This window comes from Gopherus evgoodei, chromosome 24 (assembly GCF_007399415.2).
Source record: "Gopherus evgoodei ecotype Sinaloan lineage chromosome 24, rGopEvg1_v1.p, whole genome shotgun sequence".
Classification (NCBI taxonomy): domain Eukaryota; kingdom Metazoa; phylum Chordata; order Testudines; family Testudinidae; genus Gopherus; species Gopherus evgoodei.
The window spans coordinates 2,987,506-3,098,327 of NC_044345.1; the positions used below are offsets into that span (position 1 = coordinate 2,987,506).

The 110,822-nt window shown below is 51.3% G+C and overlaps 3 protein-coding genes across 7 annotated transcripts; 1 reads left to right on the forward strand and 2 right to left on the reverse strand.

Annotated features, from left to right (window-relative positions):
* The first annotated feature begins 7,401 nt into the window (after positions 1-7,401).
* On the forward strand, positions 7,402-52,330 carry VANGL2 (VANGL planar cell polarity protein 2). Its single transcript, XM_030542421.1, has 9 exons — positions 7,402-7,919; positions 26,897-27,109; positions 36,971-37,239; positions 37,912-38,032; positions 41,868-42,475; positions 43,919-44,055; positions 45,045-45,180; positions 45,603-45,834; positions 46,813-52,330. The coding sequence occupies exons 3-9, from the start codon at positions 37,169-37,171 to the stop codon at positions 47,071-47,073; spliced, it is 1,566 nt and encodes a 521-aa protein (XP_030398281.1). The 5' UTR covers positions 7,402-7,919; positions 26,897-27,109; positions 36,971-37,168; the 3' UTR covers positions 47,074-52,330.
* A 7,785-nt stretch (positions 52,331-60,115) lies between these two features.
* On the reverse strand, positions 60,116-75,436 carry LOC115639552. 4 transcript variants are annotated; one of them, XM_030542493.1, is made up of 7 exons: positions 73,511-75,436; positions 66,940-67,155; positions 64,657-64,758; positions 63,583-63,621; positions 62,820-62,881; positions 61,975-62,076; positions 60,116-60,736 (listed from the first exon to the last, which is right to left on the reverse strand). In XM_030542493.1, exons 1-7 carry the CDS (start codon positions 73,659-73,661, stop codon positions 60,587-60,589), a joined length of 822 nt encoding a protein of 273 aa, XP_030398353.1. In that variant the 5' UTR covers positions 73,662-75,436; the 3' UTR covers positions 60,116-60,586. The 4 variants fall into 4 exon arrangements, with proteins under 4 accessions (XP_030398353.1, XP_030398354.1, XP_030398356.1 ...); XM_030542494.1 differs by lacking the exon at positions 61,975-62,076; XM_030542496.1 differs by lacking the exons at positions 60,116-60,736; positions 61,975-62,076; positions 62,820-62,881; positions 63,583-63,621; positions 64,657-64,758 and adding an exon at positions 64,766-65,387.
* Positions 75,437-76,601: 1,165 nt separating this feature from the next.
* On the reverse strand, positions 76,602-104,842 carry LOC115639261 (SLAM family member 5-like). 2 transcript variants are annotated; one of them, XM_030541747.1, is made up of 10 exons: positions 104,677-104,842; positions 96,271-96,591; positions 93,112-93,378; positions 91,335-91,358; positions 89,831-89,950; positions 87,767-87,805; positions 84,668-84,720; positions 83,520-83,612; positions 80,148-80,249; positions 76,602-79,148 (listed from the first exon to the last, which is right to left on the reverse strand). In XM_030541747.1, the coding sequence occupies exons 1-10, from the start codon at positions 104,732-104,734 to the stop codon at positions 79,062-79,064; spliced, it is 1,164 nt and encodes a 387-aa protein (XP_030397607.1). In that variant the 5' UTR covers positions 104,735-104,842; the 3' UTR covers positions 76,602-79,061. The 2 variants fall into 2 exon arrangements, with proteins under 2 accessions (XP_030397607.1, XP_030397608.1); XM_030541748.1 differs by lacking the exon at positions 91,335-91,358.
* Positions 104,843-110,822: the final 5,980 nt, after the last annotated feature.

Consider the following 110,822-nt stretch of genomic DNA (forward strand, 5'->3'; position numbering starts at 1 on the left):
TAAATTCTGATTATTAATAGCCTGGTAGTGCCCAGACCCTCAGTACCGATCAGAGCCCTGTTTGGGTGCTGCACAGACACATGATAAGACACAGTCCGTGCCCTACAGAGCTTTCTCGATACACAGACAGGGGTACCGTGATCCCAGGGCTGAGAAGAGAAGCAAAGGGAAGTTAAATGATTCCCAGGGGGAGTCTGTCGCAGAGCTAGGAACTGAATCCATTTCTCCTGCATCCTTCCTCCTGGGAAACGGAGCAGCAATGCTAATGGGCTGCTCCCACCTAGACAGGCTGAAGTGACAGATTCTGGCCAGCCTGGATAAACCCTACCATGGTGCTCCCATACCTGCCCTACTAGCAATTCTCCTTCTTGGCCACGAGAGGGAACCGGTCGCCAGCGCTATGGGTCCTCCACTGCCTGGTCTGCAACCTGGGCAGGGCAATGCCCTTGCTGCTGTTTCTAACCTGAGCTGTGACCATGGGCCTGAACTCTCTCTTCCTAGAGGGATTTCCAGCACGGCCAGGCCGCCCCGCTCTCCCCCGCTGATCTCTGCTGCCCTGCTGGGGAGCCAGTGGGATATTTCGATGGCGCCGAGGGAGGTTGGGCCAGGCTGGAAGCTGGAATCCGGTCTCTGGCCGTGCTCCCACTTTGCCCTGGAGAGACACCCCCCTTGTAACTCAGACCCTCAAAGTTCCTTAGGCCCCTAAATTCCATGGGCCTAAATACCTGTGAGGATCCGGCCCTCAGTCTCTGGGCCTCAGTCAAGACTTGCCCCTTCTCTGCAGAGATGCAGGAGCCGGGCTGAGAGCCACCAGCCATTTCACGTGGCAAAGGCCACCACATCGTTTCTGGGAAGCTGTGTGGCCTAGTGGATAGACCAAAGGCTTAGGTGATCTAGGTTCTAGTCCCAGCCTGCTGAATTGCCTGGGACAAGCAATGTCACTGCTTTGTGCCTCATTTTCCCCATCTGTAAAATGGGCATAATGACACTCAATCTCCCCAGTAAAACGCTTGGAGATGTACGGACGGACAGAACTACCAAAGAGCCAGGATGCAGCCACCTGGGCTGAATTCGAGGTGGTGATATAAGATGACAACTCAATGGAGCTGGTAGAAACTGATTGAAGGAAACTACTGTAGAACCTCAGAGTTACGAACTGATCAAACCACACACCTTGTTGGGAACCGGAAGGACGCAATCAGGTCGCAGCAGAGACAAAAAGAAAGCAAATACTGTACAGTGCTGTGTTAAACTACTAAAAAAATAAAGGAAAGTTTAAAAAGAAAAAAAGTTTTGACAAGGGAAGGAAACTATTTCTGTGCTTGTTTCATTTAAATTAAGATGGTTAAAAGCAGCATTTTTCTTCTGCCGAGTAAAGTTTCAACGCTCTATTCAGTCAATGTTCGGTTGTAAACTTTTGAAAAAACCACCATAATGTTTTGTTCAGAGTTACGAACATTTCAGAGTTACAAACAATCTCCGTTCTAAGCTGCTTGTGACTCTGAGGTTCTATGGCCTCATTATTTGTACATCTTTTTTAAAAAGGGCCTTTGCTCAAAATCAAACATTTTCTCCCCCAAAACTGTAATTTTTGGATGTCATTTCTCCATAGTGTTTTTCAACACCTGTCCCTGAGACCTTTGTAAGTTTCACCTTTTCCTCCCTCCTCCCCAAGCCATCTTTGAAGATCATTGGTTTTTTTATGACTGATTGGAGAAGAGAGAGGAGCTGTGAACAGAGAAAAGATTTGCAGCTCTGCAAGGGGCATGGGGCTGGAACAGGGAGTGGGGGGATTCCTGGGTTCTGCTCCCAGCTCTGGGAAGTGTCTAGTGGGGTCTAGTGGTTTAGAGCAGGATTCATGGGCTTCGACCTTGCATGTGAGAGGGAAGGGTTAGGCCAGGGGATTGTGAGCAGGATCCTGGGTTCTCTCCCCTGCTCTGCAGCAGGTTCCCTGAGTGACCTCTCGTCCCCACTCCATGCCTCAGTTTCCCTGGATGTATAAAGAAGATGAAGCTGTAGGGGGAAGGGAAGGAGGAAAGCCGGAGATGTCAGGGTCAAAACACCAGTTTGAGGGGAAATGAGCACGGTGGCCCTGACAGCACCCAGGCTGAGGGGCCCAGGAGGCAGGATCTTGTCCTTGGCGCTCTGTTCCTGGGAGATGGAGGAACAGGACATAGAGGCCTCCCCGTGTCCCTGCACAGCTGCCTGCTCCTTACCCCTGCTCAGGAGAAGGGGCTGAGCTCATGCCTTGGGGGTGGAGTTGGGCTCAGCTGCCTGCAGGAGCACTCCCCGATCCTGAGGGGGCTGTGCCGCTGGGAGAGGTGGAGGGAGCCGTGTAAAATCACAGGGCGGAACAACGAGCCCCTCCCCAGATGGCAGAGCTGCTGCTGAGGATCCCAGCTGGCTGGGAGTTCTCCTGACAGGCCCATTAATCACTCTGCCTCCCAAGCAAGGGGATGGGATGGGGCAGCTGTATTGTGGGAAGCCACGTCCGGGTCCCCAGACAATCTCCAAAGGGCTGTTGGGTAGCAAGGGCCCGATCCTCCAAGGCGCTATGCCCACCCAGAGCACTGAGCTTTCTTGTGACTCTGCTGCCAGCTCGCAGTCTCTCTGTGCCTCAGTTTCCACTTGGCTGGGGATAGTGATCCTGTCTCTTCTGTTACACTGTGCGCTCTTTGTATCAAGGACTGTCTGATACAAATGACACAAAGCAATGGATATGGACGGAGTTGGACAGGAGGCAGCTGGTGTGGGAGGGAAGCTTGTGGCATCTTCTCATTTGCCCTGCGAGCCCAGCCCCATCAGCCCAGACTCTGTGCCCAGGCTGAGAAGCCCCCTCTCCCATACTCCATTTATAAGGGGGGCTGGGATGCTGACACAATCTGCCTTTTCCACCCACTTCCCATCTGTTTGCCCTTTCTGTCTGCTTCACCCTCCCCTGCCCCCACCCTTCCTGAGCTCCCCCCTTCTTTTCTCCCCCTCTCTCACTCCTTTCTCTTCCCCATCCCTCCCCTCCACCTCTCCTCCTCCTCCCCTTTAAGAGAAACATTTAAATCCCACCAATGGCGTGGGGCCGAGCCAGGCTCGCTTGGGGATTGGTCGGTTGGGGTGGGGGAAGACGAGCTCCGCCCCCCCTCGGGCCTGTCCCATTGAATAAAAGTGGCCAGGAAGGCAGAGGTTGTAGCTTGTGATTGAGGCTGACGGATGGATGGGGTGAGGGGTTGGACAGGGGCTTTGTGCTGCCCAGTCTCCCCACTGATCCTCCACGCGGGGCCAAGGGGTTCTTCTAGGCAGCCTCCTTGGACCCCAGTGTTGCTGGTCCCCTGCTCCGAACAGCCAGCCACCTCTGGGCCCTGTGTGCAGGACTGAAAGGAGGGGACAATTGAACCCAGGCTCTGATCTCAGGGCCCCCCCAAACATCTGTAACGTCTGTGTAACTGAAGTGAAATGTGTGGGGTGGGGCCCCACGAACGCGATGCACCAGGATCCCAAATATCTCTCGAAAGGCTGGCAAACGTGTGGCTGAGTGTGGTGTGGTGCCGGTGGGCAACTGGTAAGCTGGGGACGGGGAAGCTGGCCCCATGGCCTGGGCTGCAGGGGTGGCTGGTACGGGGCGGGGACACATGGCCAGAGCAGGATGATTGATTGGGCTTTTCCCAAGCTGATTCCTGTGATCTCCCCCGCCCCCACCTCCTTTAATATCCAGCTGGGAGAGAGAGAGATGGGAGGAGTAGGGGGACCTCTGTAGGGTACATGTGAGGACACCCAGGCACAGTGTGTATCCACCTATCCAGAGCCTAGCACGCCGCTGCCTCGGTCGGCCTATCAGTCACCTAAATACCCCATCTACTCCTCTAACCCATACCCCCACCTTCCCTAGGACTTTCCGCTGCCTAGCTAGGACCTGTCAATTTGCCAGCTTTCTCCCTATGCTTATAGACATATATATCGTATATTACATGTATCTTCTGTCCATCCAGGTGCTGGCATTATCTAATCTATCTATCCCCATCCACCCCCTCTATCTATCTCTCTATCTTACACACCCCTCCATTCATCTCTGTTACCTACACATTGATCTGTCTCAATCCAGCCTTGCTGGCCTCCATCTATTAACTCCATGTCTAATGTGCATTTAGCAGGGCCCATAACGGCAGCAGGTGCCCTCAGCTTTTCCATCTTTGCTCAACACCTGGCCAGGAGAGGCTGGAACTGGAGTATCTGGGAGTTCCCCCCACAGCCCATACAACTACCCTGCTTCCCACAGCACCCCCTGCTGGGAGAAGCAGGTAGCTGGGCTCCCCCTCCTCCAAAGTTCTTGTCCTGCTCCCTATAGCACCCCCTGCTGGGAGAGGCTGGAACTGGAGTATCTGGGAGCCCTCCCTACACACAGCTTGCGCTCCTGCCTCGCTCCCACAGCACCCCCTGCTGGAAGAGACCAGGACTGGTGTTGCTCCCCTCCACAGCCAATGCTCACATCCTGCACACTACAGCACCCCCTGCAGGGAGAAGGTAAGGCCTGGGTCTGGGGTAATTACCAGCTCCCCTCAAGCAATGTACCGATGTCCTTTTGCTTCCCAGTGGGGGTAGGCTGGTGCCTAGGTTCATCCCAGAGAATTTATTCCAAACTTCCCTTGCACTGTCACCATGTTTTTTCCCCTAAAATAAAAGTTTCCTTGAGATGCAACCTAATTCCCCCAGCTGTCCTCTCAAGCAAATAACTGCAAGGGACAGCCACCACCTAAGATTTGGTTATGAGTTTAGAGACAGCAAACGTGTCTTTTCGCTCCTGTTCTAGCTCTCCCGTGCCACCTGCTTGGAGCACTCATTTCTCCAACCTTTCATCATTTCTGCTAATCTCCTTAGGACTCGCTGCACTTTGTCAGTTCAGGTGCCCGCGGGGAGCAGGGAGGGAGGAGAGCGTATGCATGGTTCCGGGGATAAGTAACTGGGACTTGGAGCTTCTAGCAACGGCTTTACATTCAGCCTAGCATGGCTCATAATCGGTTGTCACCCGATGGCTCGCGTGGTATGAGTTAGTGGGGTCTCAGCCCAAGCACAATTTTTGTCTCTATAAAAATAATGGAACAAGCGTGAAGTGTGTGTGTGTGTGTGTGTGTGTGTGTGCAGGGGGGGAATCTTCTGCATGTAACAACCCCACACATCACCTTTTGGCTTGAACACGGGAGCCTCAGTAGCAACAACAAAAGCATAAAGAGGTGATGGAACCTAGTGGTTAGGGCACAGCTCAGGAGAGCTGGGTTTCCTTTCCAGCACTGACATTGGCTGACTGGAGACCTAGGGCAAGTCTCTTCACCTTCCTCAGTGCCTCAGTTTCCCCACTTGTAAAGTGGAGACAACGCTACGGCCCTGCTTTGTACGGTGCTGTGAGATCTACCAATGATACTAGCTGAATGTTATCAACAGCCTCCGCTGCTGGAGCTTTGGCGCAGTCATTTATATGGGTGCGAAGTGGCTGTGGAAGGCGACCCCTCTGATGCGGGGGTGTCTTGTGCCCACTTGGCACTTGTTACAGGCTGTGCAGCCACGCAAGAGCAGCCATGAGGAAGGTATGAGGAAGAGAACACGTGTGATCCCTCCTGCTTTCCTGTGCCGTTACCCAACGGAGGATGTCGGGAGTAGGCTGGTGTAGCATAACTGACTGATTTATTATTGTGGTAAGTAGCACAGTGGCACCAAGAGACTCCCACAGAGATCGGGGTGCCTGTCACGCCAGATGCCATCGGTCAAAGATTCAGGTTTTTGGTTAAGAAATTGGTTTATTTTAGAGAACTGTAAAATGTTCAGCTTTCAGGTTTACATTAACACCCCTCCCCCCAAAGCAAAACAAAACAAAAAAAAACAATCAGCCACACCTTTCTGTGAGCAGTTCCAATGAAAATGGAAAAAAACCCTAAAAATCCCCCACATTGAGAACAATGCAGAATCCCTCCATTGAGAACAACGGCCATTACCTCCATTGAGAACTATGGAGAATCCCCCCATTTGGGAACAAGGGCCACTGCCCCTCATTGACAACTATGGAGAATCCTCCATTGAGAACAATGTCCTCCACCCCCCCATTGACAACTATGGAGAATCCCCCACTGAGAACAGCAAATTGCATCCCACGAAGTGGGTCCACAAAAGCTCATGCTCCAAAACATCTGTTAGTCTATAAGGTGCCACAGGATTCTTCGCTGCTTTTACAGATCCAGACTAAGAGGGCTACCCCTCTGATACTTGACACCATTGAGAACAATGTCCCCCGCCCCCCATTGACAACTATGGAGAATCCCTCATTGAGAACAATGGCCATTGCCCCCCATTGACAACTATGGAGAATCCCCCATTGAGAACAATGGCCATTGCCCCTCATTGAGAACTGGGGGGTTGCTAAGCACAATGTGTAAATCTGGCCCTTTGGTCAGCATGGGATTCACAGCTGCCCTGTTTTTTTGCCCAGTCATTTACACCAGCGCACATGCAACCTCTGATCTGGGGGTGTCTATGTCCACTTTGGCCCTCAGTCCCTGCTGCAAAGAATGACCCAAAGTTCAGGGCAAGGGATGGGTGCATCAGAGCCCAGACTAATGGAACTAGGTGCTTGGGCCAAGGCTGCTCCCTGAGGGAAAGACTTGCAGAATTGGGCTTGACCCTGCAAAACAGAAATGAATGGGACAGCTGAAGCTCCTGATTGAATCCATTGGGCTCCGAACCTGCAAAGTAGCCTAGCACCCCATGGGGTCAATCTCCATGGCTCCATTTGCAGGACAGAAGCCATGTCGGGTGACCAGATGTCCTGATTTTATAGGGACAGCCCCAATATTTGGGGCTTTTTCTTATATAGGAGCCTATTTCCCCCCACCCCCTCCTGATTTTTCACATTTGCTGTCTGGTCACTTAAAGCCATGAGCAGTGCCACTGCAGTCACGCAGCCATAGTAAATATTTGCAGGATCGGGGCTCTTATTTTCTGCCATCAGTCATTATTTTCAGCCTGTGGGGGTCTCTCTGTGGCTTTACCCCCATCTTCTCCCTTCACCTCCAACCCCCAAGCAGCAGGCCAGACACACTGATGCCCAGAGATTGCGCCAGGTTAGGAATCCATCTCATTTCGCCTCCCCTCTTGCTTGTGAGAAAATCACAGGAAAGTCGCGTGCAATAATTCAGCCCCCGCCCCCCAGCTAAAATCTGGGAGGGCTGGATGGCCCCTTCCTCTGGCAGGAATCTTAGAAAACGGCCAGACAATGCTCTTCCCTCCCCCCGTCGCCTGCTCTTTGCCTTTAACACCAACACACTACGAGGGGGGTGGGACTCTGGGAACTTCATCCCTGAGACAATGGGAGCGCTGGAGGGAGAGGGAACCGGTTCCTAGAACAGCCTGGGGGGGTGCCGGGGCTCCGGGACTTGTGTTCACACACACGCAGGCTGGCAGGAGGAATCTGCAGGTTCCAGGCGCTTTTCTTTCCAACCGGATTTTTTTTTCCACCTTTTGCAGGCGGCTCCAAGTGAGGGAAGCCGCAGGCTGGTGAACCGAGGGCATTTCCCGTGGATTGGGGAAGGGGCATTTTGGAAGCGACGCTTTTGGCTTTTCCAGTTGCTGTTATTGCGAGGAGGAAGGTGTGTGTGGCGAGGAAGACAAAGGCCACAATTAAATTGCAGTTTTGTGTGTGTGGAGGGAGGCGGCGGGGGGGAGGTTGGGAGCTAACAAAAGGCAAAGGAGGGTACAAAAGAGAAACTGCCTCCTGGGTTTAAACCGAATTGGCCGCTGGCTGCCCGGGCGCGGCGATGGTGAGGGAATTCGCCCTCTGAAGAATACGGCGTGAAGCCTGCGGGAGCGTCGGAGCGAAGTTTGCATCCACCCTGCGCCCGAGAATGCGAAGGAGCAGAGCAGGCTCTTGCGCTCCCATTGTCGGGGTGAGTCCCGGGCAGGAGGGGAAGGGTTGGCGTGGGGGGAAGGTTTGCAAGAGGAGATTAACACGGGAGTAGAGGGGGGCTTGTTTGTGGGCTTGGATAATGTGCAGGATTTTAATTGTTGCTTCTCTTCCCCCCCACAACACAAAAAGGCCTTGGAAGCCAGGGACTTTCCTGGGGTTGTGGCCAGGTGGGGAATGCGTGCGGTGGGGGATGGAGAGGGAAAGATTTTTTTATTTAAAGCAGGGATCCTGATCAGATGAGAAGCGGGCTGCTATTTATTTCCCACCTCTTGTGTGTGTGGTGGTTTATTTTGTTTGTACGGGGGGGGGGCATGGTACATGGCTCATTTCCTCGCCCCCTGGCCTTTGCAGATGGAGCACGTTCAAGAAGGGGGTTGTCTGCAGGCTGCTGGGTCCCTTTTGAATGATCAAAACCACCCTTATATTGTGTGCGCCCCCCCCCCCCCGGTGAAATAGATACCACATGCGCTGTAGGTGAGGCTGGAGGGTCTGGGATCAAACTGGGGGCACAGGGGAGGAGGGGGGACGTGGTCTGAGTATATTCCTACAAGTCTCTTTTTTTTTCTTTTTTTGGCCTTTGGTTTAAAAATAATTTGCCCTGGAAAAATGAAATGTGAAATTCATGGTGTGAATTTAAGTGCCTGCCAGGTGGAAGAACGAGAAGGTGTTTGACACCTTCCTCCCCATACAGAAAAGCTTGGTGTGTTTTAATGTCTGGGTTATCCATGCGGTGTAGGGCAGGGCTGTGCATGATTATAGCTGCACGAGTGCAAACCTCAGTGCAAAAAGTGTCATGCGCTGGTGTAAACAGTGGTGTGCTCCCATCCAGGTGAAAGCAGGGTGAGCCATCACTGGTGCAAATCAGCTTTTTTTTTTTACACCAGCGCTAGTGTGTCTACACTAGGGCTCTGCATTGGGGTAAGTACATCAGTGCAAAAACTCTCCAGTCTAGATAAGACTTGAATGCCCCTGTGGTGCAGAGGGGGAATTTCTCAGAGCTGGTGCAAATTTAGAAAACTATAGTAACCTCAGCAAAGAATCCTGTGGCACCTTATAGACTAACAGACGTTTTGGAGCATGAGCTTTCGTGGGTGAATACCCACTTCCTCAGATGCATGAGAGGAAGTGGGTATTCACCCACGAAAGCTCATGCTCCAAAACGTCTGTTAGTCTATAAGGTGCCACAGGATTCTTTGCTGCTTTTACAGATCCAGACTAACACGGCTGCCCTCTGATATAGTAACCTCATGTATCATTGCACGATTCATGCAAACGAAAGATGGTGACCTGGCCTGGCAGCTGGGCTAATATCATCTTGATTTGGAGAAGGCCAGGGGAGTTTGTATCATTTTCACCCGGTGGATATTCCCTTTTTTTGAGGCAGTAGCAAAAATAAGTTTTGATTGGGGATGAGGAGAGGTGTAACTGTTCGACGCACTCAGTCAGATTCACTGGGATCTGCCTGTCATGCTTTCCTCGGCCAGCTTTGCTCGCCTGGATCTGTGAGAGCGAGGGGCTGGATTCTGATCTCACTTGCACCAGTCCTACTCCAGAGCACCAAAGTTAACTCCCCGTTTACCCCAGGTGTGAGACCAGAATCCGGCCCCAGGTCTCTGTCTGGCTTGGGAAGCTTTTCTCATCATGGAAGGGTGGGTGAGTCAATTTCCCCTTCAGGCCTTGAAGTAGTAACTGAAGAGGAGGCTTAAAAGAAAATTAGCTTCACAGGGCCCCTGGGGTTGGCTATTGCTTAATCACAGCAGTTCTGGATTGTGTTGGGACTGATCTGGGCTCGGAGGCAGCCGGAGTCTGATCCTGATCTCCCTTAACACCGGCGCGACTCCCCTGGCGTTACTGCTGCTCTGAATCGCTCTGACTTAATGAACAGATGACTTCATTTCGATGAGGAGATGGCTCCTTTCCTGGCTGGGAGGCTCAGGGGAGCCTGGTTGCCTGGGGTGTTTAGTTTGTCGTGCTGCGGAGGGAAGAATAGTAATCAAGGGTTAAAGTGATGTCAGAGGCCTTCAAGCAAAACTCGACTGAACTTTGGTTCGTAGATTTCAAGGCTGGAAGGGATGTCTGATCATCTGGCCTGACCTCAGGCATCACACAGGCCAGAAAACATCACTCAGTGATTCTTATATTAACCTACTAGCGTGGGGTGGAATCTGCTTTCCAGGGGAGAACTGGTGACGCTGTCTGGCCTGGAAGAGCTCCGTGCCTGGGGCATTGCACGTGAGCTGTAGGTGAAGCCGAATTGCACGGGGCTCTGTGTGGGGTGAAGCCCTAGCCAATGCAGAGGAGAGATGAGCAAGGCTTGCAGGGGGGCTGGAACTAGGGGGCCCGCCTGGCTGGAAGTGGCTTCCATCCTCGGCAGGGTTTAAAGCTTGGTTCAGTGGTTCTCAGCACCCCAGTGAGACCCGTTGTCCCAGTGCCCCTGAGCTCGGGTTACCTGCCTTGGGGAGGTGAAGAGCTTGCAAAGGCAGGGAGCTGTGGAGTCTCAAAGCTGATGGTGACACCTTCGCTTGGGGTGATCATGGCTCAGCGAGGGTCCCACCAAGTGTGCTGAAGTGCAGGTTCTGGGGCGGAGAGGAGATGTGTGGTGCATTAGAGGGGAGAAATGGTGAGTCTTCCATGAGTGGCTGCATGAGCTAGAGGTAGCGCACTGGACTGGGAGAAAGGAGACCTGGGTTCTGTTCCTAACTCTGCCACTGCCCTGCTGTGCCTCAGTTTCTCTTCCTGCTCTTTCCCGGGCTTGTCTCCTTCGAATGTAAGCTCTTTGGGGCTGTTAGTGGTGCATGCAGCGCCATGGGTCTCTGATCTTCTGTGAGGGTCTTTGAGCTCAACTCTAAGGTTCATCCTGTGGAGACGCAAAGCAGACAAGACAGCTGTGAGGGGGAATCCTGTGCCAAAGGCACATGGGCTGTCATGAGAGGAGAGCAAATAGGCTGCGTGTGTGTCTAGACTTGGGGATTCTGCACTGCTTGTTTAGGGCCTGACCCTGCAAAGGGCTCCATGCGAGGTGGACCCGTCCTATGTGGCACCTCAGTGACAGGCCCCGATAGAGGGGCTGACTTGTCGTTGTCCTGTCCTTTGTGTGGCTGTCTGCAGCCGTGCGAAGGGAGCGTATCACTCTTGTGATCTGGTAGCATTCTGTGCGCCCTTCGCATGGCTGCGGATGACTGCCCGTGGTCCGGCATAGGCAGACACCCAGCCAGATTCTGTTTGCAGCCGCACAGGTGTAAACCCAGAGCGAATTCATCGATGTGGCTCTGGATTTGCACCAGCCTAAACTGCAAATAGGATCTGGCCTCCTGCACTGTAGGCACCTTCGAAGGTATGTTTTGCATTGCCCTGCAGATGCCGTCTCACCCTCCACTCTTCCCACTGCTCGAGCACGTTGGTGGCTGAGTCCCGGGGTGCGGGAGCTGTAATTATGGCAGCGTAACATTCCAGCCCTAAAACTGCACGCAGCCTTGGTGCAAGCAGCTGAGCAGCTGCCGCCAGCTCCTCCAGATGTGACTGGGTTTCCATGGGTGGGAAGGAGGCAATGTGGTCTGGTGGTTAGAGGAAGGAGCAGGAGTTGGCCCTGCTGGGTTCTGTTCCCATCTCTGGGGGAACAGGACTCGCCTAAGCATCTTTCCCGGCTTGGCTGCTGGATGGCAAGTCACTTCCCCTCTCCGTGACTCTGCCTTCTGGTCGGGGAGATGAGGATAATTCTGACCTGACGCTAGGAGCATGGCAAGTTACTCAGACACTTGGAGATTCTGGGATTAGAGCTCTGGTGGGTTGACCAGGCTTGGTTTGTTGGGTGAAGTGAATTTGGGGCAGGGACTGTCACTTGCCAGGTTTGTACAGTGTCTGGCACAGTGGGGCCCAATTTTGGCTGGGACTAAGTGCCACTGAAGTAAGTATAAATATTTACTAATAGGAGTTTGTAAAGAAACAAAAATCCCCCCGCCCCCACGCATATTTGCTTCAGAATGTGAGCTGCTAAAGAGTGTAAAACCTTCCCTCCAGGAAGCCAGCCCTACTTCTCAAACATGAATGGCTTCGCTTTGCCAAGCCTGATGGGCAGGCCTGGGTTCAAATCCCTCCTTTGCCACAGACTTCCTGTGTGACCCTGGGCCTAGCCACTCCGTGCCTCAGTTTCCCATCTGTACACTGAGGACAGTAGCCCTGCCCTGCCGCGCAGGGGGGCTGTGAGGATAAGTAAATCGGATTGCAGGGTGCACAGATGCTAGAGGAATGAGGGTCAAGGAAAGCAGAGATGGGTACTGGTTAGGATGGGGGAAATTGAGGCAGAGCACCTGGCCCAGGGACATGCTGTGATGGTGTCCTGGCTGCCCAGTTGCGGGCGCCTTCTCTACAGTGTCGCTTCGTGGCTCCACATTCATGTAAATTAGCAGGATTTCTGCGCTGGTTGGTGCCCGGGTCAGGCGTCGGGCGGGGTGGACGCAGAGGTTAAAGTGAGGGTGATGGGAGCAGCTGGCCTCCCCATTCCAAGCCTCTGCCCTGTCCTTGAGGTGAAGATCAGGCTGTGTCCTGAGGCTGCTCACTTCCCCGCTCATGTTGTCTGGAGCTAATGAGGTGGCTTTGACTGTCAAAGGTTTTGATCTGCAAGGAGGCCCCATGGGAAGGAGCCTGGGGTGGAAAGAGGAGGCACAATGGTCTGGAAGTTGCAGTTGGCAGCGTGTAAGGATGGGCTGAGAGTGAGCTGGTGCAGGTAAGCTCTCCATTGCACACTGTGGGGCGGGAAGACAGGGCTGCTTAGGAAACGGGACTTCTCTGCCCCTGCCTGTGGAAATGCCCCGGGTCTGCACTGCATTTAGGTGAAGCCCGCTGGCCTATGCCATGCTGTTCCTCCTTGGAGCTTGAGGATCTGGGCTGGGAGGGCATGTTATGACGGGTCTCTCTCTGCAGCTCCTGCTCGTGAATCGGAGAGGGCCCAAGCGGGATTCTTGCTGCCAGAAGGAGCTGGGGGCTGTTTAACTAGAGGACTGAGATAGGGAAGCTGAGGGAGCAAATAATCCATCCCAAGGCTGCTCTGGATCTCTTAACCAAAGCTGCCTGTTTCAACTCCTGGCGTGGGTACAAACCAGGCCCATTTTACAGTGTGATTTGCTTGTGCAAAATCATGCCAGGCTGGTGTAACACCCATGCAAAGGGAGGGCGGAGTGGCTGTGAAAGCATTGTGATTTAGTTGCCTGTTACAGGCAGATTGCACTGGTGTAAATGAATGCATGAAGTGCAAGGTGTTGGAGAATCGCTCCCCAGGGATTTGCAGTGGTGCACAACACGGTTGCTACTCCTGCTATCTGGATTAGAAACCGGTTTTCCAGTCCAGTTCTTGTCTCATTGAGGAAAGTTGCACCAGTGTAATTCAATCAGTTTTTAGATAGATTTAGTTAAAGTGGTGCAAACCCATGCTTGCATCAGCTCGCGCCTGTAATTTACTGACTGAAGCAGTTTTAGGTGCATCTTCATTAGGGGATTTGCACTGATTTAACTAGATGGATTTAATATAGATTTTAGTTAAACTAATACAACTTTTCTCATATAGACAAGGCCAAAGGGATCTGGTAGAAAACTCAAACAACCCCCTTCCCCACCAAATCCTGATAGCTTAAAATCCTGAGTTTTTGGTGCGAGGATAGTGAAATTGGGTTTCTGGTTTTTGCCTCCCTTTAATCGGGAGCGCTGAAAACATACTTTGTGAACTCTCACGATTTTATCCCATGTCTCATAATATTTGGTGAAGCCCCTGTGCTTGGAATCACGTGACTGTGTGAGAATCCCAGCTTTTATCTTTTAAAGTAAAGTGTCTAGCTTTTGTGGTTGCAGAGAGAAGCTTGAAAATATGTCCAGAATGCACCATAAACGCTCAAAATCTAATAGGCCAATAAAAAATCCCACAAAGTGTATAATTTAAAAAACAATCTGGCTTAAAAAAAAATTACAAATCTCACGCTTTTTGGACCCAGCTCAAGATTTTTGAATACTTGACATTGGCAGTACTGAGTCTTGTAATCGCATGCCTCTGGGAGCTGTGGCTTTCAGAAGAAAATATGGGAAGTGATCAAAGAATATATAAGCTAATGAAAATAAAGCCTAGAGAAGGCTGGTCGAGAATGTCGGTTCTCCCCATCTCATAACACAGGAACAAGGTGGAAATTAAACGCTGACAAAAGGAAATACTTTTTCACCCACTGTTTGATTAGCCTGTGGAACTCACTACCACAGGAAGTCATTGAGGCCAAGAATTTAGCAGGATCCTAAAAGGGGTTGAACCTTTATGTGGATAACATGAATGTCCAGAGTTATCGTAATGACTGACAACAAATTTAGGCGGGGACATTAAACCTCATGCTTCTGGGTTTAAGCCAATCTCTAATAATTAGAGATCATGATTAGACCATTTGGGGAGGACGGGGACAGATTATCCCACGTCTTGCTAATATGGGGTTCTTACACCTTCCTCTGAAGCAGCTGGTGCTGGCCGCTGTCAGACACAGGATCCTGGCTAGATGGACCTGTTCCAGTCTGGCAATTCTTCTGTTCCACCAAAGATTGCAAAACTTGCAACAAAATCATGAGAGCTGGCAGCTCTGGGATTGTACCTGGCCTCTGATTCCACGTGTGTGTATGAAGTCGGGGGGGCTGTGTCTGTGTGTGTCTGTGTGGTGTGGGGGCTGCTGCCTGGTTTTTTGAGGGTGAGAGAGGTCTGGCTGGCGGATCAGAACCGGGAGGCGAAATGCGTGAAGTCTTGCAAAGCTCTAAGCTCAGCTGGTTGTATCCAGGAGGGGGTGAAGGCTGGAGGACACCCAGGGGGGTGGGGAAGAAAGCCTTTTTTTTTCCTTGGTGTTTGAGCTTCTAGGAGGGAACTGCAAACAATGGAGAGTTAAGTAAATTTTGTCGTGGCCTCTTTCCAGCTTCTCAGCTGAGGAGAGGTGGGGCGGTGGAGCTGGCGTTCAGGGCTATGAATAGCCACAGCTTTCCCCAGCCAGTGAGAAAAGCGTCTTGGTGACCTACTTCTTGGTGCTTTTACCTGGGAAGGGCTGGAGTTTATCTGCCCAAGTGGAACAGTGTCTGCTGTGCCCTCCCCTGCTCCTTCCCTGCTGGGGTACTTGTGCCACCTAAGCCCCTCTCTAGCCAGCGCGGCCAATAGCCGGGGCACCTTGAGCATCTCACCGTGGCGGGCAGGTGTGGGTTTTAACAGTGCGCTCTCTGAGGCTCGCCCTGCCATCTGCGGACATCTGATTAGCGGAGCCGGCAGCAGCCCCAGCCTCCCGTAGTGCCCATGTGAGATCCTGGCTGTGCTCCCCAGGCCTTGCCCCCTCCTTCTCTTAGCCAGCTGCTGCTCTGCTCCAGCCGAGGGGTGCACGCTGCACAGGCCCGGCAGGGGGTGGAGGTGGCAATGATGTGGGGGACAGCAGGGGAAAGCTGTCCTATTGTATCCAGCCAGCTAGCTGTATGGAACCAAAAAAACAGTGTTTGGAACACAAGCGGGTGTTGTCTCCGATCCCAGGCCTTACGGGTGTAGGAGGGAATTGTTCGGCTGCTAAGCTGGAACGTTGACTCATTTATTCTTTGTCGCTTGGAGTCCTTACATTGAGATCGGGCATCTCTTTCTCAAAGAGCGACCTGGCTTCTGCAGACATCCCGGGACATGGGGGAAGGATTCTCTGGCCTCTTTTATGAGTGTGATTATTAATAGTTATTAGGTGTATTACGGTAGCACCTAGGAGCCCCAGTCAGGGACTAGGCCCCACTGTGCTGGGTGCTGCACATTATTGTTTATTAGGTGTATTATGGTAGTGCCTTGGAGCCCCAGTCATTAGCCAGGACCTTGTGGCGCTAGGAGCTGTACAGATACAGAACAAAAAGGCCACACTGGATGATCACAGTGGTCCCTTCTGGTCCTTTGAACTTTCTTTCACTTTGGAATAGCAATTTCGCTCCCCCTTGACCGCCTCCCTTCTTCCTGTGTGAAGGATCCTAGCCCCTGTCTGACGTTTAAATGACAAAAACAGCCAGGCTGCTCCGTCATCCGGGCTCCTCTGCTAGACAGCAGGTAGCAACCAAGTTCTATCTGCGAGAGAGGATGGTCCAGTGGTTAAATTGCCCAAGTCCCAGGCAGCTCTAGATTCAATCCCCTGCTCTCTCTGACTCCCTGTGTGACTTCGGGTGCTTGGTCTCTCTGTGGCTCGGTTTCCCCCAGGGCTGCTGCGAGGATAAATATGAGGCAGATTGTGGACGGACTCAGATGCTGTGGTAATGAGGGGCCATGTAAGTGCCTAAGGGTTTGTCTACACCTGTGGCTGGCCTGTGTCTTCTGACTTCGGCTGTGGGGCCAGACAGTTGCGGTGTAGCCATTTGGGTTTTATTACAGGGTGGACATGCCCTAAGATGGACAGAACTGTCCTCTCTCCACCCCCTCATGCTGACCTGCGTGCTGGTCCCCCTGCCTTGCTAGGTGCCTTGGACGTCAACAGGTAGGGCAGGCCCGCGAGGGCTTGCACAGACCCCCCTGCTAGCCGCCCCTCTGTCTTATCGAGAGGGCTGTAGAATCAGGGCCTCCGCTGATCTCCAGCATGTCATGGGAAGAGAGAGATGATCTCTCAGGCAGGCTGATCCAGGCCATCGATAATCAATGATGCTAATAATGATAAATAACCCTCTAGCTCTTATCTAGCCATTTTCATCGATAGATCTCAAAGCACTTTCCTCAGGAGCGCAGTATCCTTATCCCTGTCCGTAAGATGGGGAAACCGAGGCACAGAGCAGGGAAGTGGCTTGCCCAAGAAGCAGTGCGCGTGATTCTCATTGGTGCTAACACCTGGTCTGCAGTTAAAAATGAGATCGACTGGGCTGCATCGTTCGAGGGCTGTGAAATATCCGGTGGCCTGAGCACTGTAGCCCCCGGTGTGGACGCGGCTAGGTTGACAGAAACATTCTTCCATCTATCAAGCCACCGCCTCTCGGAGCTCACCACAAACCCCTTCCATCAATGCAGGAAGCGTCCACGCCGTGGCACAGCTGCTGCTCCGTATCTGTGCTGCAGTAGGGTCAGAGTGGCCTTTGGCCCCTTACTCTGCCGGGCCGGGGCACAGGAGCCTTCAAGTGAGTGTAAGTTACACCCACCCCCCTCATGCTGTCGGGGTCTGTCTGTGCTGCGTGGGGGTGTTCTGATCTAGCTGGCACAGGTAACGAGAATGTAGGCAGCAAGGGTTAGCACTCCCAGCATGAACTCAGACTTGCCCGTGGGCTTGCATGGGGAGGCTACCCTGGGATGAAGTGCGTGCCAAGCCGTCTTCACTACCGCTGTTGCCTGTGCTATCTAGGTTAAAGCCAGCACGGGTCTGCCTTGCCATGCTGCTGCAATGCCCTTGTGTGCAGTGTAGACACGCCTGGCTATTTCTCCCTGGTGGTGTGTGGCATTGAATCCTGTGCACTGCTTGGCCTGTGAGTTGATTGGAGCCCCAAAGTGGGATCCACCCAACCGGGCACCCTCAGATCCTGAAGTGCTTTGCCGGTTGCATTCTGGTGGTAAGCCCTTCACCCATCACTAGAATGCAGCCACCTCTGGTGAGGAAAGGGGTAGGCGACCAGCACCATGTACGGTGTGAGCAGTATGGGAGAGGAACATTAGCTAAGGGCCTTCTCTTCTCCCTCACCCCCACCCCCCCAATGAAAAACACAGTGCAGTCTTTAATATCTACATAGAGCTGATGGGACGGTTGTTTTTAAGACATTCTCCAGCTGAAGATGAAACGTGACAGATCTCTAATCGAAGGCCCTGCTTTTGCATGGCATGGCTAAGCAATAGGGTGACAGAGAGGTGCAATGGGGACGGCCTTACACTGGGATCCAGGATTCCTGGGTTCTAGTCCCCACTCAGTTCCTGATTTCTGTGCCTCAGTTTCCCTGTTGTTGCAGAATCTTGGGAGGTCCGTAGGTGAACAGTCCCATAGAGCTGTGCCCGTGCTACCATTTCCTACTAGTGCGATCTCTGGCTTGGCTCCTCTAGCAGGGATAGGACTCTAGGCAGTGACAGGTGTGCGAAGCATTGTGTCATCTCACCCTGATTTAACTGTCATGTTTGTTTATTTGATTTAGATTAAAGGTGACGCAAGTGGCATGAATCACAAATACCTCCTAAGTGCAGTAGCACAATGTAACATAACCCATCTCCAGGGAGCTGGGCAGTTTAAAACTCACCTTCCCTCCTGTAATACCTGTCCCCGTTTTCAAATGCCTGCATGGTAAACACCTAGGGTAAAACCTGGATCCTGGAGAGTTCTGGCAGGGAGGCTTCTTGCCCTTGTTAATAAAGCAGGAATAAACCACGGTTCAGCCACAAAGCCCCCCTACAGCTCTTTCTGGGAAGAGGGAAGAATTTACCAAGAGAGGTGGTAGCTTCTTGGTCTTTTGACGTCTTCAGAGCCAGACTGGCTTCCATGGCTCAGTACAGGACTTGGGAGGACTTAGGGTGACCAGACAGCAAATGTGAAAAATTGAGGTGGGGATGGGGAGTAATAGGAGCCTATACAAGAAAAAGACCCCGAAATCGGAGCTGTCCCTATAAAATCAGGACATCTGGTCTCTCTAGGAGGACTTGTCTGGCCTGGGCTATGCAGGAGGTCCAGTCCTTGTGGTTTAAGATCTATGAATCCTGAAACGGTGATGTCCTGTTTTGCTAGTTGCAAGCCCTTAAGCTAATTTTGATACTGCTTTGAGGGTGGAGGGAACCCAGTGGATACGTGTCCTAGGGCAGATATGGCCTCTCGGTTACTGGTCATAATCTTTTAGTTACATTAGCATCTAAAAGTCCCCTGTCTGGAGGAGTGTCCCACTGTGTTGGGTGCTGCACAGACACGTAGTGAGGGACAGTCCCTGCCCCAAAGAGCTTGCCCTTTGGATAGACAAAAGGTGAGAGGGGAAACTGAATCACAGAGCGAGGTGGTGACTTGCCCATATGTCTGTGGCAGAGCTGGGAATGGAAGTCAGCTTTCTTCATTCCTAGTCTGGTGCACTGTGCATTAGGCTGCACTGCCTTGGCTGGGGGGTGTTGGGCAGATTCCTTGTCTGGGCTCTCCCTGGAGCTGGGCCAAAAAACAAAGGGTTTTCTGTGAACAAAATCATGGATTTTATTGTTTTTGGCCACTTTTTGGTCACATTTTGAATTTTCCTTTTTTAGACTCTTACCTCCTGATTTGCAATGGTCCTTCGGCCTACCTGAGCAAGGAGCCTAAAGATCACTTTCCAAAGGGATGGAAGCACCTAGTTGTCAGTGGGATTTTTGGCTCCCAAGGTGTCTAAATCCCTTTTGAAAATGACCCTTAAGCTCCTAAATCAATTTGGTGTTGCAATGCTGTGCGCAGCAGTGCCAAAATATCTTGACAAATCTGGGCCTTAGACGGGACCATTGGATCATCTACCCAGACGTCCAGTATATCGCAGGCCGGAGAATTTCACCCACTTACACCTGTACTAGCTGCAATCTCTTCCAGACAGGCATCTGGTTGAGAGCTGGAGCTGTGAAGAGATGGAGAACCCCTCACTTCCCGTGGCAGTTTGTTCCAGTGGTTAATCCCCCTCGCTGTTAAAAAAAAAATCTAGGCCTTATTTCGACCTGAAATTCGTCTGGCTTTAACTTGGCACCACTAGGTCTTGTTCTGCCTCTATCCACCAGCTTACGGAGGTCTTTCTTGGTGGGGTGAAAATCCCACGTGCCAAGCATAGACGCTGTAAATGCTGCAGACATATCTAGTTCATCCACTGCACCCTGGTGCTGTTGGGCTACGATTCTGGATGCCGGTTGGGAAAGATTTTTAACTTTTTTATAAATATGGGGGGCGGGGAACACACACACGAATAATTAGATCCAACCCTATGGGCATTTTTCCCCCATCCCATGTATCCCTGAAATGCTGATGCAGCCAGGCCAATCCCAGCTGACAGCCCCTCGAGGTCTTGTGCTGGGCCAAGTGGCAGATGCTGCCCTCCTGTGCGCCTCCACGTTGGTTCTGCATTACTATCCCGTAACACACACTGTGATGCCCAGTGTGTGTGTGTGTCTAGGTGGAAGGCAGCCAGGAGGGGGGCAGGTGCTGAGGTGGGAAGACGGGAGACCAGCCGGGAAGTGCCAGCTGGCTGCTTTATTTACAAACAGACCTTGCAAAAGTGATGGATTGATTTCCACCCTCTCCACCCCCAACCCATCTGGCTTTGGTCCTGTTCTTCGGAGCAAGTTTTATCCCTCTGGGCTCAATGGCAGTTGCGGGTCTTTGCAGCCTCCTTGTTTTGTGGAGGTAACTTCTTCAGGGACAGCTGGGTCTGCTCTCGCTGGTCCCCAGGTCCAGTGCTGCTAGAGAGGATGCTCTGGACTGGCTCCTCCATAGAGCAAGGCACAAAGGGACCATTGTTATCACCTAGTCTGACTTCCTGCGTCGCACAGGCCAGAGAACTCACCCGGTGTTTTCTGCATCAAGCCCATAACTGCTGGCTGGAGCAGTGTCTATGTCACAGCCAGGGCAGCAGCACCTGTATTCCCCCCTCATCGTCCAGCAAGGACACCCACTTCTAGACTCCTGGCTCCTGGGGTAGAGACATGTGGTCCCCCCCGAACGGGGTATTTCCAGGATGCACAGCTCCCTGCCTGCACTGCAAGTCAGACTGCTCAGCCTGCTCGCTTTGCTTTCTCTGTGTAGACACCACCCGCCCTTAGCAAGCACATTTATTTTTAAGGTGAAAGCCCTACAGAGAAGACACAATAAAAGAACCCACCCGCATGTTAATAAACTTAGCAGAGATCTTCCCCCAGCTTCAGCAAGGGCTCTGAGAGGGGTCAGTCCTTCAAACCTTTCCTGGGGTTTCTCTGAGGTTACAAGTTCACAAAAGGTTTGGCTGCATGAATAAATCAGCCTGGTCTTTATCCAGCTGGACTCTTTGATATAGAGATTCCAGGAGCAGGTGATTAATAGACAACAGGTCTCTGCTTAGGGTATAGCTTCACAAGGCTGGGTTTTTGCACGGCTGGAGAAGGGGAGGGCGCATCTGCGTTCACTTCCCGCTGGGGACTTCGTAGGAAACCCACTGAACCAAAAGTCACTCTGGTCTGGCACACTGTTTCAAAGAGTTCTTTGATGCTCTTAACGCTTCCCAGGGTTTACCCTCGTTGTCTGCCCCACAGAACAAACTCGTACAATGCTTCAACTTAATTCAGCAAACTTTGTCCAGGCTGTGCATGTCACGTGTCTCTCTTAGAAAGGTGTCCCGTCTGGATTTCAAGACCAAAAATCCCCCGGGGAAGCTTTTTCCATGGTTAATTCCCTCCCTGGTTAATGTTTGTGCCTTGACTCCAGTTGGAGCTTCCTGCCGTTGGCCTGGGTCTCATTTCTGCTCATCGGCTGGCTGGTCTGCTGTGTTCGTATCCATGGGCCGAGGCTGCTGTCACCTGCTCCTGTTGGTTGCGTGACTCCTGCCATCTCTTGGGAAAGCTCCTTCTTGAGTTGGTTAGACCCATTATAACTACATGTCTACACCGTGAACAGAAGCCTGTGACGCTGCGTCTCAGAGCCTGGGGCAAATGACTCGGGCTCGTGGGGCTCGGGCTTCGGGGCTGAAAATAAGATCGTAGCTGTTCGGACGGGGGCTGGAGCCTGGGCTTGGAAACTGGGTGAAGGGGAAGGGCTGGGAGTTGAGTGGGAACACCTGCGCTGCTATTTTTAGCCTCGCAGTGCTAGCCCCGGCTCTGAGAAGTGCTTCCATGGGGTTTGTCTGCGGTGTAGCTGTATCTGAATAATGATGACACCTGGGCCAAGATTTTCAGAAAGAGGGAACCTAACGTTAAACTCCTGACAGTGAAATTTTCAAGGGCGTGGCAGTGATTTAGACGCACGAGTACCATTGACTTTCATCGTGGCCTATGCTCCGAAGCTATTTTGACAAATCTGACTCTGTATGTAGGCTCCTAAATCAGCAGCCTGGCTTTGAAATGTAGTGCGCACCCAAAGCTCTTATTGATGTCCGTGGGTCCAGCACACAGGAGCACGATTTAGAAGTCCAGGGTGGTCTACGTGGAGAAATTGACCAGCATCACTATTGCAGAATACTCTGTTTTGTGTGTGGACGCTGTTCTGCAACAAAAGTGATTTTATTCCAGGACAGTGTGTGTACACGGGGGAGTTATGCTGGAGTAGCTAAATTATACTCAACTAGCTGTGCTCGTCTCATTTCCCCTGACTTTCAGCTCCTGCCTCGGAAAACCTTAGCTGAGATTTTCCAAAATAAGTAGTAATTTTGGATGGCTAAAATTTTTTTTTTGGGGGGGGGGATGCCCAATTGGAGATGCCTTAAATGCTCAGAAAGCACTGAGCATCCATGCTCTGAAAATCATGCTCCTTTAAAGCATCTTAAATTGGGCTCCGGACACCCTTGGCTTCTGGAAATCTTGGCCCTTGTGCAGTAATTTTTGCCTGAGCAGCTTAAACTTTTCTTTCTAGTGCTGCACTGGGCCTTGTTTGGCAGGTGACGTTCTTCGTGGCTGGAAGGGCTGGAAACTTTTGGTGGCTGAAGTTTAAATTCTGTCGACATCATTGGCACAGGCCTCCCTGCTGATTGGGGGAGAAGCGACTTGGCTGCTGCTGACAAGTGGATTATTTTCAAGCCCCGAGTCAGTATTAGTCTCAGTTTATAGATGAAGGAAGGGAGGTACGCGGATGCCTGCCTGGTTTAAGGGCACACAGCAGTTGCAGGAATGGAATCCAGGTATCCTGAGGCCCAGTCCCACTTCCTCACCGCTAGACCTTTCTTTCCTGGGCTCCTCAGGAGCTCGAATAGATGTTTTGTTCCTTGAACATCAGAACGGCCAGGCTGGATCAGAACAAAAGGTGCATCTAGCTCAGTGTCCTGTCTTCTGACAGTGGCCAGTGCCAGGTGCCCCAGAGGGAATGAACAGAACAGGTGATCATCAAGTGATCCATCCCCTGTTGCTCATTCCCAGCTTCTGGCAAACAGAGGCTAGGGACACCATCCCTGCCCAGCCTGGCTAATAGCCATTGATGGACCTATCCTCCCTGAATTTATCTAGTTCTTTTTTGAACCCTGTTATTGGCCTTCACAACATCCTCTGGCAAGGAGTTCCACAGGTTGACTGTGCATTGGGGGAAGAAATACTTCCTTTTGTTTGTTTTAAACCTGCTGCCTGTTTATTTTCATTGGGTGACCCCTAGTTCTTGTGTTCTGAGAACGAGTAAATAACACTTCCTGATTTACTTTTTCTACACCAGTCATGATTTTAAGGACCTCTATCATATCCCCCCCTTAGTTTTCTCTTTTCCAAGCTGTCTTATTAATCTCTCCTCATATGGAGCCCGTTCCATGCCCCTAATCATTTTTGTTGCCCTTTTCTTGGAGTGGGCGTGTGCGCGGGCTCACGTTAGGCGATCAGCTCGCAAGATGAATGATTATTTTTCCCCTTCTTGCCTTAACATCCTGGGCTACAGATTCCAGCAGGAAGCTAAAACTGACCTCTTAGGATGCACGTTTGCAGCCTAAGCCTCTTCCAGTTACACAGTGTCCGTAACTGGGATTTTGCCAGTGCATGAGGGCGAGATAAGAATCCAGCTCATTTTTGCCAGGGCTGACGAGGAATAATAATTAGCATTGAGGGGCTCTGCAGCAGGGCAGTGAAGATCCGTCAGGTGGGGAGGAGCTTTACCTCCTATTCACCCAGCCTGGGGCACTAGATCTTGGGGCAGGGGGACCAGATGGGCTCTGGGATGGTACCCACAGTGCAGCGCCTTGTTTGTCATACTGCCTCTTGGGGTGAGGGTGCCCATCACTGGCAAAGGCTCCGTGTGGGTTCTACCAACGCTGCCTGTTAGCAGCAGCATGCCCTGTCTAGGGGCCGTGAAGTGGGCGTCAGTTACAGGTGCACTCATCTTTAGGCCCCTTAGTCCTTAAAGGAGACTCGATGTCAATGAGATTCCGGGCCCCTAATACTGACCTCCCCTTTAAATGCAATGAATGACCAGGAAGCAGTGGTGATCCTCGCCTGCTCCCCTTTTTCTCAGTCAGTGGCTAACATCTAAACTAGCAGGGGTCAGCCTTTGGACCGTGACTTCAGTGGGGGTGGGAGAGATCAGGGATGGGGAGGGGTTCTCCCCCCTCTTGCCAGAGCAGATCGGCTTGCTTGCTTCCCCTATGCTATGCCACAAACTGCTGTCCGGGAGGGGATTGTGTGTGGCCGAGCCAGCGTGCATTGGGCGTTGGGGCGTGAGAACAGCTGCAAACTCCCAACCCCAACAGGCAGTCCCTTAACTCTGGTGCTAATCTGCTGGAGTGTTCATGTGGCCTGGCTGTGAACCAGAGCCGCTGCTCCGTGCCAAGATCGAGGCCTGCGGTTCGCTTGCTGCAGACCCATGTTCACCCCTCTGTCTGGCACTTGGCAGGGTGTTTATCTTGCTGCCTGTTCTTGCAAAATGCAGATCAGACATGCGTCATGGGCAGGCTGCAGGGAGGGGGTAGTTAAGTGGCTTTGAGGTTAAGATGCTGACCAGGGATGGGGAAGATCTGCATTCAGTTCCCAGCTGAGCTGCTGCTTCTCTGTAACACCTCTGTGCTTCATTTCCTCATCAATATGTGTGGGATAATAATCCTGCCTTGCCCGTTTCAATGGTAAGCAACTCGAGGCGGGCGCTGTCTCAGCCTATGTATGTGGAGCGCCCAGGGGTCTCATCTCAGTCTGGGCACCAGCAGAACAGAAATAACTTCTTTGAACCTGGCGTCGTCCAAGTCCCTCTTTCTGGGTGTTATTTTGAACCTTAGCAGCATGATGTGGAAGTTAGAGGGTTTGCTTTGGCCGGGTTCTTGCCCTTTGTGTTTCTCAGTTTGAATGAACCTGAAATTCAAAGCAAAACTTTGGCCCATCCCTAGCTCTTCTCTCATGCTTTTCATCCATAGAGCTCCAGGCATGTTGCTATCATTATCCTCATTTTACAGGTGGGGAAACTGAGGCACAGGGCGGTGAAGTGACTTGCCCAAGGTCACCAAAGAGGCCAGTGGCGGAGCCAGGAATGGAACCCCAGAGTCCTCTGTGCACTATTATTAGGCATCACTGTCTCCCCAAGACTAGATGTGGGCCCAGCTCTGGCAAATATGAGCAGCATTTCAACTACTTAAACTGGATCAGGGGTTGTGCAGCTGCAGGGTCTGGATTGAAACACTTGTGGCCAAGGAGGTTTGGGAGACCTGTCTTGAGAACTAAGAAGCTCACTCTAGTTCTGGGTACCAGACTTCAGGAAAGATGAGGACAAACTGGAGAGAGTCCAGAGGAGAGCAACAAAAATGGCCAGAGGTTTAGAAAACCGGACCTAGGAGGAAAAGTTAAAAAATCTGGGCAGATTTAGTCTTGAGAAAAGAAGACTTAGCGGGGACCTGCTAAGCCTTCAAATGTGTGAAGGGCTGTTACACAGGGATCTCCAGGGCCACTGGAGGTAGGACAAGAAGCAATGGGCTTAATCCGCAGCAAGGGAGGTGTAGGTTGGATATTAGGAAAAACTTTCAAACTCCCAGGGTAGCTAAACTCTAGAACAAGTTTCCAAGGGAAGTATGTGGGTCGGGGGAACTGGAATAATTCCACTGGCGAAAGCATTGTTCACAAGAGGAGCAATTACTGGCATTGGCTACCGGTATAACTGTGCCCATGAGGCCTGGGTCTCCTTGCTGTGTGGGAATAGCTACACCGGGATAAGCATCTTTATATAATCGGATTCCAGGCTGGTCACTCGGATGGCTCGGCTGTCTGCTGAGTCATGGTGAAATCACAGAAGCAGCCGCAAGCAAGGCTGAGAGCGCGTTTTGTTCCGACTGTCCCCAGGTGGAATCTCGTGGGGGTTCCCTGGCTGTTACCACCCCAGATTGGACGTTATCGGCCATATTTTGGCTTTTGTAGACACTCGATGAATTGCTCCCGTGTGCCAGGTTGGCACCCGTATCGTTGTAAAGGGCTTGTACGGCTCTAAAGGTACCGGCGGAGTTTGGTGCAACCTCTGTGGGTAGGAAAGGCCTTTGAAGATGGCTAGGGCTGGTTGGAAAACGGTGCATGTTTCTGCCAAATAAATACGGAAAGAGAAAGATGTCCTTGGTTTTGTTTTTCATCACTCGTCTTTATTCCCCCCACGGAAGCTTTCCCCCTAAAAGAAGAGAAATGAAACTTTTCTGTTTAGTGTCGAGCTAGCCAACGGGTTTCGTTTTGAGGCTACATTCTGGCAACCACAAACAGCTTTGGGTTGATGGGAAAAGTCAATTTCCCTTGGAAGACACGTTTTGACCTGCTCTCCTGAGGGCCGGCTCAGGGGCTGTTGCTGGAGCTGGCAGAAGCTGGGGAAGTGGCCCGTCATTTCGGGCACCTAACCTGCCACCTAGTGCCCCTTTTATTTACTTTTATGGCACCCGCTCCTATCCTGCGGGAGTCCGTTGCCCAGGCATGGGGTTGGACACTCAGAATTAGCGGTTGGTTCTGCAAAACCTTGGCTTCGCCCTTGGAAGGCAGCTGGTGTTTCTTAAACAGCTTAGGACAGTTTGCAGGCGCTTGGCTTAACGAGTCTGGCAGGCTCATTAGGACAGAGGGAACTGGGGGGGCTCAGGACATTGGTATCGGGGCGTCAGTGGAGCCTTTTGCCTCTACGCCTGACTGCCTGTTCCCTAAATATCTTCCCGTCATCAGCTGGTGGTTTGGTGGCTTACATACAGCGAGTTTGCTGGGTCTCAGCCCAACCCCTGGTGGACATTGGAGCTGGGCAGAGCTAAAGCAGTGTTTGTATGACAGGGGGTGTTCTGTGGATCCATGCTCAGTCTCCAGGGTTCCTGGGCCGGGCCGGGGTACCCCGGTGTCTTATTGGCTGCAGCAGGGCCTTCAGCTGCTGATTTCCTTTCTCTCTGGGTTTCCTGCAGCTTCCCAGCGGGATCCCAGAGCAGAAGGCCAGTGCCTGAGCTGCTCCAGATGTGGAGTCCCACAGCTGGCTGGACCAAGCGGGATCGGGATCTGCCCACTGGTTTCTTTCGCGGGATCGGGATGCACCGGCGTTTCGGCGACTGATCGGACAAGGGGAACAGGACCCTTCTCTGTTGCGGTGCCCAGCCTGCTCCCTCTGCGCCACTGACTTGGTGAGTTCCCTCCACGCGGGTAGGGGCAGGACTCCTAGGTTCAGAAGGTGGGTGGCCTTCCCCTTCCTTGGTTCTGGCGCATCTCCCCAGGCTCCTTCTTTAAAGGGAGCTGCAATTGGTCGCTATCCAGGATTTGTCTTTAACTCCCAGCTGGATGAGTGTCACTGATGTCTGTGGTGACATCTCAGCTGGAAGCCGTGGGGAGGGGGAGGGAGCTCAGTTTGCACTGGCATATGGGGGTGAAAATCTGGGGGGGCCTGAGGTGCATGCATGTCACAGGGTATGTCCATGTGCAGACGTGCCTGGGGAGGTGGTGGCGGGATGGGTGGGTGTGCCAATGAGAGGGCGTGTGCGTGCATGTGAATCCATGTGCAGATGTGCACTAAGGGCGGGGTGTGCAGGTGGAGCTATGACAAGGTTAGTGCAAGGGGGTGGATGTGCGAGTGTGAGTCCCAGGGCATGGGGGGATGCCTGCAGGATGTGGGGGGGGGATACACATGTGAGTCTGGGTGTAGGTTTCCGTGCCTGTGTGAGCAGGGGGTGCAGTTACTTACATGTGCAACTGCACATGCGTGTGACTCAGGGCGGCTGAGTGCAAGGGGGCATGCGCAGGCCTGGTGCTGTTGGCAGGGGGTGTGAGGGGCTGTCTCACTGCAGGCCCCATTGGCGTTGGGAACAGACAGCAGGGAACGCGGCCCCCGGCATAAATCTACTGGTGCTAGTCAATAGGCCAGTGACGCAGGCGGCCCCTGCATGGGGAGGGCTGCTTCTCCGCCGGCCTCAGCCCTGTACCCGTGTTTTTCCCTGCAGAAATCCGATTCCTCCTTTCAGACAAAGCCCCAAAAGGGGCGTTTGGGGGGAGGGAGTCAGGCCCTCCCTCTTTCTGCTTGTGTTTCCTCCCCCGCTTCCCCCACCGCTTGGGACACCGGGATGCAAGCTCCCCGGCCTCCATGCCATCTCCTAGACAACCGGGGTGTGGGGGCTTTTGTTTCCATAGTGATAAATGTGAGAGAATCCAGCATCTCGGACAAAAGACTCCCCCCACCCCCCAGGCCATCTCCTCTCCCCAAAGCAGAGGGGCCTTGGGAGAGGCCAAAAGACATTTTTGGCTTTATTTCACTGAAATGGCATTTGCTTGGTAACTTGTCTCTCTGGGCCCTGCTGCCCCGAGCCCTGAGCCTGGTTTCTCTCTTACCCACCGCAGGAAAACGGGGCCGTGGGGGTGGGGGAAGCCATGGTAGGGTATTGCCTGCCCCAGAATTTAGGAAGGATTCTTGCGAGGGATGAATTTGTGGTCTGAATAGTGGGAGGCAGGGCTGGGGGGTCTGATTACTGCTTGCCCTGAATGGGGGAGAGGTCTGGGGTTGGGTTTAGGGTCTGAAATCTGCCATGATGCCCTCTCCCTGCTTGGATCAAGCAAGTGCCCTTGGTGTGTGGGGTTTCAGTCCAGCGATGTTCACTCACGTGGGGCAAGCAAGCCTGTCAGCCGCCGGGGGGCTCTCTGGGGGCCCGAGAGCTCGTCTCTGGGGAGGATTTGTGAGGACTGGATTTTGCAACACCTTCGGGCCGGGCAGTTTTTTATCACCTTGAATGGCTCCAGGTCCTGACTTAAATACCGTCTTGCAGTGGAGCTGTCCTTTCCCATCTGGGCACCCCCGCCCATCTTCCAGGGTGGAGATCCCCTGGGTCTGTCTGCCTCCCCTCTCCAAAACCACCCTCTATGCCCCATTAAACCTCAAGGATACAAACACGGACAAGCCAAACTGTGTGTCCGCCGCCCCACGTTTCCAGTGTACTCTGAGGCTGCTTGGCTGGCTGATTTCCCCACCATCGCCACCCCCTTGGCCTTAAACTCAGGCCTGGGCCGGGATCTTACATAAACTGGAAATCCAGGAATAGCAGAGAACTTCTGCTAACACCTGGTCTTGGTCCTTCTGCAGGCTGATAGCGTTCTGTCCTGCCTTTGCATGCAGATCCAAATCAGCATGAGCCAGGACTCCTGGGTTCGGGGCTCATCTTGGGGGGAGGAGAGAGTGGGACAGAAAGAGTGTAAGCAGGGGAACAGGACCTCACGACTCGTGGGTTGCATTCCTGCTCCGGGAGCAGAGTTAGGTCTGGAGCAGTGATACACAGAAGTCTTCCAGAGGGTGCATCAACTTACCTTGATATTTGCTGAGTTTTAAAACAAGTGACATTAAAAAGCACTGGCAGCATCAGTACAAACTAAAATTTCATAGGGACAATGATTTGTTTAGACTGCTCTGTGTGCTATGCGCTGAAATGTAAGTACAAGATTTATATCCCGATTGATTGACGTGACAATCATATGGTAGAAAGGAGAAAGTCAGCAATTGTTCAGTAACAATGAGCTGTGCCACTTCTGTATTTTTATGGCTGATCTTGTAAGCAAGTCGTTTTTAAGTGAGGTGAAACTTGGGAGTACGCAAGACAAATCAGACTCCTGAAAGGGGGACAGTCGTCTGGCAAGGTTGAGAGCCGCTGCTCTAGAGTTCAGAAGAGGGTAAGTGATAGATAACACTGCTCTCCAACAGCCAGGAATGGAACCCCGGAGGCCTGGCTCCTGGGGTCCTGGCTCTGGCCTAGGCACCTCAGTCCTGTTGATTTTTGCTTTTGGAAATTCCTATCAGCATCTTTAGGAACCTAAATACCTTTAAAACTCTGGCCCTAAACATCTTGCTCATAGTCACACAGGGAGTTGGCCTGGGACATGGGAGACCGCCTTCCTTCTCCAGGAAGATGCACTGGTTTACCTAGGTCAGTTTGGAGTCACTCCTTAGCTGAGACCAGTGTGGCTTTCCCTTGCACACACGTTAAATCAGTGCAGCTCAGCTGGAGTAGCTGGGAACTGATCTACACACAGAGTCTAGATCTGAGTTTTGGAGGAGACCTCAGAGACTGAAACTCAGGGGGGCAGTCGCACCCCCAAAGGAGTAAGTAACCCAGCTGTGCCAGGGAGAACACCCCCCACTACACTAGATGATATTTACTTTTTAATAATTTGAGTCAAACCACAAGCACTCATGCATCCTTCTGGTGTGTGGGCAGGGTCTTCTCTGCCTCTGACAGGTACTGCAGGTGGGTGGGGTGGACTCTTTCTTTGCCAGCCCCTTATAGCATGTCAAGCCACCCTTCTAACTAACTTGGGAAGAGCTTTGAGATCCTCAGGCAGCGGGAGCTGTAAGTGCGAAAGGTCTTTGCCTCTGCAGCCTGGTGCTCTGATGACCCCGTGGTAACTTTTTTCACACCCCTCTCAGTGCTCATGGAACCGTCCATCGCAGGGTCAGATTCTCTCGCCGGGGTGGGTGGGGGAGGTCACTGCAGCATGTGGTGGGAGTCACAGTGCTGATTTGCCCTCCCTTCCTAGCCGCAGGGGGAGCGTGGTCTGTGACACCCCCTCCTCCTGAGGAACGAGGGGTGTGCGTGCGGGTGTTTGGTGCAAGCAGCTGGCTGGATCATGTGATCCATACCTGGAGGCCTGGCATAGTAACTGATGCTGCTGTGTAATTAAAAAGCAGCCAAGAGTCATGCAAGCACATTCACTGCACATGCAGCTCGGGGTGGGGTCCCAGCAGCTTCTCACTTCCCCTTCCCTCGTGGCCTATGAATCCTGGCCAGGATTTCGTCAACCCTTCACTGGGGCTGCGTGACTCCCCCACACTGGCTCTGCCTGTGCTCCCCACCCTTTTAGCAGACTAACACAGCACCCACTGTGGATGGAAGGGTTGTGACTGGCCTCCCCTGGTGTCAGGTCCTAGTCCCAGCAAGAGGGGAAGGAGATGGTTCCTTTCATGATAAACCCCAGGTTTCACAGAGCACTTTTCATCAGTAGCTCTCGATGTGCTCTAACAAAGGAGGTGTCATTAGCTCTGTTTTTACAGCTGGGGAAACTGAGGCATGGGGCAAGGAAGGGCCATGTCCAAGGTCACCAAGCAGGCCAGTGGCAGAGCTGGGAATAGAAACGAGATCCCCGGAGTCCTAGTCCAGTGCTCTATCCACTAGGCCAATCTGCCTCTTAAAGGACCCAGAAGCCTCTCTGCAAAAGTACATCTTTGGCCTTTTCCCTAGGCAGCTACAAGTCCCAACCAATTTCCCACCCTTGGGGGGGTCCATCCTCTTTTGCAGCGTTCACTGTCATTCCTGGGAGGGGCTCCTAGATGCACATGCAGTCCCCACTGGGTTAGTATTATCCGGGGCATGTCGGAAGACCCTTTTCTCCACAGTGCAGTTGTAGTAGTGGGAGAAAGGATGTGAAATTGACGTGGTGGGGTTTGGTGGCTCTGTTCGGGAAGGGTTCCAGGCCTGATAAGCTCAGTTAGCAAATCAAAGGCCGTTTTTCTTTTCTAGTAGGTTTGGAGGCAACGTAACCGATTGGCTAGTGCTCCAGGAGAGCTGGCGTTCTGGTCCCGGCTCTGGAGAGATCGCTAGCTCGGTTTCCCTCGCGTGCGCCCTTTGTCTTGGCTGTTCAGAGGACGAGATCTTCAGGGCAAGGATCGTATCGTGCTATGTCTCTGCTCAGTACCTGGCTTGGTGGGGCCTTGTAACAGAGCTGGAATTCAGCCCCATGGTCATGGCAACTCCAGTGAGTTGCTCTAGAGTGGACCTCATTAAGCAGAGCTATGCCTACTTGACGGATTGGGGTGATCAGGGGAGAGCAAAGAGACTAATTAGCCCCCGAGGCAGAGGGTGGAGAAGACCCAGTTAGGAAGTGCAAAGGGAAGATACCTTTCCTCTGGCCACGGGAGCTAAGGGGTGTACGTCACCTTAGCTACGGGCTGCACGAGGCTGTAAAGGTGACGGGGAGAACGCTGTGAAACAAACCATGTGCGAGGCTCACCACAAGAAGGTCTCCGAGCTGTTTGTAACTTGGAAATAGACAGAGGCAGGACCCCACCCTCTTAATTGGCCTGACAAGGAGCACCTGGATGGGAACACGCAGCCCAGGTTCATTTTATGGGCCAGCCGCCCAGTTATCGGCCTCAATCGCAGCTGGTGCCTCTAGGTGCTTCTGTAACACAACTCATTCTTTTTACACTCTCCCAGCACCCTTGTCCTGCTCTAGCGCCTTCCAGCCGAAGCCTGCAGAGTGCTTTGCAAACCCCTAGGTGGAATATACCCGTGTGCTGGAGCATCCAGTGATGAGGGGGCTCCCAGCTCCCCTAATGATTGACCCACCCTTCCTCTGAAGGGCTACAGACACCATCCGAAAGCAAGTGGGCAGGAATCAAATGCCTGAGAGGCTCCGTAAATGGGCTAGGAACTTGGGGGGAGGAAATATTGAAAGAGGAGACAAAATGTATTGCATTCTCTTCTGGCTTTGTGTGTTCTCTCTGCCGATTGTAGCCTCTCTGGAGAAGAGAGAACCCTGTGTCCGTCCGTGTTCTCAGGGCCGAGCACAATTTAGAGCTATATAATTTTTTCCCCCAAAAGCAATTTACAGCTCCCCAATCCAATCGTGTGTGTGTGTGTGTGTGTGTGTAATAATAATAATTACATTGGCACATGTGGCTATAAATAACTTTAATTGGAATCATTGGGTTGCTGATGTTTTCGACGGTCTGGCAGCAGTAGGTACAGGAGCAGCAGGATGCATGCTATCAAACGGGGGTTTGATTTCTTGCCAGTCACTGGTTTGTCCTGGTGGCTTCTCCCGTCCTAACCCCTCGTGTTGACCGTGGGCAACGTTTTCAAAAGCGGCGGCTGAAGCAGCCTGGGTGTGATTTTTCAGAGGGGCTGAGCCCTGCTTGGGTTTGGCTGGCAACCTACAACTGGTTCCAATCTGCCCTGATACCATTTATTATGACCTGTTCCTTATATTATCCACTGAATGGGTCATCCTGCATCTAAAAATGGTGCTTAAATTCCTTTGTGTAGTTCCTGATAAATCCTCAGATTCTTCATTCAGAAAAGATTCTTTTTAAATCTAGGGCCAGATTCCCAGCTGCTGTGAATGGATTTCACTGGAGTGAGACTAGTGAATGATCTAGCAGCTAGCTCATTGACCGATCTCACTCCAGTGAAATCATAGATTCATAGACTCTAGGACTGGAAGGGACCTCGAGAGGTCATCGAGTCCAGTCCCCTGCCCTCATGGCAGGACCAAATACTGTCTAGACCATCCCTAATAGACATTTATCTAACCTACTCTTAAATATCTCCAGAGATGGAGATTCCACAACTTCCCTAGGCAATCTATTCCAGTGTTTAACTACCCTGACAGTTAGGAAATTTTTCCTAATGTCCAACCTAAATCTCCCTTGCTGCAGTTTAAGCCCATTGCTTCTTGTTCTATCATTGGAGGCTAAGGTGAACAAGTTTTCTCCCTCCTCCTGATGACACCCTTTTAGATATCTGAAAACTTCTATCATGTCTCCTCTCAGTCTTCTCTTTTCCAAACTAAACAAACCCTTCAGCCTTCTTTCATAGGTCATGTTCTCAAGACCTTTAATCATTCTTGTTGCTCTTCTCTGGACCCTCTCCAATTTCCCCACATCTTTCTTGAAATGCGGTGCCCAGAACTGGACACAATACTCCAGTTGAGGCCTAACCAGCGCAGAGTAAAGCGGAAGAATGACTTCTCATGCCTTGTTTACAACACACCTGTTAATGCATCCCAGAATCACATTTGCTTTTTTTGCAACAGTATCACACTGTTGACTCATATTAAGCTTGTAGTCCACTATGACCCCTAGATCTCTTTCTGCCATACTCCTTCCTAGACAGTCTCCTCCCATTCTGTATGTGTGAAACTGATTGTTCCTTCCTAAGTGGAGTACTTTGCATTTGTCTTTATTGAACTTCATCCTGTTTACCTCAGACCATTTCTCCAATTTGTCCAGATCGTTTTGAATTTTGACCTTGTCCTCCAAAGCAGTTGCAATCCCTCCCAGTTTGATATCGTCTGCAAACTTAATAAGCGTACTTTCTATGCCAACATCTAAATTGTTGATGAAGATATTGAACAGAGCCGGTCCCAAAACAGACCCCTGCGGAACCCCACTTGTTATACCTTTCCAGCAGGATTGGGAGCCATTAATAACTACTCTCTGAGTACGGTTATCCAGCCAGTTATGCACCCATCTTATAGTAGCCCCATCTAAATTGTACTTTCCTAGTTTATCTATAAGAATATCATGTGAGACCGTATCAAATGCCTTACTAAAGTCTAGGTATATCACATCCACCGCTTCTCCCTTATCCACAAGGCTCGTTATCCTATCAAAGAACGCTATCAGATTAGTTTGACACGATTTGTTCTTTACAAATCCAAATCAATTGATCTCAGATTCTAGCCTTTAATTGTTATTCTCTACACTCCTGATGCTGCACTCAGCTTGGAAGGGCGGCACACTAGTTTGGTCACTTTCATTCATTAACAGCCATTCTGCTGCGTTAATTCCAGGATGGGCTTTTCAGATATTTTAACGTGCACCACCAGATTTGAACTCCAGAGCTTTCCCCCTTAGATATGAGTAGCCTATCACTGTTACCAGGCCAACAGCACAGAGAGCCTTTATTAGAGTTTATTGTATATTAATATGGTTTTGTTACACCCCTCTTCTCTCCCCCACACTTTAAAAAAAAAAGAAATCTGAATTTGATGGCTAACCCATTCCATCCCCGTTTTCTCCAACCTGGAGTAGCTCTGAATCTCTCGGCATTTTGCAAACTCTGATAATGGACTCAGCCCCGTGAAGCTGACCTGTGTTATTTCTCCCCCATCTCCTCCCATTTTACACATGAGGAAACTGAGGCCACGGTGGTGAGGTGGCCTGTCCAGCTTCTCACACACAGTCAGTGGCAGAGCCCAGGTCTTCTGATTCTCACGCCTCTGTGCTTTGACCACTGGACCACACTCCCTTTCCCAAGGCGGGAACAGAACCCACGAGTCCTAATTCTCAGAGGGTGGTTCTCAAAAGGACTCGTAAGTGAATCTAATTTCTACCTCTTTTAAGGAGCTTCCCACTGCAAGGGTGGGCCAGGGGTTAAGGTTCTCCTCTGCGACTTGGGAGACCTGCATGTGGTTTCCTGCCCTGCCACAGACGCCCTGTGGAGCTTTGAGCCAGTCACTTCAACTTTCTGTGCTGCAGTTCCGGGCCAGGAGCTTTCGGGGGCAGGGTCATGTTTCTGGTCTGGGGCTGTGGCTACTAGGCGCTACCACAACATGAAGAATAAGGATACTAGGGTTGAACAGCCTACAGATAAGGGCCCAAACTGCATTTCTCTTGTGCCATCCCAGTGACTTAAATGTGAATTTCACACTCTGGACCTTTGGCGGGGTCGGGCTCAGGAGATTTCCCCGCAGTTCTTTGCAGAAGCCAAAACTCCAGCATTGAGTTTCTGGATCTGAGGTTCCATGTCTGTGCCAGGAAACTTGTTCTAATGGCGCCTTGCCGCTTTGAGATGAGTCTGAAGCGCTGCCCTTGCTGAGTAGGTTATTTGTAAGTTGGTCCCCACTCTGGGTGCTCTCCTGGCAATTAAAATACCAGTCAAGGTATTAATTAAAACATAAATTACGCGAGACCAGTGCACGAAAAAGCTCTTCTTTCAGTGTCGTTTTAAAAAGGGACGGAGAGCTCAGAGGTCTGAAAGCTGATGCCAAAAGAGAAAATGCCCGAGAGAAATCGCCCAAATGAATGTAACATGTTAATACCAGTTATTGCTAGAAGTTAGTATTATCAGAACCCGATTCTCATTTTCCCTCCCTTTGAGTTCCCTGGGCCCTGCCAAAATAGTGTCAAGAGGCCTTAGTGGCAGGGAGAATCAGACACTGCTGTATTTTTCTTTACGATGACAGGTTATTTTAGCTGCTAAGAATGCGCTGTCAGTGATTACATGTACTACGGAGCACCCAGACTGCGCCAGGTGCTGCACTGACACATAGCAGGGGCTGGACCCTGCCCCCAAAGGGCTTAGTTGAAATGAGGAAGACAGATGGGCACAGAGGGATTTGATCTGGGTCCCACTGGGACCCAGTGAGAGACCCGGGGATAGAACCCAACTCTCCTAGGTCCCAACCCAGTGATGTAAAAATGCCTCTTGACAAGGGAGCGCTTTTCTACTGAGGCTAATGTCTAGGGGAAGAGGGGCGGAGGTGGACGCAGTGTGGGGGAAAGGTTTTTAACAAGGGCCTTTCGCTTTGTTCCCCAGGGCTGGATGAAGGATTGGTGGGATTGAGCCATTTTGTTTCCTATCTATAAAACAAAAGCTGCTTTCTCCTAACTAAGAAAAGGGGTCGGAGGAAAACAAACAGCCGGGAGTCGCTCTCTTTGTTGCTAGAAACGTTACATGTCGACTTGGATGGCTTCGATTTTTATCGGGAAACGTCCATTTCGCTTTCACAGAGCGGCAAAGTTAGACCCCTGCTGTTTGAGAACTCATGAGAGCATGAGTGAAGGCTGCTTAACTTCATATCTTTTGACACGAACATTGAAATGGATGAAAATAAGAAAAAAAAAATGCTTAAATATATAGAGATGTCAGAATTACACATAGAAACCGGCTTCTCAAGCAGCTGATGGCGCAGCTCGGGGAATTTGGAAACTGTGTTGGAAGACCTTGTTGGCGAGCGGTATTTCCTGCCTCTCCCTGCGATCTCCCAGCCAGTGCAAGAGCAGCCTTCTCTGCAGCTCCTACTGTTTGTAGTGGCCATCTCCACCTTGCTGGTCTCTCTCACTGGTCACGGATGGCTCAGGGGATTCTCTGTTGAGGCTGCTGGGCTCAGACAGACCTTGGGGCTCCCTCTGGCTCGGTGCTCTGTGTTTTTAGGGAGGGTGGAGTTAGTCTGACACCGAGTGGGGATCCCCTCCAGGAGTCTAATTCTCTCCCGTCCTTCCCCAACAGGGCGTCATTTTCTTCTGAGACGAGCCCAGCCAGCTGATCAAAATAGAGTCCCTCAAGGTGACAGTCGACTTCCTGAAGGTGCCCCTTGGCCTGAAGAAGCCCGCGCTGAAGGAGGCAGCGGCCGCCTTGGCTGCTATCCCTGTCGGGAGACCCAAGTCCGTCAACGTGGAGCGCTACAAGGCCCGGCGCTCCGACAACATGGACAACGAGTCGCAGTACTCGGGGTACTCGTACAAGTCGGGGCACTCGCGCAGCTCCCGCAAGCACAGGTGAGAGGGCGGGGTGGGGGCCTGCACCTGGGCCTGTGCAGTGGGGGGAGGGATGAGGGGCTGACCTGGCTTGTGGGGAGGGGAGCTAAGCTGGTTCAGGGGGGCGAACCGAGATCTGTCCTCAGGATTGGGGAGGGGGCGGGGGGAACGAATCTGGATAGGGCGGGGGAGGTGCCTCACCCCACGTGCAACTTCAGGAGAACCCATGGCGGGGACTCCCCCCGACCCTGCATCCATCCTGGAGGGGGGCAGGGGAGAATGCCCTACTCCCTGTGAGCAACCTCCCCATGCACACACACCTGCCCTTGGGGAGGAGGAAACAGCCCCCCCGACTCTATGGGAGAGGGGTGAAGCCCCCAGACTATATCTGCCCTTGGGGAGGTCGGGCTGTCAGGAAGGCCTTGTGACCTTGAAAGATCCGGGACCTGGCTCCCCCTACATCCGTCCTAGTGGGGAACCCCCTTCTACCCCCACTCCCCCATCTATCTTCAGGCTGGTGCATGGAGGAAAGGGAGACTCCCTTGTGTGGGGTCTGGGAGGATCCCCCCTACCCAGCATGCATCCTTGGGAGGAACGTACCCCATTCCCCCTCTCTGCCCACTCCCAGCCACGTGAGCCCATCAGCCCCTGCGCTTCCCCCTCTGACCCTCGGCATCTCTCCCTCTCTTCCAGAGACCGGCGGGACCGGCACCGCTCCAAAAGCCGGGACGGGAGCCGGGGAGACAAGTCAGTGACCATCCAGGCCCCTGGGGAGCCCCTGCTGGATAACGAGTCGACCAGAGGAGATGAGAGGGTGAGTGGGGAGCGCCAGGCTGAGGGTGGGGCTAGCAGGTTGCTCTCGGCTGGTGGGGAAAGGGATGTATTGGGCATCAAGAGGTGGAGGCAGGGTCTGTGTTTTGTTCCTCCCTCGTCTCTGGGGGAGGAGCCTTGGGGACTGTATGCCCACCGCCTCCCCGTCGCCAAAGAAACCAAGGCAGGGGCTTTGAAGCCACATTGCCTCCTTCACGTTGTGGGAAAATGGCGGGGGGGAGGGAGGGGAGGGACCTCTTCCAGAGTGGCTCAGTGAGGCTCCCCTGGCCCAGACAGTGGCCTGAGCGACTGGGCTCACCTCACCCTCTAAAACACTCCGGCCCTGATTCTCAGTTTCTCCAGACGCAGGGTGGTGGTGAATGGAAGCAGAATGGCTTCAAACCCTCCCCCCCCAGCCCCCATCTTTACGCTCCCCATATTGTGGGGCTGCACTCAGGGCCCCTGGGATGAGTTAGAGCAGCCTCAAGGCTGCTCTGGATTCACACTTCGGGCCCTGGGGCAGCAAAGAATACCCAGAGTGCAGCATGCCCCAGCCACGTTCCCGAACCACTCTCTATGCAAGGGGCTGGGAGCCAGGGCCCTTATCCCAGCTCCACACCAGCCAGGGAGCCCCCTTGCACATGGGGAGGGAGGATCTTGAGGAGCTGTTTCCACCCACTTTAGGACCCCTTCAGCCAGTTAGAAGGGCCTGAGTGTGCCTGAGAACCAGGCTCTTTACCCAGAGACTCTGAATTAGGGGTTAGGTGAGACACCCCCAGTTTCTAGAGCGTTGGCCTTGGTCCTCTCCTCTCTGCAGGGTGAGGACTGTGGCAGCTGACGGTGGAAGTGGCAGGGCACGGGGGTGGGAAAGCAACATTGGAAGTTACCGCCCTGACCAACCCCGGTTTGCAATTCTCCGGCTGTGCTATGCAGCAGCTCAGAGGAGAGGAAGTCCCGCGATTGCTGTAGATTTGTCCTCTGCTTTAATCCTCCCTCTGCCAAGCTAGACGGACTGAGCTCTTTTAATCTGTCCTTGTTAGAAAGTCCGTCCCGCACACCCCCTTTGTTTGTCGTTGCGCTTTTGCCTGTTTTCAAATTGGTCGACGCTTGTGCGGCGGAACAGAGCCCAGAACTCAGTATTCCCTGGGGGGGACTCTCCTTACTCCTCATAGCAGGGGGTGGGGTTTTTGGGTATGTTGTGTCGTTTGGGCCGGGGGCTGAGCTGCAATGGAAAGAGCTACCCTCATACCAGACTCCGGGCTCATGTGCACTAGAAAGGGTTTGGCAGTATACTTTATACCCAGAGGAAATAAACCAGACCAGGATAAGGCCTTTTATGCTCATATAACTGCATGTCCAGTTGTGCTTATTCTGTCTTAGTTTTGATAGTTAAAAAAAATCACAGTGAAGCAACACTGCTGTGCTGGTATGTGCTTTAAGGAGGATTGGGTGACTGTAGATGCTGAGATTCCAAATGTTAAAGCTTTATCGCCATTAAAACACAAATTGTCAACATCACCTGTTAAAATACAAACAGTAAATATCCTTCAATCAAACGCTACTGTGTTCACAAGCCCCATTTTTTTACTCTGTCCATCTGTCAATTTCAACGATTCTCGATGGAAATATTTTTCCTCGGTTTGTGTGTCTGGTGAAATTGACATTTACCTGTCTCAGCCTAGTTTTAAGGGTAGACGAGGCCTTACTGTGTCCCCAGGAGGGAGTGACACTGACAGAATTATATCAGGATAGCTCGTAAACCTTTCTTTAAGGGTGTCTCTGAACTACAGACATCTGCCAGCACAGCTCCATCGATGATCCCTGACCCGCAGAGCCAGGCTGGCAGAAGTCCCTAGTGAACACAGAGTTCTGCTGGCACATTTGTTCCTGGGATAGCTCATTATGCTCGTGGGTTGAGGGGGGCAAGGGCGTGATAAGCTATTCCAGCAAAAGTGCAGCTTTTCAGGTAGAAGCTGTGTTCACATTCGGAGCGCTTTGCTGGTATTGTGCAGTGGGATTCCTATCCTGGTCAAGCGCTCTGTAATAGGGTGGCTTGCCCTTAGGGGAGGTGTTAGCCACGTAAAAGTCCATGTGCAGTTCTTAAGGGGCCCACAAGGGGGTGCCAATAGGGCCTGGGTGCCCCTGCCCATGACGGGGTGCCCAGTAAATGGTGACCCTGCTGCACGCTGCTAGTGTAAGGCCTTTGGGACAAGGCCCATCTTTTTCTCCTGTGTCCATACAGCGCCCCTCTGGTATGTGATTGACACTCCTAGCCACTATGTAAGAAACCTAAGAAACCACTGAATGATAATGGACAAGGCCAAGCATTGCAGGCGTGCATTGCCCTGGTGTAACTACAGCCACCCTCTGAGGGTTGCACTGCTTTCAAGGTCCCCGTATGTAACCTTGTGCGTGCGTAGTAGGGACATCAGCGGGCTTCTGCTCTCGGCAGCCTGCCGGGGCTCTCTGGATCCCCTCTCCCATCTCAGGAAGCATCCCAGGGGAGTGGTTGCTCTATGGAGACGACATCACGGGGTTGAGGGGTTCAGGGAGGAATTTGTGCTGGCTAATGCCCTACAGCTTCCCTCCACGCTCAGCGTCCGGCAAGGGGCGCTGGCTCGGGGACAGCCAGCTCAGCTGACGGAGGCCTGGTTTTACGATGGGGAACCAGACACAAGTCAGGGAAGCCGACGAGGCTGTTGCCTGCCAGGTGTTTGGCCATTACTGTACAGCAGGGGCAGTCCCTTTTTTTGATCAAGGTCCAAATTTCTTGGTCAAGGTCCAGACTCCAGAGAAAATAACGATAATAAGAAGTAAATATAAAGCTTTTGGGGTCCGTTCAAAAGCATCTCCCAATCTAGATTTGGCCTACGCGCCATCTGCTGCAAAGTAATACCCAAAGGGGTAAGGACTTTGCTCAGGCTAGTAATTAATGAGCAAATATATCCGAACTTCGAGGAGGAAGGCTGGGTTTCAAGTCTTCTTTAAAGGGCTTGTGGTGAATCTCAGGTCTCCGAGCAAGGGTGCTCCCATTGTACTACCAGGAACCTGCACCCAAAATAAACATACTGAGCCAGCAAAGGTTGCCAGTGAACCTTGCCCGTGGTACCAGCCCATGGAAGAGGAGGTGCTGTGGGTGTCAGGAGCTTATGGTGGTGGGGGGATGTGATTTCACTGGTTGTCAGTGAGGGCATTTTGAGATCGGACTTGAAAATTTAACCCATCAGGCTCAGAGGGCTGGGTGTGGGTGCTGAATTCCAGGCCCTCTCCTCTTGTGCTTAAAGGGGCACTGTGGCCTCGCATAGCGGAGAAGGGGTGAGTGTCGGACTGGCACGTGAACGTAGTTGCTTCTCCCCTTGTTACGAAGGGGATTTGTGTGGAAACCTTTTAACGTTCCCATTTCAGAGTTTATCTGCTGCTGCCAGTAGGGCGTCACTTGCAGGGGAAGGCAGCATGTCCCCTGGACTGGGAACGGGACAGGGAAACAGGATACCTGGGTTCTAGGCCTGGCGGTGTGAACCGGGGCAAGGCCGTGCCTCAGTGTTCCCCTCTGTAAAATGGAAACAATGATCTTGTCCTCCTTCACAAAGGGCTTTGAGATCTGTGGCTGGAAACCAAGGAACTGGACTGATTCTTAGTTCTTTTGATCTGGCATGGCTGGAAGGCCATGGGGATCTGATACTGTGGGGCTTGGATGGTCTAATCCTGTGGGGCTGAGGGTAGTTCTGATCCCATGGGGCAGGGGTGGGGGGAGAGTCTGATCGTGGGCAGGGGGGCTGGCAGAGTCTGTTCCCACAGGCCAGCCCCCATGCATAACCCTTTCCTCCCCGCCCCTCTAGGACGACAACTGGGGTGAGACCACCACGGTGGTGACGGGCACCTCTGAGCACAGCATCTCGCACGATGACCTCACACGCATCACCAAGGACATGGAGGACAGCGCCCGCCTGGACTGCTCCCGCCATGTGGGCGTCTCGCTGGGCGGGGCCCTGGCGCTGCTCTCCTTCCTCACCCCGCTCGCCTTCCTGCTGCTGCCCCAGCTGCTGTGGCGGGAGGAGCTGGAGCCCTGCGGCACGCCCTGCGAGGGGCTCTTCATCTCCGTGGCCTTCAAACTCCTCATCCTCCTGCTGGGCAGCTGGGCCCTCTTCTTCCGCCGCCCCAAGGCCTTCTTCCCCCGCGTCTTCGTCTTCCGGGCCCTGCTCATGGTGCTCGTCTTCCTCCTCGTCGTCTCCTACTGGCTCTTCTATGGCGTGCGCATCCTGGACTCGCGCGACCGCAACTACCAGGGTGTGGTGCAGTACGCTGTCTCCCTGGTGGACGCGCTGCTCTTTGTCCACTACCTGGCCGTGGTGCTGCTGGAGCTGCGCCAGCTCCAGCCCCAGTTCACGCTCAAGGTGGTGCGCTCCACCGACGGGGCCAGCCGCTTCTACAACGTGGGCCACCTCAGGTGAGGGGCGGCGCGGCTGGGGGCGGGAGGGCAGTGATGCCTGTGCTGGGGGAGCGTGTGTGTGAGTGCCCCCTCTTGGGGGAGAAGGGGTGTGTGTGTGTGTGTGTGTGTGTGTGTGTGTGTGTGTGTGTGTGTGTGTGTGTGTGTAACTGCCCCCTGCTGGGGGAGAAGGGGAGTGAGAGAGAGAGAGTGTGTGTGTGTGTGTGTGTGAGAGAGAGAGAGAGAGAGAGAGAGAAACTGCCCCCTGCTGGGGGGGAAGGGGAGAGTGTGTGTGTGTGTGTGTGCGTGTGCGCGTGCACAATTTACCCCAGGGATGGGAAAATTGTAGGTGAATGTGTTTTGTGTGTCCCACCACCGATGCTGGGTGGTGTATGTGTGACTGTCCCATGCTTGCGGGGAAAGGGGTGTGTGTGTGTGTGTATAAAATGTTGCTCTGTGCTAGAGGGAACTACACCTGTGTGTGTGTTTGCGCACACTGCTGCCTGCTGCAATCTCAGGGAGGGGAGTGGTGGCAGTGTGTGTGTTTGTAGGCCTGTGCATGCATTTTGTATCCACACCTGCTTGGAGGAAGTGCGTGTGTCCGCCCATGAACATTCATGCGCTACTGTCCCCTGCTGCATAGATCTGCACCTGCGGCAACAGTGGAATTAGGTCCAATAAAAGATATTAGTCACCTACCTTGTCTCTACAGTAACAGTCGCATCCATGCCATGTCTCCTTTAGCTCCAGCTGCAGGGACCTTTCTGGGGCCTGCGCCGAATCCCCTGCCCATGGCTTGTAGGGAGGCTTGATAGGGTTAGATTTTTATCCGTAAATTCCAGTAAGCGTCAATTTCACTGTCCTTGTGCAAGCACACTTGAAAACACTTCTTCCGGGATCACAGAAATTGACAGCCAGGCAAAATAAGAAAACTGCTGCTTGAGAACTTAGTAAAGTTGGATTTAAGGAGATTTACTTTGTTTCTTTTGACATATGATGTCAGCAGCTTGCGTTCAACGATTACAAAGCTTTGGCTTTTTGAACATCCAATGCCTGCCATTAAATAATTATTTTCTGACCTGTTCGCCCCTTCTGCTTCCTGCGATTGTGAAAATAGAACTCAGTAAGAATCTTTACAGATGCTTAAAACCAGCCTTGGATATTATCCCTTGAAACGATCAAAACAATCAAAGTTGAGGCCTGGTTGCAGTCACCGTACAGAGGCCGGTCATCGGTCAGTCTGTACTGTCGTGGCTGGGATTTGCTGCTGCCACTGGACAGAGAGCTCCATCCCAATGGCGTGGTGATGCCGCATCTCTGCCTGTGACTCACAGATCCAGCACATCAGTCTCCCTTTTGTTCTTCTCCTACTGTGTACATGCGTCCCCTCCCCTCCCCGGCAGCGCGAGTCTAACCTGTACTTTTGTGTCCCTCCCCGTGCCCTGGCTGTGTCTCTCCCCACAGTATCCAGCGCGTGGCAGTGTGGATCCTGGAGAATTATTACCACGATTTCCCCGTCTACAACCCTGCCCTCCTCAACCTGCCAAAATCCGTCCTGTCCAAGAAAATGTCTGGGTTCAAGGTGTACTCGCTCGGCGAGGGTGAGCTTGGGTCCCTCTCCCGTCCACCCTCATCGCTGTCTCTCCTTACTCGGTTTCCCCGCACTCTCTGTCCAGCCCCGGAGCCCCGTTGACATTAGTGATGTTATAAGGAGGCGAGAAATCAGCCAGTTTATTTCTCACCTTGCTCCCAGCCTCGGCTCTGGTTAGCAGGAGCGGATTTTATTTGATAAAGCTCCCTTTTATTACCAGCTTTCCTCTCCTCCTTCTCCTCTGCCTGAGCATGGAATTATTCTCTGTCTTGCTGGGAATGGCTTCGGATTTGAATGCATATATTCACACCAACACAGAAGTCTTATTTACCCCCCCCCCCCCCCCGGTGGAAGTGGTTATTGGTAACTTACTGAGATCACCGGAACCGGTTTAAGTGTGTCTACAATAGGGGGTTCACACCCGATTAACTAGAGCCATGTCATTAAACGGGTACGGTTTTCTGACTGTAGACAAGGCTTTGATGCAGGAGGCCTGAGGGTGGGATTTTCAGTAGCCTGTTAATATTTGATGTGTTTGAAGGTAGGTCCACCTAGAAACCTGGGCAGTGGGCAGTCTAGATCTGAACACGCGGTTGGATCCAGTGTTCTGGTGCCAGGCCAGGCTGCAGCGTTGACAGACAAAGCTGCAGAGACTTAAAACCCAGCGGGTGTCTTCCCTTCCACCGGTTGCAGTGTTAGTCCACAGCAGCTCACTGTGCCTGGTGAGCTCGTCGCACAGGTGCAAGCCAGGAGGGGCTGAGCACAAGTTGCCGGGGTGCTATTACGTTGGGGCGCTCCAGGCTTTCGGAGACAGCCCGGGTGATGGGCGTGAGTAGGTGCTGTTTGCCAACGGCTCTAGAAATCTCAGCGTGATGCTGCATGAGGTGCCCTCTCCCCTGCCTGCGTTAGTGGCTAGTTCTAGTTAGTGGCTGGTGCTGCCTGCTCCTGTGACTTCTCTCCCTGTGTCTAACCGCCCCACCCCACTCCTTCCCCTTCCAGAAAACACAACCAACAACTCCACGGGCCAGTCACGGGCCGTTATCGCTGCGGCCGCCCGGAGGCGCGACAACAGCCACAACGAGTACTACTATGAGGAGGCTGAGCACGAACGCAGGGTGCGGAAGCGCCGCGCCAGGTACAGACGTCGACGGGGTGCAGTGCTCCCTAGTGGTGGAGAGGAGTCAGGGCTGGGCTGGGCTGGGTGTAAAAGAGCTTCTGTCCTGAGGCTGCTGGACACAGACAAACCCTGCGGTTCCTCCAGCAATGCAGCTCTCGGCTTGGGAGACAGAGAGACGGACCGCATAGCATGGGCTGCACATCTCGTCTGGCTGGGGAAGCTCCCCCTAAGCTTCTTTGTCCCACAGCAGGTCAAATCCCCGTAGAGTCCTCACAGGTTAGGTCGTGACTGGGGATTGACTTTGGGTCTTTAAGCAAGGTCGCCACTCTCTGAGGTACAGGACGGGTTCGGCCAGCTTGGGGCAGGTGCAGGCTCCAGAAGGTCTGCAGGGGTTCCAAGCGGAGCCAGCTGGGTCACCACTGCTGTCTTCCTCTCGCCAGGCTGGTGGTAGCCGTGGAGGAAGCCTTCACCCACATCAAGCGGCTGCAGGAGGAGGACCAGAAGAATCCGAGGGAAATCATGGACCCACGAGAAGCTGCCCAGGCCATCTTCGCCTCCATGGCCCGGGCCATGCAGAAGTACCTGCGCACCACGAAGCAGCAGCCGTACCATACCATGGAAAGCATCCTGCAGCACCTGGAGTTCTGCATCACCCATGACATGACTCCCAAGGTAGGTAGGTGGGTGGGGTGGGGCCGGGGAGGGAGAAGGGGTAGGCTGGGGAGCTCGGGGGTCGATGGGGGAAGCCCTAGTTCCCGTGGGCCAGCCCGAACTCACTCCTGCTCCCTAGACCTGCAATCCGCCCCCGGAGACTTTTCTCCAGTGAGAATTACTTCTGCACGTTCATGGTCAGACCATGAAACCAGAATCCATGTTACACATGGATTCTGAGCCATTGCCCAGCATCCCTTTTCTCCTCCCCATCTTGGCTGGCTCTGGGGTCGAGGGTCCGTCCATCGCGGAGGTAGCTGAGCTTCAGGTGAGAAGTACAGCAGCCAAAAGCTGGTTCCGTCTATATCATAGGGCTGTATTTCAGAGCCTGTCGCTCCAGCGTCTTCAGCACTGAGAGACGCCATATGAAGTCCCCAGGCTGTATTGCGGTTCAACACAACCGCGCAGCAGCTTTGTTTCCCAACATAGCCGTGCATCGGCCATGTAGGCCAGTCCCTCCTTACCGAGTTTGTACCAGTGCATGCTGGGAAGATCTAGCCAGCTATCCCATACTATCTTAGCCTCTGGCCCCTGGGGGCAGAGAGACCCATGGGTGCTTTTCTGCATGGTGCAGTGCACCTTGGGATAGCAGAGGCAGGAGAGCTGGGGAATGCAGTTGGTAGGGCCCTACCTGGATACAGCTGGAGGACAGAGTTGGAAGTCGAGGCCTGGTGCGAGCCATGTGGTCAGGGACCGTGAGAGTCCCTTGGGCCATGTTCCATGAAGTTCCACTGAATGACACCAGGTCCGGTTCTGGCCCCGGCCCCTCTGCTGTTATGATAAAAGCCGGACAAGCAGATGTTGTTCTGGAGCTGATGGGTTTCCATGGCGACGTTGCAAGGCCTCCTTCTGGCCTGACCCACCAGGTAGCCAGTGGTGCCTCACCAAAGACCACTATCCATTGAGAATGCCCCTCCTGTCTCTTCTCCTGTCCCCCAGGCCTTCCTCGAGAGGTACCTGAGCGCTGGGCCCACCATCCAGTACCACAAGGACCGCTGGCTGGCCAAGCAGTGGACGCTGGTCAGCGAGGAGCCGGTGACCAGCGGCCTGAAGGACGGGGTAGTCTTCGTCCTCAAGCGCCAAGACTTCAGCCTGGTGGTGAGCACAAAGAAGATCCCCTTCTTCAAGCTCTCTGAGGAGTTTGTGGACCCCAAGTCACATAAGTTTGTCATGAGGCTGCAGTCAGAGACTTCGGTGTGAACTGCAAAGGGGGCAGGTTAGGTTATAGGCTCATGCCTGAGGAGGAAGGAGCTGCATCCAGGCCTCTCCCTTTTTTGATCACCAGAGCTTAGAGAGACCATCATGCCGGGAGAGCTCTGTAGGAACCTCCCAGAGCCAGTGTGCATGCCCTAGGGCTCCTTCTCCTCTCTCTGCCCTCCTCCATCTCTGCTTGCCCCCCATTTGGGGGTCAGGGGCAGAGCCCTTTCCCCTTCCTGTCTCTGCTGTCTCCAAAACCCAGATTCTTGTAGCAATCTCCCAGGAGGTCGGAAGGTGTGTCGCGCGAAGGCCGGCGTTTTAGCAGGAAGAAGATCCCTCATTTGGTGCCAAAACTCAAGGGCTATTTTTGTTCCCTCCTTCACCAGCATCTCCAAATGCGGCTGGGTCCGAGGAATCGTCTCAGTTTCTTTTTTTATTACTATCTCGATTCTGGCCTTTTTTACAACTTCCCTGGATGTTTGGAGTGTGTTTTTAAATCCCCACACGCGAGGGTTTTGGAGCATTTGCAAACGTCCCTCCAGTATCGTGGCTGCTATTGAAACCTCCCTGCTCCACCTGCAGGCAGGAAAAGATGAACCAGCGATGCCGACTCTGGTATAGGAACCTCCTCTTTGGCTCTTCTCTGGGGTTTTCCAGATCCATTTTTTAACAACAACAAGAAGACTAGTTTTTAAAAGTTTTTTTTAAATAGCGATTTTTTCCATGTGTGCTGATCTCTGTGCTTTGTAATGGAATCCTGTGTTTTTTGTAAATAGAAACTCAAACCGGACCAGTTCCACTTCCTTGACTAACTGGGTCCAATTCCTCCTTTACTCCACGGGCATCCTTACCCCACTCTGGCAGTGTAAGGGGGCCTTAAAGTGGATGCCAAGTAGGATTACACTGCTGGAGTGGCATAAAGGGGCCTTTGTGTCCAGGAGAATCAGGCTCCCCTCCATGATAAGGTTGGTGAATGTGCTGAATTGCAGGAGATGAGCAGAATGACTCATCCTACTTGTGCCGAGGCCTCAGGCTTTTCTCTGTCTGGAGGCTGAGCCTTGGTTTAGCAGTTGAGATTTATAGGAAAAACCGCACCAGATCTCTCCCATGTCCTAGGAATCATCCCCAGCCTCAGGCAAGTAAAGCAGCTGTGGCTCTTGCTTTTGTTAAAGGTCATGACTCAGCAAGGTACATGCTGAACTTTACCTCCCTAAGGTACTTACATGGCCCCCATCACCACGGCATTTGGGGGGCTCACACACCCCGTGCGGTCGGGCAGTGCTGTTGTCCCCATTCTGCGGCTCAGTGACTTGCCCAAGGTATCTGTGGTGGAAAAGGGGCTCAAACCCAGATCTCGCAGGCCCAGTGGGCAAACCACTAGCCCATTCTTCCCCTGACCCCACAGCGGGTGTAACCTAGCATAGGGCCATTAACTGTAATGGAACTCTGCTGATTTAAACCCGCTGAGATTCTGGCCCACTGATGTAAATGGAATTGTTCTTGTGCTGGAAGTCAGGCATGTGCTTTAATGGCCTTGCTGGTTCAGGGCCTATCATCATCGCATGCACCTTTTGTGCGAAAACTGCCCCTCCAGCTGTGCTCCCATATCTGCCGGCTTTACGGATGCAAACAAGTAATTGCTCCCATGAACCCTGCAGTGGCAAGTGTCGGACCGAGCTGGGTTCTGTTCTTCCTCCTGCACCGTCCACAGAGCCTGACGACAGCATCTCTGGCCTTGGTTCTCAGTGCCCCGAGCCTCACACGGTCCCTTGCACCATTGCACAGCCCGGTGTAAAAGGCTCCCCTTCTGGATCTGGCAGTCTTTGTCCTCCTTTTGTACTGGTGACCCAGGGCACTGGAGAATCAGGTTCTTTTGTCTCCAGGGCTGGTGCGAGAAGGGGACAGAAATGCAGAGATTGCAACTGGTTCCCGGGGCTGGCCACAGCTAATGAAATCCAGCTCTTGGCTTGGTTACAAACGGAGCTGGTCGGATCTAGAGACGAAGGCCTCCAGGTCCATTTCTCTTACTCGCCCTCTGTAGATTGAATTAGTTTTAACATGCCAGCTGGCCCCCTGCACGAGCTCTTGTCCATGGACCAGGGCGAAAGCCAAGTCACTTGACTTAAAAATAATTTTTGCTTCCTCCTAGCAAACTTTGTCCTGGTCTCCCCCTTTCATTTTGTTTGTGGAGCAGCATTGCTGGGCGTGCATCAAGGGCCCAATCTGGCTCCTGCGGGACTCTCCAGGGGCCCAGTTCCTGACCTTCCTGCCTCTTTACTCCAGCCCAAAGTGAGCATGTGAGATGCAGCCGTTCTGATCCGCTGGCATCTTGCACCCGACTTTGCACATGTCTCAGTGACCAGGGCCTAGACCCTGCCAGCTCCTACGCACACGCTGAGCTTTATCCCGTTGGGCCTGCTCCTCTGTGGCGCCCGGTGTTGTTGTGAACATAAGGTTGCTAGTGCAAAGTGAGTGCAAACCAGAATGGTCGTGTGTTCACACCTGCGTCGCACTAGTGCAGCAAAGGGCTGACCCTGTGCCTGTCGGCATCCATGGCAACGCTCCCAATGACTTCAGTGGAGCAGGAGCAGGCCTGGAATGCACCAGATACAGGGTGATGGAGAAGTGGGCACGAGGAGACTGCTCACATGCACAAGTGTCAGGATCTGAGCAAGGCAGGGTGCAAGGCTGCGGAGGATCAGGTCCAGCAAGAGTGTCTCTCCTAAGGCCCCAAAGATTCATTCCTTCTTCCCTCCCATGTCCTCTGGAGCCTGGAATCAGAAACCTGCAATTCGTTACCGTGCCCCGGCCTCCGGCTTTGTACCGAGTCCCCCCACTCAGCTGGTGCTTGTGTCTAGAACTCCCCACCCAGTGGAGACTAGAACTGTCTGTCTGTCTTTCCCAGGGCCTGTATGAATTCTGCCTATGCCAACTTCAGTGCTGGGGAGAGGCCTGGGCCAGACCCGCCGCCTGCCATCCCAAACCGCAAGTGGCAACATTACGATGGGCCCCTCGCTTGCCAAGTTTTCGTCTGACTTCTGTTTGTTTGTTTGTTTGTTTTTTAAGTCAAACCGACACAAAGTCTTTTTGGTTACAAATACCTCACGGGTTTTATACTGGGTCCTTTCTACCGTCTGTGCCGCTGTCATTTGCAAAAGGCTGGTTGTGTGTGTTTGGTGTGAGAGGAACACCGGGGCACTGAGGGTACTCAGAAATGTCGGGTCGCTGTCGGGGTTGGGGGGTTGTAGGGCTCACCAGATTTCGTCACTGTGATTTCTTCTTTTTTTTTTTTTTAAAGCACTAAAATTATTAAAGGACTGTGACTTGTGGGGGCGTGAGAGGAAATTGACACTATTTTTCTCTTGAAGTCAGATCTGCGGTTAAATTTTTCCTTTTATTTTTAAAAGTAGGGATTCCCTCTCTTCCATGCTGTTGCTCAGAGGTTTACAATCATGGTAACTCCCAACCTCTCTAACAGCCCTGGGATATCAACTGCCTTTCTGAGCTCAGCTCCTCCAAGCTAGCCCCCCAGCTGGTCCAGTTGCCGTAACATCTATCCATCAGTCCACCTATCAGTCATAGGATGTTGTTTTGCCACCCATCACCTTAGTGTCTGGGCACCTTCCATATAATATCAACAGCAAAGTCCCTAGTGGATTTCATGGCCCTTTTTGGGGTCAAAATTTGGCTTGGGGGTAGGTTGACCCCCGCTGTGGATCTGGGTCTCCAACTCTGTACAAAGATACTCCGCTCTCTTCTTTCTCCTGTTCTCTCACTGTTCTTTGATTTAATTAGCACCAGATTCACCATGCGGTTGAAGTTATGCCGAAGTCCATGCACCGCTAAACCCTTTCAAACAGCATTGGTGGAACATAGCTGGTGCAATTGCTCTGTGCCACCTCTTCTCCACAGCAGGGGGATTTCATCCCCTCTCTTTCTTCCCTCTTCCCAAAGCATCCTCTTCGCTTACCACACGGGTCCGGTTTTGAGCTTGGTTACACTGGTGTAAATCTGGAGCGACATCAGTGGAGTCACTCTGGATTTGCACAGGTGCAGCTGAGACCAGTCTGACTGTCTTTAGTCTTCCAGGGCTTTTAACCCTTTGTTTCAATCTCCGTTCCACCCTGCTTTGGATCTCTGTGCCTTGGCCTTCCTATCATGACACCAAGCTGCCGGCTTCCCCATCCCTCCCTGCTGGATCATCCCCGACCATGAGATCCGCCTCCCTTTATCTGGCTCAGTTAGTATCTTGCCTCACTTCCTCTTGACTTCATTTCCTTCGGGCCAGATTCCGATCCCAGTAACACTCATGAGGAGTCACTGGAGAGACTCTGGATTGACACCAGTTTCACTGAGATCAGAAACCAGATTCCAAACATCAGTGTCACAGCACAGAGGTCAGTGAAGTGACTCTGGATTTACACTTCTTTAACCACGATTAGAATCTAGAGCCTGATTCCTCATTGCTCTGCATCTAGCTTTACACCAATGCATAGCAGGTGTCAGCCATGAGATAAAGCGCAGGACCACCGAGAATCCCAGCCCATCACTCCAATCTCCCAGACCTCTTTACATCCTTCACCTTCCCCTAGAAAACAAAGCCCTTAGCTGTAAACCCGAAACTTCAATATTCCAAGGACAAGAGGATCCAGTTAAAACATCTGGATCATTGACGATGCTTCATGCAAACATCTGCTTCCATTGCTGCTGCCTTCCACCATTAGGGCGATTACCTTACCTTCACCATTTCTGCTCCTCCAGATGATCTGTTAATCTGTCCATCTGTGTGTGTCCTTTCCTGATTCTCCAGGGGGATCTTTCGCCGACACTGTTTTATGGATCAGCCATCGTCGCTGTGATCATCTTGTCATGTTTCCATGTGCACAATTTACAGGGATAGGGTGGTTTTTGTTGTTGTTGTTGTGGGTTTTTTGTTTTTTTTTTAGTTCCAAAAATTAAAAAAAAATACAGACCCTTCAGTGGAGTGAGATTGTAAATGTAGAGGTGTTAGGGGGTTTGTTTTTCCACTCTGAGTTTAGGGGGGAAAAGGTTCTTTGGGTTTTTTGTTTTGTTTTGATTTTTACAGAGCTGATACCTTGTGCATGCATGTAGAAAATTGTAAAATGTAAAATTGTTTTTTAATATATAAAAAGTTTGTTTTTACAGTTTGCAGTGAATCTAAGCATTATGGCCATGTTAGGAACTTTGGGGTTTTTTTTCATAAATATAGGAACTAAAACTGTACAAATTTTTTTTTATATAAAATAAACACATTTGACATTTTCCTTTTCCTTCTTTTGCCTGTGACTTTGTTACTAAATTGAAAGAGATTTCTCTGCGCTGGTTGTTCTCAGCCTGTACTGTACCAGGCCAATATGGGAAGGGCAGCATGGTCCCGATAGGCAGCATTACCTAGTGGTTAGAGCACTAGACTGGAACTCTGTTGCCAGCTTTGCTGCTGGATAACCTTGGGCCAATCAGGTCCCCTCTCTGTGCCTCAGTTTCCCCATCTGTAAAACGGCTGATAATGCCAATAGAAGAAAATTCTGGCAGGGCTATTAAACCTCATGCTTCAGGGCTTAAGCTAGTCTCTATCTATTTAGCAGTCAGGAGGGAACTTATCATGGGGGGCAGAATACCTCACCTGTGCCTAGGGTGACATTTCTTCCACCTTCCTCTGAAGCAGTTGGTGCTGGACCACTGTCCGAGACGGGATACTGGGATAGATGGACCATGACGGGTCTGATTCAGTCCACCAGTTCCTAGCTCCTTCTAAAGATCTAAGCAAGGGATCCTATTTCCCAGGTAAAGATCTTATTGTCCGCATGAACTCTGATGGTGTCAGCTCTGTGGGATATAAACTGATTCTCAGCTGCTGCCTACGCAGTGCTGCAGCTGTTACCATTGGGCTGGGCTGGACACAGGCAGAGGCGAGGGTAACAGTGTTTCCCCCAGTATTCTTGGTTCCTGTACATTACACCTGTTTGTTTTTAAAACCACCAGCTGTGGGTTTGGGTGTGTGCGTAGTGGGGGAGGAGGTGGGGTGATGGAGGGAAGTTGCTTTTTCCTCTAAGCTCACTCAGTGATCACGGGCTGTGCACACTTTTCCAGCGGGTGCAAAGAATCTCAGAACAGACTGCCGGGGGGGAGATGGAGCATGTGACCACCGCAGAGAGTTTCTTCAAACACTGAGCAGGAAACTTTATCCCAGTAAGGGAAAATGCATTCTCCTTCTGGCTGCACCGTGGAGTTTCTGCCCTATAACCTTCCCCATCTTGCCAGACTTCCTGTTACAATTTTAAAGAGCACGACATGATCACAGAAGGCCAGCTTTTCATTTACACTACGGCCTTGGCTACACACACAAGTAAACTGCTTTAACCACACTGCTGTAATGAAAACTGTACAAGCAATAGTGTGATGCAGTTACATCCGTCTAGCTTATTGCCATAAATGTATCAGGCCTGGCCTTCACTGAAGTGTTAGCTACAGTGGAGTGGTGCTTTAAACTCTACCGGGCACAGCAGGGGGTGGGTTGGAGCTCAAATGCTGCCTACATTTGTGGACACTGTGCCACAACTGCCCATGCTCTGTGCAGTGTGAGTGGTGATTGTGCCACAGATCTCACTCAAACTAGGCTGGCTGCAGGGGAATTAACACGAGTGTAGGGACGTGGAGCTAACGGTGCCGTGAAGACAAGTCACGGGTCGGGTGGGCGGGGGTGGGTGGGGTAGTGTAATTGAGAATCAGCTCTTTTGGGGTGTGGTTAGTTTAATTGTTTCCCTTTTATAGCTACAAAGATCCAGATCCTGAAATAAGAACATGCAATCGGCCGTACCAGCTCAGACCAATGGTGCATCTAGCCCGGTGTCCTGTCTCTGACAGTGCCAGGTGCCCCAGAGGGAACGAGCAGAACAGGGCGATGATCCAGTGATCCAGCCCCTGTCGTCCAGTCCCAGCATCTGGCAGTCCGAGGTTTAGGCACAATGGGAGTTAGGAAGCGAAGAGCTCGCACCCTTGCCCCAGTTAGGAGCCGCAGTGACTTGAAACAAGAACAGGAGCGCTTGTGGCACGATTACTAACACATTTATTTATCTGTTAGTCTCTGAGGTGCCCCAAGTGCTCCTGTTCTTTTTGTGGACACAGACAAACACGGCTGCTTCTCTGAAATCAGTGACTTGGCTCCGTCTCCTGGCACAGAGCGGCCCACCTACACAGAGCAGCTCCCCTACTCAGTTTCCCTTGGTGTGTGAACCAACCTACCCAAAGCGGGGAAAGAACCACTTGAAAAATAGGAAAATGTGATTGTAGAAAACATGCCAGTTAGCCAGGGTGGGGTTAGTTCAAGCTACTTTTAATCCTTTTCTTTCTAGACTGGATTCCAGGCCGCTATTTTCCCTCCAGATTTGTCCCCTAATTTAAAGGTGGTGAAAAAGGGTTCCACTCCCTCTATGACCAATGGGAATGTTGTCGTGACAAGGGAAGACAAGAAGATATTTAACTAAAAGGGAAAACGAGGAAGGTGGGTGAGAGTGGAAAGAATGCGGGGGAGTGAAATGATGATGGAGGGGTTTGGAGTCTTCTGGACACCTCTCTGAGCACTGGAAACATCCTGTATTTTCTCCTTTTTCCCCAGGAGAAGAGCTGGGTCTCAGACGCCCTCCCCACCCAGTCGGCCTGTGGTGATGGCCAGTGTCCCCCTTGATGGATCACGCTGAGCAATGTTAGTCTGTGACACGCCTCGAGCTGCAGGTCTGAAACCCTTGTCCCTCCTTGGTCCCCTCCTGCATGGGCTTCATGAGTAAAGCCAGTTCATTCTCTAATTAAGCTCCATTAAGGCAGACACAGAGGATATGTTTGAGATGAGACCATGGGGCAGAAATCTAATTATGGAGAGCTTGCATCACGGAGCATGTTTTTCCCTCCCTGGTGGAGTCTCCCCCCTCGCTCTGCATTATTTTTTTCCATTGCACCTTTGTTGTTTGTTCCCTGCGAACTTTGCCACCTGCTCTCGGACATGATGTCATTCGTCAAGGGTGACTCTGACTGTGAGGCTCCTTAGTCCGGCGGACAAAGCACTTAGCTGGACCTTGGCAGACCTGAGGCCAGTCCCAGCTCTGCCCGAGACGCTCTGTGTGTCGGTAGGCAAGTCAGTTCCCCTCTGCGGGCTTCCATTTCCCCAGCTTGGAGCTCCCCAGGGGACTAACGGGGCTTTCCACCAGCTGTGGATCTGGCCCTAGCACTGTTGATGACAGAGCAGTTGAATGGAGAAGGGGACTGGAGTCAAGAGGGAAACCAGAGGCCAGAAGGGTCAGTGTAATACATGGAAAAGAGCAACAACCCAACCAAAAAAAAGAGGCAGGAAAAATGCCCAGGAGCTGGGAAAAAGGAGATGACAGTGAACATGTGATGACAGCAATCTGCCCCAAGAGGGGGCTCCAACCAGAAAAAGGCACATGGTCTCTGCACCCCACCCGGAGCCGGCCATTAGGGGTCGTGCTCCACGCAGGCAGCAGCCCAGAGCTGCAATTTCGGGGAATTATCTGAGCCAAATCAGAAGGAATTGGAGATTTCTCTCTCTCTCTCTCTCTCTCTCTCTCTCTCTCTCTCTCTCTCTCTCTCTCACACACACACACACACACACACACACACACACACACACACACACACACACACACACACACACAGTGGGACTTTATTCCAATTCACGGGGGCTCTGCGGAGAATCAGCAGCTCAGATCCCGTGAGGGGAGCAAGTCTCGGATCAGTAGCTAGGGGAGGGCCAGATAAATCAATCCCACCTTCCCCCCAGGCTCCCTGGAACAACTGAACATTTCTGAGGCTCAGAAAAAGCCAGTGAAATTCCCCTCCCCCGTTTGGGCCATACATCGCTCCCCCGGCCGATAGTTTATTTGTCTTACGGTAGCGCCAGAGGGAGCCCTTCTCGTGGAGCAAGCCCCCCATGGTGCTAGGCGCTGCACAGACACAACAGAAAGATGAGGCGTGCCCCAAAGAGCCTACAGCAGAAGACAAGAGACTACAGGTGGCTACAGACAGACGGGGCAGCACAAGGAAACAATGAGCCAGTCCAGGTTCTGATGGGCAGGTCTCAGCTCCCTGAGTTTGTTGGGGGCCTCACGGCAAAGGAGAGGGAGCCGGGCCACGTGGCAGATTTGCTCCACAGAGCAGAGGAGTCCGCGAAGGCCTGTTGAATACCCTATGCCAGTACGGCGAGCAGCTCGTCCGTCTAATGCGCTTGTCTGAAGTGGCTGGCGCCTCCAAAGCCTAGTGGCCGGATCCGATGTGGAGGCAGCTGGAGCGTGTCCAGCAAGTGCCTCCCCTGCGCGGCTCTGGTGACAGAATCCCGACAGCACCGCCTTAGGCAGCGGAACCGAGGCAGGAAACTAAGAGCTGGTTGACACACAGATGTTGCCCTGGGATAAGTAAAACCAGGTTAGTTGGCCCAGGGCAAGCCCCTGCATGGGCACTGCTCACAGCTGGATTATAGAGAGTCAGCCTAATTCAGTCAATGGCCCAGCCAGAGTAGGGGGCATGGCCAGAGTAGGGGTGAGGCCAGAGGCAGCTGTAATTATACCAGGGGCCCTAAAGGCCAGGTTTGAACCAGGGCAGCTCCCTGATGATTGAAATCTGGGCAAGCCCCCAGTGTAATTTCATGTCTCTAAGGTCACGGCCCCTGGCCCAGAGCAGGGGCTTGAGTCATAGCCACAGAGGGGCTGGGGGAATGGTCTGCTGCTCAATCAGCAGTTGGGGGCGGTGGGGACAGGATATTCCATTTATAACCCCCGGCACACCATCCTTCGCCCCCAGAAATCCCACGTCTGTGAGGGAGGTGGGAGCATACGAATCGCACCTTGCTTTTTTGCAGACGACGACTATAAAAAGATCCACCCCGCGGAAATGTCAGCCACGAAAAGTTCAGTGCTAGGCAGCAGCAGCAGCATAAATCATTGTGTGTGCACATACACATGAACACATGTGTGACACGCAAACGTGTGTGTGTGTGTGTGCATGCACATGTGCTGCAGAATGATCTAGTGATCAGCACCTGCTATTTCATGGCAGGAGCGCCGGGTGGGTTGCTAGGGAGAGTTTGCTTAGCAAATAGAACACTGGGGGGGGGGCTTTCTTTTCTCCCCCACAAAAAAATCATCCTGTTTTCTTTGAAACCAGACCCCAGGCCCATTGCCCCCACCAACCCACTTGTGCCTCATCGTCCTCAGAATGAGTCACCTGACAAAGGTGCCATGGTTTCGGAGCGTGAGTCATTTCCTTTGACTTTTGCATTGTCTTATTTTCCCCTTCCACCTTTTCCATGAAAGATCCAGCCCCGTCTCTTCCTCAGAGAGGACTGTGAATAGCAGCAAATTCATTTAGAGTTGGGGTACCCTCATGCCCCTGAATGTAATTCTCCGTGGCACCTCACCAGAGCGTGAAACGCCAGCATGTGGAACCAGCAGCGTCACACACTCAGTTTGCACCGGTGCAAATGGCTGGGTAAGGTGCAGGGCTCTGGGGAATCAGGCCTGCATGCTAGGAAGTGCATGGGATAGGAGGCTGAAGGCACAGTCGATACCCTGCTGGTGGACTATTCCTGTGGCAAATCTGCTACAGACTATGGTGTTTATGTAAACAACACCCCCATCTCAGCCGCAACGCTCAGCCCAGCTGTGCGAGATTGGCCGACAGACTCTGGGCGCGTCTACACTAGCAAAGAAGAGGCCTCCAGGTCACCGAGTCTGCTAAACCACTGGAGCAAACGTCTTGGGGCCAGAGCTAAGACAGGGGCCAAATTGCCCTGTCTCCTTGTGCCAGCCTCCTCCATGGAGAGGGACATGGGGTTTGCATTTCAGGCGGTCTTTGGCCTAACATGCATCCCTGCTATAGGGCTGGAGGGACAGTTCTGCCCTGACCATGCCCCCTCCCAGCTTGACCACGCCCTCTCCCCTTTGTCCTCCCATGCTCTGTTCCTGCTCCGCCCCCAGCATAGCCCCTTCCGAGATGCTGCATGTGGCTGCAGGTGTCAAGGGCCTCGGGGCAACAATGAACTGGACCAACAGGTGTTGCCTTGTCTGCACTCCGGCACCCTCTGCTGCTGGCACCAGGGAACTGCACTGGCCCTAGGGCTGGCGTGACATCCTGAACCCAGCCCATGTGAACGTGCCGAGTCAAATCAAGCTGTGATCTTGTGGTGGGACTTTTTGTTGGACATAGTCACGAGTTCCCAGTCAGGCCCAGCACCATTGCCCCGAGGGGGTCAGAATTCCCCGGTGCGCAGACTGAAAAAAAAACCCAGCTAGAAATTCCATCAGACCCCCTGATGCTGAGCAGTGAATACCCCCGACTTGCCATTTGGTGTCTGGACTTTTGTGGACCATTCAGATCAAAAAATGGGGCCCGGAAAGATGTTTGCATTACAGATAAGTGCATTTCTGTGAACACGAGTACAAACTCCCAGAAAGAGGAAGCAGCTTCGCTATCTGCGTTTAACCAGGAAGTTAAAACATGAGTTATTTCTTCTTTTGCTCAGTTTTCATTTCAAGGGCTGGATTCTCAGCTCCCTTCCTGGTGTGAATCTGAAGTAACTACTGGCTTCTGTGCAGCAACTGATTCATTTGCACCTTGTGCTTGCTGTGGAAAGCAGGAGGAGTTGTGGGGCCTGAGACCTTAGTCTAGCCAGAGATGATAAAACTGCCCTCACAGAGTGCATTAAAGATAGTGAAATGCTCAGATAACTGAGTATTGGGGGGCCATGTAAGTACCCAAGTAAAATGTTACTGCCTTGGTGTAGTAGAATTGTACCCCTTGTTCCAGCGTGAGTGACAACACAAGGTACAAGGCAATGGGATGCCAGAGCCCTCTGCATTTTCACTGGTGTCCCTGAGATCCGACCTGGCCCACTGCGGCTTTTTAGACATGCCTATCCAAGCTTCAGCATCTGCAGCTGAGCCTGGCCTCCTTCGCTCTGGGCCTGTGACGATCTGGGGACGTTCTCTGAACAGTGCAGGAATTCGGTATGAAATGATGAGCACTCTGGGCGTATCTGTATCGAGCTGAAAACTCCATTTTGAAGGTGCAGCCTTTTCTCTGGTGTCCATTCGCATCCGTGTGGGACCAAAACTGCAGCAGAGCTGTAGTGGTCCAAGGCGGAAGCGAACCAAGGCTGGAAATAGCAGGTTGTTAAATTGGGAGTGCTTGCCCATTGAAATAGAATTACTCTAAACAATAGACTGGCTTCCAACCAGGAGAACTGGGTTAGAGGCTGCCTGGCAGTGTCGGAAAGCTCAGATCCTCAAAGGCATCTGTTGCCAATGGGAGTTAGGCACCTAAATACCTCTGAGGATCAGGGGTCAAGCCACCTGGGATCAGGGGGTCTGGAACCATGTGAGGAGGCTGAGCAGGAAGCCACCTGACAAAGGGGGATAAATGTTACAAAAGGGCAGGAGCTGCCTCACTCAGGGCCCATTCTTCTTCGGCTCAAGAGGGGCGAGAAGCACCCCAGCATGTAGGCACTTGATGAGCTAGGGGACTCTGCCTACCTACCTGAGCACAGCTGGTCCCCCCTGGACTCCGCTGGGAAGGGTGAGCAAGTGGGAGGCCCTGCGGGTTGGAGGTGAGTGGTCTGTGGGAGCTGGACTCCCTTGTGCTTTCTCTGGTCACTGACAACGATGGGTTAGAATTCAGGGCTCGGCGTGTGCCTCTGAGAGAGGTCAGTGGTCACCCCTTTGGGTGGGGGTCCGGCAGAGGGCGTGGTAAGCAATAGCTGGTGGGTCAGCACTGAGCCAGGGGCTACGTCCTGGACAGAGGGCTCCAGCCCTCGGGAGGAGGTGGTACACAGAGGGTCTGTGCCCCAGGGCTGTGTTCAGCCTGCAGAGCCTTCAATCATCCAGAGGCAGGGTTCCCTCACAGCGGTCTAGCGAGTGGCTGAGAGGGGCGCTCACTTGGGGCTGGGATATGGCCTAATCCTGCTTTCTTTGCAAACCCCCAACACCCACCAGTTCGAGAATTGGGGCCAGCTGTGTTTCAAACATTAAATATTACTTTATTGGATGAAATCCTGTGTATTACACACACACACACACACAAATTACCCCACCCCCATTGGATTGCCCTACAATTTTGATACTCCCGGAACCAAAAACAGTCCCCAATCTTGTTAGGATTTAGACATGTACTTAACATTATGGAGAATCAGGGCCAAAGTTGCCATCCACAAGAGAGCAGCACCACAATCAAGGCTAGGCAACAATCCAGTGCCAGGCAGGGTATTAGGATTCCTGGGTTCTGTTTCCTCGCTCTGTTGCTGGCTTGAGAGGCACAGTCACTTTGCCTTTCTGTGCCTCAGTTTCCCCTTCTAAATGGGGCTGTTGATATGTACCCCCACTTGCAATGCACCGTGAGATCTACAGGAGAAAAGCTCTGTGTAAGGGGTGAGATTGACTGTCACCTCCCTTCTTCATCAGGGGACAAGGGGAAGATTTGGAGTGGGCTGGGATTGTCATACAGAGCTTTCTTCAAAAGTGACCAAAGCCTCTGTGGTTTCTCCATGTGATGACGTTGCGCTGAGGGGCCAGGAAGCTCTGACAGGGTCTGACATCCTGGGATCGCTGTGCGGGGCTGCGCTATCAGCTGCTGCGTTCTGGTCAATCTAAGAGAAGCAAAATCCACATGAAAATGGCCTGGAAGGAAGCCAGGGAAGAGATCAAAGGCTTCCTCAGGCACTTCCCTTTCAGCACACAGCTGCCCGTGACTTGTGGGTGCTGGTGGGCACAGGATGGCAAGAGATGCAGAAACCAGCCCTCCTGCCTGGGCCCGAGATTCTGGACTAATCACAAATCCGACTCTCCAGGAGCCCGACTGCTTGGGGTCAGCTGTGGAGTTTGCATCAGGACCGCTCGTCTCTGGGCACCTCCCCGGTGACCTGCAAACTCCTCTGTGCTTTGAGACCAGCTAGGACAAGCCTGAGAAGTTCTCATTCCCCTCACACACCGGTGTCATCCCTGCTTTGGGCTGGTGGAAAGAAGAGCAGGAGATGGCAGGAGCAAAGGCCCTGCGGGCAGGCAGACAACTCCCTCCTCTACTCCCAAACCAGGAAGGGGTTAATGACCTCCTGTGGTCACAATCAGCCCCACCTGCGTCGTCAGGTGTGCCAGAGCTGAGACTTGGAGGGAGGAAAGGCTGCATCCTCTGCTTGCCGGGCAGCTGTGGGGAGACTGGTCTCCAGTGAGCTGTGGGTGTTTTCCATTGTCTTTGGGCTGCTCTGGCTCTCTGGATGGGATGAGCTCCCTCAGAGGCACCCAGCCGGCAGGACTACTGTCACCCAGGGATTGACCTTCAAGGTAAGTCACCCAGGCTGGGATGGGGAGAGGCAGCCTTTGGCGACGCCCCATGCTAAGTGGGTATTAATAACACCCAGCTCTTAGTGAGCAGTGGATGAAAAGTGCAAGTGTGTCGTGTGGGAGGGTTAAAAACCTCCTAACTGCATCTGTTCAGCAGCTACCTTTCATCCAGCCCTGGCTCCTACCTGTGTCCAAGATGGAGACATGCCCACAGGCTAGTCCAGAACTAAGGTTTGCTGTTGGGGAAGGAGTATGTGGGTGGGCGGGCGGGACAGGGATGGCAGAAGGAGAGAGACATCCAGGGAGAAAGAGAGAGACCGAGCAAGACAAAGAGCCCAGCAGACACCGCCTGGAAGCTGGGAGCAGGGTGTCCAAGAGGAGTCCCTGGAAAGAGCAGCTGTCGTGGGTGCTGCAGTCAGTCAGAACTAAGCGTGAAGTTTTGCCATCGGCATCAGGGGCCAAGGATTTCACCCTACTTCTTGGAGCAGCTGCTGGCCTGTTGCTCTTTATTTTCAGAAAGTAAAACCAAGGAGCAGTGACTTCTTGCCTGGCTGGGGGAAGGATCTGGGTCAGAGAGAGCTTGTTTGTCTTTCTCAGTGCTTAGAGTCTCCTTTGCCTGCAGCATCTCTGCATGGGTCTGATTCCATGCCTGCAATACAAAATACAGCCACAGTAGATGGCTCTTCGCCTGTGTGTGTGAATAGGGTGACTCACGGCTGTCTGCCTAGGGGGTGTTCTGAAATGCTTCCCAAATGTGAATGGATGGAGCCTTGTTGCACTCTTGCTAAGCATTGTTATTCCCATGTGGGGAAACTGAGTCACACAGGTGCAGTGGGTTGCCTGGGGATAGAGCTAGGCACAGAGCCCAGGTGTCTGTCACTGGGCACTGGTCCCATGTGAACTAAGGGCCATAGTTTCAAACCACTTTTGTATTGGTGCAGGTCTGCTGGAATCAAGGGAGGTATGTGGGCATGAAACTGGATTAACACAGGGGCTGAATCAGGCCCTCAATTTGAAAAAATGGTTTAAGGCAATCTAGGAATAAAGCCCCATTCGTGCGCAGGTGCTCACACTGAGGCTTTCTAAGCCATGGAGTCATTGCAATAGAAACCTATAAGTGGCGCTGTGGGGTGAGCGCTTTGAGATCTATGGATGCAAGTAGGGTCTGGATCACTTACGCCTCCATTTTACAGATGAGGAAACTGAGGCCTGGTGAGGTGACTTGCTCAGGGTCCGGTGAGGAACAGAGGGCAGGATTCTGAACTCTCAGCCCCCTGCTCTCTCTCTCCATTCGGCTGGGCTAGCTCAAAGAGCGAGCCGGGTTCTAATCCTGGCACAGATGGTCATTTGCTGGGTGGCAGGAGGGGAAGGAAATATGTCTTAGGGACCTACCTCCTGATGAGGGATAACATGGGCTGCACCGTGAACCACCTGATTGTCCTTTGAATCAGAGTCTGCAATACAAAGCATCGAGCTGGTAATAAACCCACAAAGAAAAACAAGCCAAGGAAAAGCAGGTTATGTAAAAATCTGTTGCTCCTCACCCCTTCCTGCTCAGAGCAATAATGGGGACTTGGCCCCAGCCCCTCAAAGGGATTTAGGCAACTAATTCCCATTGAAATCAGGCCAACAGGAGTCAGACCCTTAAATACCTTTGGGGCAGGGACTGTCTTTGTTTCCTGTGTTCATACAGCTCCTAGCATCCTGGGATCCCGGGCCATGGCTGAGGCTCCAGGTTCCATTGCAATATGAGTAACTAACGCATGTTTGTAGGATTTAGCCCTAACTGGGCTGAGCAGTGGAAACTGGCAATGCTCAATAAACAAAAAGTGCAAAAGGGAAAGGAAAACAGACCATGATGGGGTGGGGGGTATCTTGTTTGCAGTGTTATTGTAGCCATGTTGGTCCCAGGCTATTAGAGAGACCATCCCATTGAGAGGCCATGAGATCTGTACTCCTAAATCACTTGGGTCCAGATCCTTAAAGATGTCTGGGTGCCTAAATCCTGGTGAAATCAGGCCATCGGTGGGAGTTAGACCCTTAAATAATTTTGAGGTTCTGGCCCTGGGGCAGCCCCAGATCCTAACTACTCAGATACTCCAATGATGGGCACAGCACAGTGTGAATATAACGGAAGGAGGGGAGTGAATCTTACCCGAGGATTGATCAATGGACCCCGCTCTGCTGCGGCTTTCTGAGGAACAAAACCAAAGGGCGGCGTTAAGTGAAATCACCGGGGGGATAAATGGTTTTTACGTTCTTCTGCATTCTCCAAAGAAAGCCCCGTGGCGGTGAGGAAGACCGAGGGAGGCGGGGAGTGGGGGTCAAAGGGCTTTGGCAGGAGACTCTAGAGCAGGGGTTGGCAGCCTTTCAGCAGTGCTGTGCAGAGTCTTCCTTTAGTCACTCCGATTTAAAGTTTCACGTGCCAGTCATACGTTAACGTTTTTAGAAGGTCTCTTTCTCTAAGTCTATATTATAGAACTAAACTATTGTTGTATGGAAAGTAAATAAGATTTTAAAAATGTTTAAGAAGCTTCATTTAAAACTAAATTAAAATGCAGAGCCCCCCAGACCGGTGGCCAGGACCGGGGCAGTGTGAGTGTCACTGAAAATCAGCCTGCGTGCCGCCTTCGGCACACGTGTCATAGGTTGCCTGACCCTCCTCTAAAGTGAAATTTCAACCCTGACTCTCTTAATGAGCCGGCTAGTGTGTGAGTGCATCGTTGCTCTCTACTGGATGAAATCAAAACTACTCCATGGTGTCAAAGACCCTACACAGCTAGCCACTGGTGGGGATTCTCCTGTAGCTCAGGAGGCAGGGGCCTGAGGTTTGGGAGCAGCAGGATCTAAAGTCTGACCCTGCTGGGGCCCCAGCATGCAGCATAAGTCCCGAAGGGCTGTGGGGGCCTGAAGCAATGTTGCTTTCTGGCGTAGCGATGTGCCGCTGCCACGAGGTAGGGGCATCGTATTGCATGGGGCGTACAAGGTCACTCTGCACAGAGAATGCCACTGCGCCTCAGCCCGCCTGACCTCAACGCGCAGCCCAGGTTTGTTTCAGTGTCGGGCCCCCAAAAGAAGGACCATCTGGTTTAAAACCAGGCAGCTGACCTGCCTAATTCAGAGTCACCCCCCACCTTTCACGGAAGTTAACCTGGATTTGCACCAGGGCAGTTGAGATCAGAATTGAGCCTGGAATTTCCAGGCTAACAGAGCCAGGCCACACTCGCACCTCTCTCTGTGGTCTTCCTGTACGTGAAATACAGGGTGATCAACGCAATAACCATGAACGCCGGCGGGACCCAGAACTTGATTGAGCTGGAAACTGAGGCGCCTACAAAGGGAAGAGAAGGAATTGAGTCACAGCCAGGGCCAATTCCTCAGCTGGTGTAAACCCCTACAGCTCCAGGGATGGCAGCAGAGCCGGGCTGATTCAGAGCAGCCTTGAATGGGTCTCCAGTTAGTTCACTGCCATAAACCCGCTTGCCACTTTGCCCTATATTGTAATGGTAGCACCGAGAGGGCTGGCCGTTGGGTGCTGCCTCTGCCCCATGGAGCTTACAGTCAAAGCAGAAAAAGGGAAACTGAGGCAAGGGGTGGAAGTAGAACTCAAGGCTCCTGAGTCCCAGGCCAGTGCTCTAACCAGCAGGCCACAGACCTATCTAGCAAATGTGCAGAGCTGTGGGTGGGAATACTGAGTCTGACGGTGGCAGTGCTCGCTCAGGGACACTGTACTGGAATTCTTGCTCTCTCCCCTGCAGATAGTGCACGTGTAGTTCAGGAAGCCATCGGCCGGCTTCTGGGTGATGTGGAGAACGGGCTCCTTGGACAGAACATGGCTTTTCCCGGGCTGCTGCCAACTGTACTTGATGTCCTCGCCTCCTTCCCGCATGGTGCAGGTCAAGGTGATGTTGCAGATCCCCTCCCCGAAGTGGATTGCAATCACTGGCTTTGACAGCTGCTCTGCTGGGTTGACACAGGGACAATCATCATCATCATCCTTTGCTCACCAAGCACCTCACTCAGGGAGGTCAGGATCATCCTGCCCATTGCACAGATAGGGAAACTGAGGCATGGAGCATGGGGAAATGACTTGCCCACGGTCACCCAGCAGGTCAGTCAGGGCCGGCGCTTCCATTTAGGCAGCCTAGGCAATTGCCTAGGGCGCCAGGCGGCTCCAGTGGACCTGCCGCAGGCATGCCTGCAGCAGCTCCACCAGAGCCGCGGACCAGCAGACCCTCCGCAGGAATGCCTGTGGCAGGTCCACCGGAGCCACAGGACCAGCGCGCGGCATGGCGAAATGGCCGTGCGCCTAGGGTGCTAAAAGCACTAGCGCCAGTCCTGAGGCCAGTGGCAGAGCTGGGGCTAGAACCTGGGTCTTTAGAGTCCCAATCCAGCACTCTGGGCACATGTGTGGCAGATCCAACTGCAGTGTCTGCAAATTTAGCTGCCTGTAATTGCAGTCAGAGCCAGCTCCAGGCACCAGCAAAGGAAGCAGGTGCTTGGGGCGGCCAATGAAAAGGGGCAGAATGTCCAGGTCTGTGGTGGCAAGTTGGCGGCAGGTCCCTCGGTCCCTCTCAAAGCGAAGGACCCACCTCCGAATTGCTGCTGAAGAATGAAGCAGCACGGCTGAGCTGCTGCTGAAGGGCCGCAGATCGGGGCTTTTTTTTTTTCTTTTTTTTTTGCCACTTCGCCACTTGTGGCGGCAAAAAAGCTGGAGTTGGCCTTGCAGGGAGTAAATCCTAGGACTTAATCTTTATGATCTGTATTGTGGTGGCCCAGGGCCCCCTGGTGCTAGGTGCTGTACAGCCACAGACCAAAGGAATGGCCTCTGCCCCAGAGAGCTTCCAGTCACCTCTGTTTGCTGTTTGTGTGGGATGCTAAAGGCTGACATTTTGAAAGTCACCTAAGTGACTTGGACACATAAGCAGCTTTTGGGGGGCTGAGGCACTTAGCCTTCATTGGCTTTTCAGGAGATCTCGACTTGCCAAATTTTCTCGGAAACTTGTACCCAGTGTGCCTAGAAGTGACACTGCACCAGCAGGACAGAGAGCTGCTTTCGAGAAACTGTAGCTTGGCTAATAAAGCAGCCCTGGGGAGGGAAGGGTTAGCATTAAAGTCTGTATTGAGTGGCTTTTTGGTGGGGAGGAGGGTACACGCTGAGTGGAGGGACCCAGGCCTGGAATGGGGCAGATGCTGCTATTCTTTCTCTCTTAGTACAGCTTCGTTTCTTGTTTGCTTTGTCTTTGGCTGTGTGCTGAGCAGAGGTTATCCTTGAGCGGCTCATGGCAGGGCCTCAATCACTCCTCCGATGCCTGTGTGGCTACAGTTACACCCAGTTCAAATTTCTGAGTCATTCGAACCATTTCCCAACCTGCTGGAGTCTGCCATGTCCCCTTCTGCAAGAAATCCCATTTGGCTTATCTGAGTGGCTTTACTCCTGAGTAACAGCTCAGCGAGGGGAGTGGGGGCTCGCCCTGAATGCGGTTGGCAGAGCTTTCTGCCCAAGACTTACTGGTTTTGCGCCTAGTGGTGTCCTTTCCTGGGAGGAGAACTGTTGCGTTGGGCGTTGTGGGTCCTCCTTCTGTGGAGGTGGCTGTGTTCGTAGTGACCCATGTTGCATTTCTGTCTGTTCTCTCTGCTGTCCAGGTGAGGTAGCTCGCTGTTCCTCCGAGAGGCCCCCTTTCCCCCATGTCCTTGGACAATTGTCCTTGTTCTGCTGCTCTGGCAACTGCAAAAATTGTAACAGGTTTTGTTTTTTTGTTTTCAAATGAAAAATTGCACATTAGCACTACATAGACACAGCATTTCTGTGTGCTGTTTCTACAGTGCCCACGTCAGTGGGGTGCTGGTCCATGAACAGGGCTCCTAGGTACTACAACAATACAGATAATTAATATTAATTGCCAACCCAAGCGTTTAAAAACCAGGAGGCACGCTCCCAAAAATCCACACAGCTTATTAAAATCTCTTATTTTTCAGCTAGTAAATAACTTACGATTCTCTCTGTTTGGCTCCTGATTTCTGGGCCTCTAATGGGCAATTGCTTTATGTTTTCAGGCTTTTTGCTTTCTAATCCCACAGGCTAGAAATGTGTGCTTTGTTTGTTTGTTTGTTTGTTTGTTAAACAAATAAAGGAAGTGGAGATTATCATCTAATCACAGGATTCCAGGAACAGGCACTTTGAAAAATACCAAACATTGTGAACAGAACTGGGCAAAAAATATGTCAGTGAATGGTAAATTTGCCCCGCACAATTTTTTTTTTCAGGGAACCAAAACTATTTGCAAATTTGGGTTGAATTCAGCAAATAGTTTGTACAGGAAAAAAAAATTCTTTTTTGGAGGGTGTGAAGGGGAAATGTCAAATCAAACCATTTTGATTCAAATCAACATTTTCAAAACATTTCACTTGACCCAAACTAATTTTTGTTTGTTTGTTTATTTGTATTTCTGTTTCATGGAGGGGAAGAACAAAAACAAAAATACTCAGTTTTGGTTCAAAACAATCTGACTTTTTAGATTTTTGGTTTGGTCACTGAACTGAAAAAATCAGTTATTTGCCCAGCTCCAATTGCGAGACTCACGATACAGTCACAAGAGTTGGCAATACTGGGACTAATCCAGACCTGGCCTACGTTGGTTCAGCTCCAGCTGAGGTCAATGAAGCTGTATCAGCTAACGCCAGCTCTGCCTTTACCCCCCTCTCTTCTGTGTAAAACACACATTGCCATTCAGTGGGCCAGATTCTCTCATCTGATCCTGCCCCTCTGCTCCACTCAGGCAGCACTGATTTCTTTGTGACCTCAAAGCATCAAAACAATAATCTAAAAGGTAAAACAAGATCTAATAATAAACGTATACAGGTCTCATTGAAAGGTGACAATGTTGATTAGAAGGGTCACCAGCTCTATCATCATCTTGTTCATCATTCTGATCGCTGACGAGACTGTGCAGGTGACCACAGTCTTCATTGCCTTGGCACATACACAGGTCTGTCCAGGGCAAATTGTTCTGACCACAGGCATAGCTGATTGTGCGGCTACCCCTTCTGATGGAGTCACAGATAAGGTCTTGTAGAAGCTAAGATCCCACTGGGCCCTTGAAGGACACAGGAAGTCATTCATCATCCACATTTTTTCATCCATGTGACAATGGTGATCCAGCATCTGGTGTCATCCAAATCTGTGTTTGCCAAGATGCTCTTGTGACATGTTCTTCGAAACTGTCCACATGGTGGGCGTTTTCCCAGTGACTTGTCGATGGCTAGATTGAGAGGAAAGCAATTGAGGTCTCTGGGGGTCTACTTTTCTTTCTCGCTCTGGTCGTATGACACTGCTACCAACTTCCTTACTGCAGAAATTGCAGCTTGTCCATCAATCTCTCCTAATTTGGCAGGATCTCTGAAGTGGTATGCTCCCTTCGTGCTGACAATATTAAACACAGATTTCTCCCCCCCCCCAATACCAGATAGGGATGACACAGAGTCACATCCTATGAATGCATGTGCAGCCAGGAAGTACGTTGCAGAAGTCAGGAGTGAGTGCATCGCAGATTGCATGCATGGAGACAGAGTGATGCTTGCCAATTGCGCTTATCTGGCCCCCATTGCTGTAGGTTGTGCCTCGCAATCCTTAATGTAGTTATCCTTGCAACACCCCTGTGAGGCAGGGCAGAGCTATTGACCTCATTGCACTTATGGGGAAACTGAGGCTCAGAGCCTGGTGGACCAATGGGCAGTGGCGCTGGAACGCTTTTTATAGTGGAGGTGGTGAAATCCAGCAAAACTATCCCCAAACTCTTTACCTCATGTCTCCTTGCCCCCAGAGCTGGGGCTGGGAGCAGGGCCATGTCTCCAGGAGGGGAGGGCACATGGACAGGAGTAAGGGGACCGAGGCCAGGGCCCTGGCTTGGGGCAGGCGCGGGGCCAGTAGTGGAGTCCCGCATGCAGGGCTGACAGCTGGGACCTTGGGCATGGGGCCAGCAGCCAGGACCTCACATAAAACCTGGGGGCGCTGCAGCAACCCTCCATCACTAGTGCCCATGCCAATAGGCATTAGATACCGAAATACCTCTGAGGATCAGAGTCTAAGTGACTTGCCCAAAGTCCTGCAGCAAATCTGTGGTAGAGCACTGCAGGCACTTGAATCCTCTTGTATCTAGGCCAGTGTTTCTCAACCTTTTTGATACCAGGGACTGCTTGCTGCCTTCCTAAACTGTGTCAGGGAGATCTCAGGAACCGGCGCCGGTCCACAGACTGGTCATTGAAAAACACTCTCCTAGGCTACTTGCCAGCTGAGCATCCCCGGGACAGTGCGGAGGAGTTATCAACTGCTACGGAGTTGGTATGGGCGTTGCTCTGTCCCCAACACCCCTCTCTTGGCCCCAGTCCTGTGTGATCCATCTACCTACCTACTGAATCTAATCTAACATGGTACGTGACTGGCTGATCCTGATCCTGTGAGCTGGTGCATGCTCTAATCTCCTTGGGCCTGGGCACACTAGGATGAAAAGAGTTTTCTTTAAAACGTGTTTGAAAATACCCCCATTTAACCCTAATACCCCTAGTAGAAATGAACTGGGAGTGCGAGAATGAAAGCCTTGGTTGTCACTGCTCAGAAATATTGCAGGTGCCCAGTGCAGAGAGATGGTTGCAAACAAAAGAAAGGGTGAGTGGGTGATTAATATTTAGAGACATGCACAGTCCGGAGTAACCAGGTCAGGCTACTGAGATTGACAGCTTGATGGGCCTCTCTCTTATCCCAAGTATCAGGGGGTAGCCATGTTAGTCTGTATCCACAAAAACAAGGAGGGGTCCGGTGGCACCTTAAAGACTAACAGATTTATTTGAGCATTAGCTTTCATGGGTAAAAAACCCACTTCTTCAGATGCACGTCTTAAACCTACTTCTCTCATCCCAGTGTCAATCGAGGTGACTCTATAAAAGGCACTCACAGGTGGAAATGGAGAAGGAACAAAGCTGGTGGGAGTGGAGAATTGGACCCTGCATCTGTTCCCAGGGTCTGAGAAATCCTCCCCTCCCCTCAGTCTCAGGGAATATTATCCAGAAGCTTTTCTCGGAGCTCATCCCTGCAGCGGCCGAGCCTTTGACTATGAAGTGCTATATTCCTCTTTGATTATTTAAAGACATGGTAATGCGAAGCAATCCGAGGATCTGCATTGCAAAGCAGGAAGTTTGAAAAAATTGCCCGCAATCATTAGCTTCCCATTCAAGCTGTTGCCTCATGCAGGTTTCTGACATTCCCTTGCCCCTTGGGATAGTAACCAGCTCCAAGGCTCTGGTTCTCAGGTCTGCGGACCCCCGGGGAGCCGCAGTCTAGGCCTCCCTTTGAAATTTTTTAGGGGTCTACACATGAAAGCAGGTTGAAAACCACTGTTCTAAGGGACAGAACATCATGGCACCTATCTCTGGGCCTGAACTCCTCTCTCCGTGCCCCCAGGTTCCAGTCTGCCTGGGATTGCTACATTTCTACCTGTCCCGCAGGAGAAAAGAGCCATTTGGATGGAAACTCAGACTTGAGCATCAAGACTGGTGCTGGAGGGATGAGCACGTCAAGGACCACAGCTTTGGGGTGCATCTGACTGGCTGGCCAGCTTTCTGAGCTAGAACAGTGTCCCGCCCTCAGAGCACACGCAGCCAATGAGTGCTCTGCTTCGAGTGTCTGGTTGGCTGCACAGGGGCCGTTGTGAGCGGAGCTCTTTGGGAAGCTGAGAACACGCGTCTTGATCGGTCCCCTGGGTACCATCTTGGCGGCATCCAGTGGGTGTCACTGTAATTCGGACCCCTGCGAGCGTCCCGTAATGCGCCCGCAACAGAGGGCGAGAAGATGAGATTCGTACTCGCTCAACGGGCAGATACAAGCGGGCAACAATCTGGAGTCATTAAAGGAACATAGTGACCCAGCTTGACCTCACCCGACATGCAGCTGCAAGCTAAGGCTTTGTCATAGCTGCCCCCCACCCCACCCCAAGCCCTCCCAGGGGTCTGGGCAGGGTGTACATACTGACCCTGACTACCTGCGGCGAGGACAAAACGGCTGCTGCCTGCTCTCCACTAGGAGAGCGATCTCCATGTGAAAAACCCACCCGGCCTCGGCAGTGAAGGCAAAACCTGTGGAATGTGGAGCAAGGGGGTGACCTTGGAGATTCCAGGCCCAGGGCTAGCCGGGGGGAGGGAGGGCTAGTCCCATCCTATGTCAGTCCTGCTGGGGCACAGGACTGGAGTGTCCGGCTTGTGACTTGTGCCCCAGGCTGCATGTTCTCTCACTGCTGTTTGAGGGAAATGGGACTTTGTGCCTGTCTGACAAAATCCTTGGTGCCATCTGTTTACAATTCCTCATCCTCAGCCAGCTCCGGTACTTCCCTTCTGATCAACCAAAGTGGGCACCAGAACGTTGGTGTAAATTAGAATCATGGCCTGTAAACTGGATTAACCGTCTCTCCACTGCAGCCACGGCACCAATGGATGCTCTCCGCAGCTTAGCGAGCACAGACACCCCCTAGGAGTGACCGACCACATCTCCGACTGACAGGAAGTGCCTGTTGGGTGAAGCAGCTGTTGCCCAACACCTGCTCAAGTAACCCTCCTAGAAGCATGGTGCTGAAGTGCTGTTGAGCAACACTTCCCCCAGAGCTCATGCAAAAACTAGGGGAGCATCAAGCGGTTACTTTGCTGCTTCATGGTGACAGATGGAAATAGCAGGACCCTGAGCAGCCGCAAACTGACCCTCGCAGGCAGTTGGGAAACTCACCCACTGCCCCCGACTCAGCTCTGCGGAGTGTGCAGTGATCTCTAGAATGTCTGAGCATAGCCAGGGATGGCTCAGTGTCTGCAAGAACCAGGCCTGAGGTCAGTGGATGGAAATCAGTAGCAGGGAAACTTCTAAAGCAAAGTGGTTGTTTATTTGTGTAACCGTCGCATTTAGGAGCCCCAGTCATGGAGCAGGACCCCATGGCGCTAAGTGCTGTACAAATATGCAGCAAACCAAGACAAGCCCCTTCCCCAAAGGGCTGACAATCGAAGTACAGACAGGAGACGGGGGAGCATCAGGAAACATTGAGACAACAGCCATCAGCCTGATAACCTGGAGTCTTGGCTCACCAGCAGCCTAACCATTGTCCTGTTGTTTGAGGTTTTCGCTCTGATTAGCTAATTCGGAATAAAAGAGCAGTCAACACACAAACTCTTCATTCAGCTGTGTTAGCTGCACAAGTTCAAACCCAGGCTGCTCTATTGGCTTGAACTCCCACTGCTAACCCAAGTTAGATGCTGACCTGTCTTATCTCCACTGCTATTTGAACCCAGTTTAGCTAACCTGAGTTAACTTACACTTCTTTTTGTAGTGTAGACGTGCCCCAGTGTAGCCAATCTGTGGACTCCCTGCTGCAGGAGACTGCAGTACTCTGGATTATACAAAGGGCTAACGCTGGATATTTAACCAACAGTGGCACTTCTTGTTTTCTGTGCTAAAAGACTAATTCAATCTTGTTTTATGGCTCTAGAGGTCAGAAAAGAAATCCTAGTAGCCAACCACACCTGCATCTTTGTCCAGCTGTATTATGGGGAGTTTTCAAACTCTTCCACAGCATCATGCAGAGGAAGGACTCCAGGCGTGGGGGACCGGTGGCAGGGGACAGCTTGTACAGTGTTTCTGGAACTTGTCCAGGTTCACAAACCAGTCAGTGACCAAGCTGGGACCACCACTCAGCTGAGTTCCCTACTGTGACTACTGGCCCACGCTCCATCCTATCCCACACTGACCAGTGGAGATTACAGCCCAGGTTCCAACTCCCTTCTGCCTCGTGATTAGACAACCTGCCCTTCCCAGAGCTGGGACTGGAAGCCAGGAGTCCTGCTTCCCTTCCCCTGCCTTCGCCACTAGACCAGATTCATCCTCCGGGGGTTTTGCTTTCACTTGATGCTCTGATATAAAAGCCCCCAGAGCGTCAGCTACATCCGTAAGCACAGATCTATCCTCTTACAGGTGCAGCCAGGGTCACTAAAGCCCACTAGAAAGAAAACAGCCCCCGATCTCCCTTCCTCCCCAGTCCCTGACTTGGACTCACCAGTTCCAGCACACAGCACCGAGATCCAAACCCACCACACGCTTCTGTCTTTTGGCCCCATTCTCTGAAACTCCACCACATGCAGCTGAATTCGCAAGCTCTTCCCTCTCCAGCTTCCTCTTGGGGGATTAAACAAATGCAAGAAATCCATGTAGCAATCTGGGTGATGAATAAGAAACAAGTGGCATTCTGGGCTTCTGGTTTACAGCTGGAGCGACTGGTTTGAGAAAGGTGGCTTTATTCAATTGCAATGTCTCATTGATTACTGAGTGTGTTTATCACAGTAATGCTGAAGGGGCTGCTGAAAGCAAGGAAGGGCAGGGTGCTTGGAGCTGTACAAACACCAGGTCACAGACAGTCCCTGCCATGAAGATCTTATAATCTAAATAGGCAACACAACAGGGGGAGGGAATAAAACATTCCAACAGCGATCAGGGTGATGGGGGCACATGTCATGTTGGTGACCCTATTTTGGAGGGAGTGGGCTTTAGTCAGTTCCATTAGCTAAATGGAAAGACATGGGATGGGAGAGGGTGGAGTGAACAGAGCAGGGAGAAGACCGATGAGGGGAAGGAGGGATGGATGTGGAGCTGCTGGTAATAATTCCTGAATACAGCTGCCCCTTGGTGATCCGAGCGGCTAGTCAGATTTCAGGGCCCCTGGGGCCGTGCCGGTGGGAAGTAGAAAGTGATGGAGTCAGGTATCTTGTCTGACGCTGTCTTGTTTGTTTAGTTACAAGGAAAGTACAAAATCCCGCTGCTCCAAATGCAGGAGGAACTGAGAATGAAAGAGGCAGTTTCTGAGCTCACAGCCCCAAGTCTCTGTAGCCAACAGCAGCCCCAACAGCTGTCCAGCTTTCTCCAGGGTGCCACTGTGCTCTCACGCTACGGCTTGGCTTTCAGGCTTTTGGCCTCCACCTCTCTGTTGTGTGTGATTTACATGCACCTGCTCCCCACTCAGGCCAGACTCCTGGGTGGGATCAAACCCCCCTTTCCCCTTGCGGGGGTGGGAGGCGGTTCTGATTAGCCCACCCTGACAGCTATGCTAATTGAAGGGTTTGCTGATGCCCAGTCTCAGAGCCCATGACCATCAAAGCAGTTACCAGTGCCCCTAGCATAACACTGCTGTACACTGGCCTGGCAATTGGGATGTTACTGTATGAATATATTGGGTTAACTCAACAGCGGGCTGGCTGGGGAAACAGGCACAAGGGAAAGGAACGGATCAAGGTAAGCGCCCGCTCAGCCAGCACTTGAGCTGGCAAAGGACAACACCAGACCTATGGGCTCTGAGGGCTCCGGCTCAGCCTACAGGGTCCGTCTTGAAAGTCCAAAGGCCGGGAACACAGAAGAACGAAAGAACTAGAGCAGGATTTAAAAGGGACCTGCTCAAGTGTGTGTATGCAGGAGGTTAAAGGGGGGGGCAGTATTTGTTTGAGGGAGCCAAATTGAGACATGACCCCGCTGGGGCTGCGTGAAGGAGCTGGCCTGCCTAGGTCGCTAGCAGGGGATGGTGAGACTGTAGGGGAAGAACTGGCTGGAGCCTGTCTTTAAAAAGCCTCTTTCTCTAAAAGCTTTGCTCCTACTGCAAAGAGAACGCGTGCTGTTGTCTGCAGAAGGCTGGCTGGTTGCCGTACGCCGGTCACAGTGTCCCAAAGGGAAGAACTGCCCATGCCGAATCTGGTCACACCTTCAGGATGCCCTGGGGGCGGGGGCAAGGGCTGTAGCCTGGGGCAAGGGCTAGGCTTGGGAGAATGGTGGCATTGTGTGCAGGAGGGCTTATGCCTGAGGGGATGCACGCAGAGACCACGTGACCCGCACACAATTCTCTGTTACTCACACTCTAGGGCACCCACCCCTCCCCTGTTCCTAGGGCTCAGCCATCACCCTGCGGGGTTGCAGGAGCTTTTACCAGTGAAAGAGCCTTACACAGTAATATCCTTATCCTCTATTTATTAACAATCACCCCAAACAGACTGCACACACTTAGGGTGACCAGACAGCAAGTGTGAAAAACTTGGACATGGGGTGGGGGGTAATAGGAGCCTCTATAAGAAAAAGATCCAAAAATCGGGACATCTGGTCACCCTACACCTACAGTGTTCACCCCTCCCAATAAGACGGATGAACTTTTCTCTGCTCGCCAGTCAGAATCGAGTCCATCTGGGGGACTCCAGTCTCTGCACAGTGTCGTTGGCAGAGAGTTGAGGTCTGGCCACTCTGATCTTTGGGGTTATGTCCTGGAGTTGGTTGCCAAAAAACGTCCTGTTGGACCCCAGTTTATATAGTGAAATTTGAGTTCTGTTTAGCTAGGTCTTAACCGACCATTTTATTAAGTTTTACTAACGAATCCTAACACAGTGTAACAAAATTCTTTAACCAGTCCTACCCCACCCCCTTAATTAATCTCTACTGAGCAAAATTAATTATGTAACAGACAAAAAAAAGTGAAAGAACCAGAGACCATACAGATAAACACTAGGGCAGTGGGGACCATAATGACAAAACAATGAAGAAATGAGGATTTCACAACCACAACTGGTATAAGTGATTTCTTGCCAGACAGATGCTGTCAAACTACATTTTCTTTAACCATCTTAAGATCTGTTGATAGTGGGGGCCATTCGGATGGGGTCTCCTTCTTTACAGCCTGATATGACATTGTTTTAATGTAATGTAGCTGGAATGTGAGGACGTGACTTCCTGCTTCTCAGCTAATGGCTGCTGCTCGGCCGCTCTTCTAATCTGGCTGCAGATGAAGGCTTTAGGCCTTACAATCTGGCTGCTGACAAAGGCCTGATCCTTACACCCAGAGGAGAAGAGGTGCAGATGGTGTAACAAGGGGCAGGTGTGGAGGCGGGAGAGGTCTGGGGATCCTGTATGGGAAGACGTTTAGCCAGACGACAATCTGCCGCTTCGAAGCCCTCCAGCTGAGCTTCAAGAACATGTGCAAGCTGAGGCCACTGCTGCAGCGCTGGCTCAACGAGGTAGAGAACAGCGAGAGCCTGCAAGAGGTAAGTGGGGATGGGACGGGCCAGAGCGGGTCAGACCAGGGCTTGGCTCAGCCCAATGGCCAGGACTAGCTGCTTCTGAGCAAGGTGCACGTCACCCATTAATGGGCAGCTATTGAAGTAACCTAGTCACTAGGCAAGTTTCTTCCTGACCCCCGTCAGTCAGAGTTTGATCCATGTCAGGAGGGCGTGTATTCCTTCTGAATGTGTTTTGTCCTTTCTGCTGTGACTGTGGAGAATGAGAACGTCCAGGCCTCTCGAGAATCCTGCTCAGCCCTTGGCTTTGCTGATACCTTGGGGCAGTGAGTTCGATCAGGTTAGTTATGCACTGTGTGGGGAGGGGGGGGGGACAGTATTTCCTCTTACTGGTTTTAAATGTGCTGTTTTTCATTTGCATTGACTCGCCCCTTGTTCGTGTGTTATGAGGGAGGGTGGATAGAAATGCCTGATCTACCTTCTCTTTTCCATTCGTTATTCTGCTTACCCCCGTCACGTCTCCTCTTGCTAGCTGCCTTTCTAAAACAATGTCCAAGGATGAGATTCTCATCCCTGACCAGCCCCTGTCCTGCAGGTAGAAGGCCAGGGCTGTGTAAAGAGGCTCTAAACACACTGGTTTTAGCTGGGAGATGATTCCTCTGACACAGGCACTGTTGGAGACCCGGGACTCCGTTGCAAGCCCTGGTGTAGGAGTGGGTACCAGGGGCAAGGCTGTGTGAGAGTCTGGGCACCCACTGCAGCCCCCAGGATAGCAGCTGATTGCAAGGAGAGATTGCAGAGTTTTGTAAGCAGCTCAGTCATTTTGTTCCTGTGTTCAAATTTCTTGGGTGATGTCGCCGAGGCCTCCTGGTATTTTGCTCTATATCAGTTTGTTCCAGCAGCTCCTCTTTCAACACCTTGGTCCTTGACCTGAGACGGCAGCTCAGGGTTGGGATCTCCTTGACATCCTCTGAGGCAAAGAAATTGTAACTTCTCCGCAACCGTCTTCTCTTTCTTAATTGTGTCCTTTACTTCCTGGTTAATCCGACAGACCCACGGATTCTGTGGATTCTCTTGCGGATGTCTTGCTCTGATGTGCCTGGAGAATGGCTCCTCAAATTCCACTCTCTCTCTTCTTCGCCCCATCCGGTGTGCAAGAGCCTGGCATTAGGGTATTGGTAAGGCTGCAGATTTGTCACAGCATTTTTTTAATCCAATCAGTGAGCAGTCCTGGTAAATTTAGTTGAAGTCATGGCTTCAGGAGGCAGTGGTTGTAAAGCCACTTGAAGTGGGAGGGTGTGACATGATGGGAGAGGTTAGGTCTTGCCCCTGGGGGTGGGAGGCCTGGTGGAGGTGAGGGGGGGTGTTGCAGAGCAAGCCCACCTGGTACTGACCTTATAATGGCGGCTCCTGTCCCATGGGGCTGGCCTGGCTCCTTGCTCTTGCCTGTGGACATGGCCCTCTCCCTGTGACACCCAGCCTTGCCCCCTTCTTGGCCATGGTACCGCCAGATCATCTGCCCTGAACTGTGGTGGTAAAAGTGGCTGGGCCCTGGCTTGGATGGTCCCCTCAGCCTATGAAGTCCCAGATGCGAAGAAAGCCATGGAAAAATCACATTTTTACCTCCGTGACAAAGCTGCACCCCTAGCCATTGGCTATCAACAGACCAGTGGACTGACCTGCTTCCCAACGAGCTGCGACTGCACCAGTGTAAGGAGGCCTTGAGCTGACTTTTGGGAAGGGTGCAGGGTAAGTGGGGACTTCCAGTGTCTACCGACAGCTAATAACCCTTGCAGCTGGAATCTCTCCATCACTGTCCAAATCACAACCTGCCCCTGCTCCCGGGCCCTGCTCGTTGGCCTGGCTTCAGAGAGACCTTTGCCATTTGCATTACTGGAGTAGCAGTATCTTGCATTGGGCCGCTCCAATAGTGGGGCAGATGTACTTGTAAATAAACAATTAGCAGATTGACCAAACTATCACGTGATGAAGTGTGTCCAACCACATGATGATAGAAGAGTGGGAAGAACTTAAGATCATTGTTTGATGGGAAAATATACTAAGATTCCCAACAAATATAATTTGCAACAGATTCTTCAACCGGCTCTGATCCTGGAGCAGCCAGACATCGCAATAGCCTCTAACAAGGCAATTGTGGTAGTTTTCTGCTATCATGGGTGGATCTGGAGAGAGGCTCCCGTCTTCTTAAATGTTATAGCCATAGTCAGTGGAGTAAGACTGGTGGGATTCCCATGGCACGAGGGCCAGGGGCTGAATCCAAGACCATAGTGCATATCTGGGGAAAACACCTCTTTGTTGAGCAGTTGCACAAATCAGCTCCTTGTGTAGGAAGAGTTTGTGCTGACAGCCTGCCCGCCAAGGACCAGGGTCTGTCCACATTACAATTGCAGTAGCAGATGGGAGCCCAGTCAGGGACTGGGACCCTATTGTGCAAGGTGCTGTACAAATCATATGCATTGATCCTCTGCTGTTTGGGTGTCTGATGCTGGGGTACTGAATTATCCCTTGTTTCTCGCCGCATGTTTGTGTTGCCTTGACAAGCTATTAGATGATCTTGTCATATTCTGTCGTCCTTTGGGGTTTTGGAGTGGCCGCAGATTCATCAGCATCTGTGGACTTGGTGGTCTTTGTCTGCAAGAACAGAAACAGCAAAGAGCAGAATTGTTAGCAACAGGAAAGCCAAAAACACTGAAGAGCAGTGTCAGCTGCCCTGCACCCAGTGCCAGAAACATGTCTAGGGTTAGGTTACCAGGGGCGGGTCTGTTCTCATGGGGGATAGAAGGACTCGTGGGAGTGTCTAGAGTGCTGGGCTCAGGCTAAGATTACAGCAGGTGACATTTTTCAACTGAACCTTAATTTCAGCAAACCATGCAGATTTGGCAACATCAAACCGTTTCAGGAATTCGTCTGGGTTTGGTTGAATTGTTTGTCTTGGAACTTTTTTTTTTTTTAATCAGTGTTTTGACATTTTTTTAATGAAATGTTTAGCTTTTTTGTTTGTTTGTTTCACAATAACTTGTTTTGAAATTTCCTTTATTTTTTTTGAAATTCACAAATGTTTGAAAATGCTTTGAATGGAACTGAACCATTTTGTCCAATCCCAAAGTTTTTATTTTTATTTTTAACTTTTCAATTTGCTGCAAATCTTCCTCCCCTTCCCTCCCTGAAAAAGTTTAGGTTGAATATTTCCCCTAGCTCTCCTCTTGGGTGACGGGGCTCCCCTGTCTCCTACAGGGGGGAATTTCCACTATGCCCCAAGCCCAGCTCTGCCACAATCAGGCTATTTTTCCTGCTCTATAGCGTACTTACCCTCCAGTCACCCTCAACGGCTGACTACTGAACAGTCCCTCTCCCCCTTAGGGGCCAATTTTTGCTCCCAGTTACTCCGTGGAGAATCGCACTGAAGCCAACAGAAGTTGCAACCAATTTAGGCCCCAACTCCGTATGCTACAGCTCATGACTAGAGCCCATTTGGTGTTAGCGTTGCTCTGCATGGACGCTGGGGTCCGCCCACATGATGTCATGGCAGGATCGGGGCCCAGCTGGATATAGAATGTGGCCTCTCAGGCAGCCATGGCCCTACACACCCTGAATTTCACCCTCTGATAACAAGATGCAAACCGCTCGTGCCTGGGTTGGCTGGTTGACTGTGGCATAAATGGTTTTCTCGCCCTTCTTCATGGACTCCAGGCCATCCTTGCCCAGCTTCTCATCATCCGTTTGCGGAGGCGACTGCAATGAAAGAGAAGAGCTGTCACTCTTCCTGGCAGGAGACAAAAGTTCCGAGCGCTGGGAGATCCGGGGTGGAGTCCTGGTCCTGCTAGTGTCCAGGGCCGTCGCTACCATTTAGGCAGCCTAGGCAATCGCCTAGGGCACCAGGATTATTCAGGGGGTGGCATTTTTCCGGGGGGGCGGCAGGCAGCTCCAGTTGACCTGCTGCAGGCATGCCTGCGGAAGGTCCGTCGGTCCGCGGCTCCGGTGGAGCTGCCGCAGTTGTGTCTGCGGACGGTTGGCTGCTCCCGTGGCTCTGGTGGACCTCCCACAGGCATGACCCTCCACATGAATGACTGCGGCAGCTCCACCATAGCCACGGACCAACAGACCCTCCGCAGGAATGACTGCGGCAGCTCCACCGGAGCCGCGGGTTCAGCACGAGGGGCAGCGAAATGGCTGTGCGCCTAGGGCGTGAGAAACCCTAGCGCCGGTCCTGTTAGTGTCAATGGGGCCAGGAGTTTGCTCTGAGCCGGGGGTCCCCAGTGCATGAACGCTTCCCTCTGGTTCGGCACTGGATGGGGACTTTGGGGGTATAAGTCTCCGAGCCCAGGGCCACAGACTCAGGGCTTGCAGAGCTCAGGCTCCCAGGCTAAAATAGCTATGAATACGTTGTCACTTGGGCTTGAAGCCCCTGTCATAAACAGATGACAGCCCCTCTCCTCCCAGCTCCTGCCTGAGCCGTAACATCCACACAACTGTCTTTAGCACGACAGCCCACGTCTGAACTGCCGACCTGCTGCTTGCAGTGACAGTAGGTGGCTGGCAGCTGATTCTCCACTGCTCCGGCGCGATCATTTACCCCAGTGTAGAACACGCCCGTCCTGAGCTGCTGGCACCCTACAGGGCTGTCAATCAGCACAGAAGGGGCGGGACCATGAAGAACAGGGCCCTGGGGGTACAGGGTGTCCTTGCAATGCCTGTAGAAGCCCTCGCCCAGGGCCATGCACGCAAGGGGTGGACTGGGAAAGAGTGCAACTGATGGCTGGGGAACTGGTGAGCTCCCACTATCCTGGGCCCCTGGGGCTGCTCTAAGTTGTGCTGTGAGGGCTGGTCCTCTTCACAGACCAGATCTCAGAGCATAAAGGGGAGATAAAGTCTCTTTTGCCCTGTCTCTCTCTGCACTGCCCCCTGCCACACTCTGTCTCCTGCAGGGCTCAGCACAGAACTCAATTCATTGTGTTTAAGCATCGATTATCATCCCTGCATTCACGTCTCATTGGTGTCCAGGTCATTGTCCATAATTTCCCTGAAATCAGAGTCAGGGCCGGCTCTAGGTTTTTTGCCACCCCAAGCAAAAAATAATTTGTCTGCCCCCCGCACCCGCCCTGCTGCCCTAGCCCTGAGCTCTCCCCTCCCCCCCACCCCTTGCTGCCCCAGCGCTGGGCTTCCCCTTCCCCCCCCCACCAGTGCCCTTCCCCTCCCCCCAGCTGCCCCAGCCCTGGGCTCCCGCCTTCCCCCCCACCAGTGCCTGCCCACACACCTCCTGTCGCCCCAGCCCTGGGCTCTCCCCCACCACCTGCGCCCTCCTTCCGCTGCAGCCCTGGGTCACTGGTAACTCGCTCCCAGGGCGAGTCATTCAACAGGAATTTTGCATGTGCACAAAACACAGACTGGATTGGTTCCCATATGGTTACAGAGCTAGAGTAAAGTGGAACAATTTTCAGCTTGTGTGATTGGAGGATATCTGGATGCATATTATAAGACTGTCCTCCATAAATGAGGAAAAGTTGAGGTGCCTTTATTATTCTTTTGTTCCACTCTTTCTTTCTATGGGGAATTTGCCAATGTGATATCACTGTCTTCCTTTTAAACAAACAAACAAACAAACACAAACAAACAAACAAACAAACAAAGGCAATGGCTGTTGAAAATAGCAATCCCAGTCCTAATAACTACCGGGAAGCATTTCTTGCTCAATTTTCTCCTACTTTTTCTACAGCAGGTTACAGTGGATCGGTATATTTGATTTGGGAGAAAAGAAGTAACAGCTGCCTGAACTGAGCCTGAGCACTCCTGGAAGGCAGGTGCTGGGTGTGTGTGTGTGGGGGGGCCTGCAGGCTCCGTGGGGGAGCACAGCAGCATGTATGGTCTGAGTGGCACGGTAAGGGGGCTGGAGGGTTGGACAAGGGGTAGGGGGTTCCAGAGGGACAGTCAAGAGACAGGGAGCAGGGAGGGTTGGATGGGGCAGAGGTTCGGAGGGGGGCAGTCAGGGTCAGGGAGAAGGGGGGGTTAGATGGGTCAGGAGTTCGGGGGACAGGCAGCGGTTGGATAGGCATGGAAGCCCCAGGGGTTTGTCAGGGGACAGGTAGGGGGTGGGGTCCTAGGGAGGAAGTTGGGGGAGGTCTCAAGAGGGGGTAGTTGGGGACAAGGAGAAGGGAGGCTTAGATAGGGGGTGGGGTCCCAAGGGGCAGGGGTCCCGGGAGGGGGCAATCAGGGGACAAAGACCAGCAGTGCTTAGATAAGGGGTGGGGTCCCAAGGGGCAGGGGTCCCGGGAGGGGGCAATCAGGGGACAAAGACCAGCAGTGCTTAGATAAGGGGTGGGGTCCCAAGGGGCAGTTAGGGGCAGGAGTCCCGGGAGGGGCAATCAGGGGACAAGGAGCAGCGGCGCTTAAATAGGGGGTGGGGTCCTGGGGGGCAGTTAGGGGCAGGGGTCCTGGAGTGGGTGATCAGGGAGCAGGGGGGTGGATGGGTTGGGGTTTCTGTGGGGGGCAGTCGGAGGAGTGGATGGCAGCAGGGTGGGGCTATCCTCCCTCGCCGTGGAGCGTCCTGCTTTTTTAATGTTAAAATATGGTCTCCCTACTATTCACAGTGCAACTCTCCACTCACAGCATGCCACATGAGGTCCCCCTCCTTCCTTTCCAGTTGGTAGTGGCCAAGGGAATGCTGGGAAATGTAGTTCTTTCCCTGGTCTAGGGCTGGCTCTATAGGCAGGGAGCTAACCAGGGAACTACAGCTCCCAGGGCCCCCTGTTGGTTCTCAGCTCCCATGCTGGATCCCTGCCGCCCCTGCAAATGGACTGCCCCAAGCAGGTGCTTGCTTTGCTGGTGCCTAGAGCTGCCCCTGATCAGAGTGCACCCAGCCAGGGGCCCGTTACACTAGGGGCGGGAGGTTGTTAGTAGAGCCCGTAGCAAGCTAGGGGTCAGCGGTCACAGTGTTTAACTCTGCCAGCCAGGAGAAGGAACCCATGGCAAAGAAATATACAGGAAAGCAGAGTGTAGAGCTCCTACCTGGTTTGGGTTCTGGACCGTGGCATAGATCGTTTTTGTCTCGTCCTCCTTGGTCTCCAGCCCCCCTTTCGGAGTCCCTGTTCTACTGTAAGGCTAAACAGACAGATCCCCCCACAGAATCCATTACTGAGCTGGACACAGATTTGCAGCAGCTGAGTGAAGTGGCTTTAAACAATGCTTGGCAGAGTCAGGTCAGAGTGCAGTCATCACCAGGGCAAACAAGGCCAAAGCTGTGTCCGAATTAGAGCTCGGTGAAAATGTTTTGGCAAATAGCAAATCTGCCCAAAATGCATTTTCTGGTGCATTACAACTCTTTGCAAATTGGGAGTCAATTCAGCAACTGGTTTTGGCCAATCAGAGGAGTGGAGGTCGGGGGACTTCAAAGTGAAAATGTTTTGTTTTAACTCTTCCATTCTGAAAAACTTCCTTTCTACCATTTTGAAACAGAAGAGTTTGATTATTTTGTTTGTTTTGAAACCACAATTCATTTCAAAAATTTAGGTTTGTTTTTTTTTTAAAGGGGTGGGGGCAAAAAACACTTGAAATGACCCAAAATGAACTTAGGGGGGTGGAGTTTGAAAAAATTTCATTTCAGGTCAAGTTAAACATTTGTCTTCGGCAAAAGAACTCTGCAAAAAGTTAGTTTCAGTTTGAACCAAAATTTTTCCGGTTCAGCCCCTGAATTGAACAATGATTTGCTCAGCTCTAGTCTTAATTCTTAGCTGAAAGTCTCCCAGCCCGCAAGGGCTTCTGGACTGGACACCGCCATGGGATTCCTCCCCATCCCGTGTGGAGGCCGGTTCTGTTGGGTCAGGGCCCTTTGCAGCTCCAAAGGATCAGAATGGCTGCTCGATCTCTCTAAGAGCAGCTGCCGCTTTCAGGGTCGACTGAGCATTATTGCATGTTCCAAAGGGACCGCAAAAAATTTCTGGCTGCTTCCAACCCCTCTTCCTCTTTGTCCATCAGAAAGTGACCCCAGTGTTTCTGCTACCCCACTTGTCCCTTTATTGGGGCCCCAGAGTCCCATGCGTGTAGTAAATCTAAAGCACTGGTACCATCAACCCATCCTGGCTATTCTTCTGGCTAAGCCAACCCTCTGCCTTGAATTAGTAACTGTTTCACCACAAGGGAGCTTTAGGTGAACTCACCAGTGGCAAATTACCGACTTGGGCGTAAACCGTGTTTTTTTCTGCATCAGCCTCTGCAATGAGAAGAACATGAGAAGTAAGTGAATGGAACAGACCCCGCTGCCAGTGGAGACGGGGAACCGGGAGACACTGGACTCATGACATAGGGCTCGGCAGTCCCCCTTGTGTGCCCTCATCCATTCTGTATGGTAACTTCAGACAGATGGAGAGGACATGCATTCTCCTCTCGCGTGAGTGCTTAAGGGAAATCTGTGTTATTTCTGATCCATGTTCCTGGGCTCACTGAACTGGAGTCATTAAAGATCCCTGGGTACTTTGTGAATGACCAGGGGTGTTCATCTAGAACCAGGCCAAACTCTAACTCTGGGACCTATAACAGTGTTGCTATGCAGTATTAAACAGCTGCCATGTTCCCCCTCAGAGGTGGCTGCATTACAATGATGGATGACAAAAATCTCTGTAAACTTTATCAATCATTTTGTAAGGCACTTCGGGATACCTAGGGGTGAAAAGTACTAAGTAACTGTTCAAAGAATAAATAACCGGTGACTAGTTGTCTGTGGAGCTTTTACTTTTAGTAGAATAAAAGACTTTTAAAATTATTGATCTAGTAGGCCTAAATAATAGGGGGGGGTTAAAGAGGGGAAAATACTTATATTTCTTCAATTCTTCCCTCTTTTTTTTGTTGAAATTAAAAATTCTTTAGAAGCTCAACACTTTTTTAGAAACATGAACATTTGCAACCAGTTCTATACTTGTTTTGAAACAGGGAAAAGTGTAAAAAAAACCAAACCATTTGGCACGGGGGAAGAGGAAGGGGAGGGTGAAATTCAAAATTTGTGAATGTTTTACAATCAAGATTCAAGAAATTGCTCCCAGCACTCTGATATAACAACTAAAACTTAAAACCACACCCTTAAAACTAAACCAAACTACCAGAGCCCCGTAGAGGGCTTGGATATCCATCTGAAGACATCTCCAACCACAAAGAGCAAACCAGGTACTTCTGCATATATGTAGCCTTTATTTCAGATTAAGGAAAAACAACAAAGAGAGAACAAATATGAAGTCTCCATAGGAGAAAGAGGAATAGAACACAACTCCGAAACGAGTTATCAAAAGTCAGGGGAATGGGAAGCAATTGTTCAGTGGTGACAATCGCAGCATCTTTTCTCCTTCCGTTTGGTTTCTTACAAAGACATTTATACTTTGCAGCTTGAGAGGTTAGTCTTTCCGATTCAGGGAAGCACTTAAACACGTGGCTAGCTTTAATAGTAATTAATATCTACCTCTTGTCTAGAGCTTTTCGTCAGTCGATTGCAAAGCACTTTACAAAGGTCATTATCTCCATTTTATGTAAGGGGAAACCGACTCATCCATGGTCACCCGGCAGGCTAGTGGAAAAGCCGGTTCTAGAACCCTCATCTCTTGAGTTCTAGTCTGGGCACTGTCCACTAGGTAACACTGCCCATCAAAGCCAGCTTTAAGTCTCATAACCTGCGCAGGGGCTTATGCAAGTGCTTCACTGTTCTCCTGAATAAAGATTCTCTCCTGGAGTGGGACAGCTGCTTATGAAGCAGCGCCGTTCCTCCCTATGTTCCATCTCCCCCAGCTTCTGCATCAGTCTTTAAACTTGTTAATGTCATTCTTCTATTTTCTTAGCTCTTGTGGGATCTTTTGCTGTTGCTTTCAGCTGCATTTGCCCAAAAATACTGTCCAAAGTTACAAGTCCCATGCTTCCAAAACTTCCTCCATTTCATTAAGCCGGAACCTTTTCATATTCCTGTAAGTAAGTGTCCATTCCACCTTTCTCTTGTTCTTCCCTTTAGCCCAGAAATCTCTCCCACGCTCCTTCACTTTCTCTGAGCTACTTGTCGTTTTACCGTCCCATCCTCACGGCTGCATCTTTGTCCTTCCGGGAAGCGGAGAGTAAAAGGTATTTTCATGCCCAGGTGCCTTTTATTCCAGATTTAAAGAAAACAACAGACAAAGGAAGAAAAAATGTAAAGTTGCCAGGAGAGGGAGCGAGAGCCCAGTGTGTGTGGTTGGCCCAGCAACATTCTGCATCTGAGAAGAAACACAAAGTGGCACCTGCTCCACTGCTACCTACACCACAACCCTTCCCGTGGCTGTCCTGTGCAACCAAACCTGCCCAATTGGCAGCACCAGGCTTTGGCCTCTGGCCTAATCCCTGCACTAAGATCTCTGGCTTTTGGCCACCTACTGTATTTTCTAGGTAGATGGGGCTGCATAAGTGTCCCTCCTCCTCCCCTACCAGACACTCAGCTTGCAACCTTGCCCTCATCTCCTCCAATGAGAGAGACCGATGGAGCTGGGGGGTAGCAGTGTGAGGAGCAGCTGGCAAGGAGTTAAGGTCTTGGGCAGGGGGCAGACCCGCACGAGAGGGTATCCAGGCTGAGGGAGCTGGATTGGAGTGTAGCTGAGGGGGGTCAGGCTGAGGTGTGGGGACTGGATGGGGAACCAGCCAGAGGGGGCAAAGTCTCATGGAAATAATCCATGTTCTAGTAACCCCCTGAGCTGTGTGAAGATGGTACAATTTACACAGCAAATGGCCAAGGGAAAGGAGCGAACCACCTTGTGTTCGTATCAGTTAACTTCCCCTTTACATTCAGCCCCAGCTGCTTGCTCCTACATGTGTTGTGGTAGCTCCTGGGATGCACCAAGCAGCTACCGAGAAGCAGGAGGAATTAACCCTTTGGCTGTCCGGGGGTGTTCCCAGGCTGGAGTTATTTACAAAGTTAATTTTGCAGTTGGGCAATGACTGTGCTTTACTCGAGGCTCAGCTCAGCAGTCGCTGGGTGAGATTCTGTGTTGTGCAGGAGCTCAGGATCCTTGGCTTGACTGGGATAAGGGCCTTCTTCTTGGGCTGGTTTTGCTCAGTGCCTCATGCCGGGGACTGCACGAGGTGACAGTAATAGCACACGATCGTAACCGTCCCTTCAGGCCTTAAAATCAGAGTCTGTGTTTGTCCCAAAAGGGAAAGGGGCTGAAAATCAGACTTGGGAAGTAAAATGCACTTTGGGGCCTGGGGGGGGGGAGGGCAGGCCAGGGGGTCAATGGGACACAGGAGACTCTTACCTTCGCCACCAGCAGGTCCTGGAGTGTACTTCTGCAAGGCTGCGATGGAAAGAAACAAAAGGGGACGCGCATTAGAAGACCACAGAGCAAACCAAGAGAAAAATGTTGTTGCTTCCTCTGGGATTTTCAACCTTCTCCACACCTAGAACCCTCCCTGTCCCAACAGGGCCCTTCCTCCCCCACTAGGGGAAGGACAGGCTGGTGATGGGGAGAAGCAGAGAAGGGGCCTTGCTGCTCGGATGCTGGTATCCTGCACAGTCTCCAAGCAAAACCCTGCTGCAGAGGCAGCTGTTCCACCTCCGGGGGCAGGGACTTCCTTGCTGCTCTTTGCAGACTCCTCTAATTAGACCAGACTCGGGGCTGCTTTAACTTACAGCAGGGGAACATGGGGAGCAGAAAGGTTGCAGAAAACCACCTAACCTCTCTCCTGGCTCCAGTAAACAGCCACTGTAGTGACTCTAGGTAGCACGGAATAGGAGCTGGGGAGCCAGAGAGGACCACAGAGTCCATCTTTGTCCAGCAGCCTTAAGAAAGAATCATGTTTGTATTCCTCAGAGCTCAGCCCTGCCTCTTCTCTACAGCGAAAGTCATCACAGGCTGCTCCAGTCTAAGTCCAGCGGAAGAGTTATTCTCCACAAAGGGCAAGAAGGGATAATCTCATAGAATATCCGGGTTGGAAGGGACCTCAGGAGGTGTCTAGTCCAACCCCCTGCTCAAAGCAGGACCAATCCCCAACTAAATCATCCCAGCCAGGGCTTTGTCAAGCCTGACCTTAAAAACCTCTAAGGAAGGAGATTCCACCTCCTCCCTGGGTAACCCATTCCAGTGCTTCACCACCCTCCCAGTGAAATAGTGTTTCCTAATATTCAACCTAAACCTCCCCCACTGCAACTTGAGACCATTGCTCTTTGTTCTGTCATCTGCTATCACTGAGAACAGTCTAGATCCATCCTCTTTGGAATCCCCTTTCAGATAGTTGAAAGCAGCTATCAAATCCCTCCTCATTCTTCTCTTCTGCAGACTAAACAATCCCAGTTCCCTCAGTCTCTCCTCATAAGTCATGTGCTCCAGCCCCCTAATCATTTCTGTTGCCCTCCGCTGGACTCTTCCCAATTTTTCCACATCCTTCTTGTGGTGTGGGGCCCAAAACTGGACACAGTACTGCAGATGAGGCCTCACCAATGTCAAATAGAGGGGAATGATCACATCCTTTGATCTGCTGGCAATGCCCCTACTTATACAGCCCAAAATGCCATTAGCCTTCTTGGCAACAAGGGCACATTGTTGACTCATATCCAGCTTCTCGTCCATTGTACCCCAGGTCCTTTTCTGCAGAACTGCTTCCTAGCCATTCGGTCCCTAGTCTGTAGCAGTGCATGGGATTCTTCCATCTTAAGTGCAGGACTCTGCACTTGTCATTATTGAACCTCATCAGATTTCTAATTTGTCCAGGTCCCTCTGTATCTTATCCCTACCCTCTAGCATATGTACCACTCCTCCTAGTTTAGTGTCATCTACAAACTTGCTCAGGGTGCAGTCTACACCATCCTCCAGACCATTAATGAAGATATTGAACAAAACCGGCCCCAGGACCGACCCTTGGGGCACTCTGCTTGACATCAGCTGCCAACTAGACATGGAGCCATTGATCACCACCCATTGAGCCCAATGATCTAGCCAGCTTTCTATCCACCTTATAGTCCATTCATCCACCCCATACTTCTTTAACTTGCTGGCAGCGGCCAATGGAGTTACACTGGGGGCGGGGGGGGGGGATCCTTTGCAATCTGTACCAGGCCCCTCCCCTGGCTTCGTTAGCAGCATTGCATCTGCCTCAATCCAAAGGCCTCCTAGCGCAGTGTGCTCCGATCAGGGCTGGGGCTTTGCAGTCACAGTCCAGCCTTTGTACTGTGTCAGCTCCAAGGGGCAGGGGCTTTTGCCTTGCAAAGCATCATGGTCCTGCCTCAGTGCAGGGGGGCAGGACGGGGTGACCTCTTGAGGCTCCTTCCAGCCCGGCATTGCAATGATTGACACCTATTGTGCTACCCCAGTGAAGAAACTTACCTTTTTTGTGTTTTTGCCGGTGCACGTAGCACAGAGCAATGACGACAACGACGACAATGACAATAACAATTGGAACTGCAATTCCAGCCATACTGGCAGATTGGAACTGAGGTGAGTTTCCTTAAAAGACCAGATAAATAGTTCAGTGACAGTGAAGAAAACGGCCATGAGATGTAACAGAAAAGCGCATTCCTCTACCCTACAACAGGATTCCCGCGTGGGCTGCAGGGTCAGCAGTTTTCAAACCATCTCCCAAGAACCACCAACAGTTTGCAGGCTCCTCTGCTGCTGCTACAGCCAGCCAAGCAGCAGGGGATGTTTGGGAGGCCATGTCCAGCCTCAGCACTGAGACTTGGTAAATAACCCTTGTGCAGAGACCACTGTTTGTCCTGCTGACCAGTACAGTCTCCTTGTTCGCTTGTCCTCCCTGCCCTGTCTATCTCCAGCTGTCTCCTGTCTTCTCTCTTTGGGGCAGGGACCCTCTTTTTTTGTTCTGTGTTTGCACAGTACACTGGGGTTCCCGCTCATGACTACGGCTCCCAGCTGCTACAGTAATACACATAATACATTATTATGATAGTGCAGCAACTCCATGGTTTTACAGTGAAGGGAAAATGACAGACGTATGGTGCAAGGACACAACACATTTAATTTAAAAACAAACTTGGGGAGCTTTGGGCCTCAGTCACGTTCACACCACGGCCCCTCCCACCACTCTGGCATTGTAAAGCAGCCTTAGAGTGAGTGTAAATATAATTTCCACCCCTGTTTGAGATCCCTGCATGCTGCCATTGCCATGTAAAGGCACCAGAGAAAGAGCTTTCGAGGGGGAAATACAAAGCACCTGATTCACATTGAGACCGAGTTCAGCGGACAGACAAAGCCAGAAGTCCATGGAGCGACGCTGATTTCTATTTGCTGAGGATCTGTCCCATTTTGTTTACATTCCTCCAGATGCTTTCAGTGCTCCAGCCCCATAGGGGACCCCAGCAATAACCTGAGTTATTTCCCTGTATCCATGCCAAGGCCTCCTGGTGTGTCTCCACAGTGATGTTTTCCAATGGAGCAAAAGAGTTTCTTCCATTTAAACCCAGGTTTGCTCCTGAATTACCGGTTATTGGGCCAGGGTCCCCAGCTAATGGAAAGCGGCATAGCTGTATTGACTTCAGTGGAGCTCCACTGATTTACACTCGCTAAAATCTCCAATATTGCCAACCTCAAATGTCCAACAATCATGAGATTCAAAGTAATAATACATTTTATTTTTCTTCTGTTTATTGAGCACTTAGGGGTCTATAGCCCCAGGGGCTAGAAACCTAATTCTGCCCCATCTCCAAAAAAAAGTTGTGATTCTCATGTAATTCCATGATTCCTGGAGCTGGGACTTGAAGAAAAACACCAAATATCACACTAAAATGGTGAGAGTTGGCAGCAGTGGATCTAGCCGCTCGAGACAGTAATTAGCTGACAGTCAAAAGCAGACAAGACAGTAGGAGTGGCTCACCAGTGGTGGTGGTTGTTGTGGGTGCTGACGTCATGTGGTAAAGTGGCGTTGTTGCAATGTGCATGATGGAATGCAGCATAGGGAAGAGAATGAGGACAACGGAATAAGTGTATCTGGAAAGACTCCATGTTCCCGACGCAGACCCAATGCCAAGGAAAAGCATGTGTATGTGCATGAGTAATATCCCTTGTGCACCCAACCACCCTATCTCCCCTCTCCACTCACACGTCCCATCCTGGGATACCAGGAAGCGGGAGGGAACTGATAGGGCAATTCTCTTTCCTCTGGATTTTCCCTAGAGGAGAAGCCAGTGTTAGAGTCTGTCTCTTCCCTGGGGGCAAGGGCAGCTGGAGTTTATTCTTCCTTTTTCCATCCACCCTGGTAGAAAAGGGACAGATCTTCCTGCATGTGAACGGAGGCAAGGAGGGGAACTCCCAGCCCCCTGGACTGTTCTGCTTCTTCCATCAGGTGTTAGGGCTGCTCCAGCTACTAGGGGGATGACTTGGGGGCCTCAGAATTTCCCCAGCCAGACACCAGCTTCTCTTACTCTCCCCACTCCCAGTTCCCTGCTTGACGAGTTCTCTCCCACTCCCTGGAGAAGGAGCAGGAGGACGGAGATCCCTGCTCCTTCTGGAAACGCCTAAACATTAAAGGGAAGAAAAAATTTCCATCCCATGTGACTTTCCAAAATGTTGACATTTGTTTTCATCCCAATTTATGACAAGAAGTCCAAATACCGAAGCTTTTCACTGAACAAAAAAATTCAGTTCAGAAATGTCCAAATGAAATAGTGTGGCATTTTTAATCGCAATGAGAGATTTAGACATTTCCAGAATCACATCATTTTCTTATGGGTCCTTGATATTAAACAGCCTTTAACTATGTTGCCACGCTGCCTCCTGGGAGTTGTAGTTCTGATGCTTCCCACCCTCAGCTTTTGATGATGGGAAATGTTCCCCGCTTGGACTACATCTCCCAAGATGCACCACAGCCAATCCAGATCAATCAGAGGGGATGCCATAGTGCATCATGGGAGATGCAGTCCAGACAATGAGTGCAGCGCATGGGAGAGAATGAAGCACACAAACTAAAACTCCTTTGAGGTACCACAGCTCCTAAGGCAGATGCAGTTTAACAGTGAACTGACCAGAAACAAAATATTTCATTTAGATTTTCCTAACAGAAAAAATCAATCTTTTTGGCAATATCAACATTTTCCTGTGCAAAATTTCAGTTTTTGGAGCAACTGCATTTTCAGTCAAAACGATTTTAATAAATGATTCATGAGCAGCTTTACTAAATATCACCAAAAATGCCAGTCTGGTGATATTTATAACCCAGCCAGGACCTAGAACTGCCAGAAATGTGCCATGACTTGAATCTCAACATTTCTAGCCTTGAACCACAAAGGTTTGGATAACCTTCGAAAAGCATCTTAACTTCTGAACCTGTGCTTATCCCATATTGGGCTTCAGTTCTGCAAGGTTCAGCCATCACTAACTGAAAAGACTGCTGGGTTTTGCTCTTTTAACTCCCTGTTAAAGAAGCTCTTATACAGTTCTGCCTGTTAGGGTAAAATCTGGTTCTCAGCAAAATGTTCTCTTTGCTCTCCTGTAATACAAGCAGTGCTATAAAACTATCAGTGTTAGGATCCTGATCCTACCGGTGACCTGGGAGATAAGCCCCTGGCAGATTGGCAGGAGGGGTCCGTTAGCTCCTATAGACGTGCAGGTTTGTTTCTGTTTTAAACAGGAGTCTGTCCTGCAGAGGGACTTACCTGCACAAAGGCCCTTTGCAGAGGCAGTTGTGGAGCTGTTACTGACGGGGTTCTGGGCTGTGCAGGTGGCATTCAGGTGAGCATCACGGGGGCTGAGAGAGATGTGCAGAATGGACCCATTGGGTACAACAGCGCCCCCTGCTGTGTGAGTCCAGCTGTAGGTCACATTGTCCCCTCCATCCCTGACGGTGCAGTGCAGGTTGTAGTTACAGGTTTCATTCACACAGGTCACTGAGTCACAGAGGACAGTTGGCTCCGGTACTTGCTCTGCAGGGGGGTGGAGAGAAGAAACCCAAATGTGAGAACACTAATCTGACGAAAAATCACTGCAGGTTCTTACAAGCATCTGCCCAAAATTACCAAGAGAGCAGAAGCATCATTATAGAATGAAAGGAAAAAGACCTATTAGGTCACATCCTGGGCCAGATTTAAATGACTCAAGAGATGGAATCACCCAGTACAGATGCGTGCAGAATGTGATATTTGTATTCAGGAGTCTTTACGATTGAGAAATATCCACATTCTGAATGTCTTCTATTGAGGGTTAATATTTCTGTGCACTTCGCATCCTTTATTATTAGCCAAAGGCATCGCATTAGGGGATCCATTTCACAGATAATATAATTGAGACACACAGCCTTTCAGAATGAATGGGCCAAATGATGTGCTCGGTTATGCTGATTGTATCCTGCTATAATCACTTGGCAGTTCCTTTCTCCAGAGACAGGAATAAAAGCTGGAATCTTATTCCTTAAGTGCAGAAACACAAATAATGTTGTAACTCATTAGCAAAATGTGTTATATTAAATTCCCCTACCCCCAAGGAACTGGTCTACATAAAGGATAACAACATACTTCTTCTACTTGTTACTCCTATAACTCGAGGGGAAGCTGTCTGGGCTATGGATCTCTGGAAGTCCTGGGTTCAAACTCTGCTGAAAATCCATTCAGGGAAACAGTAATATCTGATGTACTTAAAGACTGATGCCTTTCACCGGCACTCAATCCAGATACTTTTAATATTTATTATTATAATGTACATGCAAATTGTTTGCAAATGTGCAAATTAGCTCATTGAATAATTTGCATTAAATGTCACACATGGTGGTGCACAAAACTTGGTTTCTATATACAGCCCGAGCTGGGGGAAAGCAGAGAAGAATGCACCAGGCAAGCTCTGGTGTCTCCAGTTATTATGCTCTGAAGGGCAGGTTTAGGACATTTTGTTTCAAATTGTAATGTTTGTTTTGGCTTTCAAAAAAAAATGGAGATTTTAATTTCCTGTGAAAATATTTTCATTTCGTTTTGATTCTTTTGGTTGAAAAACTGAAAATTTTGTCAAAATCAAACTGTTTAAGTGAAACTTTGCGTTTTTTAGAACCTTATTTTTCTACCAAAAGAATTTTCTGTTGTAAAATTTGGACCAGCTGTTCTTATTTTATTAAGCTAGACATTATTAGTGCAGTTGAAAGAGTCTGGGGGCTGTGAGAAACCCCATCCCAGTTCAGTTTGCAACAGGATTTCAAACTCTGCAAGTTTCATTAAGCTTTAAACAAAACTTTACACAGAGGACTGGAAACTTATTTATACTAAGGTCCCTTTACATCGCTCTGGCAGTGTAAAAAGACCTGAAAGTGAGTCCAACTGTAACTGAAGCCCAGTGTAAGGTCAGAGCAGAGTAAAACAGCCTTAGTATTATTATTGTCTAAAATATAAGCCAATTAGGTGGCCACACTTGCGGTTTGTTATTAAGAATGTTTGAGACCAACTAACCAAGCTTAGCCAAATGTTATTAATGCAAGACACAGCAGTGGGAAAGAGTTAATACTTTACCAATCCTTCTGAGAAGCAATTCCTGCAGTGCTCAATTCACCTTACACGGGTGTGCTCTGAAAATATGCAGTTAAACTACACTAGAGCTATATTTATAATATGGCTGTTTCCAAGTTAGAGAGCAAGCCGAATCCAGGGCCGCCCAGGGGGCAAGTGGGGCAATTTGCCCTGGGCCCCGCAGGGCCCCCATGAGAGTTTTTCAGGGGCCCTGGAGCGGGGTCCTTCACTAGCTCCGGGGGCCCTGGAAAACTCTTGCGGGGCCTGGGCCCCCGGAGCTTCTTCCGCAGTGGGGGGTCCTTCCGCCCCGGCAGAAGGACTCCCGCTGCCGAATTACCACCAAAGCAGGACCCACCACCGAAGTGCCGGGTCTTCGGCGGTAATTCAGCAATGGGGGGCCCCTGCCGCGGGTCTTCGGAGCACTTCGGCGGTGGATCCTGGAGCGGAAGGACCCCCCGCCGCCTAATTACCGTTGAAGCGGGGGCCACCTGCCACTGAAGCCCCAGGCCCCCCAAATCCTCTGGGTGGTCCTGGCTGAACCTTCCCCAAGACTTAACCCACTAATCAGCTTTTTGTCTAGTTTTCTTGTAACCACCTGTAGCTTCCTTATCTTCTGTTTTGGATATCACATTCTGAGTACTGTTAGGCCATGGAGGTACATCTCTATCTCTACGAGGACACACCATTCATGCAACTTGCCTTTGACAAGTTTTGTACCTGCCAGTGCCAAAGCTGACCTCGGCTTTGCAAAGCCTTATGGGTATTACCTTAGCATGAGCAGAAGTGAACAGCATTGTGGGAAAGGCATAATGTCATTTGGTTAATATGGCGGCCCATATGTTGTGTATAATTCTATATTAATCTGGGGTGTGCTGCGCCTGACATATGTGTATTGGCTAACAGTGTAAGTGAGAATTCAGGCCAGAGAGTGGAGGTTCGTCTGTAAGTGCTGCAGTCTTGTCTTAGCGCAGGCCCCTTGGTGCCGTCTGTCTGTCCATTTCTAGGGCCTGATTTTCCTCTCTTGTGGCTCAGCAGTTACAGTGATGTAACTCGACTGACTTTGGTGGAGGTACTCGTGATTTGCACTGGTGTTAATAGGAGAATCACAAGCCTAGTGTGCACATCACCACAGGACCTGGTTCTTATTATACAAATGCCCTTTATGTCTCTCTGGCAGCACAAAGGGACGCGGGTGTCACTGAGAATCCTGCCTGCAGTTTGTTATATCCAAGTTTAATATTCTATGTAAAATGCTCAATGTGTAATTTGTACATTGCTGAATGTTACAATTACCAGAAAGTAAAATAAAAAAATCTGCCCCACACTTACTGTACACGTGCAGCAGGAAGTGTCTGTTGCTGAGGCCTGAAGCTGTGGTGATTTGAGCTCCGTAGGTGCCCGTGTCCTTCATCCTCAGGCTGGTGATTTGAAGCGAGTTGTTCTCGGGGACTCTCAGGCGTCCCTCGTAGGATGGGTCTAACACAATGACATTGGGGGGGGTTCCTGCTGTTACAGTTACTATACTCCTCGTTGCGTTTACTGTCCAGGCAACAGTTCTAACTTGCTCTGCTGGGATCTCCAGGAGGAAGGTGATGGAGTCCCCCAGAATCCGGCTCAGCTCCATCGCACCTGCCTCTGCTCTGCCGGACCCTGCATGTTTAAAGGCAACGAATGGGGCTTTAGGCAGGGCCTGCTCGAACACTTTTCCGCCCCAAGCAAAAAAAAAAGAGAGAGAGCGCCGCACCGCTGTAACACCACGCAGCCACCGAACCCCCCAGAGTGCCGCCCCGCCGTAACACCGCCCCCCACCGAACCCCCCCGAGCGCCGCCCCGCCGTAACACCGCCCCCCACCGAACCCCCAGAGCACCGCACCGCTGTAACACCACCCAGCCACCGAACCCCCCAGAGTGCCGCCCCGCCACAACACCGCCCCCCACCGAACCCCCCCGAGCGCCGCCGTAACACCGCCCTCCCCCGAACCCCCCAAGCGCTGCCCCGCCACAACACCGCCCCCCACCGAACCCCCCCGAGCGCCGCCCCGCCGTAACACCGCCCCCCACCAAACCCCCCCGAGCGCCGCACCACTGTAACACCACCCAGCCACCGAACCCCCCCGAGTGCTGCCCCGCCACAACACCGCCCCCCACCGAACCCCCCCGCCGTAATAAGGCCCCCCATCGAACCCCCCCAAGCTCTGCCCCGCCGTAACACCGCCCCCCACCGAACCCCCCCGAGCGCCGCCCCGCCGTAACACCATCCAGCCACCGAATCCCCCCCGAGCGCCGCCCCGCCACAACACCGCCCCCCACCGAACCCCCCCGAGCGCCGCCCCGCCGTAACATCGCCTCCCACCGAACCCCCCCAGTGCTGCACCACCGTAACACCTCCCCCCACCGAACCCCCCAGAGTGCCGCCCCGCCACAACACCGCCCCCCACCGAACCCCCCCGCCGTAATACCGCCCCCCACCGAACCCCCAGAGCACCGCCCCGCCGTAACACCGCCCCCCACCAAACCCCCCTGAGCGCCGCCACGCCGTAACACCGTCCCGCCACCGAACCCCCCGAGCACCGCCCTGCCGTAACACCGCCCCCACCGAACCCCCCCGAGCGCTGCCCCTGCCGTAACACCGCCCCCCACCAACCCCCCCGAGCGCTGCCCCTGCCGTAACACCGCCCCCACCGAACCCCCCCGAGCGCTGCCCCTGCCGTAACACCGTCCCGCCACCGAACCCCCCGAGCACCGCCCTGCCGTAACACCGCCCCCCACCGACCCCCCCGAGCACTGCCCTGCCGTAACACCGCCCCCCACCGACCCCCCCGAGCACTGCCCCTGCCATAACACCGCCCCCACCAACCCCCCCGAGCGCCGCCCCGCCATAACACCGCCCCCCACCGCCCCCTCCGAGAGCCGCCCCACCATAACACCACCCCCACCAAACCCCCCCAAGCACTGCCCCTTCCGTAACACCGCCCCCCACCGAACCCCCCCGAGCGCCGCCCTGCCGTAACACCGCCCCCAACCAAACCTCCCCGAGCGCCGCCATAACACCTCCCCCCACCGAACACCCCCGAGCGCCGCCCCGCCGTAACATCGCCTCCCACCGACCCCCCCCAGTGCTGCGCCGCCGTAACACCTCCCCCCACCGAACCACCCCTAGTGCCGCGCCGCCGTAACACCACCCCCCCACCGAACCCCCCCGGGCACCGCGGCCGCCGTAACACCGCCCCCCACTGAACCCCGCCCCCCCGAGCGCCGTGCCGCCTTAGCCCCCCCATCCTCCCGAGCACTGAGCTACCCCCCCCCAGTGCACTGGTATGTGTCTGGTTTCAGCATTCAGTTAAAGACACGTAGGGGCTAATGGCAGCTCAGCCTTTCTGTGAAGTGCCCTGGCGGAGCATCTATCCCAGCTGGAGTCTGAAGAATGTACAGATGAAGGCCCCGGTTCGTCCCCATATGGGATAGGAAATGAGGGTGTGAAGAACAGAGTTTGTTATAAGCACTGTGAGCTCAATAGGTTCCATTTAGACTTCACGGTCAGGCAGGGTTTATACCTTTCTCCAGAATGTCAGATTCTAAAAGAAGGTCTCTTAGCTCTTAGAAATGGGAGTGGACAGAATATAGATGATATTACTCCTGATTGCACCATTTCTGATCTTCCTTTGTCTCTGCTGGGGATGGGGATCTTCTATTTCTGGTGAAATTGCTTCACGATTTCTGAGAATTCAAGATGTTAAGCATCAGTGAGAGGGAACTGGACCTGAAAATAGAGAACCTGACTCAGTGGACGTCCATGGGTGTAGCTCTGTTGGAGCAATGCCAATTTGTGCCAGTTGATTAGTGGACAGAGTGTTCCTTCTAGCACAGAGGCTTTGTGGAAACTACAAAGCGTGGTATGTTACCTATAATTTAAAACAGCTTCTCTACCAGATGACTGGCAAACAGCTAATGTGACACCAATTTATAAAAAAGGCTCCAGAGGCGATCCTGGCGATTACAGGCCAGTAAGCCTAACTTCAGTACCAGGCAAACTGGTTGAAACTATAGTAAAGAACAGAATTATCTGACACAGAGGTGAACATGATATGTTGGGGAAGAGTCAACAGGGCTTTTGTAAAGGGAAATCATGCCTCACCAGTCTATTAAAATTCTTTGAGGGGGGGTCAACAAACATATGGGCAAGAGTGACCTGGTGGCTATAGTGTACTTGGACTTTCAGAAAGCCTTTGACGAGGTCCCTCACCAAAGGCCCTTAAGCAAAGTAAGTGGTTATGGGATAAGAGGGAAGGTCCTCTCATGGATCAGTAACTGGTTAAAAGATAGGAAACAAAGGGTAGGAATCAATAGTTTTCAGAATGGAGAGAGGTGAATAGTGGTGTCCTTCAGGGATCTCTACTGGGACCAGTCCTATTCAACATATTCATAAATGATCTGGAAAAGAGGTGTGGCAAAGTGAGATGGTAAAATTTGCAAATGATACAAAATTATTCAAGATAGTTAAATCCACAGCAGACTGTGAAGAGCTACAAAAGGATCTCACAAAACCAGCTGACTGGGCAACAAAGTGGCAGATGAAGTTCAATGTTGATAAGTGCAAAGTATTGCACATAGGAAAACAGAATCCCAACTGTCCATACAAAAGGATACCGTCTAAATTAGCTATCATCACTCAAGAAAGCTACCAGAATGTTGGGAATTGTTAGGAAAGCGATAGACAATAAGACAGAAAATATCATTTTGCCACTATATAAATTCATGGTACACCCACACCTTGAATACCGCGTTCAGTTCTGGTCACCCCATCACAAAAAAAAAAAAATCAAAATTGGAAAAGGTACAGAGAAGGGCAACAAAAATGATTAAGGGTATGGAATAGCTTTTATATGAGGAGAGATTAAAAAGACTGGGACTTTCCAGCTTGAAAAAAGATGACTAAGGGGGATATGATAGAGGTCTATAAAATCATGACTGGTGTGGAGAAAGTGAATGGAGAAGTGTTATTTACTCCTTCATATAACCCGAGAATTAGGGGTCACCAAATGAAATTAACAGGCAGCAGGTTTAAAACAAACAAAAGGAAGTATTTCTTCACATAATGCACAGTCAACCTGTGGAACTCCTTGCCAGAGGATGTTGTGAAGGCCAAAACTATAACGGGATTCAAAAAAGAAGTAGATAAGGTCATAGAGCATAGATCCATCCATGGCTATTAGCCAGGATGGTCATACACACAACCTCATGCTCTGGGTGTTCCTAGTCTCTGACTGCCAGAAGCTGGGAGTGGACAACAGGAGATGGATCACTTGATGATCACCTGTTCTGGTCACTCCCTCTGAAGCACCTGGCATTGGCCACTGTCAGAAGACAGGATACTGGGGTAGACGGACCATTGCTCTGATCCAGTATGGCCCTTCTTAAGTTCTTATGTTCATCCCTTAATCACTGTACAAAGCAACACACAAAAATTTGCTTTATCAGTTGTAGTCCAAAGATAGAGCAGTAGGACTACAGAGAGAAAGAGATTAGAGAGGGTGGTATATATTGTGATAGCTAGATGAGGACTTATTGCGATAGATGGATAGACAGATCGATATAGATGGGGATAGATGAATGGATGGATAGGCAGGGATGGGGATAGATGGATTGACAGGTACATATGGGGTTAGATGGATGATAGGAATAGGTGACTGAATTGATGGATGAATATGGATGGATGGGGCTGGATGGACGGATGGATATATGTGGAGACAGAAGAGGAGCTAGACGAACAGCCTCACTGTGGTGCATGCATCTGCCTGTGCATAGCAGTTTAATTTGGTGTTATGTTCTTTTTGCGTTTGCTATGGGGATACATTTTTGCAGTGTGGCTCCTGGGTAGGCCCACAACAGCTCCCGGCGAGGAGTGTCTGAAAAGCAAGCGAGGGCTTTCTCTGGCAGATGTGTCCGGGGCAGTTTGCATCCCTAGCTGTGAGAAGGGTAGTGGTGGGGCCTTTGGAAAGGACAAAGAGATTGGCTAGCTCAACTACAGAGAAGTCAGCTACTTCTAGAGGTATAGGGCTTAGGAGGAGGATGGACAAAACGGTGTGTGCTTGCCATCCTGCTGGGAAGACAGGAAATGGTTGAAAGGCGCAGACAGGGCTATGACACAAAGTCACAGCCACCAAACACTGACCGCTGTAAAGTTCTCTAGATGCTAGTCCACTCACGGGGGTTTTGCACAATTTTCGGTAACAGGAGGTTGAGAAATGCTTCTCTTTATTGTTTCTCTTCCTCCCTCTTAAATAGATTTTGTGGTGATATTATGATGAGACTGGGGCCCCATTCTGCCAGGCGCTGCACAGACACGGAGTAAGGGCACGTCTACACTAAAGCACTTCAGCAGCACTGCTGCTGGGCTGCACCTTCGCCTCTGTAGTGCCACAATGTAGACACTCACTATGACAGTGATAGGGGGGTTCTGTCACTGAGTAAATCCACCCGCCCAAGAGGTAGTAGCTAGGTTGGTAGAAGAATTCTTCCAGTGACCTAGCAGCATCTACAGTGGGGATCAGGTTGGCCCACATACAGCACTTGGAGTGTGAAATTGCTCACAGCCTGGAACAACATAGCTAGTTCGACCTAAGTTTTAGTGTAGACCAGGTGTCAGAAACAGTCCCTGCCCCAAAGACCTTAAAATCCAAATAGACAAGACAGACAAAGGGCAGGAGGAGGAAAGGGCTGTTGTCTCCATTACACAGAGGTGAAGCATGGAACAGACTTCTGAGCATATCCTGAGGTTCCCGCTTTGCTGAGCTGTTCTGAAAATCTGACCTCTTCTGTGTGTCTGACAGGCTGAGCTCTTTTGAAAATGGCCATAAATTGCCCAGCCCAACTTGCCCAAGTGTGTGGCACAGGTGGGAATTGAGCCCAGATGTCCCGTAACATAAGCACAAGACCATCCCTGTCCAAATGCAACAACGGGACCCACTGCTGCAACATGCCGAACCCCCTCAGTTTCTAGTGAGGTTAATGGCTGCTGAGAGCTATTCGCACCTGAGACCAGTTCTTTGGATTTCACCGGCCGTTCCAACGGCTGTACTTTAGGGGAAGAGGGAGAACAGGTGTGTGTGTGCAGGGGGGGCGAGATAAACTGCCTTACAGATAGCCAGCGTCATACAGAACAGACTTGGAAAGGTTGAAGTTGCAAAGCGGAGAACTGTCACAGATAGGCAAGTGGTCACAGTTTAAGCAGCGTTATTCAGCAAAGCTGTCCAAGGTCCATGTACAGTTCATGTAAACCCAGGCATGTGGGACCTCCGGGCTTGTGGACTCAGTGTTCCCAAGCCCATGTAAACCTGAGTTTATAGTTGCTGGATCCGGGTTTGTGTCCAGACTGTGCTACGCAGACCTTCTGACTCGGGCCTGTGGCTTAAGCTGCGTCCACACTGCAAAATGACAGGGCTTGAACTCCAGTCACAGCGGGAGTCAGGCTGTGATCTTCCTCCCCACAGCAAGGTCCTAGCACCCAGGTCCTGAGTGCTTGCAGACCCAAGACTGGCTGATTTGTATGTGATCAGAAGGGGCGCCTGGGCTTAAACTTGAGTCAGAGCTTGGGTTTAGGGTGCAGTGTAGACGTCCCCAGTCAGCCTGATCCAGTTCCCATTGAGGTCACTGGAAAGGCTCCCAGTGACATCAATGGGCACTGGATGGGCTGCACAGTCAGCAAACGATGGTGTAGCTTGCTCTCGGTCAGCTCAACTGCACGGGTCTGTCTTTTGCTGAGAAAAGAAGAGAAGTAAAGGTCTCCTCACTCGTGCACACATTGTTGACCAGGAAGTAATTAGATGAGCTGCTGCTGGCACATACCAGTGTGGGAAGATCAATGCTGCAAAAGCTTTTGATAGTTGCCACCTACCTCGGGTGACCAGATAGCAAGTGTGAAAAATTGGGAGAGGGGGTGGAGGGTGGGGTCATAGGAGCCCATATTAAAAAAAGCCCCAAATATCAGGACTGTCCCTATAAAATCCGGACATCTGGTCACCCTACACCTGCCAGTGTGGTGGAGCATGAAAGACAAGCCGTAAATAGATGGTTATATTTCAGGATATAAAAGCACCTGCAGTCCACATAATGGTGAACGTAAAGTCTTGTACAACAGCCTTGCAACCCAAACTGATCCTAAAGGAATAGCAAAGTCCTAAACTCTGCCTGCGCTCAGAAACGTGGGGATTTGAACATGGGCACACCTTTATCTGAAGCATTGCACTGCGTTGCTAGTGTGTTATAACTGCCAAACGTAAATGTTCAAAAAGCCCGAGTCAAGCCCCCCAAAATGAAGAGATTGGTTTAGCAATTGCTTCACGCTTCCAAGTTTTCTCTGCAACCAGAAGAGCTAGAAACTTTTTTTTTTCAAATAAAGGCAAGTTGAGATTTTCCCGCAGTCTCTGGATTTTAGTAGCTGGGACTTTAAGAAAAACAAAACAAAACTCTAAATATCGTGAGACATAAATCCATGAGAGCTGGCGACGCGGCAAATTCCTAGGCAGCACATGCTGTGTGCGTGACTCTTTCCTTAGCTACATTATACCTATACAGAAAACAACAGAATCATTCAACCAATACACCTCATCAATAATTAATATGTTCAATACTCAATTATTAATCTAGCACTCAAAATGTGCTAGGCCCTGGACAAAGATGGTCCCTGCTCTGAAGAGTTTACCATTTAATTTTCTAATTTAATAATTAAAAATATTGCTCCCCATCCTGCATCAGGATACATCAGTGCAGCCCCTTGTACATGAATATAGACAAACTGAAAACTACTGGGTACAGGGATCCCAGTTAATAAATGGGTGTCTACATTTGCTTGATGACATTCTATTTTCTCTCTCTGGATGGTTTACACTGGTAAATGAAAGAGTTCACCATAATCAAGTATCATAAGCAACATGATGCAGGAAGCAGTGAAACACAAGAGATATGAGCCACATGCTAAAGAAATATCGTAACTCTGAAGTGCTCAGGGAAATGAGGCAATTACTGGATTTCTGGGGCCCAAGTCACAGCCGCTGCTACTGACAACATGGATTTTTTTGTTGCTGCCGTTATGAAATTTTGTAAGACTTCTAACATTTTGCAATGAGGCACAAGACATTTTGTAAAGCCCCTTTCGCTCCCGTGATAGAGTCCAGTTCCTACTTGTGCAAGTGCCTGGCCTCAGTGATACTTAGAACAGTTATGGAGAGGGTAGGGATCACTCGCCCCATTTTACAGATGGGGAAAACGCAGACACAGAGCAGGGCAGTCACTTGCTGTCAGAGCGGCACAGCCAGGATTAGGCCCTAATTCTCATGAATGTCCCTGCTGTCTGCTAGGTCACAGAGCCTGGAGGACCAGCTAGACTCTCAATCAGGCTGCTCCTACCTGAAGGCAACCCTGACTGGTGCTCAGGGACCAATGTGGAATTGTGGCTCCAGTGTGTTGTAGTTTGTAGCACAAACCCCGCTGCCACTTCAATGGCTGGCAGCCTCCACAGAGAAGTGGGGGACTGACTGAGTCCCGAAATCTGAACTGCCCTCTTCTGCCTAGAAGTAGCTCCCTTCAGGCCTGGAGGTGAGGCAACACTGCCCTGTATTGTAGCCCTTATGTCAATAGAGGCTACAATACCATATATATGATAGAGTCAGGCTGGCACTGTCCCTTCAAACACCCAGCAAAGGCAATGGACAAACTCCCTTCACAGCCTGCACTTACCGGCTTTGTAGAAAAGGAGGAGCATGAGCCACACACGCCAAGATGTCCCCATCTCCATGCCAGAGCTGGTACGCTTTCCTGTGGCTTGAACCGTCCAAGGCTTCTGAGACAAGAGCCACAGCTCCTTCCGCTTTACAATGAACTCATGAAACCACAGCTAAGTGAGCATGAATTTCCAGGGTAAGTAAGTCACTACTACTTCCGTGTTTTCAAACGTTTTAGCCTCTGAGCGTGAAGCCCCCTTCTAAATGAAAAAGGGGGGGGGATTTAATTTAATGGGGGCTCAGTGCTGTCATCCCCCTGAGCTGATAGCTCGCAACCCCCGTGTAACCACCTTGCAACCCCCTGAGGCATCATGAGCCCCAGTTTGAGAACCCCTGTACTACTTCATGACAGAAAACCAGTGGTGGTGTGTAGGATGGATGCAACCACGCACTGCAGAGAAAACCATGTAGTGCAGAGAAAATCCACACTGTGATGTGTAGCTACATGTGTCAGTGCAAGGCTCTGGTGCGGAGGAAGGCAGCTGGGGAAGGCTGAGCACCACTGACAGCAGCAGTGTGGACAGCTTGGTCTAGAAGGGATCCGTGTATGGTATGTTCTTGGGTACATCGTGACACTCTTTGGCCGTGTCTTTAGGTTTCTTCTCACTGACTGCATGGCTATTCATACCGGATCCGTGCTGGGGAGGGAAGGGAAGAGGCTACCCAAGTACACACTCTACACCACTGGTTTTCAACCTTTTGGGGCTCAGGACCCATTTGTAAATGTTTATGGCCTGTCACCCCCCAGTAAATAGTCTGGGGGTGGAGGCCCTGGGGTGGTTTCGGTGACATCCCGGTGGGGGTTGGATCCTGCCTGGCACTCACCCTCCAGTGGCGGCTCCGGCAGCTCCTGTGCGGTGGGGCTGGCTGGATTTCAAAATTGAAAATTTTAATTTATAAAAAAAAAATACACTTTTTATTTTAAATGAACAGTAAAATAATTGGAATGAAACCACTTTCCACACTTCAAAATGTTCACAATTAATATAAAATGTGTGTTGGTCAGGTCCATTCATAACCAAGGAAAGAAGCAATGAACTGGGCAAAGGACCGTATTGTCGTGGCACCAGGCACCAGTGCCATGCGTGTTATGAATCAGTGTAAACCACTCAGGGTGAAACTCTCTGCCAGATCGTTCTTAACGGAATTGTCTGGGGTAAAGCACCATTGGTTTGTAATTGATCAGATACTGTACCGAAAGAGGGCTCACATTCTGAGGCCATGTGGTCTTAGCAGAACAGCTTTGACCTAAGGGATTTCCCAGGTGAAACCCCTGTAAATGGAGGGGGAAAGTGACATTTACTCTGTGAAATGCCAGAAGAATCCAAGAAAGACTCAGACACATCTTCTCGGGACAGGGCAGCGGTGCCTGGGCTGAGTTCTCTGCCAAAGGGAGTTGTGCCTACGTGTAAACAGGTACCTCCTCTCTGCCAGGTAAACAAGACTCATGGATATCCTATAACTAATCAAGTAGCAGATACCCCCGCGCTCACTGATTTCTGCTCTGAACAGGACAGCCCCCAGAATCTACCACTGCTCAGCAGAGGGGCAACACTATTCGATCTGGATCCCCCTGGAAATGTTCCTTTTGAAATGTACTAGGACAAACTCTAGCACCTGGCTCCATCCCCCTTACACCGCTCTGGGCAGCTGGAGATTTTCCTGCTATAATGGGGCATTAGCATAGGAGATATTCGACATTGAGAGAGAGTTCTACACACCTGCACCCAACCCCGCCACATGGAGGCATTTCTGGCCAGGGTGGGGCATGTGGCTGGAGGCAGGAGCCAGAACGCGCTATGCTCTGGCATTCCACGTCCGCTGAGTATTTCACACGGGTCTGAGTTGCTGCCACAACCTGAGGTTTCCCCCATCGGCCTGAGAATCAGAGAAAGAGTTGGTGGGTTAAATCCCACACACCAGATCCCGCTGACTTATCATATTTGTGACATTTTCCCAGTGCTGCTTAGCTCAGAAGTATCCTCTGCTTCCCCACTAGGTTTTGGTTCCGTTGACTAGGCTAATCAAGTGACTCAGGCAGGATTATGCAGTGAGGCAGGCGCTCAGCTGCTCAGGGAAACAGGATCCTCTTCTCTTTCCTATGGGTTTGTCTCATGATCATCATCCTCATTAGTCTTTGTTGATCTAGCACAGGGGTAGACAACCTATGGCGCGGGTGCCGAAGGAGGCACTCAAGCTGATTTTCAGTGGCACTCATACTGCCCAGGTCCTGGCCACCGGTCCGGGAGGCTCTGCATTTTAATTTAATTTAAGTGAAGCTTCTTAAACATTTTAAAAACCTTATTTACTTTACATACAACAATAGTTTAGTTCTATATTATAGACTTAGAGAAAGACACTGTCTAAAAATGTTCAAATGTATGACTGGCACGTGAAACCTTAAATTAGAGTGACTAAGTATAGACTCAGCACAGCACTTCTGGAAGGTTGCCAACCCCAATCTAGAACTACATGCCTTTGTAAACCAAACTGAACCAAGCACACATTCCTAGATCACTTTCTGAGCAGGAGGATCCCAGGACTCAGCGTATACATTATATATTTACTGATCCCTTCACCCCTCTCGCAACTGCAGCCAGCTGTGGTGGAGGACCTGAGTCAGGAAAGCACATAAGCACGTGCTTAACTTTGACTTCAGTAAGAATTAAGCATCTACTTAAAGTTAGGCTCATGTTTGTGCTTTCCAGAATTGGGGGCCTAACACAATACAGCCATGCCACACACTGGCACTGGGACAAAAACTGATCTGTTTCCAGAGGAAACTGCAGGGAACCACAATGCACCTAACCCACTGGGCTGCTCCAGGACAGCAGGACGAGAACCCTGCTACGAGTTCTATAGGATGTTTTATGATCAAGATGAGAGCAAGTCAAAAATTTTCCATCCAAACTGTTTTCAGGGAAAAGGGACCTTTTCTCCTAAACAAAAATGTTGGCAGGAAATTTTAATTTCATTCAGAATTTACTGAAAAACTGAGCATTTTCTGAAAAAAAATTAGAAAGCAAACAAAATGTAGTTTCTTCTGATATTTTCATATGTGAGTAAAATACTTACCCTTTTCCAACTAGTTCTAGGACCTCATTTTAAAAAATCTCTCATCTGAACAGCAGCATCTGCAGCAACCAGGAAACCCCCTACCAACATGCCAGGTCATTGATCTTTGAATCACCCAAGCACCACTTTCTGTGATATCCTGGGTGTCCATCACTGGCGTCCAATCCAATATAGCTCAAGTCCAAATAGTGTCAGGTCTAATCACACGGTGTGGTTATATACTAGCGAATTAAACTAGGAACAAAACCAAAGCAGTCGTGAATTGTATGGCAGGTTAACACTGCTTAGTTATTACAGTTAACTTAGACAATGAAAACATACAAGGAGGAAGATGAGAGAAGAATGATGAGGAAGTGCGCAACAGAAAGGAGAGGAAGCAAGAAAGCAGAAATAGGCAGAATTTCTCTATTTTTATAAAAAAGAAAGAGGCGTCCAGTGGACCTTAATGACTAACAGATTTATTTGAGCATAAGCTTTCCTGGGTAAACCCCCCCCCACTTCTTCAGCTGCATGGAGTGAAAATTACAGATCCAGGCATAAATATAGTGGCACATGAAGAGAAGGGAGTTACCTGACAAGTGGGCAACCAGTGTTGACAGGGCCAATTCAGTCAGGGTGGATGTTGTCCACTCCCAATGACTGATGAGGAGGTGTCAATACCAAGAGAGAGAAAATTGCTTTTGTATTGAGCCAGCCACTTCTAGCCCCTATTCAAGCCCAGATTAATGGTGTTAAGTTTGCAAATGAATTGTAGCTCTGCAGTTTCTCTTTGAAGTCTGTTTTTGAAGTTTTATATTTTTATAACCTTCTCCATGTGGGATGTCAGTGTAATATTAAGCAAACCAAATACATTGGTGAATGTCTCCTGGCAGCAGCCTGGGGAGGTAAAGGACTTTTATACCCAGTTTACAGATAGAGATTTGAGGCACAGAGGAGGGATGTGACTTGTCCAAGACCATACGGGGCAGTCTGTGGCAGGGAATGGAATTCAGGATTGTCTGCAGCTTAGTTTGGCGCAGTAGACACAAGACCATCCTGGTCAGTGCTAGGAAGGACAGTAAAGCAGAGATCGCTCCCTGGGGTACTGTGGACTTAGAGTGAAATTTGGTCCCAAGGGGTCTCCTACATCATGAAAATGCCTTGCAGTAACTGAAGGAGTGGGGGAAATGAATTTAAGGTCTGACTGTCAGGGTGATTTTTTTCCCCTTGGGATGGTGACAATGACAGATACTAACCACAGTCTCCCCCCTGAGCTCAAGGGTGGGTTATTAATCATTTCCATTGCATGGGGCTGGGTGTTGCTCACTGCACCGTTAGCACTGACTCTTCACCAGATTTTAGCCCATCCCCTCCGCCCCATCCACACAGAAAAATCCTGAACCGGGGTTGGTGGTGCCTTAGCCCAGGGTAGCTGACCCAGAGGGGTGTGTGGATTAGAACCTGGGCTCTGTTTTAACTCAGACTGGAACCCACCCGCTTTCAGTGAGGACACAGGCTAAATCACTCCAGTGCTGATAGGCCTCCACTGTGTTCCTACAATTCTCCCCAAAGAACAGATACATTCTCCCACAATCGACGGCGAAAAAGTACAGCATCTCAGCACAGAGAGCCCTGGGACACAGAGACACAGGATCTCAGCTAGTGCTATGTAGCGGGGACACTCCCTCCCAGGGTTGGCTAATCCGCGTTCACTGTCCAGCGCAGACATTCCCCACCCTAAACATCTTAACAATCAAAATACACAGAGGGTGGGAAAGCTAACGGGAGCAGGAAAGGGGCTTGCCCCTGCTCAGGGTCAGATTTACACCTTACGGAGTCCCCTGGGCCACCGCTGTGTGCTAATTGGGCTACATGCAGCCCGCGGGTTGAGAACCACTGGCGTATGTATATAAACTTTTCACCCACTTTTAACTTTTAGGCGCCCCTAGAGACCGGCGCCCCTTGGCACGTGTCTACTGTGGCTAATTGGAAATCCGGCCCTGCCCACGCTCACTCAGCAGGTGAGCAGCAGAACCTGCATTAGAACTCAGGTGCCCGGCCTCCTGCTCCATTTCCCAAACGACAGGGGTGCAGGCGCTCAGTAAAACTCGACGGCATCTCCGTATTTTTGCAATTGTGTTTTTTTCCCTTCACATCCTTTTTTGAACAGCTCTAGCACTGTAGCAGGAGCTGTTAGGGACTCAAACTCTGCCCAGGGGCATAGCCCCAAAGCCGGGAAAGTACCTTCTGGTGGGCCAGTTGAAAACTGTTTTTCATCTGGCTTTGCAATAATGGTTTAAAGAACCTATGTGGTGCAAATTCCCGGTTTTCATCAGACAGTGAACAAAGGACCTGCCAGCTGCCCACTGGCTTTGGGGAGGTGGTGAAATTCACCCCTGTGCAGAGTGTGAGTGCAAAATCATGTGAGCTGAAGGGGGCATAAGCGACACTTTGGCCTTGTTCACGGGGAGAGTTTCACCCCAGGTGCAATACTGGTTCAACAATTATCTTCATCCTCGTGGTTCAGCAATCTGCCCCCGGCCTCCCTCACTACACTTGATCCGACACCTGCCCTGCAGGAGGCAAGGGGGGGCTGCATATATCCCTACACGCCATCATTCATTCCTCTAACTATCTTTGCTACCTTGAAATGCACCACCTGGGCCCTGCCTCTTGTTCTTACATCCACCTGTGTAAAACTGGAGCAGCTCTACGGAGTTCAGCCAAGTCACCCCCAAGGTACGTTCGTGTCAACAGCAGCACAATGCAGCTCCTCTTATCAAAGCGCCGATTATTTTCTGCTAACCAAAGAGCAAAGCCACTTTCAGAACTGAAACAAAGTGGGTTTGTATAGGTGATTTTGCACATTCCTGCTTCACTATTGCTTTTCCATCTACAGAGATGAGGTGCCGTTCCCCCCATGCATCAGTGATTCCACTGCAGGGGGAGGACAGGTGGTGTTTAACCTACTGCCCTCCCCCCGTGAAGTTCTGCTCCCCAAGGGATATGTTGAATGCACCAGACAGACACTTGCCCACCCTGGCCAGC

Bases quoted from the DNA above. Each gene is read 5' to 3' on its own strand.
- VANGL2 (XM_030542421.1), top strand. From the start codon at position 37,169: ATGGACAACGAGTCGCAGTACTCGGGGTACTCGTACAAGTCGGGGCAC. The intron at 37,240-37,911 runs GTGAGAGGGCGG...CCTCTCTTCCAG, and splicing joins CGCAGCTCCCGCAAGCACAG to AGACCGGCGGGACCGGCACC. The intron at 44,056-45,044 runs GTGAGCTTGGGT...TTCCCCTTCCAG, and splicing joins GGTGTACTCGCTCGGCGAGG to AAAACACAACCAACAACTCC.
- LOC115639552 (XM_030542493.1), bottom strand. From the start codon at position 73,661: ATGGATTTCTTGCATTTGTTTAATCCCCCAAGAGGAAGCTGGAGAGGG. The intron at 67,156-73,510 runs GTGAGTCCAAGT...CAATTTTTGCAG, and splicing joins GGTGCTGTGTGCTGGAACTG to TTGCCAGAGCAGCAGAACAA. The intron at 62,077-62,819 runs GTAGGTCCCTAA...TTTGTATTGCAG, and splicing joins ATGTTATCCCTCATCAGGAG to GCATGGAATCAGACCCATGC.
- LOC115639261 (XM_030541747.1), bottom strand. From the start codon at position 104,734: ATGGAGATGGGGACATCTTGGCGTGTGTGGCTCATGCTCCTCCTTTTC. The intron at 91,359-93,111 runs GTAAGTCCCTCT...ACATGACGTCAG, and splicing joins TGCAAAGGGCCTTTGTGCAG to CACCCACAACAACCACCACC. The intron at 87,806-89,830 runs GTAAGTTTCTTC...TTTCCATCGCAG, and splicing joins CCGGCAAAAACACAAAAAAG to CCTTGCAGAAGTACACTCCA.